This window comes from Pongo abelii, chromosome 9, assembly GCF_028885655.2.
Source record: "Pongo abelii isolate AG06213 chromosome 9, NHGRI_mPonAbe1-v2.0_pri, whole genome shotgun sequence".
NCBI lineage: Eukaryota > Metazoa > Chordata > Mammalia > Primates > Hominidae > Pongo > Pongo abelii.
This window is the reverse complement of record NC_071994.2, coordinates 11,546,675-11,661,708: the sequence shown is the minus strand read 5'-3', so window position 1 is coordinate 11,661,708 and position 115,034 is coordinate 11,546,675. Positions and strand designations below refer to the sequence as shown.

At 39.5% G+C, this 115,034-nt stretch overlaps 1 protein-coding gene and 1 pseudogene across 1 annotated transcript; both read right to left on the bottom strand.

The window, feature by feature from the left end:
- Positions 1–55,367: 55,367 nt before the first annotated feature.
- Positions 55,368–110,078, bottom strand: SLC22A24 (solute carrier family 22 member 24; the record flags this gene model as incomplete). Its single annotated transcript, NM_001131889.2, is given in 8 exon segments — positions 55,368–58,049; positions 80,346–80,514; positions 80,615–80,769; positions 95,283–95,398; positions 95,949–95,958; positions 97,065–97,075; positions 110,053–110,060; positions 110,063–110,078. Coding segments are annotated over 8 exon segments (648 nt in total), but the record flags the coding sequence as incomplete, so codon positions are not given.
- On the bottom strand, positions 77,109–78,562 carry LOC100442813 (large ribosomal subunit protein eL29-like; annotated as a pseudogene).
- Positions 110,079–115,034: the final 4,956 nt, after the last annotated feature.

The window sequence follows — 115,034 nt, the reverse complement described above, 5'->3', positions numbered from 1 at the left end:
AGCCTCTGGAGTAGCTGGGATTACAGGTACGTGCCAACATGCCTGACTAATTTTTGCATTATTAGTAGAGATGGGGTTTCACTGTGTTGGCCAGGCTGGTCTCAGACTCCCAAACTCAGGTGATCTGCCCACTTCAGCCTTCCAAAGGGTTGGGATTACAGGCATGAGCCACCGCGCCCGGCCTGTTCATTCTTTTAAATTCTTTTTTCCTTATTTTTGTCTTGCTGGATTATTTCAAAAGACCTGTCTCCAAGTTCTGAGATTATTTCTTCTGCTTGGTTTAGTCTTAGTGAAGATTTCAAATATATTTTGTATATCCTTCAATAAATTTTTTACTTGCAGAATTTATGCTTTTTTAAAAAAGATATTAATCTCCTTGATAAATTTCTCAATTATATCCTGAATTTATTTTATAATTCCTTTGTATTGGTTTTCAGATTTCTCTTGCATCTCATTGAGCTTTGAAATTGATATTTTTAACTATTTTTTAAAATTATACTGTAAGTTCTAGGGTACATGTACAGAATGTGGAGGTTTATTACATAGGTATTCACGTGCCATGGTGGTTTGCTGCACCCATCAACCCATCATCTACGTTAGGTATTTCTCCTAATGCTATCCCTCCCCCAGCCCCCACCTCCCGACAGGCTCCGGTGTGTGATGTTCCCCTCTCGGTGTCCATGTGTTCTCATTGTTCAACTCCCACTTATCAGTGAGAACATGTGGTGTTTGGTTTTCTGTTCCTGTGTTAGTTTGCTGAGAATGATGGTTTCCAGCTTCATCCATGTCCCTGCAAAGGACATGAACTCATCTTTTTTTATGGCTGCATGGTATTCCATAATATATATGTGCCACATTTTGTTTATCCAGTCTATCATTGATGGGCATTTGGGTTGGTTCCAAGTCTTGCTATTGTGAACAGTGCCATAATAAACATATGTGTGCATGTGTCTTTATAGTAGAATAATTTATAATCCTTTGGGTATATACCTAGTAATGGGATTGCTGGGTCAGATGGTATTTCTAGTTCTAGATCCTTGAAGAATCACCAAACTGTCTTCCACAATGGTTGAACTAATTTACACTCCCACTAACAGTGTAAAAATGTTCCTATTTATCCACATCCTCTCCAGCATTTGTTGTTTTTGACTTTTTAATGATCACCATTCTAACTGGCATGAGATGTTGTCTCATTGTAGTTTTGATGTGCATTTCTCTAATGACCAGTGATAATAGCATTTTTTTCATGTTTGCTGGCTGCATAAATGTCTTCTTTTAAGAAGTGTCTGTTCATATCCTTCACCCACTTTTTGATTTTTTTTTTTTGTAAATTTAAGTTCTTTGTAAATTATGGATATTAGCCCTCTGTCAGATGGATAGATTGTAAAAATTTTCTCCTATTCTGTAGGTTGCCTGTTCACTCTGATGATAGTTTCTTTTGCCGTGCAGAAGCTCTTTAGTTTAATTAGATCCCATTTGTCAATTTTGGCTTTTGTTGCCATTGCTTTTTGTGTTTTAGTCATGAAGTCTTTGCCCATGCCTATGTCCTGAACCATTGCCTAGGTTTTCTTCTAGGGTTTTTATGGTTTTAGGTCTTACACTTAAGTCTTTAATCCATCTTGAATTAATTTTTGTATAAGGTGTAAGGAAGGGGTCCAGTTTCAGCTTTCTACATATGGCTAGCCAGTTTTCTCAATACCATTTATTAAATAGGGAATGCCCTCCCCATTGCTTGTTTCTGTCAGGTTTGTCAAAGATCATATGGTTGTAGATGTGTGGTGTTATTTCTGAGGCCTCTGTTCTGTTCCATTGGTCTGTATCTCTGTTTTGGCACCAGTACCATGCAGTTTTGGTTACTGTAGCCTTGTAGTAGAGTTTGAAGTCAGGTAGCATGATGCCTCCAGCTTTGTTCTTTTGGCTTAGGATTTTCTTGGCTATGTGGGCTCTTTTTTGGTTTCATGTGAAATTTAAAGTAGTTTTTTCTAATTCTGTGAAGAAAGTCATTGGTAGCTTGATGGGGATAGCATTGAATGTATAAATTACTTTGGGCAGTATGGCCATTTTCACAATATTGATTCTTCCTATCTATGAGCATGGAATGTTTTTCCATTTGTTTGTGTGCTTATTTCCTTGAGCAGTGGTTTGTAGTTCTCCTTGAAGAGGTCTTCCATGTCCCTTGTAAGTTGTATTCCTAGGTATTTTATTCTCTTTGTAGCAATTGTGGATGGGAGTTTGCTCATGATTTGGCTCTCTGTCTGTTATTGGTGTATAGGAATTCTTGTGATTTTTGCACATTGATTTTGTATCCTGAGACTTTGCTGAAGTTGCTTATCAGCTTAAGGAAATTTTGGCTGAGACGATGGGGTTTTCTAAATATACAATCATGTCATCTGCAAACAGAGAAAATTTGACTTCCTCTTTTCCTAATTGAACACCTTTTATTTCTTTCTCCTGCATGATTGCCCTGGCCAGAACTTCCAATACTATGTTGAATAGGAGTGGTGAGAGAGGGCATCCCTGTATTGTGCCAGTTTTCAAAGGGTATGCTTCAAGTTTTTGCCCATTCAGTATGATATCAGCTGTGGGTTTGTCATAAATAGCTCTTATTATTTTGAGATACGTCCCATCAATACCTAATTTGTTGAGAGTTTTTAGCATGAAGGGGTGTTGAATTTTGTCAACGGCCTTTTCTGCATCTATTGAGATAATCATGTGGTTTTTGTCTTTGGTTCTGTTTATATGCTGGATTACGTTTATTGATTTGTGAATGTCGAACCAGCCTTGCATTTCAGGGATGAAGCGCACTTGAACATGGTGGGTATGCTTTTTGATGTGCTGCTGGATTCAGTTTGCCAGTATTTTATTGAGGATTTTTGCATCAATGTTCATCAGGGATATTGGTCTAAACTTTTTTTGTTGTTGTGTCTCTGCCAGGTTTGGGTATCAGGATAATGCTGGCCTCATAAAATGATTTAGGGAGGAGTCCCTCTTTTTCTATTGTTTAGGATGCTTTCAGAAGGAATGGTACCAGCCCCTGTTGGTACCTCTGGTAGAATTCAGCTGTGAATCCGTCTGGTCCTAGACTTTTTTTTGGCTGGTAGGCTATTAATTACTGTCTTAATTTCAGAACTTGCTATTGATCTACTCAGGGATTTGACTTCTTCCTGGTTCGGTCTTGGGAGGGTGTATGTGTCTAGGCATTTATCCATTTCTTCTAGATTTTCTAGTTTATTTGTATAGAGGTGTTTATAGTATTCTCTGATGGTAGTTTGTATTTCTGTGGGATCATTGGTGATATCCCCTTTATCATTTTTTATTGCATGTATTTGATTCTTCTTTCTTTTCTTCCTTATTAGTCTGGCTAACAGTCTATCTATTTTGTTGATCTTTTAAATAAACCAGCTCCTGGATTCATTGATTTTTTTAAATGGGTTTTTCATGTCTCTATCTCCTTCAGTTCTGCTCTGATCTTAGTTATTTCTTGTCTTCTGCTAGCTTTTGAATTTGTTTGCTGTTGCTTCTCTAGTTCTTTTAATTGTGATGTTAGGGTGTCGGTTTTAGATCTTTCCTGCTTTCTTTTGTGGGCTATAAATTTTCCTCTACACACTGCTTTAAGTGTGTCCCAGAGATTCTTGTACATTGTGTCTTTGTTCTCATTGGTTTCAAAGAACATCTTTTTTTTCTTTTTTGAGACAGTCTTGCTCTGTTGCCAGGCTGGAGTGCAATGGCATGAGCTCAGTTCAGTGTAACCTCCACCTCCTGGGTTCAAGCAATTCTCCTGCCTCAGCTTCCCAAGTAGCTGGGACTGCAGGCATGTGCCACCATGACTAGCTAATTTTTGTATTTTAGTAGAGATGGGGTTTCACCATGTTGACCAAGATGGTCTCGATCTCCTGACCTTGTGATCCGCCTGCCTCGGCCTCCCAAAGTGCTGGGATTATGGGCATGAGATACTGCACCCAGCCTCAAAGAACATCTTTATTTCTACCTTCATTTCGTTATTTACACAGTAGTCATTCAGGAGCAGGTTGTTCAGTTTCCGTGTAATTGTGCAGTTTTGAGGGAGTTTTTTAATCCTGAGTTCTCATTTGATTGCACTGTGGTCTGAGAGACTGTTTGTTATGATTTTTGTTCTTTTGCATTTGCTGAGGAGTTTTTTACTTCCAATTATGTGGTCAATTTTAGAATAAGTGTGATGTAGTGCTGAGAAGAATGTATATTCTGTTGATTTGGGGTGGAGAGTTCTGCAGATGTCTATTAGGTCCACTTGGTGCAGAGCTGAGTTCAAGTCCTGAATATCCTTGTTAATTTTCTGTCTCATTGATCTGTCTAATATTGACAGTGGGGTATTAAAATCTCCCACTATTATTGTGTGGGAGTCTAAGTCTCTTTGTAGGTCTCTAAGAACTTGCTTTATGCATGTGGGTGCTACTGTATTGGGTGCATATATATTTAGGATAGTTAGCTCTTCTTGTTGCATTGATGCCTTTACCATTTTGTAATGCCCTTCTTTGTCTCTTTTGATCTTTGTTGGTTTAAAGCTTGTTTTATCAGAGAGTAAAATTGTAACCCTTCTTTTTTTTTGCTTTCCATTTACTTGGTAATTCTTCCTCCATCTCTTTATTTTGAACCTATGTTTGTCTTTGCACATGAGATGGGTTTCCTGAATACAGCACACTTGATGGGTCTTGACTCTTTATCCAATTTGCCAGTCTTTTTCTTCTAATTGGGATATTTAGCCCATTTACAGTTAAGGCTAATATTGTTATGTATGAATTTGATCCTGTCATTATGATGCCAGCTGGTTATTTTGCCTGTTAGTTGATGCAGTTTCTTCATAGCGTTGATGTTCTTTACAATTTGGTATGTTTTTGCAGTGGCTGGTGCCAATTGTTCCTTTCCATGTTTAGTGCTTCCTTCAGGAGCTCTTATAAGGCAGGCCTGGTGGTGACAAAATCTCTCAGCATTTGCTTGTCTGTAAAGAATTTTTTTTTGGGGGGGCGGAGTCTTGCTCTGTCACCCAGGCTGGAGTTCAGTGGTGTAGTCTTGGCTCACTGCAAGCTCTGCCTCCTGGGTTCATGCCATTCTCCTGCCTCAGCCTCCTGAGTAACTGGGACTACAGGCGCCCACCACCACACCTGGCTAATTTTTTTTTTTTTTTGTATTTTTAGTAGAGATGGGGTTTCACCATGTTATCCGGGATGGTCTTGATCTCCTGACCTTGTGATCCACCTGCCTTGGCCTCCCAAAGTGCTGGGATTACAGACGTGAGCCACTGCACCTGGCCAATAGTTTTATTTCTCCTTCATTTATGAAGCTTAGTTTGGCTGGATATGAAATTCTGGGTTGAAAATTCTTTTCTTTAAGAATGTTGAATACTGGCTCCCACTCTCTTCTGGCTTGTAGGGTTTCTGCTGAGAGATCTGCCTTTAGTCGGATGGGCTTTCCTTTGTGGGTAACCCGACCTTTCTCTGGCTGTCTTTAGCATTTTTGCCTTCATTTCAACCTTGGTGAATCTGACAATTATGTGTCTTGGGGTTGCTCTACTCGAGGAATATCTTTGTGGTGTTCTCTGTATTTCCTGAATTTGAATGTTAGCCTACCTTGCTAGGTTGGGGAAGTTCTCCTCGATAATATCCTGAAGAGTGTTTTCCAATTTGGTTCCATTCCCCCTATCACTTTCAGGTACACCAATCGAATGTACATTTGGGATTTTTAAATAGTCCCGTATTTCTTGGAGGCTTTCTTCATTTCTTTTCACTCTTTTTTCTCTAGTCTTGTCTTCTCACTTTATTTCATTGAGTTGATCTTCAATCTCTGATATCCTTTCTTCTGCTTGATCAATTTGGCTATTGATACTTGTGTATGCTTCACAAAGTTCTCGTGCTGTGTTTTTCAGCTCCATCAGGTCATTTATATTCATCTCTAAACTCGTTATTCTAGTTAGCAATTCGTCTAACCTTTTTTCAAGGTTCTTAGCTTCCTTGCATTGGGTTAGAGCATATTTCTTTAGCTTGGAGGAGTTTATTACCCGCCTTCTGAAGCCTACTTGTGTCAGTGTGTCAAACTGAATTCGCCAACCTCTGTCCAGTTTTGTTCCCTTGCTGGCGAGGAGTTGTGATCTTTTGGAGGAAAAGAGGTGTTCTGGTTTTTGAAATTTTCAGACTTTTTGCCGTGTTTTCTCCCCATCTTCATAGATTTATCTACCTTTGGTCTTTGATGTTGGTGACCTTCGGATGGGGTCTCTAAGTGGATATCCTTTTTGTTGATGTTGATACTCTTCCTTTATGTTTGTTAGTTTTCCTTCTAACAGTCAGGCCTCTCTGCTGCAGATCTGGTGGAGTTTGCTGGAGGTCCACTACAGATCCTGTTTGCATGCACTCCAGACCCTGTTTGCGTGCCCCACCCTGCTTCAGCTAGCCCTCTAGGGCTGCACCCACTGTCCAACCAGTCCCGATGAGATGAACTGGGTACCTCAGTTGGAAATGCAGAAATCACCTGCCTTCTGTGTGGATCTCGCTGGGATCTGCAGACCGGAGCTGTTCCTATTTGGCCATCTTGCCAGCTCTCCTTGATCCTGTGATTTTTGTTTTAAATTCTCTTTGTGTAGTGTATCACATTTATCGACTTGCATATGTCAAACCACCCCTGCATCCCTGATATAAAACCCACTTAATCATAGTGGACTATCTTTTTTATATGCTGTTGGATTCAGTTTCCTAGTATTTCATTAAGGATTTTTGCATTTATATTCTTCAGGGATATTGGTCTGTAGTTTTCTTTTTTGGTTATGTCCTTTCCTGGTTCTGGTACTAGGGCGATACTGGCTCCAGAGAATGATTTAGAGATGATTTCTTCTTTTCTGTTTTGTGAACTAGTATCAAGAGAATTGGTACCAATTCTTCTTTGAATGTCTGATAGAATTCAGCTGAGAATCTGTCTGGTTTCTATTTCTTTCTGGTTTAATGTAGGAGGGTTGTATATGTCCAGGAATTTATCTATCTCCTCTAGGTTTTCTAGTTTATGCACATAAAGGTGTTCATAGTAGCCTTGAATGATCTGTTGTATTTCTCTGGTATCCATTATAATATCTCACCTTTCATTTCTAATTGAGCTCTAATGGTCTATCATTTTTATCTAATGGTCTATCATTTTAATTTATCTATTTATTTTTAAATTTATCTATTATAGATAGATAATACTTATTTATAAGAGATATTATAAAGAATACTATTATATTATTTATATCTGTTTATTATTTATATATTTATTTATTTAATCTACTTTATTTTTATTTTATTTTTTATATTCTCAATATGATTTTTTAAATTATACTTTAAGTTTTAGGGTACATGTGCACAACATGCAGGTTTATTACATATGTATACATGTGCCATGTTGGTATGCTGCACCCATTAACACGTCATTTACATTAGGTATATCTCCTAATGCTATCCCTGCCCCCTCCCCCCATCCCACGACAGGCCCCAGTGTGTGACGTTCCTCTTCCTGTGTCCAAGTGTTCTCATTGTTCAATTCCAACTTATGAGTGAGAATATGTGGTATTTGTTTTTTGTCCTTGGGATAGTTTGCTGAGAATGATGGTTTCCAGCTTCATCCATGTCCCTACAAAGGACATGAACTCATCATTTTTTATGGCTGCATGGTATTCCATGGTGTATATGTGCCACATTTTCTTAATCCGGTCTATCATTGTTGGACATTTGGCTTGGTTCCAAGTCTTTGCTATTGTGAATAGTGCCACAATGAACATATGTGTGCATGTGTCTTTATAGCAGCATGATTTATATTCCTTCGGGTATATACTCAGTAATGGGATGGCTGGGTCAAATGGTATTTCTAGTTCTAGATCCCTGAGGAATCACCACACTGTCTTCTACAATGGTTGTACTAGTTTAGAGTCCCACCAACAGTGTAAAAGTGTTCCTATTTCTCCACATCCTCTCCAGCACCTGTTGTTTCCTGACTTTTTAATGATCGCCATTCTAACTGGTGTGAGATGGTATCTCATTGTGGTTTTGATTTGCATTTCTCTGATGGTCAGTGATGATGAGCATTTTTTCATGTGTCTTTTGGCTGCATAAATGTCTTCTTTTGAGAAGTGTCTGTTCATATCCTTTGCCCACTTGTTGATGAGGTTCTTTGATTTTTCTTGTAAATGTGTTTGAGTTCATTGTAGATTCTGGATATTAGCCCTTTGTCAGATGAGTAAATTGCAAAAATTTTCTCCCATTCTGTAGGTTGCCTGTTCACTCTAATGGCAGTTTCTTTTGCTGTGCAGAAGCTCTTTAGTTTAATTAGATCCCATTTGTCAATTTTGGCTTTTGTTGCCATTGCTTTTGGTGTTTTAGACATGAAGTCCTTGCCCATGCCTATGTCCTGAATGGTATTGCCTAGGTTTTCTTCTAGGGTTTTTATGGTTTTAGGTCTAAGATTTAAGTCTTTAATCCATCTTGAATTAATTTTTGTATAAGGTGTAAGGAAGGGATCCAGTTTCGGCTTTCTACATATGGCTAGCCAGTTTTCCCAGCACCATTTGTTAAATAGGGAATTGTTTCTCCATTTCTTGTTTTTGTCAGGTTTGTCAAAGACCGGATAGTTGTAGATGTGTGGTATTATTTCTGAGGGCCCTGTTCTGTTCCATTGATCTATATATCTGTTTTGGTACCAGTACCATGCTGTTTTGGTGACTGTAGCCTTGTAGTGTAGTTTGAAGTCAGGTAGCGTGATGCCTCCAGTTTTGTTCTTTTGGCTTAGGATTGACTTGGCAGTGCGGCCTCTTTTTTGGTTCCATATGAAGTTTTTGTTTTTTAAATTTTATTATTATTATACTTTAAGTTTTAGGATACATGTGCACAATGTGCAGGTTTGTTACATGTGTATACATGTGCCATGTTGGTGTGCTGCACCCATTAACTCGTCATTTAGCATTAGCTATATCTCCTAATGCTATCCCTCCCCACTCCCCCAACTCCACAACTGTCCTCGGTATGTGATGCTCCCCTTCCTGTGTCCATGTGTTCTCATTGTTCAATTCCCACCTAAGAGTGAACATGCGGTGTTTTGTTTTTTGTCCTTGTGATAGTTTGCTGAGAATGATTGTTTCCAGTTTCATCCATGTCCCTACAAAGGACATGAACTCATCCTTTTTTGTGGCTGCATAGTATTCCATTGTGTATATGTGCCACATTTTCTTAATCCAGTCTATCATTGTTGGAGATTTAGGTTTGTTCCAAGTCCTTGCTATTGTGAATAATGCTGCTATAAACATACATGTGCATGTGTCTTCATAGCAGCATGATTTATAATCCTTTGGGTATATACCCAGTAATGGGATGGCTGGGTCAAATGGTATTTCTAGTTCTAGATCCCTGAGGAATCGCCACACTGACTTCCACAATGGTTGAACTAGTTTACTGTCCCACCAACAGTGTAAAATTGTTCCTATTTCTCCACATCCTCTCCAGCACCTCTTGTTTCCTGACTTTTTAATGATCGCCATTCTAACTGGTGTGAGATGGTATCTCATTGTAGTTTTGATTTGCATTTCTCTGATGGCCAGTGATGATGAGCATTTTTTCATGTGTCTTTTGGCTGCATAGATGTCTTCTTTTGAGAAGTGTCTGTTCATGTCGTTTGCCCACCTTTTGATGGGGTTGTTTTTTTCTTGTAAATTTGTTTGAGTTCTTTGTAGATTCTGGATATTAGCCCTTTGTCAGATGAGTAGATTGCAAAAATTTTCTCCCATTTTGTAGGTTGCCTGTTCACTCTAATGGTAGTTTCTTTTGCTGTGCAGAAGCTCTTTAGTTTAATGAGATCCCATTTGTCAATTTTGGCTTTTGTTGCCATTGCTTTTGGTGTTTTAGATATGAAGTCCTTGCCCAATCCTGTGTCCTGAATGGTATTGCCTAGGTTTTCTTCCAGGGTTTTTATGGTTTTAGGTCTAAGATTTAAGTCTTTAATCCATCTTGAATTAACTTTTTGTGTAAGGTGTAAGGAAGGGATCCAGTTTCAGCTTTCTACATATGGCTAGCCAGTTTTCCCAGCACCATTTATTAAATAGGGAATCCTTTCCCCATTGCTTGTTTTTGTCAGGTTTGTCAAAGATCAGATAGTTGTAGATATGTGGCATTATTTCTGAGGGCTCTGTTATGTTCCATTGGTCTATATCTCTGTTTTGGTACCAGTACCATGCTATTTTGGTTACTGTAGCCTTGTAGTATAGTTTGAAGTCAGGTAGCGTGATGCCTCCAGCTTTGTTCTTTTGGCTTAGGATTGACTTGGCTATGCGGGCTCTTTTTTGGTTCCATATGAACTTTAAAGTAGTTTTTTCCAATTCTGTGAAGAAAGTCATTGGTAGCTTGATGGGGATGGCATTGAATCTATAAATGACCTTGGGCAGTATGGCCATTTTCACGATATTGATTCTTCCTACCCATGAGCATGGGATGTTCTTCCATTTGTTTGTATCCTCTTTGATTTCATTGAGCAGTGGTTTGTAGTTCTCCTTGAAGAGGTCCTTCACGTCCTTTGTAAGTTGGATTCCTAGGTATTTTATTCTCTTTGAAGCAATTGTGAATGGGAGTTCACTCATGAGTTGGCACTCTGTCTGTTATTGGTGTATAAGAATGCTTGTGATTTTTGTACATTGATTTTATACTTGAGACTTTGCTGACGTTGCTTATCAGCTTGAGGAGATTTTGGGCTGATTTTCTAGGTATACAATCATGTCATCTACAAACAGGGACAATTTGACTTCCTCTTTTCCTAATCGAATGCCCTTTATTTCCTTCTCCTGCCTGAGTGTCCTGGCCAGAACTTCCAACACTGTTGAATAGGAGTGGTGAGAGAGGGCATCCCTGTCTTGTGCCCGTTTTCAAAGGGAATGCTTCCAGTTTTTGCCCATTCAGTACGATATTGGCTGTGGGTTTGTCATAGATAGCTCTTATGATTTTGAGATATGTCCCATCAATACCTAATTTATTGAGAGTTTTTAGCATGAAGGGTTGTTGAATTTTGTCAAAGGCCTTTTCTGCATCTATTGAGATAATCACGTGGTTTTTGTCTTTGGTTCTGTTTATATGTGGGATTACATTTATTGATTTGCGTATATTGAACCAGCCTTGCATCTCAGGTATGAATCAAACTTGATCATGGGGAATAAGCTTTTTGATGTGCTGCTGAATTCGGTTTGGCAGTATTTTATTGAGGATTTTTGCATCAATGTTCATCAAGGATATTGGTCTAAAATTCTCTTTTTTGTTTGTGTCTCTGCCAGGCTTTGGTATCAGGATGATACTGGCCTCATGAAATAGTTAGGGAGGATTCCATCTTTTTGTATTGATTGGAAGAGTTTCAGAAGGAATGGTACTAGCTCCTCTTTGTACCTCTGGTAGAATTCAGCTGTGAATCCATCTGGTCCTGGACTTTTTTTGGTTGGTAAGCTATTGATTATTGCCTCAATTTCAGAGCCTGTTATTGGTCTATTCAGAGATTTAACTTCTTCCTGGTTTAGTCTTGGGAGGATGTATGTGTCAAGGAATTTATCCATTTCTTCTAGATTTTCTAGTTTATTTTCATAGAGGTATTTATAGTATTCTCTGATGGTAGTTTGTATTTCTGTGGGATTGGTGGTGTTATCCCCTTTGTCATTTTTGATTGCATCTTTTTGATTCTTGTCTCTTTTCTTCTTCATTAGTCTTGCTAGTGGTCTGTCAATTTTGTTGATCTTTTCAAAAAACCAGCTTCTGGGTGCATTAATTTTTGAAGGGTTTTTTGTGTCTCTATTTCCTTCAGTTCCCCTCTGATCTTAGTTATTTCTTGCCTTCTGCTAGCTTTTGAATGTGTTTTCTCTTGCTTCTCTAGTTCTTTTAATTGTGATGTTAGGGTGTCAATTTTATATATTACCTGCTTTCTCTTGTGGGCATTTAGTGCTATAAATTTCCCTCTACACACTGCTTTGAATATGTCCCAGAGATTCTGGTATGTTGTGTCTTTGTTCTCATTGGTTTCAAAGAACATCTTTATTTCTGCCTTCATTTCATTATTTACCCAGTAGTCATTCAGGAGCAGGTTGTTCAGTTTCCATGTAGTTGAGCGGTTTTGAGTGAGTTTCTTAATCCTGAGTTCTAGTTTGATTGTACTGTGGTCTCAGAGACAGTTTGTTATAATTTCTGTTCTTTTACATTTGCTGAGGAGAGCTTTACTTCCAACTGTGTGGTCAATTTTGGAGTAGGTGTGGTGTGGTGCTGAAAGGAATCTATATTCTGTTGATTTGGGTTGGAGAGTTCTGTAGATGTCTATTAGGTCCGCTTGGTGCAGTGCTGAGTTCAATTCCTGGTATCCTTCTTAACTTTCTGTCTCGTTGACCTATCTAATATTGACAGTGGGGTGTTAAAGTCTCCTATTATTATTGTGTGGGAGTCTAAGTCTCTTTGTAGGTCACTAAGGACTTGCTTTATGAATCTGGATGTTCCTGTGTTGGGTGCATGTATATTTAGGATAGTTAGCTTTTCTTGTTGAATTGATCCCTTTACCATTATGTAATGGCCTTCTTTGTCTCTTTTGATCTTTGTTGGTTTAAAGTCTCTTTTATCAGAGACTAGGATTGCAACCCCTGCCTTTTTTTGTTTTCCATTTGTTTGGTAGATCTTCCTCTATCTCTTTATTTTGAGCCTATGTGTTTCTCTGCACGTGAGATGGGTTTCCTGAATACAGCACACTAATGGGTATTGACTCTTTTTTTAAAAATTTTTGTTGTATTATTCTTATACTGTAAGTTTTAGGGTACATGTGCGCAATGTGCAGGTTAGTTACATATGTATACATGTGCCATGCTGGTGTGCTGCACACATTAACTCATCATTTAGCATTAGGTATATCTCCTAATGCTATCCCTCCCCCCTTCCCACATCCCACAACAGTCCCCAGAGTGTGAGGTTCCCCTTCCGGTGTCCATGTGTTCTCATTGTTCAATTCCCACCTGTGAGTGAGAATATGTGGTATTTGGTTTTTTGTTCTCGTGATAGTTTACTGAGAATGATGATTTCCAATTTCATCCATGTCCCTACAAAGGACATGAACTCATCCATTTTTATGGCTCCATAGTATTCCGTGTTGTATATGTGCCACATTTTCTTAATCCAGTCTATCATTGTTGGATATTTGGGTTGGTTCCAAGTCTTTGCTGTTGTGAATAATGCCACAATAAACATACGTGTGCATGTGTCTTTATAGCAGCACGATTTACAGTCCTTTGGGTATATACCCAGTAATGGGATGGCTGGGTCAAATGGAATTTCTAGTTCTATATCCCTGAGGAATCGCCACACTGACTTCCACAATGGTTGAACTAGTTTACAGTCCCACCAACAGTGTAAAAGTGTTCCTATTTCTCCACATCCTCTCCAGCACCTGTTGTTTCCTGACTTTTTAATGATTGCCATTCTAACTGGTGTGAGATGGTATCTCATTGTGGTTTTGATTTGCATTTCTCTGATGGCTAGTGATGGTGAGCATTTTTTCATGTGTTTTTTGGCTGCATAAATGTCTTCTTTAGAGAAGTGTCTGTTCATGTCCTTTGCCCACTTTTTGATGGGGTTGTTTGTTTTTTTCTTGTAAATTTGTTTAAGGTCAGTGTAGATTCTGGATATTAGCCCTTTGTCAGATGATTAGGTTGTGAAAGTTTTCTCCCATTTTGAGGGTTGCCTGTTCACTCTGATGGTAGTTTCTTTTGCTGTGCAGAAGTTCTTTAGTTTAATGAGATCCCATTTGTCAATTTTGGCTTTTGTTGTCATTGCTTTTGGTGTTTTAGACATGAAGTCCTTGCCCATGCCTATGTCCTGAATGGTAATGCCTAGATTTTCTTCTAGGGTTTTTATGGTTTTTGGTCTAACATGTAAGTCTTTAATCCATCTTGAATTAATTTTTGTATAAGGTGTAAGGAAGGGATCCAGTTTCAGCTTTCTACATATGACTAGCCAGTTTTCCCAGCACCATTTGTTAAATAGGTAATCCTTTCCCCATTTCTTGTTTTTGTCATGTTTGTCAAAGATCAGATAGTTGTAGATATGCAGCATTATTTCTGAGGACTCTGTTGTATTCCATTGATCAATATCTTTGTTTTTGTACCAGTACCATGCTGTTTTGGTTACTGTAGCCTTGTAGTATAGTGTGAAGTCAGGTAGTGTGATGCCTCCAGCTTTGTTCTTTTGGCTTAGGATTGACTTGGCAATGTGGGCTCTTTTTTGGTTCCATATGAACTTTAAAGTAATTTTTTCCAATTGTGTGAAGAAAGTCAATGGTAGCTGGTTGGGGGTGGCATTGAATCTGTAAATTACCTTGGGCAGTATGTCCATTTTCATGATATTGATTCTTCCTATCCATGAGCATGGAATGTTCTTCCATTTGTTTGTATCCTCTTTTATTTCATTGAGCAGTGGTTTGTAGTTCTCCTTGAAGAGGTCCTTCACATCCCTTGTAAGTTAGATTCCTAATTATTTTATTGTCTTTGAAGCAATTGTGAATGGGAGTTCACTCATGATTTGGCTCTCTGTTTGTCTGTTATTGGTGTATAAGAATGCTTGTGATTTTTGTATATTGATTTTTTTCATTTTCTAAATATAGAATCATGTCATCTGCAAACAGAGAAAATTTGACTTCCTCTTTTCCTAATTGAACACCCTTTATTTCTTTCTCCTGCATGATTGCCCTGGCTAGAACTTCCAACACTATGTTGAATGGGAGTGGTGAGAGAGGGCATCCCTGTCTTGTGCCAGTTTTCAAAGGAAATGCTTCCAGTTTTTGCCCATTCAGTATGATATTGGCCGTGTGTTTTTCATAGATAGCTCTTATTATTTTGAGATACGTCCCATCAATACCTAATTTATTGAAAGTTTTTAGCATGAAGCATTGTTGAATTTTGTCAAAGGCGTTTTATGCATCTATTGAGATAATCACGTGGTTTTTGTCTTTGGTTCTGTTTATATGTTGGATTACATTTATTGATTTGCTTATATTGAACCAGCCTTGCATCCCAGGGATGAAGCCCACTTGATCATGGTGGATAAGCTTTTTGATGTGCTGCTGGATTCTGTTTGCCAGTATTTTATTGAGGATTTTTGCATCAATGTTCATCAAGGATATTGGTCTAAAATTCTCTTCTTTTGTTGTGTCTCTGCCAGGCTTTGGTATCGGGATGATGTAGGCTTCATAAAATGAGTTAGGGAGGATTCTCTCTTTTTCTATTCATTGGAATAGTTTCAGAAGGAATGTTACCAGTTCCTCCTTGTATCTCTGGTAGAATTCAGCTGTGAATCCATCCGGTCTTGGACTCTTTTTGGTTAGTAAGCCATTGATTATTGCCACAATTTCAGAGCCTGTTATTGGTCTATTCAGGGATTCAACTTCTTCCTGGTTTAGTTTTGGGAGGGTGTATGTGTTGAGGAATTTATCCATTTCTTCTAGATTTTCTAGTTTATTTTCATAGAGGTGTTTATAGTATTCTCTGATGGTAGTTTGTATTTCTGTGGGATCCGTGGTGATATCCCCTTTATCAGTTTTTATTGCATCTATTTGTTTCTTCTCTCTTTTCTTCTTTATTAGTCTTGCTAGCGGTGTATCCATTTTGCTGATCCTTTCAAAAAACCAGCTCCTGGATTCATTCATTTTTTGAAGGGTTTTTTGTGTCTCTATTTCCTTTAGTTCTGCTCTGATTTTAGTTATTTCTTCCCTTCTGCTCACTTTTGAATATGTTTTTTCTTGCTTTTCTAGTTCTTTTAATTGTGACGTTATGGTGTCAATTTTGGATCTTTCCTGCTTTCTCTTGTGGGCATTTAGTGCTATAAATTTCCCTCTACACATTTCTTGAATATGTCCCAGAGATTCTGGTATGTTGTGTCTTTGTTCTCATTGGTTTCAAAGAACATCTTTATTTCTGTCTGCATTTCGTTATGTACCCAGTAGTCATTCAGGAGCAGGTTGTTCAGTTTCCATGTAGTTGAGTGGTTGTGAGTGAGTTTCTTAATCCTGAGTTCTAGTTTGATTGCACTGTTGCGTGAGAGACAGTTTGTTATAATTTCTGTTCTTTTACATTTGCTGAGGAGAGCTTTACTTCCAACTATGTGGTGAATTTTGGAATAGGTGTGGTGTGGTGCTGAAAAGAATATATATTCTGTTGATTTGGGGTGGAGAGTTCCATAGATGTCTGTTAGGTCTGCTTGGTGCAGAGCTGAGTTCAATTCCTGGATAGTCTTGTTAACTTTCTGTCTCGTTGATCTGTGTAATGTTGGCAGTGTGGTGTTAAAGTCTCCCATTATTATTTTGTGGAAGTCTAAATCTCTTTGTAGGTTACTCAGGACTTGCTTTATGAATCTGGGTGCTCCTATATTGGGTGCATATGTATGTACGATATTTAGCTCTTCTTGTTGAATTGATCCCTTTACCATTATGTAATGGCCTTCTTTGTCTCTTTTGATCTTTGTTGGTTTAAAGTCTGTTTTATCAGAGACTAGGATTGCAACCCCTGCCTTTTTTTGTTTTCCATTTGCTTGGTGGATCTTCCTCCATCCTTTTATTTTGAGCCTATGTGTGTCTCTGCACGTGAGATGGGTTTCCTGAATACAGCACACTGATGGGTCTTGACTCTTTATCCAATTTGCCCGTCTGTGTCTTTTAATTGGAGCATTTAGTCCATTTACGTTTAAAGTTAATATTGTTATATATGAATTTGATCGTGTCATTATGATGTTAGCTGGTTATTTTGCTCATTAGTTGATGCAGTTTCTTCCTAGCCTCAATGGTCTTTAGAATTTGGTATGATTTTGCAGTGGCTGGTACTGATTTTTCCTTTCCACATTTAGTGCTTCCTTCAGGAGCTCTTTTAGGGCAGGCCTGGTGGTGACAAAATCTCTCAGCATTTGCTTGTCTGTAAAGTATTTTATTTCTCCTTCACTTATGAAGCTTAGTTTGGCTGGATATGAAATTCTGGGTTGAAAATTCTTTTCTTTAAGAATGTTGAATATTGGCCCCCCCTCTCTTCTAGGTTGTAGAATTTTTGCCAAGAGATCTGCTGTTAGTCTGATGGGCTTCCCTTTGTGGGTAACCCGACCTTTCTCTCTGGCTGCCCTTAACATTTTTTCCTTCATGTCAACTTTGGTGACTCTGACAATTATGTGTCTTGGAGTTGCTGTTCTCGAGGAGTATCTTTGTGGTGTTCTCTGTATTTCCTGAATCTGAATGTTGGCCTGCCTTGCTAGATTGAGGAAGTTCCCCTGGATAATATCCTGCAGAGTGTTTTCAAACTTGATTCCATTCTCCCTGTCACTTACAGGTACACCAATCAGATATAGATTTGGTCTTTTCACATAGTCCCATATTTCTTGGAGGCTTTGTTCATTTCTTTTTATTCTTTTTTCTCTAAACTTCCCTTCTCGCTTCATTTCATTCATTTCATCTTCCATCACTGATACCCTTTCTTCCAGTTGATCGCATCGGCTCCTGAGGCTTCTGCATTCCTCATGTAGTTCTCGAGCCTTGGCTTTCAGCTCCATCAGCTCCTTTAAGCACTTCTCTGTATGGGTTATTCTAGTTATACATTCATCTAAATTTTTTTCAAGGTTTTCAACTTCTTTGCCTTTGGTTTGAGTTCTCCTGTAGCTCGGAGTAGTTTGATCATCTGAAGCCTTCTTCTCTCAACTCATCAAAGTCATTCTCCGTCCAGCTTTGTTCCATTGCTGGTGAGGAACTGTGTTCCTTGGGAGGAGGAGAGGTGCTCTGCTTTTTAGAGTTTCCAGTTTTTCTGCTCTGTTTTTTCCCCATCTTTGTGGTTTTATCTAATTTTGGTCTTGATGATGGTTATGTACAAATGGGTTTTTAGTGTGGATGTCCTTTCTGTTTGTTAGTTTTCCTTCTAACAGACAGGACCCTCAGCTGCAGGTCTGTTGGAGTTTGCTAGAGGTCCACTGCAGACCCTGTTTTCCTGGGTATCAGCAGTGGTGTTTGCAGAACAGCAGATTTTCATGAGCCGCGTATGCTGCTGTCTGATCATTTCTCTGGAAGTTTCGTCTCAGAGGAGTACCCGGCCGTGTGAGGTGTCAGTCTGCCCCTACTGGGGGGGCCTCCTAGTTAGGCTGCTTGTGGGTCAGGGGTCAGGGACCCACTTGAGGAGGCAGTCTGCCCATTCTCATATCTCCAGCTGCGTGCTGGGAGAACCACTGCTCTCTTCAAAGCTGTCAGACAGGGACATTTAAGTCTGCAGAGGTTACTGCTGTCTTTTTGTTTGTCTGTTCCCTGCCCCCGGAGGTGGAGCCTACAGAGGCAGGCAGGCCTCCTTGAGCTGTGGTGGGCTCCATCCAGTTCGAGCTTCCCTAGTGCTTTGTTTACCTAAGCAAGCCTGGGCAATGGCGGGCACCCCTCCGCCAGCCTCGCTGCCGCCTTGCAGTTTGATCTCAGACTGCTGTGCTAGCAATGAGAGAGACTCCATGAGTGTAAGACCCTCCAAGCCAGGTGTGGGATATAACCTCCTGGTGCACCATTTTTTAAGCCCGTTGGAAAAGCGCAGTATTAGGGTGGGAGTGACCTGATTTTCCAGGTGCTGTCTGTCACCCCTTTCTTTGACTAGGAAAGGGAACTCCCTGACCCCTTGCACTTCCCGAGTGAGGCAATGCCTCGCCCTGCTTCAGCTCGCACACACTGCACTGCACCCACTGTCCTGCGCCCACTGTCTGGCACTCCCTAGTGAGATGAACCTGGTACCTCAGATGGAAATGCAGAAATCACCCATCTTCTGTGTCGCTCACACTGGGAGCTGTAGACCGGAGCTGTTCCTATTTGGCCATCTTGGCTGCCCCTCTTGGGTCTTGACTCTTTATCCAATTTGCCAGTCTGTGTCTTTTAATTGGAGCATTTAGCCCATTTACATTTAAAGTTAATATTGTTATGTATGAATTTGATCCTGTCATTATGATGTTAGCTGGTTATTTTGCTCGTTAGTTGATGCAGTTTCTTCCTAGCCTCGATGGTCTTTAGAATTTGGTATGATTTTGCAGTGGCTGGTACTGGTTGTTCCTTTCCACATTTTGTGCTTCCTTCAGGAGCTCTTGTAGGGCAGGCCTGGTGGTGACAAAATCTCTCAGCATTTGCTTGTCTGTAAAGTATTTTATTTCTCCTTCACTTATGAAGCTTAGTTTGGCTGGATATGAAATTCTGGGTTGAAAATTCTTTTCTTTAAGAATGTTGAATATTGGCCCCCACTCTCTTCTAGTTTGTAGAGTTTCTGCCGAGAGATCAGCTGTTAGTCTGATGGGCTTCCCTTTGTGGGTAACCTGAACTTTCTCTCTGGCTGCCCTTAACATTTTTTCCTTCATTTCAACTTTGGTGAATCTTACAATTATGTGTCTTGGAGTTGCTGTTCTCGAGGAGTATCTTTGTGGTGTTCTCTGTATTTCCTGAATCTGAATGTTGGCCTGCCTTGCTAGATTGGGGAAGTGCTTCTGGATAATATCCTGCAGATTGTTTTCCAACTTGCTTTCATTCTCCCTGTCACTTTCAGGTACAACAATCAGACATAGATTTGGTCTTTTCACATAGTCCCATATTTCTTGGAGGCTTTGTTCATTTCTTTTTATTCTTTTTTCTCTAAACTTCCCTTCTCACTTCATTTCATTCATTTCATCTTCCATCACTGATACCCTTTCTTCCAGTTGATTTCATGAGCTACTGAGGCTTCTGCATTCGTCATGTAGCTCTCCTGCCTTGGTTTTCAGCTGTATCAGATCCTTTAAGGACTTCTTTCCACTTATTTTTCTAGTTATCCATTCATCTATTTTTTTTTCAAAGCTTTTAATTTCTTTGCCATTGGTTCAAATTTCCTCCTGTATCTCGGAGTAGTTTGATCATCTGAAGCCTTCTTCTGTCATCTCATCAAAGTCATTCTCCGTCCAGCTTTGTTCCATTGCTGTTGAGGAGCTACGCTTCTTTGGAGGAGGAGAGGTGCTCTGCTTTTTAGAGTTTCCAGTTTTTCTGCTCTGTTTTTTTCCCATCTTTGTGGTTTTATCTACCTTTGGTCTTTGATGATGGTGATGTACAGATGGGTTTTTGGTGCAGATGTCCTTTCTTTATTATTATTATTATTATTATTATTATTATTATACTTTAAGTTTTAGGGTACATGTGCACAATGTGCAGGTTAGTTACATATGTATACATGTGTCCTTTCTGTTTGTTAGTTTTCCTTCTAACAGACAGGACCCTCAGTTGCAGGTCTGTTGGCATTTGCTAGAGGTCCACTCCAGACCCTGTTTGCCTGGGTATCAGCAGCAGTGGTTGCAGAGCAGTGGATATTGGTGAACCGCAGATGCTGCTGCCTGATCGTTCCTCTGGAAGTTTTGTCTCAGAGGAGTACCCGACTGTGTGAGGTGTCAGTCCCCCCCTATTGGGGGGTGCCTCCCAGTTAGGCTACTTAGGAGTCAGGGACCCACTTGAGGAGGCAGTCTGCCCGTTCTCAGATCTCAAGCTGTGTGCTGGGAGAACAACTACTGTCTTCAAAGCTGTCAGAGAGGGACATTTAAGTCTGCAGAGGTTACCACTGTCTTTTTGTTTATCTGTGCCCTGCCCCCAGAGGTGGAGCCCACAGAGGCAGGCAGGCCTCCTTGAGTTATGGTGGGCTCCACCCAGTTTGAGCCTCCCGGCTGCTTTGTTTACCTAATCAAACAACTAACTCGGCAATGGCAGGCGCCCCTCCCCTAGCCTCGCTGCCACCTTGCAGTTTGATCTTGGACTGCTGTGCTAGCAATGAGCGAGACTCCATGGGTGTAGGACCCTCTGAGCCAGGTGCAGGATATAATCTCCTGGTGTGCCATTTTTTAAGCCCGTTGGAAAAGCACAGTATTAGGGTGGGAGTGACCTGATTTTCCAGTTGCCATCTGTCACTGCTTTCTTTGACTAGGAAAGGGAATTCCCTGACCCCTTGCGCTTCCCGGATGAGGCGATGCCTCACCTTGCTTTGGCTCATGCATGGTATGCTGTACCCACTGTCCTGTACCTACTGTCTGGCACTCCCCAGTGAGATGAACCCGGTACCTCAGTTGGAAATGCAGAAATCACCCCTCTTCTGCGTCGCTCACTCTGGGAGCTGTAGAATGGAGCTGCTCCTATTTGGCCATCTTGGCTTCTCCCCTCCATATGAAGTTTAAAGTAGTTTTTTCCAATTCTGTGAAGAAAGTCATTGGTAGTTAGATGGGGATGGCATTGAATCTATAAATTACCTTGGGCGGTATGGCCATTTTCACGATACTGATTCTTCGTATCCATGAGTATGGAATGTTCTTCCATTTGTTTGTGTCCTCTTTTAATTATTGAGCAGTGGTTTGTAGTTCTCCTTGAAGAGGTCCTTCACATCCCTTGTAAGTTGGATTCCTAGGCATTTTATTCTCTTTGAAGCAATTGTGAATGGGAGTTCACTCATGATTTGGCTCTCTGTTTGTCTGTTATTGGTGTATAAGAACGCTTGTGATTTTTGCATATTGATTTTGTATCCTGAGACTTTGCTGAAGTTGCTTATCAGCTTAAGGAGATTTTGGGCTGAGACGATAGGGTTTTCTAGATATACAATCATGTCATCCGCAAACAGGGACAATTTGACTTCTTCTTTTCCTAATTGAATACTCTTTATTTCTTTCTCCTGCTTGATTGCCCTGGCCAGAACTTCCAACACTATGTTGAATAGGAGTGGTGACAGAGGGCATCCCTGACTTGTGCCAGTTTTCAAAGGGAATGCTTCCAATTTTTGCCCATTGAGTACGATATTGGCTATGGGTTTGTCATAAATAGCTCTTATTATGTTGAGATACGTCCCATCAATACCTAATTTATTGAGAGTTTTTAGCATGAAGGGCTGTTGAATTTTGTCAACGGCCTTTTATGCATCTATTGAGATAATCATGTGGTTTTTATCTTTGGTTCTGTTTATATGATGGATTACATTTATTGATTTGCCTGTGTTGAACCAGCCTTGCATCCCGGGGATGATGCCCACTTGATCATCGTGGATAAGCTTTTTGATGTGCTGCTGGATTTGCTTTGTCAGTATTTTAGTGAGGATTTTAACATCAATGTTTATCAAGGATATTGGTCTAAAATTCTCTTTTTTTGTTGTGTCTCTGCCAGGCTTTGGTATCAGGATGATGCTGGCCCTGGAGGCCATTTTTAATTGCAGTCTTGAAGAGCGACTATTCACAGCCTCTGAGTTGCTCCGGGTCGAGGGTCTGCATTGTCTCCGGCTCTGCATGCCTCCAGCTTGAGCCACATCCGAGCAGGGAGGGAGCTGGGACAGGATTTCTTATTTTTTAATTTACTTTCCTTTGGATGGGACTTAAAAAAAAATTCCCCGCAGCCCCCACTCCCCTGACCCAAAAGTTTGACTGTAATGTACGCTGTGTATGGTCATTTGGCTTTCACTGTGGGTGCTTTCTGGGGCCAAAGCTCTGTATGAGTCTCATTATATAATAGATGGCTTTTGTGCAGTGGCTTTCTCAAATGCTGGTTATAGTAGCGATGTGCTGGGCCTATGAGCAGGCTCACTACCTTCTGCAGGACTGAAATTGCAGAGGTCTCAGGAAGCTTATCTTCTCCAGCATAGTGCACTTCTGACAGCAGGTTTAGTACTGAGATGAGCAGTTCAACTTGTGGGCCAGAAGGTGGTGCTTGTGGGTAGGAACCAGCTGCAGCAGGAGCTGATGGGTGTGTGCTTGGTATTTGTTACTGGGAGGGTCTCTCTGTTGTCTCAGGTCTGGGGAACATCTGGTGCCCTGAGTTCTTTGCACATCCTCGGAATGGGGAACAGCTCTGGGCATAGCTGAACCACCAGCATGCCCTCGGTTACCCCAATGAGGAGTGCAAATGTTACGAGGAAGTGTGCACAAATCCTTGGTTCTTATTCTTACTTAGAGAAAGAAATCTGCCAAGTGACTGGTTTAGCCAAAAAACAGAATTTGTGGAAGGAAAATAGCAGAGAATTTATTTAGAGAGACAGTGCACTCTGAAAGTATCAGGCAGAGCAGGCTGCTGAAGGGGGTGAGCCAGCAGCACCCCGAGACTTCTGTGTTGGGTTTTTTATGATGTTGGAGATATATATATATATATATATATTTTTTTTTTGAGGTTCCCACCTCTGTCTTATGTTCCCACCCTTTTTTTGGTATAGTTTTTCTGCTTCTGCCTTAAGTCCTTTCCATTTCCTCACTTAGTTCCCACCCTAGGCTTGTAGGACCCTTCCTTACTTTTAGTTGGTGCGCATGTGTGGGCCTGGTGTTGGATACAAATTGCGCCTGTGTGTCTCTTAGGAATTTCTTCTTTGCCCTTTTTCCCTTTATCAGCATGCATCAAGCTACATTCTGACAGGTTAACTGTGGAGTGGATAATTACTGGGCACCTTAGTGGGCATCCCTTCCTGCATAGGTATTTCCCCTCCTCTCTGCTCATATCTAGCATACAGGTTTTGGGTGGTCCCTGGGGTCTGAGATTTTCCAGACCTCCCTTTTCTCAGAGGCTCCCCTGGTCTGCTTGTGTCTAGCTACCTGCCTGCTCTAACACAAGGCCAGCCCCCAGGGGGGTGGTAGGAGAAGTTCATGGTGAATGCATTGAGGTCTTTGTTGCAGGTAGGGGGCTGCACCAGCTCCACATCCTGGACATGCAAAAATACGATCCACCTCCCTATCACACCTCTGTCCCAGGGCTTGTGACTTTCAGTTCAGATAGACACTATTGTTTATCTCCCAGCCACAGTGTGGTTGAGAGCTGTGGAAAACACCTGTTCTGTGGCTCTCAGCCAAAGTGGCCTTGGGAGGGAACCTCTTTCCTCAACCCTAAATGGGCAGCTTTGTGGCCCGCTTGGTCTCTGCTGTAGGAACACTGTGGCTATGTGTAGAAAGAGGAGGAACGCCACCCTTGTTCAAGCCCAGGCCTGATGGGCACACCACCAGTGGGGGTGCTGTGGTGGCTAATAGCTCCAGGATGGTCATCCACATGTGCACCTGTACCTACTCCCTGTGGGAACAGCCATGGCTACGAACAGGGCAAGTGGGCAGGGGGTAGAGGAAAAGCCTCCCTCTCCATGCCCAGTCCCAAGCAATGGAGCCCCTTGGCTGCTGGGGCAAAATCACTCTAAAGAGCCCAGCATTATGTCCCTGACTCTGCTGGAAAGGACTTGGTCACCTTCAGTTCACAAACCGAGGGAGCCCTTGGGCACAGGACAATACACATTTTGGTTTCCTCTGTCTCAAAGAGTACTCTGCTGTGCTGCACTCTTCTTTCTCCTAGGTGCAGCCTGCCCTACAGGTTAGACCTCCAGGAATCCTGCAGTTCCCCTGGGTCCTGCTAGCCCTTTGTGGTTGCTGTAGTCTGAATGGGTTCTGGGGAATGTTTGTGGAAGATCCAGTGATGTGGAGACACAAGGGCTGAGACTCCCTGGGCAGGATAGAGGCCCACAATTGGTGCACAACCAGTATGGTGCCCACCACCTCAGCTCAGGTCTGGGGGGAGTGAGCAGGCCTGAAAGTGAGAATGCCTGGAGATTATGGGCTAGGAGTGGAGAAGCCGCCTGGTAGCAAGTTCTTTGCACAGGAAGGGAAAAGTGGCTCCCAAAGCAGGTGAGTGGAAGTGGAATCCACCTTCCTCCTTCTCCTTGAAACTGGTGGACTCACTCCTCTGACTGACCAAGGAAGCAGGCTGGGGCTCCCAGTAATGTCATACGAAGACTGGTCCCAGGTCACAATGCCATTCCTAGCCACAGATCTCACCACTTGGGAGAAACTATGGCTTCAACAAATCTCCTCTCACTCCAGTCTTGCTATGGGAGACAGCCTAGTTCCAGCGCCTATGATTGGAGTGCATGCCCCACTCGCCACTCAATTCTGGCTGGGTGAAACCCTTACCTGGCTCCAGACCAAGTACTGCTATCTGTGGCCCAAGACTAAAATGCCTGCAGTGGCCGCCATTGCTGAGTCACCAAGAGGACTGACTTGGTATGAGCCAGGATTAAAATTAACATCCTCTTCTTGGTCCTGGATCTGGGAAAATGCCTGCAGCTTTTCCCAGGGCTTTTCTCTCTCAAAGTCTTCTGGCATCTCCCCAAGTTAGCTCTGGGGCTTGGGAGAAAAAAGGTGCCCTCCTGTGTCCTGGGTTACGTGGATCCCTAGTGGAATGGTAAATCTCTGATCCTCTCACATACTAGGGGTCCACTCATGTTTCTCAGCTAATTCCCACCATACAGGCAGCTTGCCCTTTTTATTTTATTTCATTTTATTTTATTATTATTATACTTTAAGTTTTAGGGTACATGTGCACAATATGCAGGTTTGTTACATATGTATACATGTGCCATGCTGGTGTGCTGCACCCATTAACTCATCATTTAGCATTAGGTATATCTCCTAATGCTATCCCTCCCCCCACCCCACAACAGTCCTCGGTGTGTGATGTTCCCCTTTCTGTGTCCATGTGTTCTCTTTGTTCAATTCCCACCTACGAGTGAGAACATGCGGTGTTTGGTTTCTTGTCCTTGCGATAGTTTGCTGAGAATGATAGTTTCCAGCTTCATTCATGTCCCTACAAAGGACATGAACTCATCATTTTTTATGGCTGCATAGTATTCCATGGTGTATATGTGCCACATTTTCTTAATCCAGCCTATTGTTGTTGGACATTTGGCTTGGTTCCCAGTCTTTGCTATTGTGAATAGTGCCACAATAAACATACGTGTGCATGTGTCTTTATAGCAGCATGTTTTATAATCCTTTGGGTATATACCCAGTAATGGGATGGCTGGGTCAAATGGTATTTCTAGTTCTAGATCCTTGAAGAATCGCCACACTGACTTCCACAATAGTTGAACTAGTTTACAGTCCCACCAACAGTGTAAAAGTGTTTCTATTTCTCCACATCCTCTCCAGCACCTGTTGTTTCCTGACTTTTTAATGATTGCCATTCTAACTGGTGTGAGATGATATCTCATTGTGGTTTTGATTTGCGTTTCTCTGATGGCCAGTGATGATGAGCATTTTTTCATGTGTCTGTTGGCTGCATAAATGTCCTCTTTTGAGAAGTGTCTGTTCATGTCGTTTGCCCACTTTTTTGATGGGGCTGTTTGTTCTTTTCTTGTAAATTTGCTTGTGTTCATTGTAGATTCTGGATATTAACCCTTTGTCAGATGAGAAGATTGCAAAAATTTTCTCCCATTCTGTAGGTTGCCTGTTCACTCTGATGGTAGTTTCTTTTGCTGTGCAGAAGTTCTTTAGTTTAATTAGATCCCATTTGTCAATTTTGGCTTTTGTTGCCATTGCTTTTGGTGTTTTAGACATGAAGTCCTTGCCCATGCCTATGTCCTCAATGGTAATGCCTAGGTTTTCTTCTAGAGTTTTGATGGTTTTAGGTCTAACATGTAAGTCTTTAATCCATCTTGAATTAATTTTTGTATAAGGTGTAAGGAAGGGATCCAGTTTCAGCTTTCTACATATGGCTAGCCAGTTTTCCCAGCATCATTTATTAAATAGGGAATCCTTTCCCCATTGCTTGTTTTTGTCAGGTTTGTCAAAGATCAGATAGTTGTAGATATGTGGCATTATTTGTGAGGGCTGTATTCTGTTCCATTGGTCTATATCTCTGTTTTGGTACCAGTACCATGCTGTTTTGGTTACTGTAGCCTTGTAGTATAGTTTGAAGTCAGGTAGCATGATGCCTCCAGCTTTGTTCTTTTGGCTTAGGATTGACTTGGCAATGCGGCCTCTTTTTTTGGTTCCATATGAAGTTTAAAGTAGTTTTTTCCAGTTGTGTGAAGAAAGTCATTGGTAGCTTGATGGGGATGGCATTGAATCTGTAAATTACCTTGAGCAGTATGGCCATTTTCATGATATTGATTCTTCCTACCCATGAGCATGGAATGCTCTTCCATTTGTTTGTATCCTCTTTGATTTCATTGAGCAGTGGTTTGTAGTTCTCCTTGAAGAGGTCCTTCACTTCCCTTGTAAGTTGGACTCCTAGGTATTTTATTCTTTTTGAAGCAATTGTGAATGGGAGTTCACTCATGATTTTGCTCTCTGTTTGTCTGTTATTGGTGTATAAGAATGCTTGTGATTTTTGCACATTGATTTTGTATCCTGAGACTTTGCTGAAGTTGCTTATCAGCTTAAGGAGATTTTGGGGCTTGCCCTTTTTCTTTCCAAAGATCTGAAGTGCTCTTGAATTCATTTTCTTCTGAGGTAATATTTCACTTGGGGTTCAGAGTTAGTGTTACCTATCATTGAAACCAATTACAAACATTTATTTATTAATGATAATCTGAATGAGATTTTACATATCTAATCTTTGAAGCTCTCTTTTCACACAGGCAGGTGCTAAATACTGCTATTACTGCTAAATGCTGATATTAATCCATGAGAATACATATTGCTTGGAAGATATTTATGGAGTTCTATTAGAGTGTTCTCTTGATATTAGTTTGTGTGAAAGCTCCTCCACAGCATGGCTAAATGGATATTTAAACAGAAATTTCCTTAGCAATTTGCAATGAGATATGAAAAATGTTGCTGAGCTGTAATTTGAACAAAAAAATACATCTGCTGTAAATTTGTGTGAAAGTATAGCTCTTGCTTCTTGCTTTAACATTTGACAGCACAGGAAGTATATAAAACAGTTGTTATTTGTGATTCAAAAAATATTAGTTGTCAGTGGAGTGACTTTAGATTAGTGTAAATTTACTTGTAAATGATGTTCATCTTATAATTTTAGGTTGAACTCATAAAGAAACATTACCAAGTTCACAGCATAAGCTAATTTCCAAAGCCATTCTGTATTTTATAATACAGGATGGTTTTCTTCATTCAGAAAAACTTTGAACTTTGCTGAAAGCTGAAACATTGTAATAAAATTTACTATGGCTAATCTTTGGATTAGCACGAATATATGACCCTTAGTGAGGAGAAAAATTAATGAAGAAGAAATAGATAACTTGAGCAGCCTTATATATCTACCAAAGAAATAAAAGTTTGTAGTTAAGACATTACAAAATTGTAGTGTTAAAAAGACAATACAAAACAACAAGCAACAAACAAAAACAAAACAAAATAAAAAATTACAGGACCAGATAGATTCACTGTTGAATTCTACAAAAAGTTTAAAGAAGAAATTTCAATTCTACACAAATTCTTTCAGAGAAGAAAGTTGTTTGAAACTAATTCTGTGAGGCCATAATTCACTCTGATATAAAAATGAGATGAAAATATTTCAAGAAAAGGAAACTACAAACCAGTAACTCTCATGAATATGAATGTGAAATCTTTCAGTATAATTTTAGAAAACTTTTATGGAGTAAGTGCTTGGGTGCTCTCAAAACTCACATGCTGAAACTCTAACCCAGCAAAGTGATGGTATTAGGAGGTGGAGCCTTTGATAGAGAATTAGTTCATGAAGATTCTGCCCTCACATATGGGATTAGAGCCCTTATAAGAAGAGACAAAAGAGCCTGCTTTGTCTGTTCCCTCTCTTGGCCATATGAGGATACAAGAAGACAACTGTCTGTGAACCTGGAAGAGTGCTCTCACCAGACATCAGATCTACTTCTGCCTTGATCTTGGACTTTTCTGTGTCCAGAATTGTAAGAAATAAATGTTTGTTGTTTAAACCACCTAGTCTATGGCATTCTGTTATAGCAGCCCAAAGTGACTAAGCCAAAAACCTGTCCAACATTGTATAAAGATAATATATCATGTCCAAATAAATGTTTTTTGCAGACTTATAGGATTGTCTAAACATTTAAAAATTAATCACTGTAATTTTCCAGATTAGACTAAAAAGATAGTAGATCTGACAAATTACAACTTTTTTTTTTTTTTTGAGATGGGGTCTCACTCTGTCGCCCAGGCTGGAGGGAGTGCAGTGGCATGATCTCAACTAAATGCAGCCTCTGCCTCCTGGGTTCAAGCAATTCTCCCACCTCAGCCTCCCAAGTAGCTGGGATTACAGGGATGTGCCACCACGCCTGGCTAATTTTTGCATTTTTAGTAGAGACAGGGTTTCACCATGTTGGCCAGGCTGGTCTCAGACGTCTGACCTCAGGTGATCTGCCAGCCTTGGCCTCCCAAAGTGCTGGGATTATAGATATGAGCCACTGTGCCCAGCCTATGACATCTTTTCTTGATAAAAAAATTAAAAAAAAAAAAACCAAACAGATGCTGGTGACGCTGTGGAGAAAACGGAATGCTCATACACTGCTAGTGGGAATGTGAATTAGTTCAGCCACTGTGGAAGACAGTTTGGAGATTTCTCAAAGAATTTAAATCAGAGCTACCATTTGACCCAGCAATTAAATTACTGGGTATAAACCCAAAAGAAAATCAATCATTCTACCAAAAATACATATGTACTGGCATGTTTATTGCTGTACTATTCACAATAGCAAAGACATGGAATCAACTCAGGTGCCCATCAATGGTAGATTGGATGGAGAAAATGTGGTCTATTTGTGAGATTTTGGTGCACGCATCACCTGAGCAGTATACACTACACCCTATTTGTAGTCTTTTATCCCTCACCCCCTTCCCACCCTATCCCCCTGAGTCCCCCAAGTCCATTGTGTCATTCTTGCCCATGTAGCCATACAACACTTGTTCCCCAATAACCTATGGAAATAAAAAAAATTTAAAAAAAAGCTTTATGGACAAAGCACATTGTATCCCAAACAGACAGACTTAGCAATAAATGAGTTAACTGATCAGTAAACCACAAATGAAGATATGGCTATAGATTTACATGGGCCATTTTGGTTTGTTCTGTTGTATGATTAACTCATCTTAACAACAGCTTTTGAATGGTTGGCTGTCATTAAAGAAATTTAAAATATTGTGCATATTACATACAATTATATTTCTCCATCACTGTCCACTCTTCATTAAGCCTAAGCATAAAAATACGCAAGCTTACCTGTTTCTTCAGGTCATCATTTCCTTATGTGAACTCTTGTGTCACAGAAAACTTACATTAAATAAATTTGTATGCTAAAAGAAGTGGTACACATACACTATGGAATATTATGCAGCATAAAAAGAATGAAAGAATACCTTTTGCAGCAACATGGATGGAGCTGGAAGTCATAATCCTAAGCAAATTAACACAGAAATAGAAAACCAAATATATGTTCTCACAAGCGGGAGATAAGCAATGAACACACATGGATATAAACATGGGAAGAACAGATGCTGTGTATTACTAGAGGGTTGGCGGAGTGGGTTAAAAAACTAACTATCGTGTACTATGCTCACTACCTGAGTGACGGGATCCATACTCCAAACCTCAGCAACATGCAATATGCCCATGTAACAAATATTCATATATATCCCTTGTATCTAAAATAAAAGCTGAAATGAAAATTTCAACATTATAGGAATAAAAAGGAATTCTTCAAACTGATAAAGGGATCTAAAGAAAACCTACAGATAACATCATACTTAACGCTGAAGTACTGAATTCTTTCTCCATCAAAGATCAGGAAAAAGCAAGAATTTTTACTTTCATCTTTTCTATTCTACATTGTTCTGGTGTTTCTCACCAGTGTAATAGGCAAGGTAAAAAAAAAAGGGCATGGGGATTGGAAAGAAAGCTTTCTTTATAGGCAGATGACAGGAACTAGCATAGCATGTTGTACAACATCAATAAGTGTTTGCCGAAGGAATAACAATTGTATTAAAAATTTTGATGAAAATGCCATGCTGTTATAACACACTTTATGTTATACTTCCCTAGTATTGTCTGAGTACCTATTTCATTGCATTTTACCCACTTTGAGAATGAATAGTACATTAAGAAATCCTTGTTCCTTTGTGAAATGCAAATTTTAATTTCATTTTAGTGTACATTTCCTTGATCACTACTAAATTTGAACACCTTTTCATATTTTTCATGTATTTATTATTTATGTGGGCTTTTCCCCTGAAAATTACTTGTTCTTGCTCTTTGCCTGTTTTTGTACCAAAGTATATAATTTTAATCCTAATGATATGTTAAATATGTACACACAAATATATGTGTGCATTTTGAAATCACTTATATCAATTATCCTTCAGTTTTTGATGTTTATATTTTTAAATGATTCCTATTAGTTGTTTAAAATATAAAGCCAGAAAGAATGCAAAGAAAAAACAATAAAATTTTATCACCAAAGGAAATCAATGTCATCAGTTTTGTGAATTCATTTCCAAAGGGTCAATTAAAACTATTCATTACATTATCTTTCAATTTATAAGAGATTTCTGGTGCCAAAAATTTTATGTATTAAATGTTTATACAAGCGGACCCGAAGGAGTTTATTAAAAATGGCATTTAAAAAATAAAAATATAAATATAAATGTTATTTTTTTAACATAAACTCTGTCAAATCCAAGACACCTTTGTGAGAGATGATACCAGCCATTTGGCCCATCTGTAGAGAACTGAGGTCCTGAGAATTTAAGCATGGCGATGCAGTGTTTTTTTTTTTCTTTTTCACCTTATTAACTGAGGAAAATGGATGCCTCTCAAATATTTTCTAAGATTAGGCAACAAAAAAGAAGTCAGAAGAAGCTAAATCAGGATGGTAAGGTGGATGCCTAATAATTTCCCATTGAAACTCTCACAAAATTCTTTTTTGATGACAGAAATGAGCAGGAGCATTGTCATGGTGGAGAACTCTCTGGTGAAGCTCTCCTGAGAAAGCTTTGGCTTTCTCAAAATACTCTCATAATAAGTTGATATTATTGTTCTTTGGCATTCTGGAAAGTCAACAAGCAAAATGCTTTGAGCATCCCAAAAAACTGTTACCATGGCCAGGCACAGTGGCTCATGCCTCTAATCCTATAGCACTTTGGGAGGCCGAGGCAGGTGGAGCATGAGGTCAGGAGTTCAAGACCAGCTTGACCAACATGGTGAAACCTCGTGTCTACTAAAAATACAAAAATTAGCTGGGCATGGTGGTGGATGCCTGTAATCCCAGCTACTCCAGAGGCTGTGGCAGGAGAATCATTCGAACCTGGGATGGGGAGGTTGCAGTGAGCTGAGATTACACCATTGTACTGCAGCCTGGGTGACAGAAGGAGACTCCATCTCAAAACAAACAAACAAACCAAAACGAAAAACAAACAAACAAAAAACCTGTTACCATGACTTTCACGTTTGACTGATCTGCTTTTGCTTTGACTGGACCACTTCCACCTCTTGACAGCCATTGCTTTGATTATGCTTTGTCTTCAGGATCATACTGGTAAAGCCATGTTTCATCTCCTGCTACAGTTCTTCAAATAAATGTTTCAGGATCTTGATCTCACTTATTTAAAATTTCCATTGAAGGCTCTGCTCTTGTCTGCAGCTGATCTGGGTGAAATGGTTTTGGCACCTATTGAGTGTAAAGTTTGATCTGCTTTAATTTTTCAGTCAGAATTGTGTAACCTGAACCAACGGATATGTCTGTGGTGTCAGCTATTGCTTCTGCTGTTAATCATTGGCCTCTTCAGTTAGAGCACTGTATTAGTCCTTTCTCATGCTGCTAATAAAGACATACCTGAGACTGGATAATTTATAAAGGAAAGAGGTTTAATGGATTCACAGTTCCACATGGCTGGGAAGGTCTCACAATTATGGCAGAAGGTGAAAGAGGAGCAAAGTCATGTCTTACATCGCAGCAGGCAAGAAGAGAATGAGAACCGAGTGAAAAGGGAAACCTGTTATAAAACCATCAGATCTTGTGAGACTTACTACCACAAGAACAGTATGAGGGAAACTGACCCCATGATTTAATTATCTCCCACTGGGTCCCTTCCACAACACATGGGAATTATGGGAGCTACAATTCAAGATGAGATTTGGGTGGGGACACAGCCAAACCATGTCAGAAACCAACAAGATAAATTTTTTTTCCTTGCAAATTGATGTGGATGTTCTGCTGCCAAGGAATTCATCTGCAACATTGTCTCATCTCTTTTTAAAATGCATTATCCATTTGTAAACTACTAATTTCTCTGGAGCATTGTCCCCATAAACTTTTTGTAAAGTCTCAATGAGTTCACCATTCTTCCACCTAAGTTTCACCATAAATTTGATGTTTGTTCTTGCTTCTGTTTCAGCAGAATTCATGTTCCTTGGATAACAGCTTTTTTCAAACAAACATCTTATCCTTCTTAGTGCTTCAAAATATATCCTGTTCAGCCATGTTATAAAAAATTAGTACAAATTTATTTTGGCACAAAAATTTGAACTCCATGCATAGTTTACTCATAATATGCATTTTCATGATTTTTTTTGAAGATTCTAAATATACTTGGGCATGTTTCTAGAGTCATTACGGTGTGTTAGTGCAAACAAATTATAATGCATTTGCTATTACTGTTTTGTTGATTATAGTTTTATAAAAAGTCCAGCATGTGCTTTACCATATATGAGTCAGCCTGATCGTCACTCCATGATACTCTTTTTCCTGAATCATCTTGGCTGTTAGTGATTTTGGGATGAATTTGAAACTAGCCGTGCAACTTCTTCCCAGAAGCAAATCATTATTTCATGGAATCACTTAAACTTATAAGGTATTTTGGAATTACTGATACATGTAGTACCATAATTATAAATGGCACCTGTCTGCACATTATATTTTTGGCTAGTTTTGCAGATATAAAGGCATAATCTTGATTCCCCCCACCCATTTTGCTCTTCTTTGGATCAGGTCTTGGGAATCTCTTAAAACTGTGTTACTTTCATGCAAGTATCTTCCTGCTTTACTTTTCTTGAATCTTTTCTGCTGAGAAATAGAAATGCAAACAAAAACAAGATCAAGAAACAAAAAATAAATAAGATATAGATTAAGCATATATATACTGTGTGCTTGAGGACAAGCTGCCCTCTACCCACCAGCACTGTAATCCAAGATTCTCTAGATATTGATACTATTGTGTTGGAAAAGGCCCTGATACCTGGGCATTCCTGGGAAGGCATTGTTGAATATTGATACTCTCACCACTGTCTCTTTGGATCTCAGACCAATGACATCTTTAGAAAATCAAAGGGAGAATTGAAATTTTAAAGCTATTGTCTTATTTTTCATCATTTAAAATCCTGCTTTCTTTTCTTAATTTTGTCTCCTCAAAATTTCTGTTGCCCATGGCAATAAATTTGACTAAATCTCAGAGGCATCCCAACAAGATCCATTTCCTTCAGGTACATCGTTATTTTTGCAAAGGAGATTTTGCTCTATGCTGTAGTCCCATGATTCTTTGACTGAAGCAATAATTAGGTATGAGGCAATCTCATTCCCTTTCCCACCACATATCAGGCACTCATTGGGCCAATGTGTGATAAAACCAGGGGATGAGAATGAGGCATTTGAGTCTTAGCAGATTTGTGAAAAAACAACAGGAGTGTGGGTTTCCCACAAGGGCAGAAAGTATGTGCCACTCATAATAAGCTAATTTGGATCTTTTCACCACTGAACCTTCTGGTGTGAAATGGTCTGTGTGACATAGAGAGCCTCAAGGGTCTGACTCCATTGTGGATAGGGTAGGCTGCTACTGAACTAAAGGACATGGTGACAAATAGAAAAGTCCTAGGTCTGAGCCTACATGAAGGACAGAGGGCCCCAAATCGTTGTTGACCTTTCTCATTAAAGAGCTACAGCACATAGCCACTCTCCACTCACGTGACAGCTAGAGGGTTTACTCACTCATTTTCCACATCCTGGATGGTGTTAGGAAGAGGTAGATCCCTGGTTTCTGGAAGGAGGAGGATAACAGGGACAGCAAGGATGGGGAAGACTCCATAGGAAATCCAGGGCAGGTGGGGAGAATATGCCATTAAGGTCATCAACAGAGGAGCCAGTGCTGCCCCAGTCCTACCGGACACTGCATTGATTCCTGCAATTGTTGACCTTAGGGTGCAAATAACAATACAAAAAATCTTGTATGAATCTGTACACATAAGCTCTTTATCATCATTATTTCTTTTTAGGGGCCAGTACAGCAGAGTTACTAAACACATGGGCTTTGACGGCAAGCCCTTAATTGTGACATTTACCTCTGTTGGTTTCTACCTATTTGATAGTATAATGTTGGTAATTGCTCTTAACCTTAGTTTCATAATTACTAAAATAGAGATACCCATAGCATTAATTAACCTGTAGCAATAACCCGCAGCTTTAATAATTTGATAATAATAACACATATATGGCTCTCAGTTGCTTTGTTCATTTCTCTTACAATTAATTCATCTGGCACCTAAACAGTGTCAGTCTTTCATTCACAATGAATATCAATAAGTTCAGAAATTTCTGTTTTGAAACCAGATGGTCTTTAGCTCTTGTACCTCAATATGGTGGGGACGAGCTCATTGTGGTGGACAGAAGCACTGTTGCTAGCAGCAGAAACACTACCAATTCCCAAAGTTGCTAAAACCACACGCAGGATCTGCATTTCTAGAGAGAACAGTGAGAATCAGAAAATCTTGCCTGAAGAAACTTGTCAACCCCCAAATAACTGTAAAAAGATTCTAATGGAGGACTTTGCAAGTGTGAAATATGTGGTAGACAAACTGCAAAATGCCAGAGATTGGGGAATGGTTGCGAGGCTGAGAAATATAGACTGTAAAATGGCAGGGGTTAAACATTGAATAAAGGATCTCAATCTCAATCTTCAACTCTTTCTGCACATTTGAGTATTGCCAATTAAGGTGGGGGTAGGGACCAGCAGGAAATATTTGTTTTATTTATTCTGTGTAATATTTTCTGTGTACTTCCAGTGGGGGCACAGAACTATATTCTATTAGAACAATATTTGTTTTATTTTTTTCTGTGTAATATTTTCTGTGCACCTCCAGTGGGGCACAGAACTATATATAGATAATATCTGAGGAGTTTGTGAGCCACGTCTTGAGCAGTTTAGAGCTAAGAGTGTGGGAACAATTTTTGATATGGGACAGATATTCTACGATATAGTAAGAAAAGGACTGGGTTTATTTGGGAGTGGACAGTGTGGAGAGACACAAGCTCTGAATAATTCAGGATTATAAAACCTAACATTATAAAACCTAACTCCTATTTGGAAATAAGTAATGTCACACTGGGAACCATTGACACTGAAGATTCAAAATGGTACTTTTTCATCAATAAAAATATCAAAATAGGATTTTAAAACAGTGGAGAAGGCTCTCCTATAAGGCAGAAAACTTACACCAGCAGGAGGCATGGAGCCCACCAGTCTGGGAATCCTGCAAAATATGTTCCTGCTCTGGGAGATAAGTGGAATATAGTGACCACTAATGTTCCCATAATCATTACAGAAGGTCATTCTATTAATTTAACTTAGGAAAGTGGATTTTAAGAGAGGCTGGGTCAGCTTCTTAATCTATTCCTTGTTTAGGGGTGGATTATAAAACAAATAAAGAGATATTAAGATGAGACATGTTTCTTGTTCCAACTGTACACTTCATTTATGGTTGAAGACAAGGAATTTTTATTTCAGCAAAGTCAAGAAGCCTTTTCTAAAAAAGTGTTGCATTTATGGTGAGATAATATAGAACTCAAAAGTGAACATACAGGGAAGAGGATATGGACAAGTTAGAGAGACCTTAAAAATTAGAAAGTGTCCTAGACAGAGGCAGTGAGGGCATTGTGTGCCCACTTTGGCATACAGTTGCAAGGCCTAGCCCCTTCACAATTGCTATAAAAGGGTGATTAGCCAAAAAGCATGTGCTTAGTTACTCTTCTAAAGAAACCATTAGGTGTAATTGGATCCCATGTCCAGATTCATCTTGGCTGTGATGAAGACAACCCTGTGTCTGAACCATCATGGCTGACATTGGTTGAGTAAGAGCCCAAGTGCTGAAAACAACATGTTGTCAGAATCAGTTCCAAACCCTCATATTAACTTCAGGGAATCTTTTGGCTGTCAAGGGCAATGCCGTTCTTTTGACACCAGGCATAAAAGACCAAGGTAATCCCTGGAGAATGGGGGTAACTACTTTCTTTCCTGAAGCTCCTGTCTCTCTCACCTTGGGGCAAAAAGGTGTTGACCAGAATGAAAAGTCCCACCGGGAATGTGAACAACATCTGGCTTATTCGACGACCCATATGATTCAGTGTCAAAAGGGAAACACATCTGGCTGTGAGTGTGACAGCTCCACAGAGAACCTGGAACAGGGAGACATTGCTCCCCCAGTGCTGCAAGTTGAGTATCAGGCCATAAAAGGGTACAGTGATTGCGAATCTGAAGTGAATAAAAAGGACAAAGACATATTCAAAAAGATTCAAAGCCTAGGAAACATTTTCTAAGATTTTGAAGGTAAGTCCTACAAATGATTATAATATTGACCCAATTGGCAAATGGTCAATGTTTTTCCTTTTAAAAAAGGGATCATTCTGTTTTATAGACTATTTCTTTTTCAGACAATGATCTTAAAATAACATAAAATAATTGTGGAACATGATGTTAAAATGGGCTCTTCATTGTCATAATTTTTACTGGGTCCTGAAGAAAAGAGATAGCAAACATACATATTATCAATGAAAGTTAAAAACCTACCCATGTAGAAAAAGTAATGTGAAATCTGAATTCATCAGTCAACTGGATGATATAAATGACTGGACATGGGTAGGGGGGAAATTAGGGGAATAGCTTCTTTGCAGCAGTTCAGCATTGTGTGAGTCAAACTTCTCTGCTCCCGTTCAGAGACCTTCTTTACCTTAGTCTTAGTAATCCCTGGAGAATGGGGGTAATACTTACTTGTATAATCTGGCCCACAGATTATACAAGTGGAGAGGAAGCATAACACATTTACATAGAGAAAAAGTCCACAATATCTTCTTACCCTTCTTACCATATCAACCACCAAGGTCAGCTTGAACTACAGAAACAGAGAATCTCTAACTCTGAATGAATATCTAACCTTCTTTACCTTACCTTAGTGAGCCTGCAAGGGCACTGTAGGCAAGAGCTTTCCATGTGTTTCCTGGATTTGAGTGTGGTGGCCTGACATTTGTAAGCAGTCTAAGAGCTACAAGTAATGGGTTATTAAATCATCAGAATTGAGATAAAGGGGCTGGCAGCTAAATATACTTCCAGTAAAATAAGGTAGGGATGCCTGTATTTGCTCACAGGTTGTATAGGCTCTGAAAGAGAGAGCTTGTATGGAATCATTTTAATCCCTGTGTGGAAAGAGGAAAGGAGAAAAAAGTGTTGGGGTGGGGAAGGTGACCAGCAATAAGGCAATGCAAAGCCAAATTGATTAGCAGGGCCTAGAGAGAAAATGTATGCAGGAGTCAGAGGAAAATGCATTTCTTGCATCACAAGAAATGGAGTGAATGCCAAATGGTTACAATGGAGGCCTTCAAGGAATTTACATAAAGGCACCCCGGGAAAGGAGTCTGATTTGATCATCCACCATACCCAGCATCCAACAGTTACCAATACCCGACCTTTGCTTTATTCCCTCCTCTCTAGGTATGTAGAATGTAGAAACCTGGCTCAAAGATTATACAAGTGGAGAGGAAGCATAACACATTTATGTAGAGAAAAAGTCAACAATATCTTCTTACCCTTTTTACCATATCAACCACCAAAGTCAGCTTGAACTGCAGAAACAGAGAATCTCTAACTCGGAATGAATATCTGAGGTTTAATTTTCATATGTGGCTGAAATATATGTATTACTAAGATGAGGCTATTCTTGTGAGTGAGAGAATGGGATTCTTTTTTATTACTGAGGAGGAGAGTATGTGTTATGTGGCTTGTCAGAGATTTCATCAGGGATAGGGAAAGAAACACAGAGCAGGTTTAAGAGAAAGCTAAGAAGGGATTAGGTGAAGATGATGATTTTCTGTTTTCATGATTAGGCCCTGTGCTTTCTCATTATTTGACATGAATTATTTTGATAAAACTTGCAGATGAAATTTGAGGAAAAAATTAACATTTTAGAAAAATTCATAGGTATAATAAAATTTCTATAAATGTTATAATTATGAAAGAATACTGCATATTACTTAGCGATAAATACCAGTGTAGCAAGGTATAATGAAAGGCTTGGGGATGATAAAACAAAAAACCTGGAAAAAATGGATGGAAATATGCCCACGGAGGTTATACAGAAGGCCTCAATTATCTTGATCTGATTGTCTTTCTTAATGTGAGTAATGAGGTGTTTTTAAATTATAGTTACAAGTTTACTATCATGTATGCCTTAAATAATCAATAGTACATTAAAAAATATAAACAGAATTAGGCTAAGTGAAGGGAGTCCTTGATTTTGTAATTTGCTTTGACAGCAGGTTTTCATCTGAGGCATGAAATCAATTTGCATAGTTCCATTTTTTGACTGAAATGATAATTTTTGGAGAGGAAAAGAAAATACAAACAGATGAACAAATAAAGAAACAAAAAGCAATAATTTAAGTTCCTTGAATGCAGAGTTTAGATCTTAATGCCTCTGTATCCTTAACACATAGCCCAGTGCCTTCGCACATTTTATATTTTCCATAGACATCAGGAGGTCATGACGATGAATGGTGACAATGATGATGATGATGGTAATGATAATAACAAAATAATTATCATAATCCTTCCAAAACCAATGATTATTCTCCCTGCAAACATATATGAGCAGAATGCATGTATTTTCTTTTGTGGCTATCATATTAGCACTATCAGGGACTCTAGTCTTTAGTGCCTGAAAGCAGTCTGGTTGTCACTCTCCTAATCCATGATATAGAAACTTCTTTACAAGGAGATCCAATCTCACACCAGTCAGAATGGCTATTACTAAATGGTCAAAAAATAACAGATACTGGTGAGGATGGAGAGATAAGAGAATGCTTACACACCGCTGGTGGGAATGTAAATTAGTTCAGCCATTCGTGGAAAGCAGTATGGTGATTCCTCAAGGAATTTAAAACAGAATTACCATTTGACCCAGCAATCCCATTGTTGGATATACACCCAAAGGAATATAAATCATTCCACTATAAAGATGCATGTATTTCTGTGTTCATCACAGCATATTCATAATAGTAAAGATCTAGAATCAACCTAAATGCCCATCAATGGTAGACTGGATAAAGGAAATGTGGTACACATACACCATGGAATACTATGCAGCCATAAAGAGGAAGAAGATCCTGTCCTTTGCAGCAACATAGATATAGCTAGAGGCCATTATCCTAAGTGAACTAACACAGAAACAGAAAACCAAATACCACATGTTCTCACTCATGAGTGGGAACTAAATATTGAGTCCATATAGACACAAAGAAGAGAACAACAAAAATAATCTGTACAACAAACTGCTGTGAAATGAGTTTACCTATATAACAAACCTGCTCATGTACCCTTGAGCCTAAAAAAGTTAAAAAATTATATATTGAATTTTTACCAAAATAGACAATAACTTGAAGGTCCCCAGGTATTTGGAAACTAAGCACAACATTTATCCAAAACCATTGGATCAAAGCGGATCCAAATCATGAATTAGAAATTATTTTGGACTAATTTAGAATAAAAATACAACGTCTCAAAATATATGGAAATGAGTATGTGAGATTATGAATATGCTAATTTGTCTCACTATAATAACCATTTTACTATACACATCTCTCATAACATCATAGTGTATACCTTAAACATACACAATAAAATTTGTTAAAAAATATGGGATGCAGGTTTGACAATGCTAACAGGGAACTTTATAGTTCCTTTGTAGTTCTGTGCATTTATTAGGAAAAATGAAAGTTTGCAAAAAAAAAAACAATGAATTAAGCTTTTCTGCCTGGAGGGCACACACACACACACACACACACACACACACACACACACACACACACAGAGAGAGAGAGAGAAACCCAAGTAAGTAGAAGCAAATAAATAATAAAAATAAGAGTAGAAATCAGGGAGGGGCCAAGATGGCCAAGTGAGAACAGCTCCCAATGAGACCAATGCAGATGGCAGATGATTTCTGCATTTTCAACTAAGATACCCAGGTTATCTAATTGGGACTGGTTAGGCAGTGATTGCAACCCACAGAGGGCAGGCAGAAGCAGGGTGGGGTGTCACCTCACCCGGGAAGTGCAAGGAGCTAGGGACCTCCCTCCCTCAACCAAGGGAAGCCATGAGGGACTGTGCTACATGGCTGGGTTACTACGCTTTTCCCACAGTTTTTGCAATCTGCAGATCAGGAGATTCCCTCGTGTACCTATACCACCAGGGCCCTGGGCTTCAAGCACAAAACTAGGTGGCTGTTTGGGCAAACACTGGGCTAGCTGCAGGAGTATTTTTTCATATTCTGGTGGTGCCTGGAACCCTAGCAAGACAGAACAATTTACTCCCCTCCCCTGGAAAAGGGGCTGAGGCCATGGAGCCAAGTGGTCTCGCTCAGTGAGTCCCACTCCCATGGAGCCCAGCAAGCTAAGAACCACTGGCTTGAAATTCTTGCTGCCAGTGCAGTAGTCTGAAGCCTGCCTGGGACGATGGAGCTTGGTCGGGGGAGGGGTGTGTGCCATTCCTGAGGCTTTAGTAGGCAGTTTTCCCCTGACAGTGCTAAGGAGGATAGGAGGTCTGGGCTGGGCATGGTAAAGTGGCTGTGGCAAGACTACTTCTCTAGATTTCTCCTCACCGGGCAGAGCATATCTGAAGGAAAGGTAACAGCCCCAGTAAGAGGTTTACAGGCAAAATCCTCATTTCCCTGGGAGAGAACACCTGGGGGGAAGGGGCGGCTGTGGGCGCAGCTTCAGCAAATTTAGTCATTCCTTCCTGCCAGCTCTGAAGAGCGCAGCTGATCCTGACAAGAGGGATTCTCCCAATAGAGTGCACCAGCTCTGCTAAGGGACAGATTGCCTCCTCAAGTAGGTCCCTGACCCCCACGCCTCCTGATGGGGAGAGACCTCTCGACAGGGGTCAACAGACACCTCATACAGGAGAGCTCCAGTTGGCATCAGGCTGGTGCCCCTCTGGGATGAAGCTTCCAGAGGAAGAAGCAGGCAGCAATCTTTGCTGTTCTGCAGCCTCCACTGGTGATACCCAGGTGAAAAGGGTCTGGAGTGGACCTCAAACAAACTGCAGCAGACCTGCTGAAGAGGGACCTGACTGTTAGAAGGAAAAGTAACAAACAGAAAGCTACAACATCAACATCAACATAAAGGACTCCACACAAAAACCCTACTATCTAAAGGTCATCAGCCTCAACAATCAAAGGTAGATAAATCCAAGAAGATGAGGAAAAATCAGTGCAAAAATGCTGAAAATTGCAAAAACCAGAATGCCTCTTCTCTCCAATGATTGCAACTCCTCTCCAGCAAGGGCACAAAACTGGGCAGAGAATGAGACTGATGAATTGACAGAAGTAGACTTCAGAAGGTGGGTAATAACTCCTCTGAGCTAAAGGAGCATATTCTAACCCAAGGCAAGGAAGATAAGAACCTTGATAAAAGGTTGCAGGAACTGCTAACTAGAATGACCAGTTTAGAGAAAAATATAAATTACCTGATGGAGCTGAAAAACACAGCATGAGAACTTCATGAAGCACATACAAATAATATAGCCAGATTGATCAAGCAGAATAAAGGATATCAGAGAATGAAGATCATCTTACTGAAATAAGGTGTGAAGAAAAGATTAGAGAAAAAAGAATGAAAAGGAATGAACAAAGCCTCCAAGAAACATGAGACTATGTGAAAAGACACAACCTACGATAAATTGGTGTCCCTGAAAGTGATGGGCAGAATGGAACCAAAGTGGAAAACACTCTTCAGGATATTATCCAGGAGAACTTCCCCAACCTAGCAAGACAGGCCAACATTCAAATTCAGAAATACAGAGAACACCACTAAGATACTTCTCGAGAAGAGCAAACCCCAAGACACATAATTGTCAGATTCTCCAAGATTGAAACAAAGGAAAAAATGTTAAGGGCAGCCAGAAAGGTCAGGTTACCTACAAAGGGAACCCCATCAGACTAAAAGTGGATCACTCTGCAGAAAGCCTACAAGCCAGAAGAGAGTGGGGGCCAATATTCAACATTCTTAAAGAAAAGAATTTTCAACCCAGAATTTGATGTCCAACCAAATTAAGTTTCATAAGTGAAGGAAAAACAAAACCCTTTCCAGACAAGCAAATACTGAGGGATTTTGTCACCACCAGGCCTGCCTTATGAGAGCACCTGAAGGAAGCACTAAATATGGAAAGGAAATACTGGTACCAGCCACTGCTAAAACACAGCAAAATATACATAGCAATAACACTATGAAGAAACTGCATCAACTAATGGGCAAAATAACCAGCTAGCATCATGATGATAGGATCAAATTCACACATAAAAATATTAACCTTAAATGTAAATGGGCTAAATGCCTCAATTAAAAGACACAGAATGACAAATTGGATAAAGAGTCAAGACTCATCTAATGTGCAAAGACACACATAGGCTTAAAATAAAGGGATGGAGGAAGATTTATCAGGAAAATGGCAAGCAAAAAAAGCAGGAGTTGCAATCTTAGTCTCTGATAAAACAGACTTTAAGCCAACGAAGATAAAAAAAGACAAAGAATGAGGCCGGGCGCGGTGACTCACGCCTGTAATCCCAGCACTTTGGGAGGCCCAGGCGGGCGGATCACAAGATCAGGAGATCGAGACAATCCTGGCTAACACGGTGAAATCCCGTCTCTACTAAAAATACAAAAAATTAGCTGGGCATGGTGTAGTCCCAGCTACTCGGGAGGCTGAGGCAGAAGAATGGCGTGAACCCAGGAGGCGGAGCTTGCAGTGAGCTGAGATCGGGCCACTGCACTCCAGCCTGGGCGACAGAGTGAGACTCTGTCTGAAAAAAAAAAAAAGAAAAAAAAGAATGGCATTACATAATGGTAAAGGGATCAATGCGACAAGAAGAGCTAACTGTCCTAAATATATATTCACCCAATGAAGGAATACCCAGATTCATAAAACAAGTTCTTAGAGACCTACAAAGAGACTTAGACTCCCACACAATAATAGTGGGAGACTTTAACACCCCACTGTCAATATTAGACAGAGCAACAAGACAGAGAATTAACAAGGATATTCAGGACTTGAACTCAGCTCTGAACCAAGCGGACCTAATAGACATCTACAGAACTCTCCACCCCAAATCAAGAGAATATACATTCTTAGTGCCACATGGCATGTATTCTAAAATTGACCACATAATTGGAAGTAAAACATTCCTCAGCAAATGCAAAAGAACGGAAATCATAACAGTCTCTCAGACCACAGTGCAATCAAATTAGAACTCAGGATTAAGAAACTCACTCAAAACCACACAACTATGTGGAAATTGAACAACCTGTGCCTGAATGACTATTGGGTAAATAATGAAATTAAGGCAGAAATGAAGTTCTTTGCCCCAGAACTTAAAGTACAATAAATAAATAAAAAATAAATAAATAATAGCTATCTTAAAAAAAAAGAAGTTATTTGAAACCAATGAGAACAAAGACCCAAAGTACCAGAATCCCTGGGACACAGGTAAACCAGTGTTAAGAAATAAATTTTGTAGCACTGAATGCCTACCACAGAAAGCTGGAAAGATCTAAAATTAACACTCTAATATCACAATTAGAAGAACTAGAGATGCAAGAACAAACAAATTGAAAAGTTAGCAGAAGAAACAAGAAATAAGATCATAGCAGAGTTGAAGGAGATAGAGACATGAAAAACCCTTCAAAAAAATTAATGAATCCAGGAGCTGATTTTTTGAAAAGATTAACAAAATAGATGGACCACTAGCTAGATTAATAAAGAAGAAAATAGAGAAAAAGAGATATCACCACTGATCCCACAGAAATGCAAACTACCATCAAAGAATACTATAAACACCTCTGTGCAAATAAACTGGAAAATCTAGAAGAAATGAATAAATTTCTGGACACATACACCCTCCCAAGATGAACCTAGGAAGAAGTTGAATCCCTGAGTAGGATGATAACATGTTCTGAAATTGAGGCAGTAAGTAATAGCCTACCAACCAAAAAAAGGCAAGGACCAGAGATTCACAGCCGAAGTCTACCAGAGGTACAAAGAGGAGATGGTACCATTCCTTCTGAAACTATTCCAAACAATAGAGGAAGAGGGACTTCTTCCTAACTCATTTTATGAGGCCAGCATCTTTCTGATACCAAAAGCTGGCAGAGACACAACAAAAAAAGAAAATTTCAGGCCAATATCCCTGGTGAACATCGATGAGAAAATCCTCAATAAAATACTGTCAAACTGAATTCAGCAGCACATAAAAGAGCTTATCCACCACGATCAAGTCAGCTTTATCCCTGGGATGCAAGCCTAGTTCAATATACACAAAACAACAAACGTAATCCATCACATAAACAGAACCAATGACAAAAACCACATGATTATCTCAATAGATGCAGAAAAGGCCTTTGTTAAAATTCAACACGCTTTCATGCTAAAAACTCTCAATAAACTAGGTATTGATGGAACATATCTCAAAATAATAAGAGCTATTTATGACAAACCCATAGCCAATATCATTCTAAATAGGCAAAAGCTGGAAGCATTTCCTTTGAAAACCGGCACAAGACAAAGATACCCTCTCTCACCACTCCAATTCAACATAGTATTGGAAGTTCTGGCCAAGGCAATCAGGCATGAGAAATAAATAAAGGCATTTAAATAGAAAGAGAGGAAGTCAAATTGTCTCTGTTTGCAGATGACATGATTGTATATTTAGAAAACCCCATTGTCTTAGCCCCAAAACTCCTTAAGCTGATAAGCAACTTCAGCAAAGTCTCAGGATACAAAATCAATGTGCAAAAATCACAAGCATTCCTATACACCAACAATAGACCAGCACAGAGCCAAATCCTGAGTGAACTCCCATTCACAATTGCTACAAACAGAATAAAATGCCTAGGAATACAACTTACAAGGGACATGAGGGCCCTCTTCAAGAAGAACTACAGACCAGTGCTCAAGGAATAAGAGAGGACACAAACAAATGGAAAAAAATTCCATGTTCATGGATGGGAATAATCAATATAGTGAAAATGGCCATACTGCCCAAAGTAATTTATAGATTCAATGCTATTCCTATGAAGCTACTAGTGACTTTCTTTGTAGAATTAGAAAAAACTAGTTCAAATTTCCAATGGATCAAAAAGGACCCTGTATAGCCAAGAAAATCCTAAGGAAAGAGAATAAAGCTGGAGGCATCATGTTACCTGACTTCGTACTGTACTATAAGGCTACAGTAACCAAAACAGCATGGTACTGATATATATATATATATGGAACAGAACAGAGACCTCAGAAATAACACCACACATCTACAACCATCTGATCTTTGACAAACCTGACATAAACAAGCAATGGGGAAAAGAATCCCTATTTAATTAATGTGCTGGGAAAACTGGCTATCTTTATGCAGAAAACAGAAACTGGACCCCTTTCCTACACCTTATATAAAAATTAACTCAAGATGGATTAAAAACTTAAATGTAAAACCCCAAAACCATAAAAACTCTGTAAGAAAAGCTAGGCAGTGCCATTCAGGACATAGACATGGGCAAATACTTCATGACTAAAACACAAAAAGCAATGGCAACAAAAGTCAAAATTGACAAATGGGATCTAATTAAACTAAAGAACTTCTGCACAGCAAAATAAACTATCATCAGAGTGAACAGGCAACCTACAGAATGAGAGAAAATTTTTGCAAGCTACCCATCTGACAAAAGGCGAATATCCAGAATCTACAAGAACCTTAAACAAATTTACAAGAAAAAAACAACCCCATCAAAAAATGGGCGAAGGACATGAGCAGACACTTCTCAAAAGAAGACATTTATGTGGCCACAAACATGAAAAAATGCTCATCATCACGGTCATTAGAGAAATGCAAGTCAAAACCACAATGAGATACCATCCCATGCCAGTTAGAATGGTGCTCATTAAAAAGTCAGGAAACAACAGATGCTGGAGAGGCTGTGGAGAAATAGAAACACTTTTACACTGTTTGTGGAGTGTAAATTAGTTCAACCATTGTGGAAGAGAGTAGTGTGGTGATTCCTCAAAGATCTAGAACCAGAAATATTATTTGACCCAGCAATCCCATTGCTGGGTATATACCCAAAGGATTATAAATCATTCTACCATAAAAACACATGCACACGTATGTTTATTGCAGCACTATTTACAATAGTAAAGTCTTGGAACCAACTCAAAGACCCATCAATAATAGACTAGATAAAGAAAATGTGGCACATATACATCATGGAATACTATGCAGCCATAAAAAGGAATGGAATGATGTCCTTTGCAGGAACATGGGTAGGGCTGGAGGTTATTATCCTTAGCAAACTAATGTAGAAATAGAAAACAAAATCCTGCATATTTTTATTTACAAGTGGGAGTTAAATGATGAGAACACATGATCACATAGAGGGGAACAATAGACATTGGGCCTACTTCATGGGGGAAGGTGGGAGGAGGGAGAGGATCAGGAAAAATAACTAATGGGTATTAGGCTCAATACCTGGGTGATAAAATAATCTGTACAACAAACTCCTGTGACACGAGTTTACCTATATTACAAACCTGTACATGTGCCCTTGAACTTAAAATGTAAGTTAAAAAAATAAAATGCAAATTAAATTTACAATGTGATACTATATGCAGTCATTGGAATTATGAACTTAAAAGATTTCAGAATAAGTCATATTGGCAAAATATGGAACAACCAAAATTCTTTTTTTCCTGTATTTTTTTAAATTTTATTATTATTACTTTAAGATGTAGGGTACATGTGCACAATGTGCAGGTTTGTTACATATGTATACATGTGCCATGTTGGTGTGCTGCACCCATTAACTCATCATTTAGCATTAGGTATATCTCCTAATGCTATCCCTCTCCCCTTCCCCGACCCCACAACAGTCCCCACAGTGTGATGTGCCCCTTCCTATGTCCATGTGTTCTCATTGTTCAATTCCCACCTATGAGTGAGAACATGCAATGTTTGGTTTTTTGTCCTTGTGATAGTTTGCTGAGAATGATGGTTTCCAGTTTCATCCATGTCCCTACAAAGGACATGAACTCATCATTTTTTATGGCTGCATAGTATTCCATAGTGTATATGTGCCACATTTTCTTAATCCAGTCTATCGTTGTTAGACATTTAGGGTGGTTCCAAGTCTTTGCTATTGCAAATACGTGTGCATGTGTCTTTACAGCAGCATGATTTATAATCCTTTGGGTATATACCCAGTAATGGGATGCCTGGTCAAATGGTATTTCTAGTTCTAGATCCCTGAGGAATCGCCACACTGACTTCCACAATGGTTGGGCTAGTTTACAGTCCCACCAACAGTGTAAAAGTGTTCCTATTTCTCCACATCCTCTCCAGCACCTGTTGTTTCCTGACTTTTTAATGATCACCATTCTAACTGGTGTGAGATGGTATCTCATTGTGGTTTTGATTTGCATTTCTCTGATGGCCAGTGATGATGAGCATTTTTTCCTGTGTTTTTTGGCTGCATAAATGTCTTCTTTTGAGAAGTGTCTGTTCATGTCCTTCGCCCACTTTTTGATGGGGTTGTTTGTTTTTTTCTTGTACATTTGTTTGAGTTCATTGTAGATTCTGGATATTAGCCCTTTGTCAGATGAGTAGATTGCAAAATTTTTCTCCCATTCTGTAGGTTGCCTGTTCACTCTGATGGTAGTTTCTTTTGCTGTGCAGAAGCTCTTTAGTTTAATGAGATCCCATTTGTCAATTTTGGCTTTTGTTGCCATTGCTTTTGGTGTTTTAGACATGAAGTTCTTGCCCATGCCTATGTCCTGAATGGTATTGCCTAGGTTTTCTTCTAGGATTTTTATGGTTTTAGGTCTAAGATTTAAGTCTTTAATCCATCTTGAATTAATTTTTGTGTAAGGTGTAAGGAAGGGATCTAGTTTCAGCTTTCTACATATGGCTAGCCAGTTGAAGTGCACATTTGCATATCCACTTTGGAATATTGATTGGTAGTTCTCTATAGCCAAATATACATGTGCCTTAAACCCAGGAATTCCTAATAGCCCACAAGTGGAAAAAAATCCAAAACCCATGAACACCAGAATAGAGAGATAACTTATGGAATATTCATATAAGAGAAAATGACCTACAATTAAAAGACCAAACTACTGTTATGAAGATAAAATGAATAAATTTCACATATTTAAAGGTACACAGCACGATTCCATTAATATTAAATTCAAGAACCAGCAAATGTAATCTGCAAGGATAGCAGTAAGTACAGTTGGTGGTTTTGGAGAAGTATTAACTAGGGTGAAAGAGACATGAGACATGATTCAGGATGCTGAAAATGAGCTTGTCTGGGTGGTGGTTACATAGTTTTACAGATTTGCAAAATTGATCTAGATAGCCAGTTGATGTAACTTCTTTAGTGAATAAAAAGAAAATCAAAAAATTAAACTATGTTTTATGGTAAAACTTACTATCACCATAATATCCAGTGATAAACTTTGTGCTGGAATATGATGCTGATAAGTTTTAACTATGTAGTTAGGTCGCACTGTCCTGTCATAATATTAGGCTATCTAAAAATGGCACTTAGAGGCATACATTTGTATATATTTTCTCTTCTCTTATATATTAAATGTCCTCCAAATGCTGCTGCTAATCTTTTGAAAGAAGAAACAGTTTTGTATCTCCAATATTTTAATGTTAATCATCACCAAATGAAACTTACCTCACAAAGCACAGGCCGAAGACTCTCATTCGCAATTTGGGTGCATGGAACAGGGAAAAAACTGATGTTTTAATTTGGACTGCATCCAACTCCTTCTTCATGGTGGATCTCACAATCTTCAGCAACAAAAATAACAACAAGCATTTGTGAGATGTCAATAATGTGTCAGGCATAGTGGTAAGTACTAGAGAACAAGATAGACATATTGTTAACTATCCTCAAGGAAATTTCTTTCTAGTGGGGAATATGAGCATTAAATAATTCATCTCATGTGTGAAGTGTTACAAAAGGTGTAGGAAGAAATGGGAACTCAGACGAATTATATAGGAATAAAGCCAGTTTAAACACTGAGCCAGTGATAGGTAAAAGCGTTAACAAAAATATTCGCATTATAAATTGGAGGCAATGAAATGGTATTTGTTTAAAGGTTAAAGCTTTCTTATCCACTGGGCATGAAATACTTGTCCTTCCCTTGTTATGAGAGAAGCTGTTTATTTTTATAAGTCAATAGCTTTCTTGAAAGCTGGGTCCACTTTATGATTAGCTTCTGAGCAATTATTCTCTAGATATTCCAGGCAAGTCTTTGCTATTTGAACAGTGCTGCAATAAACATATGTGTGCATGTGTCTTTACCGTAGAATGATTTATAATCCTTTGGGTGTATACCCAGTAATGGGATTGCTGGGTCCCCTCTTGAGTGGAGTGCACAGAAATGAAGGCAGGGAAAAAGTTGGGGATATGTTGATGGGGTGTGATTTTTGCCTAAGTCAAAGTGAAATATAGTGGTTGGAAAGGAGACGGTTTTAGGCTTGCACAAATCTGGCTTGGAATTTCAGCCCTGCCACTTGATATATTACTTATCTCAGGTGCTTAGTTTTGTTATCATTTAGAAAATGAATTTAGCACTTCTTTCATAGGGATTATCTAATAATTATCTGAAGTCATACATGTAAATATAAAATGTATTTAGCATAGGAGTAGACACATTATTTTTAAAAATAATATTCATTTCTTACATTTATGATTTAGTGCAGGATATGGGAGACTTTTACATACAGCTCCAGTAAGTAAATATTTCAGGCTGTGCACAGCACAAGAAACTATCATCATAGTGAGCAGGCAACCTACAAAATGGGAGAAAACTTTTGCAATGTATCCATCTGACAAAGGGCTAATATCCAGAATCTACAAGGAACTTAAACAAATTTACGAAAAAAAAAAAAAGCAACCCCATCAAAAAGTGGGTGAAGTATATGAACAGACATTTCTCAAAAGAAGATATTTATGCAGCCAACAAACACACAAAAAAAGCTCATCATCACTGGTCATTAGAGAAATGCAAATCAAAACCACAATAAGACGCCATCTTATGCCAATTAGAATGGTGATCATTAAAAAGTTAGGAAACAACAGAAGCTGGAGAGGATGAGGAGAAATAGGAATGCTTTTACACTGTGGGAGTGTAAATTAGTTCAATTATTGTGGAAGATCGTGTGGCAACTCCTCAAGGATCTAGAACCAGAAATACCATTTGACCCTGCCATCCCATTACTGGGTATATACCCAAAGGATTATAAACCATTCTACTATAAAGACACATATGTTTATTGTGGCACTGTTCACAATAGCAAAGACTTGGAACCAACCCAAATGTCCATCAATGATAGACTGGATAAAGAAAACGGGGCACATATATGCCATGGAATACTATGCTGCCATAAAAAAGAATGAGTTCATGTCCTTCATCCATGTCCCTACATGGATGAAGCTCGAAACCATCATTCTCGGCAAACTAACACAGGAGCAGAAATCCAAACACCACAAGTTTTCACTCATAAGTGGGAGCTGAACAGTGAGAACACATGGACACAGGGAGGGGAACATCACACACCAGGGCCTGTCGGGGGATGGGGGCAAAAAGAGGGAAAGCATTAGGACAAATACCTAATGCATGTGAAGCTTAAAACCTAGATGATGGGTTGATGGATGCAGCAAACCACCATGCCACATGTATACCTATGTAACAAACCTGCACGTTCTACACATGTATTTCAGAACTTAAAGTATAATTTAAAAAGTTTAAAAAATGGAAATAATATCAAGCATCATCTGTTACCACAATGGAATAAAACTAGAATTCAGTAACAAGAGGAACTTTAGAAACTATACAGACACATGGACATTAAACAATATGTTCCTGAATGACCAGTGGGTTAATGAATAAATGAAGACAGAAATTAAAACTATCTTGAACCAAATGAAAGTGGACACACAACATACCAAAACCTATGGGACAGAGAGAAAGTGGTACTAATTGCAAATTTATAGCAATTAGTGCCTACATCCAAAATGTATAAAAACTTCAAATATTGGCACGCATAGTGGCTCACGCCTATAATCTCAGCCCTTGGGAAGCCAAAGTGGGTGGTTCACTTGAGGTCAGGAGTGTAAGAGCAGCTTGGCCAACGTGGTGAAAACCTGTCTTTACTAAAAATGCAAAAATTAGCCAGGCATGGTGGCACATGCCACCTTGCTACTTGGGTGGCTGAGGGAGGAGAATCACTTGAACGTGGGAGCTGAAGGTTGCAGTAAGCCAAGATTACACCACTGCCCTCCAGCCTGGGTGACAGAGCAAGACTCCATCTCAAAAAAACAAGCAAGCAAGCAAACAAATAAAACAATCTAATGATGTGTCTTACAGAATTAGAAAAACAAGGGCAAACCAAACCCCCAAAATAGTAGAAGTAATAAAGTTCAGAGGAGAAAGAAATGAAATTGAGAGAAAACATACAAAAAATGAACAAAAGTTGGCTTTTGAAAATATAAACAAAATTGACAAACTTTTACGCTGACTAAGAAAAAAGAGAGAAGACTCAAATAAAATCAGAAATGAAAAAGATGACATTACAACCAATACTGCAGAAATTCAAAGGGTTATTAAAGGCTGGTATGAGCAACAGTATGCCAATACATTATAAAAGCTAGAAAAAATGAATAAATTCCTAGTCACGTGCAACTTATCAAGATTGAACCATGAAGAAATTCAAAACATGAACAGACCAATAAGAAGTAATGACATTGAAGCCACAATACAAAGTCTCCCAGCAAAATAAGCACAGGAACTGATGACTTCGCTGATGCATGTTAACAAATATTTATTGGTTTTTATTTATATTTAAAATTTTTTTGAGATGCTGTATCACTGTTTTGTCCAGGCTGGAGTGCAGTGATGCTTTCATGGCTTATAGCAGCCTCAACCTTCCAGGCTGAGGTGATTGTCCCATCTCAGCCCCCTGAGTAGCTGGGACCACAGTCTGTACCACCACACCTGGCTAATTTTTAAGATTCTTTTTTTGTAGAGATGGGGTCTATGTTGCCTAGGCTGGTCTTGAACTCCTGGACTCAAGAAATTCTTCTGCCTCAGCCTTCCAAATTGCTGGTCTTACCAAACATTTAAAGAACTAGTACTAATCCTACTCAAACTATTCTGAAAAAATGTGGGAGGAGAAAATACTTTCAAACCCATTCTATGAGGCCAGTATTACTCTGATACCCAAACCAGACAGAGACAGATAAAAAAGAAAACTACAGGTTAACTTCCCTGAGGAATATTGATACAGAAATCCTCAATGAAATACTAGCAAGCCAATTTCAGTGACACGTGAAGAAGATTATTTTTCATGGCCAGGCAGAATTTATGACCAGGAATGCAAGGATGGTTTGACATATGCAATTCAACCAATGTGATACATCCTATCAACAGAATAAAGGACAAAAACTGCATAATCATTTCAGTTGATGCTGAAAAAGCATTTGATAAAATTCAACTTCCCTTCATGATAAAAACCCAAAAAAATCTGGGTATGGAAGGAACATACCCCAATATAATAAAAGCCAGATATGATAGACACACAGATAGTACCACAGTAAATGGATAAAAACTAAAAGTCTTATCCCTAAAATTCAGAAAAAGACAAGGATGCTCATTTTCACTACTGTTATTCAACATAGTACTGGAAATCCTAGCTAGAGCAATCAGACAAGAGGCAGATATAAACGGCATCCAAATTGGAAAGGAAGAAGTTAAATTATCTTTGTTTACAAATGATATAAGCTTATATTTGGAAAAGCCAACACTCCACAAAAGACTATGAGCTGATGAACAAATTTAATAAAGTTGCAAGATAAAAAATCAACATAAAAAATAAGTGGCATTTCTATATGACAACAGTGAACAATCTGAAAAATAAATTAATAAAGTAATACCATTTGTAATAGGTACAAATAAAATACCTAGGAATAATTTTTAATCAAAGAAGTGAAAGAGCTCTACAATGAAAACTATAAAGTATTGATGCAAGAAATCAAAGAGAACACACAAAAAATGAAAATATATTCCATGTTCATGGATTGGATTAATCAATATTGTTAAAATGTCCATACTACCCAAAGCATTCTACAGATACAATGCAATGTACCAATGATATTCTTCACAGAAATAGAAAAAATAATCTTAATGTTTTAATGGAACCACAAATGACTTAGAATAGCCAAAGCTACTCTGAGTAAAAAGAATAAAACTGGAGGAATCATGTTACCTGGCTCTAAATTATACTACAGAGCTGTAACTACCAAAACAGCATGGTACTGGCATAAAGACACAGACCAATGGAACGGAGTAGAGAAGCCAGAATTAAATCCCTACATCTACAGTGAACTGATTTTTGACAAAGGTGCTAAGAACATACTTTAGGGAAAAGACAGTTTCTTCAATAAATGGTGCTGAGAAAACTGGATATCCATTTGCAGGAGAATGAAACTAAACTCTCATCATATAAAAAATCAAATCAAAATGGATTAAATGCTTAAATCTAAGATCACAAACTATACATCTACTATAAGAAAGCACTGGGGAAACTCTCCAAGTCATTGGTCTGGGCAAAGATTTCTTGAGTAATATGCCAAGCACAAGCACAGGCAGACAAAGTTAAACTGGACCAATGGAATCACATGATGTTAAAAAGCTTCTGCACAGTAAAAGATATAATCAACAAGGTAAAGAGACAGCCTGCAGAATGGGAGAAAATATTTGCAAACTACTCGTCTGACAAGGGATTAATAACCAGAATATATAAGGAGCTCAACCCTCATACACAGTTGGAGGGAATGTAAATTAGTACAATCACTATGGAGAATATTTTGGAGGTTCCTCAAAAAACTGAAGATAGAACTACCATATGATCCAGCAGTGTTACTACTTGTTTTTTATTTTTTTAAATTACACTAGGTAAGTGTTTATTAAATGAATGCTGCTCTTCAAAAATTGCATATAATATTACACTAGGCAAGAATTAATGCTGCTATTCAAAAATTGTATATAATATTACACTAGGTAAGTATTAAATTAATGCTGATATTCAGTTATTAATATCAAACAAATTAGAAATAAAGCATAAGTGTTAGCTTTATATGGATCACTGCTATAAGGTAAAAAGATTCAAAAAGCCCAGGACTTCCATATGATCCAGCAATGTTACTACTTGGTTTTTATTCAAAGGAAATGAAATCAATATTTGAAGAGATATCTGCACTTCATGTTTATTGCAGCAACATTCACAATAGCCAAGATATGGAGGCAACCTAAGTGTCCATCTACAAATAAACTGATAAAGAAAAGGTGATACGTATATATGGAGTACTATTCAGCCATAAAAAGAATGAGATTCTGTCATTTGCAGCAACATGGATGAAACTGGGGGTCATTATGTTAAGTGAAATAAGCCGGACACAGAAAGATGAACTTTTCATGTTCTCAGGAACATTTGTGGGAGCTAAAAATTAAAACAATTGAATTCATGGAGATAAAGAGTAGAAGGATGGTTAGAAGGGACAAGAAAGGGTAGTTGTGGAGGGGGAATAAGGTTGGTTAGTGGGTATGAAAATATAGTTAGATAAAACGAATAAGGTCAAGTGTTTGATAGTACAACAGTGTGACTAAAGTGAACAATAACATATTGTACATTTAAAAATGACTAAAATAGAATAATTGAATTGTTTGTAACATGAAGAAAGGATAACTGCTTGAGATCATAGATACCCCATTTACTCTGATGTGATTATTATGCATTGTATGCTTGTAGCAAAATATTTCACATACCCCATAAATATTTATAACTACTATGTACCCATAATAATTAAAATAAAGAAAAAAGAAATGGCTTTGGAATACTGTAATGAAAACATGGCCTAGAGATGGTTTCTTAAGATCCCAGAAAGATAAAAGAGTCAGTGTATTATTCAGAAACAAGGGGCCCTCTAAAGAGATTAAAAATTTGTCTCTCAATAAAAAAAATACAGCCTCTAGGATACTTAGATGCATTGGTCTCTCAACCATCTCAGCAGGAGCCATAGGTGGAATAGAGCTTATCTCAAAGATGTTTGTTGCTGTGACTTTTGTCTAATAAAAATAAACCCCAATGGGTTGACAGGTGATCTGCAATGTTTTTGAGAAATCTTTAATGGAAAAAACACTGCATACGTGATAGCGTGGGATAGAGACAGTACAAAATGAAAAAGGCTGTGTAGCCCCACAAATCTTGCTGGTGAAAGGCTGAATAAGAGTACCATTCAGCTGCAAACATGTTCTTTTTCATGAGAGGAAAGAAAACTCATAAATTGTATCGAAGAGGGAAGAGATTGTAGCAGAGAGCCAAATTGCTTTCATTTTCCATGCCTTGAGACCTAATCAAGGAACTTCTAACATTTGCCTGGCTGCACTTCATAATTGCTCTGAACTCCTTGTACCTCACGTCTCTCCCATTTTGATCAGGAATATCTACAGTAGTTATTCCATGCTGCTATCATTATTGTATGTTGGATGTGTTGGAGACAGATGTCTTGTGTCTTTAGTTTCACAGGTCAGTTAATACAAACACAAAGGTCCTATAGTTAGAGAACAACATATAAGTAGCCTTCTCCACACTCGAACTTAATTGAAATTCTGGACTTTGAGCATATGCTATAATGAAATAATAATTTTCCAGACATTGTACATGTGTCAATTTACTTAGCATATCAGAGGGATGAAATCATTTGGGGCCAGAGGCTAGAACCTTTGTGTTTTCCTTTACTAACGTGTTCTTCTACAGGGCATTTGCTCTCTTTCAGGACTGACATGTATTTATTAGTTTTGCTTATACCAACCAGTTCATTTTATCCCTGAAATGCTATTTGTCTTCCTTTTTACCAGCTAACTCCTAATCCTTTTCTGACCTATTAAGGCTAAAGTGGATACTTCCTCTGTGTTTTCTCAAAAATGCTCTGCATATAACCATATGATAGCACCTATTCTATATTATAATGATCTCTTAATTTTTGTGTCCCATAGTAAAATTTAAGTTCTTTGAGGTCAGAGACTCTGACTTATTCTCTTATCAACATCTAACAACACCCTGTTACACCCTGGTAGGCAATAAGCATTTTTAAAGGAATGAGTGAAAGAGTGCTTGAATGAGCCATGTCAGGCCCTGGATTCCAGTCATGAGAAGAAAAACTTCAAAAAAAGAAAAATTCTCAGCTGTTTATCTGGCACACACAATATTAGTACCCTCTGATGAAGACAATGTAAATGCCAAAAAGGTCTTTTATCTATTTTACTGCTGTATCCACATTGTGTAGAACTTTATTTGACTTATATTTGGTGCTCAATGGGATATTTATTGAATTATTGAATAAATACATAAAGGGTCAAAATCACATTTAAATCTATCTTCTGTATGATTAATTATAATTTATTTATTGGCTTTCTTATTTTCCCCAGAGGGGACCATGAGTCAGTAAAATAGTGAGAAATAAATTGTGTTTTGATTACTTTCCCCTATATGTCTAGGGTAAGAGCATGAAAACTTCCCAATCAATTTAATTAAACAATTATATCCACTTCTGCCAGTATATTTCAATATCTATATCCAAATCATTGACAAAAGGAAAGATATATATATTTTATCAGGACAGAGATGTAAGACTCCACTCACAGAAGTCTAATTCTGTCACTTCAGGAACCTAGACTAGCGTGATTGTGAGGTCATGTTTTCATTTAATCACAGCAATCATTTCCCCTTTCCAGATCACCTCAGCGGTCAGTGTCTCTTCAGTATTCTTTTTTCCATTTGTGTGTGCAACTCTTCTAAGCTCCTTTAAGCCCTCATCTAGCTGATTGTTGATAATCAGCCACCGAGCAGACTCCACCATCTTCCTGATGAAAGAAGACAACATAGGTATAGTAAATAATTACTTATTTGGCACTTAACCTTTAACATGAAATTCCTTTCCCCTTTGATTTAATACAGACATTATAAATTATAGTAGGGTCATTTCTGACCAAATTGGTCTCCTCTGCTGGACTCCTAGGGTGAAGGATGTATCTGGCCATCAATAAGTGTTTGTTAAAGTGATTATACAGAACCATGAGTGTATTAGTCCATTTTCACACTGCTGATAAAGACATACCTGAGACTGGGTAACTTACAAAGAAAGAAAGGTTTAATGAACTCATAGTTCCACATGGCTGGGGAGGCCTCAGAGTCATGGTGGCATGTCTTACATGGTGGCAGGTAAGAGAAGCAAAAGGGGAAACCTTTATAAAATCATCAGATCTCATGAGACTTATTCACTACCATAATAACGGTATGGGGGAAACCACCCCTATGATTCAATTATCGCCCCCTGGGTTCCTCCCTAAACCAGATCATTCTGCCCTGGCCCCTCCAAAATCTCATGTCCCCATGTTTCAAAACCAATTATGCCTTCCCAACAGTCCCCCAAAGTCTTAATTTTTTCAGCATTAGCTCAAAAGTCCACAGTCCAAAGTCTCTTCTGAGACAACGCAAGTCCCTTCTGACTATGAGCCTGTAAAATCAAAAGCAAGTTAGTTACTTCCTAGATACAATGGGGGTATAGCAGTGGGTAAATACACTTGTTCCAAATAGGAGAATTTGACCAAAATGAAGGGGCTACAGGCCCCATGCAAGTTCAAAATCCAGCAGGGCAGTCAAATATTAAAGCTCCAAATGATGTTCTTTGATTCCATATCTCAAATCCAGGTCATGCTGATGCAAGAGGTGGATTCCCATGGTCTTTGGCAGCTCTGCCACTGTGGCTTGGACACGGTACAGCCCCTCTATTGGCTGCTTTTGCAGTCTGGCATTGAGTGTCTGTGGCTTTTCCAGGCAAATGGTGCAAGCTGTTGGTGGATCTACAGTTTGGGGATCTGGAGGACAGTGGCCCTCTTCTCACAGCTCCACTCAGCAGTGCACCAGTGGGGACTCTCTGTGGGAGCTCTGGCCCACATTTCCCTTCTGCACTGCCCTAGCAGAGGTTCTCCATGAGGGCCCCGCCCCACAGAAAACTTTTTCCTGGACATCTAAGCATTTCCATACATTCTCTAAAATCTAGGTGGAGGTTGCCAAACCTCAATTTTTAACTTCTGTGCACCTGCAGGCTCAATACCATGTGGAAGCTGCCAAGGCTTGGGGCTTGCATCCTCTGAAGCCACAGCCGAAGTTGTCTCTTGGCACTTTTTGGCCATGGCTACAGTGGCTAGGACTCAGGACACATGCCCCTAGGATGCACACAGCAGGGGGTCCCTTGGCCTGGCCCACTAAATCATTTTTTTCTCCTAGGTAAATAGGCCTATGATGGGAGGGGCTGCCCAAAGGTCTCTGACATGCCCTGGAGACATTTTCCTTATTTTCTTGGTGATTAGCCTTTGGCTCCTCATTACTTATGCAAGTTTCTGCAGCAGACTTGAATTTTCTCTTCTATCACATCATCAGGCTGCAGGGTTTTTCTTTTCTATCACATCATCAGGCTACAAATTTTTCAAACATTTATGTACTGTTTCCCTTTTAAAACTGAATTTTTTTTTCTTTTTTTAAAAATTTTATTATATTTGAAGTTTTAAGGTACATGTGCACAACGTGCAGGTTTGTTACATATGTATACATGTGCCATGCTGGTATGCTGCACCCATTAAATCATCATTTAGCATTAGGTATATCTCCTAATGCTATCCCTCCCCCTTCCCCCACCCCACAATAGTCCCCGGTGTGTGATGTTCCCCTTCCTCTGTCCATGTGTTCTCATTGTTCAATTCCCACCTATGAGTGAGAACATGAGGTGTTTGGTTTTTTTGTCCTTGCAATAATTTGCTGAGAATGACGGTTTCCAGTTTCATCCATGTCCCTACAAAGGACATGAACTCATCATTTTTCATGGCTGCATAGTATTCCATGGTGTATATGTGCCACATTTTCTTAATCCAGTCTATCGTTGTTGGACATTTAGGTTGGTTCCAAGTCTTTGCTATTGTGAATAGTGCCACAATAAACATATGTGTGCATGTGTCTTTATAGCAGCATGATTTATAATCCTTTGGGTATATACCCAGTAATGGGATGGCTGGGTCAAATGGTATTTCTAGTTCTAGATCCCTGAGGAATCGCCACACTGACTTCCACATGGTTGAACTAGTTTACAGTCCCACCAACAGTGTAAAAGTGTTCCTATTTCTCCACATCCTCTCCAGCACCTGTTGTTTCCTGACTTTTTAATGATCGCCATTCTAACTGGTGTGAGATGGTATCTTATTGTGGTTTTGATTTGCATTTCTCTGATGGCCAGTGATGATGAGCATATTTTCATGTGTCTGTTGGCTGCATAAATGATTTCTTCTGAGAATTGTCTGTTCATATCCTTTGCCCACTTTTTGATGAGGTTGTTTGTTTTTTTCTTGTAAATTTGTTTGAGTTCATTGTAGATTCTCAATATTAGCCCTTTGTCAGATGAGTAGGTTGCAAAAAATTTCTCCCATTCTGTAGGTTGCCTGTTCACTCTTATGGTAGTTTCTTTTGCTGTGCAGAAGCTCTTTAGTTTAATGAGATCCCATTTGTCAATTTTGGCTTTTGTTGTCATTGCTTTTGGTGGTTTAGACATGAAGTCCTTGCCCATGCCTATGTCCTGAATGGTACTGCCTAGGTTTTCTTCTAGGGTTTTTATGGTTTTAGGTCTAACATTTAAGTCTTTAAACTGAGTATTTTTAACAGCACCCGAGTCACCTCTTGAATGCTTTGCTGCTTAGAAATTTCTTCTGCCAGATACATTAAGTCATCTTCCTCAAGTTCAAAGTTTTACAATCTCTAGTGCAGGGGCAAAATTCTGCTGCCAGTCTTTTTGCTAAAACATAGCAAGAGTCACCTTTACTCCAGTTCTCAACAAGTTCCTCATCTCCATCTGAGACCACCTCAGCCTGGATTTCATTGTCCGTATCATTATCAGCATTTTGGCCAATGCCATTTAAAAAGTCTCTAGGAAGTTCCAAACTTTCCCACATTTCACTATCTTCTTCTGAGCCCTCCAAACTGTTTCACCCTCTGCCTGTTACTCAGTTCCAAAGTTGCTTCCACATTTTTGAGTATCTTTATAGCAGTGCTTCACTCTACCGGAATCAATTTACTGTATTAGTCTGTTTTCACACTGCTGATAAAGTACCTGAGACTGGGTAATTTATAAAGAAAAAGAGATTTAATGGACTCACCTATGGCTGAGGAGGCCTCGCAGTCATGGTGGAAGGTGAAAGGCACATCTTACATAGTGGCAGGCAAGAGTGAAGAGACAGCCAAGTGAAAGGGGAAACCCCTTATAAAATCATCAGATCTTATGAGACTTATTCACTACCATGAGAATAGTATGGGGGATACTGCCCCATGATTCAGTTGTCTCCCACTTGGTCCCTGTCACAACACATGAGAATTATGGGAGCTACAATTCAAGATGAGATTTGGGTGGGGACACAGCCATACCAGATCATTCATTTGGATCACTATTGTTTGTAATTAACATATTATGCATATAGTACAAAATTGACCATTTAAAAGGTTACAATTCAGTGGTTTTGAGCATAATCACAAGGTTCTTCAACCATCACCACTACCTAATTTCAGAACATTTTCATCGCTACCTAAAAATTCCTATACCCGTTAGCATTTATCTTCATTCTTTTATCCCCCAATCCATAGGAGACATTTATCTACCTCCTGTCTTTATGAATTTTCCTATTCTGGATACTTCATATGAATGAAATCATTTAATATGTGACTTTTTGTGTCCTTCTGTGAAGCCAGTATCATCCTGATAACAAATCTGGACAAGGACAAAAGAGGAAAACTATAGGGAAAGATACTTTACAAACAGTGATGCAAAAATTCACAACAGAAGACTGGCAAACCAAATGTGACAAAATATTAAAAGGGTTATACACCATGACCAAAAGTCATTTATACTGGAATGCAAGGATGGTTCAATATACAACAATGAATCACTGTAATATACCACATTAACGTAAGGAAAACCCCACATGCTCATCTCTAGATACAGAAATAGCATTTGACAAAATTTAATGCCTTTTCATAATAAAAACACTCAACAAACTAGGAATGGAAGAAAACTTCCCCCAAATAATAAATTTGTTATTTGAAAAATGTATGGAGGATCAAAGATGGCCCAATAGGAACAGCTCCAGTCTACAGCTCCCAGCGTGAGCAATGCAGAAGACAGGTGATTTCTGCATTTCCAACTAAGGTACCAGGTTCATCTCACTGGGGCTTGTCAGACAGTGGGTGCAGCCCACACCATGAGCCAAAGCAAGGTGAGGCATCACCTCACCTGGGAAGCGCAGGGGTAGGGAATTCCCTTTCCTAGCCAAGGGAAACCATGACAGATGGCACCTGGAAAATTGGGTCACTCCCACCCTAATACTGCACTTTTCCAAAGGTCTTAGCAAACAGCACACCAGGAGATTACATCCCATGACTGGCTTGGAGGGTCCCATGCCCACAGAGCCTTGCTCACTCCTAGCACAGCAGTCTGAGATCGAATTGCAGGGTGGCAGTGAGGCTGGGGGACGGGTGTCCACCATTGCTGAGGTTTCAGTAGGTAAACAAAGCAGCTGGGAAGCTCAAAGTGAGTGGAGCCCACCACAGCTCAAGGAGGCCTGCCTGCCTCTGTAGAATCCACCTCTGGGGGCAGGGCATAGCTGAACAAAAGGCAGCAGAAACTTCTGCAGACTTAAACGTCCCTGTCTGACAGCTTTGAAGAGAGTAGTGGTTCTCCCAGCATGGAGTTTGAGATCTGAGAATGGACAGACTGCCTCCTCAAGTGGGTCCCTGACCCCCAAGTAGCCTAACTGGGAGGCACCTCCCAGTAGGGGCTGACTGGCACTTCATGTGGCTGGGTGCCTCTCTGAGATGAAGCTTCCAGAGGAAGGATCAGGCAGCAACATTTGCCATTCTGCAATATTTGTGATTCTGCAGCCTCTGCTGTTGATACCCAGGCAAACGGGGTCTGGAGTGGACCTCCAGCAAACTCCAACAGACCTACAGCTGAGGGTCCTGACTGTTAGAAGGAAAACTCACAAACAGAAAGGACATCCACACCAAAACCCCATCTGTACATCAACATCATCAAAGACCAAAGGTGGATAAAACCACAAAGATGGGGAGAAGCCAGAGCATAAAAGCTGAAAATTCTAAAAATCAGAGTGCCTTTTCTCCTCCAAAGGAATGCAGCTCCTCGCCAGCAACAGAGCGAAGCTGGATGGAGAGTAACTTTGATGAGTTGAGAGAAGAAGGCTTCAGAAGATCGGTAATAACAGACTTCTCCAAGCTAAAGGAGGAAGTTTGAACCCATCGCAAAGAAGCTAAAAACCTTGAAAAAAGATTGGATGAATGGCTTACTGAATAAACAGCATAGAGAAGACCTTATATCACGTGATGGAACTGAAAACCATGGCATGAGAACTATGTTATGCATGCACAAGCTTCAGTAGCTGATTCAATCAACTGGAAGAAAGGGTATAAGTGATGGAAGATCAAATGAATGAAATGAAGTGAGAAGAGAAGTTTAGAGAAAAAAGAGTAAAAAGAAATGAACAAAGCCTCCAAGAAATATGGGACTATGTGAAAAGACAAAATATGACTGATTGGTGTACCTGAAAGTGACAGGGAGAATGCAATTAAGTTGGAAAACACTCTGCAGGATATTATCCAGGAGAACTTCCCCAACCTAGAAAGGCAGGCCAACATTCAAATTCAGGAAATACAGAGAAGGCCACAAAGATAATCCTCGAGAAGAGCAACTCCAAGACATATAATTGTCAGATTCACCAAAGTTGAAATGAAGGAGAAAATGTTAAGGGCAGCCAGAGAGAAAGGTCAGGTTACCCACAAAGGGAAGCCCATCAGACTAACAGTTGATCTCTCAGCAGAAACTCTACAAGCCAGAAGAGACTGGGGGCCAATATTCAACATTCTTAAAGAAAAGAATCTTCAACCCAGAATTTCATATCCAGCCAAACTAAGCTTCATAAATGAAGGAGAAATAAAATCCTTTACAGACAAGCAAATGCTGAGAGATTTTGTCACCACCAGGCCTGCCTTACAAGAGTTCCTGAAGGAAGCACTAAATATGGAAAGGAACAACCAGTATCAGTCACTGCAAAAACATGCCAAATTGTAAAGACCATCGATGCTAAGAAGAAACTGCATCAACTAATGAGCAAAATAACCAGCTAACATCATAATGACAGGATCAAATTCACACATAACAATATTAACCTTAAATGTAAATGGGCTAAATGCTCCAATTAAAAGACATAGACTTGCAAATTTGATAAGAGTCAAGACCCATCAGTGTGCTGTATTCTGGAGACCCATCTCACGTGCAGAGACACACATAGGCTCAAAATAAAGGGATGGAGGAAGATCTACCAAGCAAATGGAAAACAAAAAAAGCAATCTTTGCAATCCCAGTCTCTGATAAAACAAACTTCAAGCCAACAAAGATCAGAAGAGACAAAGAAGGCCAATACATAATGGTAAAGGGATCAATTCAACAAGAAGAGCTAACTACCCTAAATATATATGCACCCAATACAGGAGCACCCAGATTCATAAAGCAAGTCCTTAGAGACACACAAAGAGACTTAAACTCCCACACAATAATAATGGGAGACTTTAACACCCCACTGTCAACATTAGACAGACCAAGACAGAAAGTTAACAAGGATATCCAGGAATTGAACTCAGCTCTGCACCAAGTGGACCTAATAGATATCTACAGAACTCTCCACCCCAAATCAACAGAATATACATTCTTCTCAGCAGCACATCGCACTTATTCCAAAATTGACCACATGGTTGGAGGTAAAGCACTCCTCAGCAAATGTAAAAGAACAGAAATTATAACAAACTGTCTCTCAGACCACAGTACAATCAAACTAGAACTCAGGATTAAGAAACTCACTCAGAGCTGCTCAACTACATGGAAACTGAACAACCCGCTCCTGAATGACTACTGGGTACATAATAAAATGAAGGCAGAAATAAAGATGTTCTTTGAAACCAATGAGAGCAAAGACACAACATACCAGAATTTCTGGGATACATTTAAAGCATTGTGTAGAGGGAAATTTATAGCACTAAATGCCCATGAGAGAAAGCAGGAAAGACCTAAAATTGACACCATAACATCACAATTAAAAGAGCTAGAGAAGCAAGAGCAAACACATTTGAAAGCTAGCAGAAGGCAAGAAATAACTAAGATCAGAGCAGAACTGAAGGAAATAGAGACACAAAAAACCCTTCAAAAAATCAAGGAATCCAGGAGCTGGTTTTTTGAAAAGATCAACAAAATAGACAGATTGCTAGCAAGACTAATAAAGAAGAAAATAGAGAAGAATCAAATAGATGCAATAAAAAATGATAGAGGGGATGTCACCACTGATCCCACAGAGATACAAACTGCCATCAGAGAATACTATAAACACCTCTATGCAAATAAACTAGAAAATCTAAAAGAAATGGATAAATTCCTGGACACATACCCCCTCCCAAGACTAAACCAGGAAGAAGTTGAATTCCTGAATAGACCAATAATGGGCTCTGAAATTGAGGGAATAATTAAAAGCCTAGCAACCAAAAAAAATCCAGGACCAGGCAGATTCACAGTCGAATTCTACCAGAGGTACAAAGAGGAGCTGGTACCATTCTTTCTGAAACTACTCCAATCAACAGAAAAAGAGGGAATCCTTCCTAACTCATTTTATGAGGCCAGCATCATCCTAATACCAAAGCCTGGCAGAGACACAACAAAAGAAGATAATTTCAGACCAATATCCCTAATGAACATCGATGTGAAAATCCTCAATAAAATACTGGCAAACCGAATTGAACAGCACATCAAAAAGCTTATCCACCATGATCAAGTGGGCTTCATCCCTGAGATGCAAGGCTGATTGAACATACAAAAATCAATAAACGTAATCTGTCATATAAACAGAACCAACGATAAAAACCACATGATTATCTCAATAGATGCAGAAAAGGCCTTTGACAAAATTCAGCAGCCCTTCATGCTAAAAACTCTCAATAAATTAGGTATTGATGGGACATATCTCAAAATAATAAGAGCTATTTATGACAAACCCACAGCCAATATCATACCGAATGGGCAAAAACTGGAAGCATTCCCTTTGAAAACTGGCACAAGACAAGGATGCTGTCTCTCACCACTTCTATTCAACATGCTGTTGGAAGTTCTGGCCAGGGCAATCAGGCAGGTGAAAGAAATAAAGGGTATTGAGTTAGGAAAAGAGGAAGTCAAATTGTCCCTGTTTGCAGATGACATGACTGTATATTTAGAAAACACCAAAATCTCCTTAAGCTCATAATTAAGCAAAGTCTCAGGATACAAAATCAATGTGCAAAAATCACAAGCATTCCTATTCACCAATAACAGCCACACAGAAAGTCAAATCATGAATGAACTCCCTTTCACAATTTCTTCAAAGAGAATAAAATACCTAGGAATCCAACTTACAAGGGATGTGAAGGATCTCTTCAAAGAGAATTACAAACCACTGCTCAACCAGATAAAAGAGGACACAAACAAATGGAAGAACATTCCAGTCTCATGGATAGGAAGAATCAATATTGTTAAGATGGCCATACTGCCCAAGGTAATTTATAGATTCAGTGCCTTCCCCATCAATCTACCAATGACTTTCTTCACAGAATTGGAAAAAAACTACTTTAAACTTCATATGGAACCAAAAAAGAGCCCACATTGCCAAGACAATCTTAAGCCAAAAGAACAAAGCTGGAGGCATCCTGCTACCTGACTTCAAACTATACTGCAAGGCTACAGTAACCAAAACAGCATGGTACTGGTACCAAAACAGAGATATAGACCAATGGAACAGAACAGAGCCCTCAGAAATAATGCTACATATCTACAACTATCTGATCTATGACAAACCTGACAAAAACAAGAAATGGGGAAAAGATTACCTATTTAATAGTGCTGGGAAAACTGGCTAGCCATATGTAGAAAGCTGAAACTGGATCCCTTCCTTACACCTTATACAAAAATTACTTTAAGATGGATTAAAGACTTAAATGTTAGATCTAAAACCATAAAAACCCTAGAATAAAACCTATGCAATACCATTGAGGACATAGGCATGGGCAAGGACTTCATGTCTAAAACACCAAAAGCAATGGCAACAAAAGCCAAAATGACAAATGGGATCTAATTAAACTCAAGAGCTTCTGCACAGCAAAATAAATTACCATCAGAGTGAACAGGCAACCTACAGAATGGGAGAAAATTTTTTCAATCTACTCATCTGACAAAGGACTAATATCCAAAATCAACAATAAACTCCGACAAATTTACAAGAAAAAAACAACCCCATCAACAAGTGGGCGAAGGATATGAACAGACACTTCTCAAAAGAAGACATTTATGCAGCCAAAAGACACGTGAAAAAATACTCATCATCACTGGCCATCAGAGAAATGCAAATCAAAACGACAATGAGATACCGTCTCACACCAGTTAGAATGGCAATCATTAAAAAGCCAGGAAACAACAGGTGCTGGAGAGGATGTGGAGAAATAGGAACACTTTTACACTGTTAGTGGAACTGTAAACTAGTGGGATCTAGAACTAGAAATACCATTTGACCCAGCTATCCCATTACTGGGTATATACCCAAAGGATTATAAATCATGCTGCTATAAAGACACATGCACACGTATGTTTACTGTGGCACTATTCACAATAGCAAAGACTTGGAGCCAAGCCAAATGTCCATCAATGATAGACTGGATTAAGAAAATGTGGCACATATACACCATGGAATACTATGCAGCCATGAAAAATGATGAGTTCATGTCCTTTGTAGGGACATGGATGAAGCTGAAAACCATCATTCTCAGCAAACTATTGCAAGGACAAAAAACCAAACACCGCATGTTCTCACTCATAGGTGGGAATTGAACAGTGAGAACACATGGACACAGGAAGGGGAACATAACACACCAGGGCCTGTTGTGGGGTGGGGGGAAGGGGGAGGGATAGCATTAGGAGATACACCTAATGTTAAATGACGAGTTAATGGGTGCAGCACACCAACATGGCACATGTATACATATGTAACAAACCTGCACGTTGTGCACATGTACCCTAAAACTTAAAGTATAGTAAAAAAAAAAAAAAAGAAAATGTGGCACATAGACACCATGGAATACTATACAGCCATAAAAATGATGAGTTCATGTCCTTTGTAGGGACATGGATGAAGCTGGAAATCATCATTCTCAGCAAACTATCACAAGGACAAAAAACCAAACACCGCATGTTCTCAAGGATAGGTGGGAGTTGAAAAATGAGAACACATGGACACAGGAAGGGGAACATCACACACCGGGGTCTGTTGTGGGGTGGGGGGAGGCGGAGGGATAGCATTAGGAGATATACCTAATGTTAAATGATGAGTTAATGGGTGCAGCAAACCAACATGGCACATATATACATACGTAACAAACCTGCACGTTGTGCACATGTACCCTAAAATTTAAAGTATATTTTAAAAAAACACCAAAAGCAATGGCAACAAAAGCCAAAATTGACAAATGGGATCTCATTAAACTAAAGACCTTCTGCACAGCAAAAGAAACTACCATCAGAGTGAACATGCAACCTGCAGAATGGGAAAAAATTTTTGCAATCTACCCATCTGACAAAGGGCTAGTATCCAGAATCTACAAAGAACTTAAACACATTTAGAAGAAAAAATCAAACAACCCCATCAAAAAGTGGATGAAGGATACGAACAGACATGCCTCAAAAAAGGACATTTATGCAGCCAACAGACACATGAAAAAATGCTCATCATCACTGTCCATCAGAGAAATGCAAATCAAAACTGCAATGAGATACCATCTCACACCAGTTAGAGTGGCGATCATTAAAAAGTCAGGAAACAACAGGTGCTGGAGGGGATGTGGAGAAATAGGACTTTTACACTGTTGGTGGGACTGTAAACTAGTTCAACCATTGTGGAAGACAGTGTGGCGATTCCTCAAGGATCTAGAACTAGAAATACCATTTGACTCAGCCATCCCATTACTGGGTATATACCCAAAGGATTATAAAACATTCTGCTATAAAGACACATGCACACGTATGTTTATTGCAGCACTATTCACAATAGCAAAGACTTGGAACCAACCCAAATGCCCATCAATGATAGACTGGATTAAGAAAATGTGGCACATATACACCATGGAATACTATGCAGCCATAAAAAATGATGAGTTCATGTCCTTTGTAGGGACATGGATGAAACTGGAAACCATCATTCTCAGCAAACTATCACAAGGACAAAAAACCAAACACTGCATGTTCTCACTGATAGGTGGGAATTGAACAATGGGAACACTTGGACACAGGGTGGGAAACATCACACACTGGAGCCTGTCATGGGGTGGAGGGTTGGCGGAGGGATAGCATTAGGAGATATACTTAATGGAATTGATGTGTTAATGAGTTAATGGGTGCAGCACACCAACATGGCACATTTATACATATGTAACAAACCTGCATGTTGTGCACATGTATCCTAGAATTTAAAGTATAATAAAAAAAGAAAAATTTACAGTGAACACCATATTCTATGATAAAAGTCTGAAAACTTTTCCTTTGAGATCAGGAACAAGGCAAGGATATCAATTTTTGCCGTTTCTGTTTAACATAGAACTGAAAGTTCTAGCCAGAGGAATTAGTCATGGAAAAAGAAACAAAAGGCATCTACATTGGAAAGGAAGGAGCAAAATTATTTTTGTTTGCAGATAATATGTTCTTATATGTAAAAAATTGTAAAGGTTCCACAAAAGCTGTTAAATGAATTCAGGAAAGTAGCAGAATACAAAGTCAACATGCAAAAATCAGTTTCATTTCTGTACACTAACAATAAACAGTTTGAAAGGGAATTACAAAAATACATATACAATAGTATCAAGAAGAATAAAATACTTAGAAATTAACTGATGAGGTAAAAGTTTTGTAGAATGAAAATTACAGAACACTGCTGAAAGAAACTAAAGAAGACACCATAGAAATACATTCAGTATTTCTGGATTGGAAGACTTAATATTGTTAAGATGTTAATACTACCTGATACAATTGACAGATACAATCTCTATCAAAATCTCATTGGCATTTTTGTTTTGCAGAAGAACTCATCCTAAAAGTTGGACAGCTTTTCAACAAATAGTGCTAGGAAAACAAATGGTGCATGCCAAAAAAATGGAGGTGGATTTTTCCCCAACCATATATACAAAATTAACTAAAACTGGATCAAATACCTAAATGTCAGACCTAAAACTCTAAAAGTTTTAGAAGAAAACACAAGGAAAATTTTCACAATATATATTTAGCCATGATTTCTTGGATATGACAGCAAAGGCACAGGCAACAAAAGAAAAAATAGGCAAACTAGGCTTCCTGAATAATGTAAAAAATTGTGCATTGAGACACTATCAACTGAGTAAAAAGGTATCCCACAGAATGGCAAACAACAACAAGAACAACAAAAACGCATAAAAACTGGGAAAAGGACTTAAATAGACATTTATCTAAAGGGAATATATGAGCACTTGAAAGGATACTTATTGAAAGATAGTTTTGCCAGGTGTGGAATTCCTTTTTTCCAAGTTTTATTTTAGATTCTAGGGGTACATGTGCAGGTTTGTTACAAAGGTTTATTGCATGATACTGAAGTTTGGAATACAATTGAAGCCATAACCCAGGAAGTGAGCATAGTACCAATAGATAGTTTTTTCAACCCTTCCCTCCCTCCCTCTCTTCACTTTCTAGTATTCCCCAGAGTCTATTGTTTTCATCTTTATGTCTGTGTGTACCAAATGGGTAGCTCCCACTTACAGGTGAGAACAGGTAATATTTGGTTTTCTGTTTCTGTATTAGTTGGCTTAGGATAATGGCCTCTAGCTGCATTCATGTTGCTGCAAAGAAAGTGATTTATTTTATTTTATTATAGTTTAAGTTCTAGGGTACATGTGCACAACGTGCAGTTTGTTACATAGGTATACATGTGCCATGTTGGTTTGCTGCACCCATCAACTGGCCATTTACATTAGGTATTTCTCCTAATGCTATCCCTCCCCCAGCCACCCACACCCCAACAGGTCCTGGTGTGTGATGTTCCCCACCCTGTGTACGAGTGTTCTCATTGTGAGAACATGCAGTGTTTGGTATTCTGTCCTTGTGACAGTTTGCTGAGAATGATGGTTTCCAGCTTCATCCATGTCCAGCAAAGGACTTGAATTCATCATTTTTTATGGCTGCATGGTATTCCATGGTATATATGTGCCACGTTTTCTTAATCCAGTCTATCATTGATGGACATTTGGGTTGATTCCAAGTCTTTGCTATTGTGAATAGTGCCACAATAAACATATGTGTGCATGTGTCTTTATAGTAGCATGATTTATAGTCCTTTGGGTATATACCCAGTAATGGGTTCACTGGGTCAGATGGTATTTCTAGTTCTAGATCCTTGAGGAATCACCACACTATCTTCCACAATGGTTGAACTAATTTACACTCCCACAAACAGTGTAAAAGTGTTCCTATTTCTCCACATCCTCTCCAGCATCTGTTTGCTGACTTTTTAATGATCGCCATTCTAGCTGGTGTGAGATGGTATCTCATTGTGGTTTTGATTTACCTTTCTCTGATGACCAGTGATGATATGCATTTTTCATGTGTCTGTTGGCTGCATAAATGATTTCTTCTGAGAAGTGTCTGTTCATATCCTTTGCCCACTTTTTGATGGGGTTGTTTGTTTTTTCTTGTAAATGTGTTTAAGTTCTTTGTAGTTTCTGGATATTAGCCCTTTGTCAGATGGGTAGATTGCAAAAATTTTCTCCCATTCTGTAGGTTGCCCGTTCACTCTGATGGTAGTTTCTTTTGCTGTGCAGAAGCTCTTTAGTTTAACTAGATCCCATCTGTGAATTATGGCTTTTTGTTTCCATTGCTTTTGGTGTTTTAGTCATGAAGTCCTTGCCCATGCCTATGACCTGAATGGTATTGACTAGGTTTTCTTCTAGGGTTTTTATGGTTTTAGATCTAACATTTAAGTCTTTAATCCATCTTGAAGTAATTTTTGTATAAGGTGTAAGGAAGGGATCCAGTTTTAGCTTTCTACATATGGCTAGCCAGTTTTCCCAGCACCATTTATTAAATAGGGGATCTTTTCCCCATTTCTTATTTTTGTCAGGTTTGTCAAAGATCAGATGCTTGTAGATGTGTGGTGTTATTTCTGAGGCCTCTGTTCTGGTCCAATGGTCTATATCTCTGTTTTGGTACCAGTACCATGCTGTTTTGGTTACTGTAGCCTTGTAGTATAGTTTGAAGTCAGGTAGCATGATGCCTCCAGCTTTGTTCTTTTGGCTTAGGATTGTCTTGGCAATGCGGGCTCTTTTTTGGTTCCATATGAAGTTTAAAGTAGTTTTTTCCAATTCTGTGAAGAAAGACATTGTTAGCTTGATGGGGATTGCATTGAATCTATGAATTACCTCGGGCAGTATAGCCATTTTCATGATATTGATTCTTCCTATCCATGAGCATGGAATGTTCTTCCATTTGTTTGTGTCCTCTTTTATTTTTTTTGAGCAGTGGTTTGTAGTTCTCCTTGAAAAGATCTGTCACATTCCTTGTAAGTTGGATGCCTAGGTATTTTATTCTCTTTGAAGCAATTGTGAATGGGAGTTCACTCATGATATGGCTCTCTGTGTGTCTGTTATTGGTATATAGAAATGCTTGTGATTTTGCACATTGATTTTGTATCCTGAGACTTTGCTGAAGTTGCTTATCAGCTTAAGGAGATTTTGGGCTGAGATGATGGAGTTTTCTAAATATACAATCATGTCATCTGCAAACAGAGAATTTGACTTCCTCTTTTCCTAATTTAATACCTTTATTTCTTTCTCCTGCCTGATTGCCCTGGCCGGAACTTCCAACACTATGTTGAATAGGAGTGGTGAGAGAGGGCATCCTTGTCTTGTGCCAGTTTTCAAAGGGAATGCTTCCACTTTTTGCCCATTCAGTATGATATTGGCTGTGGGTTTGTCATAAATAGCTCTTATTATTTTGAGATACGTTCCATCAATACCTAGTCTATTGAGAGTTTTTAGCATGAAGTGTTGTTGAATTTTGTCAAAGGCCTTTTCTGCATCTATGGAGATAATCATGTGGTTTTATCGTTGGTTCTGTTTATGTGATGGATTATGTTTATTGATTTGCATATGTTGAACCAGCCTTGCATCCCAGGGATGAAGCCGACTTGATCGTGGCGGATAAGCTTTTTGATGTGCTGCTGGATTTGGTTTGCCAGTATTTTATTGAGGATTTTCACATCGATGTTCATCAGGGATATTGGTCTAAAATTCTCTTTTTTTGTTGTGTCTCTGCCAGGCATTGGTATCATGATGTTGCTGGCCACATAAAATGAGTTAGGGAGGATTCCCTCTCTTTCTGTTGTTTATAATAGTTTCAGAAGCAATGGTATCATCTCCTCTTTGTACCTGTGGTAGAATTTGGCTGTGAATTTGTCTGGTCCTGGACTGTTTTTGGTTGGTAGGCTATTAATTATTGCCTCAATTTTATAGCCTCTTATTGGTCTATTCAGAGATTCAACTTCTTCCTGGTTTAGTCTTGGAAGGGTTTATGTGTCCAGGAATTTATCCATTTCTTTTAGATTTTCTAGTTTATTTGCATAGAGGTGTTTATAGTATCCTCTGATGGTAGTTTGTATTTCTGTGGGATCGGTGGTGATACCCCTTTATCATTTTTTTTTGCATCTATTTGATTCTTCTTTCTTCTTTATTAGTCTTGTTAGCAGTCTATGAATTTTGTTGATTGTTTCAAAACACCAGCTCCTGGATTCTTTCATTTTTTGAAGGATTTTTTGTGTCTCTGTCTCCTTCAGTTGTGCTCAGATCTTAGTTATTTCTTGCCTTCTGCTAGATTTTGAATTTGTTTGCTCTTGCTTCTCTAGTTCTTTCAGTCTGCATCTTTTAATTGGGGCATTTAGCACATTTACATTTAAGGTTAATATTGTTACGTGTGATTCCCAGCACTTTGGGAGGCTGAGGCAGGTGGATCACAAGGTCAGGAGATCGAGACCATCCTGGCTAACATAGTGAAACCCCGTCTCCACTAAAAATACAAAAAAAAAAATAGCTGGGCGTGGTGGTGACCACCTGTAGTCCCAGCTACTTGGGAGGCTGAGGCAGGAGAATGGCATGAACCTGGGAGTCAGAGCTTGTATTGAGCCGAGGTTGTGCCACTGGACTCCAGCCTGTGTGACAGCGAGACTCCGTCTCAAAAAAAAAAAAAATATATATATATATATATATATATTTATACACACACATATAGTTACATGTGACTTTGATCCTGTCATTGTGATGTTAGCTAGTTATTTTGCCTGTTAATTGATGCAGTTTCTTCATAGCATCGATGGTCTTTACAAGTTAGCATGTTTTTGCAGTGGCTGGTACCGGTCGTTTCTTTCCATGTTTAGTGCTTCCTTCAGGAGCTCTTGTAAGGCAGGCCTGTTGGTGGCAAAATCTCTCAGAATTTGCTTGTGTGTAAAGGATTTTATTTCTCTTTCACTTATGAAGCCTAGTTTGGCTGTATGTGAAATTCTGGGGCCGAAAATTCTTTTCTTTAAGAATGTTGAGGCCGGGCATGGTGGCTCACACCTGTAATCCCTGCACTTTGGGAGGCTGAGGCGGGCAGATCACGAGGTCAGGGGATCAAGAACATCCTGGCTAATGCAGTGAAACCCCATTTCTACTAAAAATACAAAAATTAGCTCAGCATAGTGGCACATGCCTGTATTCCCTGCTACTCGAGAGGCTGAGGCATGAGAATCACTTGAACCCAGGAGGCAGAGGTCATAGTGAGCCAAAATTGTGCCACTACACTCCAGCCTGGGCAACAGAGTGAGACTCCATCTCAAAAAAAAAAAAAAAAAAAAAAGAAACGTTGAGTATCGGCCCCCTCTCTCTTCTGGCTTTTGGGTTTTTGCCGAGAGATCTGCTGTTAGTCTGATGGGTTTCCTTTTGTGGGTAACCCGACCTTTCTCTCTGGCTGCCCTTAATATTTTTTCCTTCATTTCAACCTTGGTGAATCTGACAATTGTGTGTCTTGGGGTTGCTCTTCTTGAAGAGTATCTTTGTCGTGTTCTCTGTATTTCCTGAATTTGAATGTTGGCCTGGGGACCAACATTCCCCAACAATTTCTAGGTTGGGGAAATTCTCCTGGATAATATCCTGAAGAGTGTCTTTCCAACTTCGTTCCATTCTTTCCATCACTTTCAGGTACACCAATTAAACATAGATTTTGTCTTTTCACATAATCCCATATTTCTCAGAAGCTTTGTTCACTTCTTTTTACTCCTTTTTCTCTAAACTTGCCCTCTCACTTTATTTCATTAATTTGATCTTCAATCGCTGATACCCTTTCTTCCACTTGATTGAATCGGCTATTGAAGCTTGTGCATGGGTCACGAAGATCTCATGCCATGGTTTTCAGCTCCATCAGGTCACTTAAGGTCTTCGCTACACTGTTTAGCCATTCAACTAACCTATTTTCAAGGTTTTTAGCTTCCTTGTGATGTGGTAGAATATGCTCCTTTAGCTCGGAGAAGTTTGTTATTATTGACCTTCTGAAGCCTACTTCTGTTAACTCATCAAAGTCACTCTCCATCCAGCTTTGTTCTGTTGCTTGTGAGGAACTGCAATCCTTTGGAGGAGAAGAGGCACTCTGGTTTTTAGAATTTCCAGCTTTTCTGCTCTGTTTTCTCCCCATCTTTGTGGTTTTATCTACCTTTGGTCTTTGATGTTGGTGACCTACAGATGGGGTTTTGGTGTGGATGTCCTTTTTGTTGATGGTGATGCTATTCCTTTCTGTTTGTTAGTTTTCCTTCTAACAGCCACGTCCCTCAGCTGCAGGTCTGTTGGAGTTTGCTGGAGGTCCACTCCAGACCCTGTTTGCCTGGGTATCCCCAGTGGAGGTTTTGCAGAACAGCAAATATTGTAGAACAGCAAATATTGCTGCCTAATCCTTCCTCTGGAAGCTTCATCGCAGAAGGGCACCTGCCTGTATGAGGTGTCTGTCAGCCCCTACTGGGAGGTGTCTCCCAGTTAGGCTACACAGGGTTCAGGGACCCACTTGAGGAGGCAGGCTGTCCATTCTCAGTGCTCATACACTATGCTGGGAGAACCACTGGTCTCTTCGAAGCTGTCAGACAGAGACATTTAAGTCTGCTGAAGTTTCTGCTGCCTTTTGTTCATCTATGCCCTGCCCACAGAGGTGGAATCTAGAAAGGCAGTAGGCCTTGCTGAGCTGTGGTGGGCTCCATCCAGTTCGAGCTTCCTGGCCACTTTATTTACCTACTCAAGCCTCAGCAATGGCAGACACCCCTCCCCCCACCAGGCTGCTGCCTTGCAGGTCGATCTCAGACTGCTGTGCTAGCAGTGAGCAAGGCTCCGTGGGCATGGGACCCAGCGAGCCAGGCACGGGAGAGTATCTCCTGGTCTGCTGGTTGCTAAGACCTTGGGAAAAGCACAGTATTTAGGTGACAGTGTCCCATTTTTCCAGGTAGAGTGTCATGGCTTCCCTTGGCTAGGAAAGGGAAATCCCCCAACTGCTTGCACTTCCCAGTTGAGGCAACACTGCGCCCTGCCTTAGCTCACCCTCCATGGGCTGCACCCACTGTCCAAGCAGTCCCAGTGATATGAACCAGGTACCTCAGTTAGAAATGCAGAAATCACCTGTCTTCTGCATCGATCACGCTGGGAGCTGCAGCAGACCAGAGCTGCTCCTATTCGACCATCTTGGAATGGAAGACCTGGTTTTGTTTTTTTTTATATGGGCAGATGTAGAATTCTCTGTTGACAGATTTTTTTTTTTCAGGTTTACTTGTACAAATAGCACCAGAGGACCCCAGCCCCATGCAGATGGCAGCCTGTTGGGGGGGGTGCACCATTCCTTCTGTCCTCACATTGGTAGACAGAGATATCCACTCTGAAGTCTTTGTAGGGGCTTGGGCACCTTTGGGAGCCTGAGCTGGACCTGAAGCTGGAGCTGCAGCCTGGGCCTTGGTTTAACCCTTGGCCTTGGCCTTTGGCTGGCAGAGCCCGAGCCCCTTGACAATGTGGGCAAGAGCCTACTTCCCAAGCTTGGGGTGGGCAATGTAGGCAAGTCAATTGAGCCTGTGGCTGACACTCTTTGGGATCTTGGGCTTAACTTCCTTGGGTTTTATGAGGGCCTTGATAGCACTGGCATGTGCACTCATGGCCTTGGCATTGTTGACCTGCATCTTCTTTAGGCCCTTCTTGATATGCTTCTTGGCAAAGCACATATTCTTCAGGAATTTGGGGTCCACACCCTTAAGAGATTCATATCTTTGTGATCAGGGTTTCTTGATACCATTTCTGTGCCATTTTTGGGACTGGTTGTGTTTGGTATGGTTCTTGGACTTGGTTATATCTGCACCTTAAGCCGCAGCTCCTGAAGCACCTAGAACCAGAAGGCTTGGCAGATTTTTTTTTTCAACACTTTGAATAATTAATCCCACTCCCTTGCAGACTCTGTGTTTTCTGTTGATAAATCAACTATTAATCTTATTGAGGATCTCTTGTCCATGATGAGTTAGCTTTTCTTTTGATGGTTTTAAAAATCTGTCTTTGGATTTTGGTAGTTTGATTATACTGTGTCTAGGTGTGGATCTTTTGAGTTTATCTGAATTGCAGTTTTTGAATTTCTTGGGTGTGTAGATTAATGTTTCCAACATATTTGTTTTATCAGCCATTATTTTTTAAAATATACTTTGTTCCTTTTTCTCAGCCCTCGCCTTCTGGGACTACAAAATGCATATGTTGATACCCTTGATAGAGTCTCACATGTCAAAGCTCTGCTCCTCCTTACTTATTTTATTCACTGAACTGGATAATCTCAATACTCTGTCTTCAAATTTACTGCTTATTTTCTGCCTGCCCAACTCTTTTGTTTAGACCATCCAATAAATTTTCACTTCTGAACATTTCAACTCTAGAATTTCTATTTGGCTCCTTTTAAACATTTCCATCTTCACTGATGTTTTCTATTTGGAGACACCTTTTTTTTGTATTTTTTTGTCACTTATTTAGACATGGTTTTCTTTAATTCTTGAGCATATTTAACTTAGTTGATTCAAATCCTGTGTCTCATAAGCCAACATCTGGCTTGTCAGGTATAGTTTGTACTGATTGCCTTTTCTTCCTGTGTAGAAGTCATGCTTTCATGTTTTCTTCCATGGCTCCTTTGTTGAAAACTAGGCCTTTTAAACATATAGTATAACAATTCTGGAAATCATATTCTTCCCTCTTTCTCAATGTTTGTTGTTGTTGCTGCCTGTTTTGGTGGTTGTTTGTTTGGTTAGTGGCTTTTTGTGAATGAATTCTGTAAAATTGGTATTTGTCATGTGTGGCCACTGAATCTCTACTTGATTAGCTTAGTGCTCAACTATTAATTGTCTGCAAACAGTACTTCTCCTAGTCTTTATTGAGAGGCTCTGAGTATGTGACACTCAGTCAGGAAGTTTACATCTCTGCCTCAGCCTCCACCGACTGCATATGCAGAGCCCCAAGATCATCCAGAGGTGAGAGCTTAGGGACTTCCCCTTTCACCACATCTACCTCTTCTACCTTTGCCACCCCTGAGATAGCAAGACCAACTCCTCCTCTTCTTTCCTCTCCTCAGCCTACTCAACATGAAGATGTTAAGGATTAAGACCTGTATGATAATCCACTTCCACTTAATGAATAGTAAATATATTTTCTCTTCCTTATGCTTTTGTTAATAACATTTTCTTTTCTCTAGCTTACTTTACCATAAGAATATAGTATATAATGCATACAACACACAGAATATGTGTTAATAACTGTTTATGTTATTGTTAAGGCTGCCGGCCAACAGTAGGCTATAAGTAGTTCAGTTTTTAGGGAGTCAAAATTTATATTTGCAGATTTTCAAGTGCATGGGGTGTTGGTGCCCCCAACACTCTGCATTGTTCAAGGGTCAACTGTATTTTGTTCCTCAGCTTCTAATTTTCAACTCTTTTTTTCATTATATTATTTTCCCAAATTGTTATCCATCACTTCAGACAGCTGTGACCTCAAAACATTTGTCAGTAAATATGTTTGACAAATGCCTTATGAGGGGAGCCTTCTCACACTAGGCAACTTTGAGTCAGGTCAGATAGAGACAGCCTTCCAAATAGGGTCTTAGGGGAGCCAGCAGAAAGGTATAATAGTGACAGCTTTTTGTGAATGAGGCTTTGAAATAACTCAAGCTCTGTCCTTCTCCCTCTAGTACCAAGAAAGTTAGCTGTTATTTTTTCAAGGCTACAGCATAGCTGGAGAGTAGGAACTGAAACTAAGATATGTTAAAAACATCCCAATGTTCACTTTCTTACTGGGACTCAGTTTTCCTTCAACAAAAGATTCCCTAAATTGCTGCAAGTCTTTGGTTAATTTTCAGAGTTCTGAAAGAGATGATTTTGACAACTTTTTGCTAGTTTTGTGTTGCTTTTGTGGAGGAACCAATTTTTGGAGATCCTACTCTGTCATGTTCCCTGAAGTCACCCCCATCCTAACTCTTGGTGCTAGAGACAACATGCTCTTCTAATTTTAAATAGTTATGTAGATAAATTTATTGTCTTTTCCTTATATTCAATCTCAGTTACAATGACAAAAGCCCCCAAATTATCTCCATCACATAATATTCCAAAAGTTAGATAAATAATACATTTGCTTCAAAAATAAGTGGGTTTTTTTTCTATTAAGAAAAATAATTTCATGATAATTCCATGTCTAAAATAATGAATGCAAAGTGCCAGCCTCCCCACATATAGTGTCATCCTATTCCATTGTTTGCTTCTCAGGTGACACAATAGGTACTATGGGCATCAGGGCTCAGGACTAGACCAGAGACCAAACAGATCCTAGGTGTCAGAATTTTCCTCTCTATGTCTACCATAGCCTCCCTTACAGGCAAAGAATGTGGAGATTGTTCATACCAAGAGGACAAGAAGAGGACAATTATGGGTGTAGACACGGTCAGTTGCAATACGCGCCAGTCCTGAATGGCAAAAGCCAGCCCTCCTAGGAGCATCTGCCCAACACTGTAGGAACATAATAGCACCATTATTGCCATAGATCGCGACTGGGGCAATGTCCACTCTAAGCCTGGAAGAAAACATATACATAATAATAATTTTAGACAAATGGTAATTTCAAGGTCAATTCAAGACATGGAGATGATAAAATGCTCAAATTATTGACTTACTGAGAATAAAAGTGTTTCCCAAAATAGTCATGGTGGAGAACCCTGCCAAGAAGCGCAGTATGCAGTAAACAAGGAAGGTGGGAGCGAAGGCTGCACAGGTGTTAGAGATGGCCAACTGAAGGAAACACAATTTGCATATGATCTTCCGTCCAACCCTAAGAAATATTAAACCAGATAAGATTACTTAGGAACAAAAATAACATGTGGAAAACTTGACAAACAATGGCACATCTTGAAATTAGAATAAATGTTTAACAAGTGAAACATGGTGCTTGACACCAGGTGGCATAATTATATTAGTGAGCAGCAAAAATCACAGATGTAACCCTCCCTATTTGTCAGTATGAGAGAGTTGTCAAAGCTCTCACCAAACTATCCCTGGGAGGACTCTTTTGCCATATAAAGCCATGTAAAAGAAGATGAAATATGAGAAGTTGCCTCATATTTCCCAAATGTTTGTTCGACAAAACATATGCATTTAGGATAGCGAATATGTGTGTTGTGTTTAGAGCACTGAGGAGGGAAATCCAGAGATCTGTTCTTGGGTCTCTGCCCTGTCCAGGTAAAAGCTAAACTTATTTGAAAGGAAGAGTGGAAAGACAATAAATCAAAGTTGCAGATAAGCTGCACAACAACCACTCAGCTATGTCTAGATTTACAGGCCTTGGGAAATGTGTTTCAGCCCTATAGAAAAAAATTCAGCAACTGTTCCCCTCAGTGCAGAAACTGGTAGAAAGTTTACAGAGGAGAGGATGAGGTAAGGCAGAGAATTAGAAACAAAGAAGGGGAAGATAAACATAGAAAAGAGCAGTATGTGTGTCACAGAGTGGCAGGAAGGGCAGGCACCCTTTCTAGAGTTAACTTTAACCAAATTACATGAGTTGATACTAAATTCTCAGTAGTATTAGCATACAAACAAACTTTAGTTTTGGACACCTTTTCTGTAATTTTTGTTACCCTAGTAGTATATTTATGTCATGATTACTCTTATAAAATGTCTTACTCTGAGTGTTTAATACAGAATATATTTTATTACTAAATTTGTATGAGGCAACTTAGAGTAGAATTATCTTTAAAAAAGATCTATGATATAGGACATGATGGAGAAGGGATCATGGGAAAACTGAGAAATAAAAACACAATAAGTACAATGAGAATGTATATATCCTCAAAAAAAATCTCATGGTAGTGGTTGCTCCTGGATGAGAGGGAGTGATAAATAGGTATATGTAGCACAGGACATTTTTAAGGAGATGCTCTGATGGTAGATACATGACATTATACTTTTGGCAAAACCCATAACACTGTACAACACAAACATTGAGCCCTGAGATAAACTATGAACTTTAATCAATAATGTATCAATATTGGTCTATCAATTGTAATAAATGTATCACACTAGTGCAAAATGTTGGTAATATGGGAAACTTTGTGGAAGGGATTATATGGGAACACTCTGTACTTTCTACTCATTATTTCTGTAAACCTAAAATTGCCATAAAAATTAAAGCCTATTAGTAAAAAAAATTCTCATAGTAAAGAAACACATATTGAGATGTTAATATTAGAAATAGGTGTGTTAGGAATACTGTTGTTAGGAATTCATCACTGGAAATGAGAATAGGAAAAAATTGTTGGGGGATCACTATGAAGAGCTATGAAATAGTTTGAAGCAGCAGACTAGATATGCACATGAAACTAGAGGTAGATCTCAAAAACAGTGGTGAATGACAAAAGTTAGAAAGAGATTGGATACCTTTTATGTAAATTAAAATACCTGCATACCCAATGATATCACACATTTTTTTAGCTTGAACAAATAAAAACATTAATAATAAACACATGAGAAAGCCCTTTATGGTGAAAGATGGGAATAGAAACAAATGGGGTAGACGTGAAGAGTTACACAAGCATGAAAGAGGCCTTGCCCAAATTAACGAAGATATTGCCTCACAAATAAGGAAAATGATTAAGTGAATCATTTTCGTTCATTAAAAGTACAGATGGTACAGAGTCTGGCTAGATATTTACCATCATTTTTCTTTTTAAAGGCCTACTGGAAGAAAGCATTTCTTGTAATTCAATGTAGTTACCATGGGGATTTACTTGGATGTGGCAAGTAATATATGCTAACTCCAGACCTGACCATAAAAGGTTCACTGTAGTCTTACACACTCTTTCATAGAAATTAAAGGCCTGCAATAAATGGCCCTGGTTCTCCGAGCTACTGTCTGAAAGATGGGTGCCCTGTAGAGTCATTCCACCATATCTGACTAAAACATCAATGAGGATTATCCTTTCATTAAGGTAACTGTTTAAGATTTTGGGCAGCTAACTCTCATGACTAATGTGGTAGGGCTAAGATGAAGATGGTGTTTAATGAAGATAAACAGAGAAGGTTCATGTACATTTAAAAATTAATTAATTTATTTATTGAGACGGAGTCTTGCTCTGCCACCAGGCTGGAGTGCGGTGGTGCCATCTCGGCTCACTGCAACCTTCACCTCCTGGGTTCAAGCCATTGTCCTACCTCAGCCTCCCAAGTAGCTGGGACTACAGGCACCCATCACCATGCCCAGCTAGTTTTTTTGTGTGTGTATTTTTAGTACAGACGGGGTTGCACCATGTTGGCCAGGATGGTCTTGATCTCCTGACTTCGTGATCCGCCAGCCTCGGCCTCCCAAAGTGCTGGGATTACAGGCGTGAGCTACTGTGCCCGGCCTATATTCTTAAATTAACAAATAGTAATTGTACATATTCATGGGATATATAGTGATGTTTCAATACTTATAATGTACAGTAATCAGAATGGGGTGATTAGCATATCTATCTTCTCAAAACATTTATCATTTCTTTGTGTTGGAAACATTAGATATCCTCCTTTGAGCTATTTGAAACTATATATATTATTGTTAACTAAAGTAATCCTACAGTGGTATAGAATACTATGTGCATGTTTTGATTGGAGGAGGAAGAAGAAGAGGCAAAGAGCATCTAGAATGAAAAAGTTGTGTCAGTCTTGATTTGGTTTAATGAACTTACATTAAGGTGAAAATGAATGCTAGTGAAAAAAGAATGAAGGCACAGTTGTATACTACAGTGCATAATGAAAAAATCTGGGTAGCTTTGAAACCTGAAAAAGAAAGAAGTCAAGGCTGGAAAACTTGATTAATAAGGTAAGAGAATGCCAATGCCAGTCACAGTGATGTAAAATGGTGATCATATGGTGAGTTCCTGCTTTAGACAGAGTTTAATCTACTTGATATCACTGGTCTCTATCCACATTTTTTTCCTGAGTTACCCCTCCCACTTTCATAACTATGAAAATATTCATATGCTAATAAATTCTAAATTATTATCTCTAGCTTTGACCTCTTCTGTGACCTGAATATCCATTATATGCAACTGTCTACCTGAAACTCCATATGCATGTCTAATAGGCAACTCTGACCCAGCAAGTCCAAAGCATACATCTTGACTTTCTTCTCCAGATTTGCTTCCTTTCTAGTCTTCTCTCATCTTGTATAGCGGCATCAGAATTTACTTGTTTGCTCAGTCCAAAAGCCTGATATCCCCTTGGATTCTTCTATTTCTCTTCCTAGCAGTCCCCCAATAGTGGAAAATATTCTAAACTTATCAGTAACTCTTATTGTCTCTACCTCTAAAACATTTTACAAATCCAACTCTATCTTACCATCTCCCTTGATACCCCTTTAATTTACATTCTTATGATCTTTCCTCTGGACTATTTCAACAGCCTTTTAAATGGTCCTTGCTACTACTCAGTGGAGGAGTAAGTCTTTAAAAAGGTTTTATTGTAAAATTCCCTTTAAAAATAAAGATTGAGAAATTTACTGAGAGTAACTTGGGTGAAGGCACCACCAGATAGGAGTCAAGGAAGAGATCTTTGAGGGGGTGAAATTTAAATTTGAGTAAATAGAAGGTATAGGCTGAGCTATGTGCAGAAAAAAGAATATTATGGCCAGAAGGAACAGCAAGCGTAAATGCTACATGATGGGAACCAGCTTGATGTCTTGAAGACTAGCAGAAAATGGAAGAAGGGAATAGATTAGGTGAGAAAGGGATACAGCAGCCAGATCTCAGAGCTGGCAAGATTTATGATAAGAAAACTTAGATTTTATTCTAAGTGCAATGGAATACTATTGAGTGTCATCTAGGTCCTGGGGGGAAGAAAGACAGAAAAAACTTTCAAGCTTGAGAAGGCACAGATAATGAGATAAATTCGATGTATGGATTAACTGTGTGATATTAACAGGAGTCAAATACTAGCAGATGGTTCTTTTTAGAGAAGTGAGCAACATATTCTTAAAGGTTTTGTAACAGAACAAGGTAGTTATTTGTTAGAAATGCAGAAGTTCCTTCATTTGATAGGAGGTTGAACTTGATAACTTCTAGAGTTCCTTTACTATCTTCCAAAATATCCCTTTACTATTTTAGATCTGTTAGGGTCATCTTACAAATCTGAGCCATGGTTATTGAAATAAATTATTTTACAACTGGTCTCCTGGCTGCCACTATTAGCTCTTACTAACAATCTTTTCAACTCAACTGTCACAAACCCAATCATTGTTATATCCCTTATTAAACATTTCATTGAAGTTTATTTTTCATTAAAATTTTTTTTATTATACTTTAAGTTCTAGGGTACCTGTGCAGAATGTGCAGTTTTATTACATAGGTATACAAGTGCCATGGTGGTTTGCTGCACCCATGAACTCGTCATCTACATTAGGTATTTCTCCTAATGCTACTCCTCCCCTAGCTCTGCACTCCCCAACAGGCCCTGGTGTGTGATGTTCCCCTCCCAGTGTCCATGTGTTCTCATTGTTCAACTCCCACCTGTGAGTGAGAACATGCGGTGTTTGGTTTTCTGTTCCTGTGTTAGTTTGCTAAGAATGATGGTTTCCAGCTTCATCCATGTCCCTGCAAAGGACATGAACTCATCCTTTTTTATGGCTGCATAGTATTCCATCATCTATATGTGCTACATTTTCTTAATTCAGTCTATCATTGATGGACATTTGGGTTGGTTCCAAGTCTTTGCCATTGTGAATAGTGCCGCAATAAACATACTTGTGCAGGTGTCTTTATAGTAGCATGATTTATAATCCTTTGGGTTTATACCAAGTAGTAGGATTCTGGGTGAAGTAATATTTCTGGTTCTAGATCCTTGAGGAATCACCACACTGTCTTCCACAATGGTTGAACTAATTTACATTCCCACCAACAGTGTAAAAGTGTTCCCATTTCTCCACATCCTCTCCAGCATGTTGTTTCCTGACTTTTTAAATGATTGCTATTCTAACTGGCGTGAGATGGTATCTCATTGTGGTTTTGATTTGCATTTCTCTGATGGCCAGTGATGATGAGCGTTTTTTCACGTGTCTTTTGGCTGCATAAATGTCTTCTTTTGAGAAGTGTCTGTTCATATCCTTCGCCCACTTTTTGATGGGGGTCGTTTTTGTTTTGTTTTGTTTTTGTTTTTTTTGTTTTTATTTATTTATTATTATTATACTTTAGGTTTTAGGGTATATGTGCGCAATGTGCAGGTTAGTTACATATGTATACATGTGCCATGCTGGTGCGCTGCACCCACTAACTCGTCATCTAGCATTAGGTATATCTCCCAATGCTATCCCTCCCCCCTCCCCCCACCCCACAACAGTCTGACGTTTGTTTTTTTTCTTGTAAATTTGTTTAAGTTCTTTTTAGGTTCTGGATATTAGCCCTTTGTCTGATGGATAGATTGCAAAAATTTTCTCCCATTCTGTATGTTTCCTGTTCACTCTGATGATAGTTTCTTTTGCTGTGCAGAAGCTCTTTAGTTTAATTAGATCCCATTTGTCTATTTTGGCTTTTGTTGTCATTGCTTTGGTGTTTTAGACATGAAGTCTTTGCCTGTGCCTATGATCTGAATGGTATTGCCTAGGTTTTCTTCTAGGATTTTTATGGTTTTAGGTCTTACTTTTAAGTCTTTAATCCATCTTGAATTAATTTTTGTATAAGGTGTAAGGAAGAGGTCCAGTTTCAATTTTCTGCATATGGCTAGCCTGTTTTCCCAATACCATTTATTAAATAGGGAATCCTTTCCCCATTGCTTGTTTTTGTCAGGTTTGTCAAAGATCAGATGGTTGTAGATGTGTGGTGTTATTTCTGAGGCCCCTATTCTGTTCCATTGGTCTATATATCTGTTTTGGTACCAGTACCATGCTGTTTTGATTACTGTAGCCTTTTAGCATAACTTGAAGTCAGGTAATGTGTTGCCTCCAGCTTTATTCTTTTTGCTTAGGATTTTCTTAGCTATGTGGGGTCTTTTTTGGTTCCATATGAAACCTAAAGCAGTTTTTTCCAATTCTGTGAAGAAAGTCAGTGGTAGCTTGATGGGGATAGCATTGAATGTATAAATTACTTTGGGAAGTATGGCAATTTTCACAGTATTGATGCTTTTTATCCATGAGCATGGAATGTTTTCCCATTTGTTTGTGTCCTCTCTTATTTCTTTGAGCAGTGGTTCTCCTTGAAGAGGTCCATCAGATCCTTTGTAAGTTGTATTCCTAGATATTTTATTCTCTTAGTAGCAATTGTGAATGGGAGTTCACTCAGGATTTGGCTCTCAGTTTGTCTGTTATTGGTGTATAGGAATACTTGTGATTTTTAAAAATTATACCTTAAGTTCTAGGATACATGTGCACAATGTGCAGGTTTGTTACATATGTATACATGTGCCATATTGGTTTGCTGCACCCATCAAGTCATCATTTACATTAGGTATTTCTCCTAATGATATCATTGCACCAGCCCCCCACTCCCTGACAGGCCCTGGTGGGTGATGTTCCCTACCCTGTGTCCATGTGTTCTCATTGTTCAATTCCCACCTATAAGTGAGAACATGCAGTGTGTGGCTTTCAGTCCTTGTGATAGTTTGCTTAGAATGATGGTTTCCAGCTTCATTCAAGTCCCTGCAAAGGACATGAACTCATCCTTTTTTATGGCTGCATAGTATTCCATGGTGTATATGTGCCACATTTTCTTAATCCAGTCTATCATTGGTGGATATTTGGGTTGGTTCCAAGTCTTTGCTATTGTGAATAGTGCCACAATAAACATATGTGTGCATGTGTCTTTATAGTAGCATGATTTATAATCCTTTGTGTATATACCCAGGAATGCGATTGCTGGGTCAAATGGTACTTCTAGTTCTAGAACCTTGAGGAATTGCCACACTGTCTTCCACAATGGTTAAATTAATTTACACTCCCACCAACAGTGTAAAAGTGTTCCTATTTCTCCACATCCTCTCCAGCACCTCTTGTTTCCTGACTTTTTAATCATTGCCATTCTAACTAGTGCGAGATGGTATCTCATTGTGGTTTTGATTTGCATTTCTCTGATGACGAGTGATGATGAGCATTTTTTCATATGTCTGTTGGCTGCATAAATGTCTTCTTTTGAGAAATGTCTGTTCATATCCTTTGCCCACTTTTTGATTTTTTTTTTGTAAATTTGTTTAAGTTCTTTTTAGATTCTGGATATTAGCCATTTGTCAGATGGATAGACTGCAAATATTTTCTCCCATTCTGTAGGTTGCCTGTTCACTCTGATGATAGTTACTTTTGTTGTGCAGAAGCTCTTTAGTTTAATTAGTGTGGGCGGCAAGCCACCCAGGCACCGAGGCAAGAGACTGAGGGCACGAGCTGTTCCAGTATAATAAAGAAAATATATAAAATAAGAATAGTTATACTAGATATAGATCATAGATATGATTATATATGAATATTATTAATCATTAGTTTGTAGCAATTACTCTTTATTCCAATATTATAATAATCTTCACTCTACAATTATAACTTAGGAGAAACCAGGCCATACAGAGATAGGAGCTGAAGGGTCACGGTGAGAAGTGACCAGAAGACAAGAGTGTCAGCCTTCTGTTATGCCTGGACATAGCCACCAGAGGGCTCCTTGGTCTAGCGGTAACACCAGCGCCTGGGAAGACACCTGTTACCTAGCGGACCTTGGTCTACTGGTAGCGTCAGTGCCTAGGAAAAGCACCCACTACTTAGCAGACTGGGAAAGGGATTCTCCCTTTCCCTGGGGGAGTTAGAGAAGACTCTGCTCCACCACCTCTTGTGGAGGGCCTGACATCATTCAGGCCCACCTGCAGTTATCCGGAGGCCTAACCATCTCCCTGTGATGCTGTGTTTCAGCGGTCACGCTCCTGGTCTGCTTTTGTGTTCCATCCTGTACACCTGGCTCTGCCTTCTAGATAGCAGTAGCAGAATTAGTGAGAGTACTAAAAGTCTCTGAAATGCAGAAATAATGGCATAAACTCTCTCCTCTCTCTCTCTGTCTGCCTCAGCTGCCAAACTGGGAAGGGCCCCCTGTTCAGTGGACACGTGACCCACGTGACCTTACCTAACATTGGAGATGGCTCACATTCCTTACTGCCCCGTTGTCTGGTATCCAATAAATAACAGCACAGCCTGGCATTTGGGGCCACTACTAGTCTCCACGTCTTGGTGGTAGTGGTCCCCCAGGCCCAGCTGTCTTTTCTTTTACCTCTTTGTCTTGTGTCTTTATATCTACAATCTCTTATCTCTGTACATGGGGAGAAAAACCCACAGACCCTGTAGGGCTGGTCCCTACAAATTAGATCGCATTTGTCTATTTTGGCTTTTGTTGCCGTTGCTTTTAGTGTTTTAGTCATGAAGTCTTTGCTCATGCCTAAGTCCTGAATGGTACTGTCTAGGTTTTCTTCTAGGGTTTTTTTTTTTTTTTTTTTTTTCCAGAAGGAGTTTCGCTCTTTTGCCCAGGCCGGACTGCAGTGGCATGATCTCGGCTCACTGCAAGCTCTGCCTCTCGGGTTGACACCATTCTCCTGCCTCAGCCTCCCAAGTAGCTGGGACTACAGGCGCCTGCCACCGCGCCCAGCTAATTTTTTGTATTTTTTTTAGTAGAGATGGGGTTTCACTGTGTTAGCCAAGATGGTCTTGATCTCCTGACCTTGTGATCCACCCGCCTCAACCTCCCAAAGTGCTGGGATTACAGACATGAGCCACCGCGCCCGGCCTTCTTCTAGGGTTTTTATGGTGTTAGGTCTTACATTTAAGTCTTTAATCCGTCTTGAGTTAATTTTCATATAAAATGTAAGGAAGGGATCCAGTTTTAGCTTTCTACATATGGCTAGCCAGTTTTCCCAGCACCACTTATTAAAAAGGAAATCCTTTCCCCATTGCTTGTTTTTGTCAGGTTTATCAAAGATCAGATGGTTGTAGATGTGTGGTGTTATTTCTGAGGCTTCTATTTTGTTCCATTGGTCTATATATCTGTTTTGGTACCAGTACCATACTGTTTTGATTATTGTAGCCTTGTAGTATAGTTTGAAGTCAGGTAGCATTTGCTTCCAGCTTTGATCTTTTTGCTTAGGGTTGTCTTGGCTATGTGGTCTCTTTTTGGTTCCATGTGAAGTTTAAAGTAGTTTTTTTCCAATTCTGTGAAGAAAGGCATTGATAGCTTGATGGGGATGGCATTGAATCTATAAATTACCTTGGACAGCAGGACCATTTTCATGATATTGATTCTTCCTATCCATGAGCATGGAATGTTCTTCCATTTGTTTGTGTCCTCTTTTATTTTGTTGAGCAGCGGTTTGTAGTTTTCCTTGAGGAGGTTCTTCACATCCCTTGTAAGTTGGATTCCTAGGTATTTGATTTTCTTTGTAGTAACTGTGGATGGGAATTCACTCATGATTTGGCTCTCTGTTTGTCTGTTATTGGTGTATAGGAATACTTGTGATTTTTCCACATTAATTTTTTATCCTGAGACTTTGCTAAAGTTGCTTATCAGCTTAAGGAGATTTTGGGCTGAGATGATGGGGTTTTCTAAGTATACAATAATTTCATCTGCAAACAGAGACAATTTGACTTCCCCTTTTCCTAACTGAATATGCTTTATTTCTTTCTCTTGCCTGATTGCCTTGGCCAGAACTTCCAACACTATGTTGAATGGGAGTGGTGAGAAAGGACATCCTTGTCTTGTGCCAGTTTTCAAAGGGAATGCTTCCAGTTTTTGCCCATTCAGTATGATATTGGCTTTGGGTTTGTCATAAATAACTCTTATTATTTTGAGATACGTTCCATCTATACCTAGTTTATTGACAGTTTTTAGCATGAAGTGCTGTTGAATTTTGTCAAAGGTCTTTTCTGCATCTATTGAGATAATCATGTGGTTTTTGACATTGGTTCTGTTTATGTGATGGATTACGTTTATTGATTTGCATATGTTGAACCAGCCTTGCATCCCAGGGATGAAGCTGACTTGATCATGGTGGATAAGCTTTTTGATGTGCTGCTGGATTTGGTTTGCTAGTATTTTATTGAGGATTTTCACATCAATGTTCATCAGAGATATTGGTCAAAAATTATCTTTTTTTGTATGTCTCTGTCAGGCTTTGCTATCATGATGATGCTGGTCTCATAAAATGAATTAGGGAGGATTCCCTCTTTTTCTATTCATTGGAATAGTTTCAGAAGGAATGGTACCTACTCCTCTTTGTACCTATGGCAGAATTCAGCTGTGAATCCATCTGGTCCTGGACTTTTTTTGATTGGTAGGCTATTAATTATTGCCTCAATTTCAGAGCCCATTATTGTTCTATTCAGAGATTCAACTTCTTCCTGGTTTAGTCTTGGGAGGGTGTATTTGTCCAGGAATTTGTCAATTTCTTCTAGATTTTCTAGTTTATTTGTATAGAGGTGTTCGTAGTGTTCTCTGATGGTAGTTTGTATTTCTGTGGGATCGGTGGTGCTGGATAGCCTTGTTAACCTTCTGTGTCATTGATCTGTCTAATATTGACAGTGGGGCATTAAAGTCTCTCATTGTTGTGTGGGAGTCTAAGTCTTTTTGTAGGTCTTTAAGAACTTGCTTTATGAATCTGGGTGGTCCTGTATTGGGTGCATATATATTTAGGATAGTTAGCTTTTCTTGTTGAATTGATCCCTTTACCATTATATAGTGGCCTTCTTTGTCTCTTTTGATCTTTGTTGGTTTAAAGTCTGTTTTATCAGATACTAGGATTGCAACCCCTGCTTTTTTTGCTTTCCATTTGCTTGGTAGATCTTCCTCCCTCCCTGTATTTTGAGCCTATACATGTCTTTGTATGTGAGCTGGGTTTCCTGAGTACAGCACACCGATAAAGAGTCTTGACTCTTTATCCAATTTTCCAGTCTGTGTCTTTTAATTGGAGCATTTAGTCCAGTTACATTTAAGGTTAATATTGTTATGTTTGAATTTGATCCTGTCATTATGATGTTAGCTGGTTATTTTGCCTGTTAATTGAGGCAATTTCTTCATAGTGTCAATGGTCTTTACAATTTGGTATGTTTTTGCAGTGGCTGGTACTGGTTGTTGCTTTCCATGTTTAGTGCTTCCTTCAGGAACTCTTGTAAGGCAGGCCTGGTGGTGACAAAATCTCTCAGCACTTGCTTCTTTGTAAAGAATTTTTATTTCTCCTTCACTTATGAAGCTTAGTTTGGCTGGACATGAAATTCTGGGTTGAAAATTCTTTTTTTAAGAATGTTGAATATTGGCCCCCACTCTCTTCTGGCTTGTAGGGTTTCTGCTGAGAGATCTGCTATTAGTCTGATGGGCTTCCTTTAGTGGGTAACCCCACCCTTATCTCTGGCTGCCCTTAATATTTTTTGTCTTCATTTCAACCTTGGTGAATCTGACAATTACGTGTCTTGGGGTTGCTCTTCTCAAGGAGTATCTTTGTGGTGTTCTCTGTATTTCCTGGATTTGAATGTAGGCCTGCCTATCTAGGTTAGGGAAGCTCTCCTGGATAATATCCTGAAGAGTGTCTTCTAACTTGGTTCCATTCTCTCCGTCACTTTCAGGTACACCAATCAAACATATATTTGGTCTTTTCACATAGTCCCATATTTCTTGACGGCTTTGTTCATTTCTTTTCACTCTTTTTTCTCTAATCTTGTCTTCTCACTTTATTTCATTCATTTGATCTTCAATCATTGATATCCTTTCTTCCACTTGATCCAATAGGCTATTTTAGCTTGTGCGTGCATCATGAAGTTCTCATGCTGTGGTTTTCAGCTCCATCCAGTCCTTTAAGGTCTTCTCTACACTGCTTATTTTATTTAGCCTTTTGTCTAACCTTTTTTCAAGGTTTTTAGCTTCCTTGAGATGGGTTAAAACATGCTTCTTTAGCTTGGAGAAGTTTGTTATTATCGACCTTCTGAAGTCTACTTCTGTCAACTTGTCAAACTCATTCTTCATCCAGTTTTTTTCCCTTGCTGGCGAGGAGCTGTGAACTTTGGAGGAGAAGAGGCACTCTGGTTTTTAGAATTTTCAGATTTTCTGCTCTGGTTTCTCCTTATCTTTGTGGTTTTATCTACCTTTGGTCTTTGATGTTGGTGACCTACAGATGGGTTTTGGTGTAGATGTCCTTTTTGTTGATGGTGATGCTATTCCTTTCTGTTTGTTAGTTTTCATTCTAACAGTCAGGTCCCTCAGCTGCAGGTCTGTTGGAGTTTGCTGGAGGTCCACTCCAGACGCTGTTTGCCTGGGTTTCACCAGTAGAGGCTGCAGAACAGCAAATAGTGCAGAACAGCAAATATTGCTGCCTGATCCTTCCTCTGGAAGCTTCTTCCCAGAGGGGCACCCACCTGTATGAGGTGTCTGTCAGCCCCTACTGGGAAGTGTCTTCCAGTCAGGCTACATGGGGGCCAGGGACCCACTTGAGGAGGCAGCCTGTCTGTTCTCAGAGCTCGAATGCCATGCTGAGAGAACCACTAGTCTCTTCAGAGCTGTCAGACAGGGACGTTTAAGTCTGCAGAAGCTGTCTGCTGCCTTTTGTTCAGCTATGCCCTTCCCCCAGAGGTGGAATCTAGAGAGGCAGTAGTCCTTACTGAGCTACAGTGGGCTCTGCCCAGTTTGAACTTCCCTGCCACTTTGTTTACACTGTGAGCTACTCAAGCCTCAGCAATGGCGGATACCCCTCCCCCATCAAGCTGCAGTATCGCAGGTCAACCTCAGACTGCTGTACTAGCAGTGGTCAAGGCTCAGTAGGCATGGGACCACCGAGCCAGGCATGGGAGGGAATCTCCTGATCTGCAGGTTGCTAAGACTGTGGGAAAAATGCAGTATTTGGTCAGGAGTGTACTGTTTCTCCAGGTACAGTCTGTCACAGCTTCCTTTGGCTAGGAAAGGGAAATCCCTCAATCCCTTGCACTTCCCGGGTGAGGCGGCACCCTGCCCTGCTTCAGCTCACCCTCCATGGGTTGCACCCACTGTCCAACCAGTCCCAATGAGATGAACCAGGTACATCAGTTGGAAATGCAGAAATCACCCATCTTCTGTGTTGATCTCACTGGGAGCTGCAGACCGGAGCTATTCCTATTCAGCCATCTTGGAAGTGATCCCAGGTCACAATTTTTAAATAAAGACTGTCAGATGGCATTGAGCATCCAAACTCTCCTCAGTGTCCTTGTGGGTGACATGCTTCAGTGACAGCCATGGTTGAGTTCCTTCAGAAGGAGCTCTGCCAGGACATAGGAACCCCCAGACATCTCATCCTCAAGCAAACTCAGCCTAGGTTCTTTTTTTTTCTTTTTTCTTTTTTTTTTTCAGATAGTGTCTCGCTTTGTTGCCCAGGCCAGAGTACAGTGGCATGATCTCAGCTCACTGCAACCTCTGTCTTCTGGGTTCAGGTGATTCTCACACCTCAGCCTCCTGAATAGCTGGGAGCTATATAGGTTCCAGCCACCATGCCAGGCTAATTTTTGTATTTTTAGTAGAGATAGGGTTTCACAGTATTGGCCAGGCTGGTCTCAAACTCCTTACCCCAAGTGATTCACCCACCCTGGCCTCCCAAAGTGTTGGGATTATGGGTGTGAGCCACCGTACCCATTCCATTCTAGGTTCTTAATTTATTTATATGAATATACCACAATCTATTAGAGTAGATTAGTAGATAAATACAATCTGTTTTGTATAACCTTTATGTGGTTATACAAATGACCTTTTAAAATTATTTCACAAGGATCAGCATCCAGGTTAGAGGTGCAATGTCTTCCCATTCTGTGAGTGCCACAGTGCTGCACAACCATCAGATTTTATAATGATGACTACCCACTGCACATGAACATTTATGCTGCAGGTATGAGATGGTGGCCAGTCCAAAAGTGCCTGCAATCATTTATCTCACAGGGTCTAGGTGGTTCAGAACATTGTCAAGGCCAATAATGCTGTTTCACCAATGTGCACTTTCAGACACGAAGCACCTCCTGCCCCAAACACCCTTCCTCTCCCTGTATTGAACTAACTCCTACAAGTAAACCTCAAATCCTGTAATCTACTCTCAAAATCCCTTCCTGAAACTTCTTTGAATCTGATTTGGATGTCTTTTTCTGTCCTCTTTTATTCAGTACAATGAACAGACTTTTAATACCCAAGTATCATTTCTAATTCAAATAAGCATTCTTAATCAGCTATAGCTTCCTGGAGTCAGAAAGAGAGATCAGCACATAGCACAATGCAAAGTATACAGTTACAGCTCAGTAAATATTTCTAAAATAAAGGAATGAATATATCATCTGATAAACAGCCCCAAAGAAAGTGAGATGACACTCACCTGTCTGAAAGATGGCCATATATTAGACCTCCCAGCAGTGACCCAGCCATAAATAGGGATTGAACCATTGATTTTAGTGACTGAGATTCACATACAAGGTCCCACTGGAAGAGAAAGAAAGCAGTACAGCAGAGCTTGAGAAGAGTTTCAACTCTTTAGTAGAAACTGACTCCAAACTGCTACATATGGTGTACACAATCCTCTGCTAGGCAGGTCCTGCCTCCCTCTCCAGATTCATCTGCAGGTACTCTTTTCTGGTAGCTCATATTCTAAAAATACTAAACTTATTTCAACTTTTCAAATGCATCTATCTCTCTCTCACCTCCTAACCTTCCAAAATATATATCCACGTGTCTACATGTCTTTATTCCTTTTCCTCTCAGACCACTGAGTTCCTTTAATGCATTACCTTATACACTTTTTTTTTGGGTATCATAATTAAAAGCACATAAAAAACAATTAAAGACTTTAGGTACAAAAAATTTAAAAAAATATAAAACCCCCACAATCTTTCTAAGAAGGCTTCCCTCATCATGTAGGTAACATATGAGCTCTGCCTTTGACTTCATTTAGCAGTCTATAATTCAACTACTACAGTCTCATCTTTGTCCACATATTGAATCACCTGAACAGCTTTAAAAATACTGATGCCTGGATCCTGTGCCCAGAGGTTCTGATTTACTTGCTCTGGGTATCAGTTTTTTAAGTATTGAGAATCGTTCAAAACTGGGGCAGCCTAGCATAACATTTGCCTAACAGCATTTCAAATACTTTAAAAATTATAGGTCTTTCTCCCTAGATTAAATGACATAATAACAGGTTTATGTTTAGTTTGTTTAATTAATTCGCTTAATATTAGGTTGGTGCAAATGTAATTGTGGTTTTTGCATTGTTGGAATTTGCCATTTGATATTGGAATACATTCTTAAATAAATGTGGTTATGTTATCAGTCATTGCAATGGACATTTCTCATTTTATTTTTTTGCTAATGACTTATTACTTGCTGTTTATTTTATGTTTATTTTTGACTATGGAAATGATGTTAGACAAAAAGCAAATCCGAGTGATTTTCTTATTTGAGTTCAAAATGGGCTGTAAAGCAGTGGATACAACTTGCAACATAAACAACACATTTGACCCAGAAACTGCTAATGAACATACAGTGCAGTGGTGGTTCAAGAAGTTTTGCAAAGGAGAGGACAGCCTTGAAGATGAGGAGTGTAGTGGCCGGCCATCAGAAGTCAACAATGACCAATTGAGAGCAATCATCGAAGCTGATCCTCTTGCAACTACACAAGAAGTTGCCAAAGAACTCAGCGTTGACTATTCTACAGTCATTTGACATTTGGGACAAATTGGAAAGGTGAAAAAGCTTGATAAGTGGGTGCCTCATGAGCTGACTGCAAATAGAAAACATCATTGTTTTGAAGTGTCATCTTCTTATTCTACACAACAACAAACCATTCCTCAACCAGACTGTAATGTGTGATGAAAAGTAGATTTTATATGACAACTGACAATGACCAGCTTAGTGACTGAATTGAGAAGCAGCTCCAAAGCACTTTCCAAAGCCAAACTTGCACCAAAAAAAGTCATGGTCACTGTTTGGTGGTCTGTTGCTGGTCTGATCCACTACAGCTTTCTGAATCCCAGTGAAACTGTTACATCTGAGAAGTATGCTCAGCACATCGATGAGATGCACTGAAAACTGCAACACCTGCAACTGGCACTGGTCAATAAAAAGGGCCCAATTCTTCTCCATGACAACATCCAACTGCACATCATACAACCAATGCTTCAAAAGTTGAACAAATTCGGCTACGAAGTTTTGCCTTATCCACCATATTCACCTGACCTCTTTCCAACTGACTCCCACTTCTTCAAACATCTCAACAACTGTTTTGAGGCTGATTTGAGTAATAATAAAACTCTGGTCTCCTGCACAGCTGGCTCTGCATGAATTATTCTTTCTTGATTGCAATTCCCCTGTCTTGATGAATAGGCTCTGTCTAGACACTGGATAAGGTGTCTCACCCTTGGGTGGTTGCAAATTTGGGAGCTCATCTGGGATTGCCCTTGTGGCTACCTGCCCATGGTTCAGTGGCCCCCTCTTCAGCAATGGATCCAGAAGGCAGCCCAAGTGGTCGCCTAGTTCTCTTGGACTGGTGGCTGACTGGTACTCTCTCTACTGGTGGGGAGCTGCCAATCCAATGTACATGGGTTTAATTGCAATGGAGAAATAGTCATGGGGAGATGTCCCTTAACTGTAGCTCTATCAGAGGGTGTCTGTCTGTAGCCCCAGTGTGGTGTGTCTGCATTGGTGAGTATCCTAGACACTGCCAACACCTCCTTCCTTCTCTTGATGGATTCTATAGCCCTATGGTGGGGTGTCTGTAGCCCCATTGCAGGGTGTCTGTTTGTAGCTCCACCACAGGGTGTCTGTGTCTGTAGCTCCATTGCAGGGTGTCTGTTTGGGTCCTGAGGGGGTCTTGGTTGGTTCTTTCTAACTAGTAGGAAGAGTCCTGGTTTGGGAGGCTTCTCTTCAATCAGGAAGATTTCAAGGAGGTTTCTCAGATGGAGAATAGGAGGATAGTTTGGAAGGGATAATCTTGAAGTTCTTGGCTAGGGATCTGATTTGGAAGGCCTTATGTCCATCTCATCTTTGTGTGCATTTGTATATGTGAAAGGGATCTCAGAAGGGGTTGTTGGTGGAAGTCCAGTAGCCCTAACTCAAAGAATCCTCCTTATTTGTCTGGTTATATTTGATGAGCCCTAAAAAAGGCTCAACAGTCCTGTCTGTCAGGGTAACTATCTGCTCTTTGCCTTGCCCAGAGACCCCATTGTGAATTACATTTGCGGGTCATCTCTCCCCACCTGGAGTGGATCAAAGACAACAGGGACAAACAGGAAAAAGTTTGAGCTTTGCCAGGCTGATATTGGGTGCTGAATGAGGTGCCTAATGTCTCTTTTGTATGTGTATTTTGCTGGAATGGAAAATGTTAATTCAGTTCCCCATGCAGCCCATTGGGCAGCATCTTGCAAATTAAGAATCTTGTCTATGGTTCCATAAAACAGGAAATGGTGATTTCCTCTTTTAAGGTGGCATGAACCCCATTGCTATAGCACAAGTGAGCAGGATCATCAGAAGCCACTCCATTCTTCTGGAAACTGCAGAGAAAGGGAACCTGGAAACCTGATATGCCAGCAAAAAGGGTAAGAAATTCTTACTGGCTAAGTTTCTGGTCTCTCTCTGTCTTTCTCTGCCTTGGTAAATAGTAAACTATCTGTCTCATCTGCAAGGGTTTGATCAATAAAAAAGGATTTGTGAGACTAATCTTAGGCTGTAGCATATCTGGTATAGTTTGTGCTAAGAATTTGTCTTTCTGTGTTCTGTAATGGAGAGAAGGGTATCAACAGGATAGAACGTGGGTTTAGGACCTCTGTAAGCCTGCTTTTCAAGCCAGCTCAGCAGGCTGGTCAGTTACAAACTTTGCTATGGGTCCCTGAAGCCAATACTGTATGAAATTTCTATGTCTTGTTTTGTGTCCTTAAGAGCTCAACCTTGTGACCATGTGGGGATACTTTCTTTTTGTTTCCACCATCCAGAGGACAGGAATTTTGGGGTTCATGTCATAGTCCTACAATTTTTTCCTGACCAGTTAAAGCTTTGCAAGCTTGAAATTGGCTTCTGAGGCTGGGCGCACGGTGGCTCATGCCTGTAATCCCAGCACTTTTGGAGGCCAAGGTGGGTGGATCACAAGGTCAGGAGATTGAGACCATCCTGGCTGACATGGTGAAACCCCGTCTCTACTAAAAATAGAAAAAATTAGCTGGGTGTGGTTGCAGGCACTTGTAGTCCCAGCTACTCAGGAGGCTGAGGCAGGAGAATGGCATGAACCTGGGAGGTGGAGCTTGCAGTGAGCCAAGATTGCACCACTGCACTCCAGCCTGGGCAACAGAGCAAGACTCTGTCTCAAAAAAAAAAAAAAAAAAAAAGAAAAAGAAATTGGCTTCTGTAGTCTCCTTCTGGGAAAAGCAATAGAAACTGCTCAATGCTGTATAGCTGAATAGCTAAGGCTTTATCTTTTGATAGTGGTGGCCTAGATTCAATTGTTGGCTTCTGGAATGATTCCTTCCTGGTTTGTTATTTGTGTAACTTTGCCATTTAATAAGGTTTTTTTCCCCGTGGATAGCTTTTGATTTCCTCTGTTGAATTTTCCTTTCTCTGAACTGCCTTGTAGAGATTCTAAATCTTGTAAAGAGAAACTGCCTACCATGTCTTTAAAGCACCTAGGAGGTTACCTTTGGTAAAGTTCAGAAATATTGGCTGCTTGGGTAATAAGAGATCTGAAAGGATTTTTTAAAAGAGCACTGTGGTTAAAAGTCAGCTTAATTAAAAGTGGATAAACAAGCTATAGACATATTTAAAAGGCCTTTGTGTTTTTCTCTTCTTGGAACTTGTTTTTCTGGAAAAAGCTTTTTTCTTCTCAGTCAACTGAAATATTTTTCTCCATTTTTTTGTCTTGCCACTCTTAATGTACACACAAGGGGCCCTAAGATAGTTTCTGGTAGCCTGGGACTCCTTGGGAAAAACAGAAGGTGCCACAGACACCGTTTTGGAAAAAAGCTCTGTTTTCCTCATGAAACCCCAGGAATTAAAAGCGGATAGATCCCTCTCAAAAGGCTCTGTTCTGTTTCGCATTGTGTCATCTGATGGTTTTGAGTTTTAGGGGTATCAGAAATTACTTTTCATTATGAAAGAGCTTGGTGTGTAATAACTAGGTAGGAAATATACCTTAGGGGATGGCTAATAGTAGTTATGGAGGAACACTTGACTCTTTGCACACCTGGATCAGAGAAGCAAGCTCTTGGCTACCTGGAAGATATGGAAACATCCCCAACCTCCACTGAGTAATGAGACTCTCATGGGGGATGGTTTAATTATAAAATGGGCTGATTGGCTGGGTTGCCTTGCAATGAAATGCACAGTCGGTAAAAGCACCACACTGTCTTCTCCCGAAGTATTTCCCTCCTTTTAGGGATCCGATCCAGGATCCAGTATAAAATGGCACCCCTAATTTTGGGGATCTGTCTTTGCCTTCAGCTGTGATTAGGCCCTAGGAATGCATGCTCTCCTGGACCTTTTCCTCCAAGGGCTCTACCCTGAAGCCAGTAATCCAATTAAGAAACTGGCAAATGAAAAGTCTTACAAGTACTGAATCTTCCGTTTGTCTGTATTTATATTTTTGTGTGTGTGTATGATATTTACATGTAAAAGAGCTCTGATTAATTAGCTTAGAAAATAAGAGCTTAATATTTTGTCAGAAAAATAGAAACTTTAATGACTTTTTGTTCACATGTCTTCTTTATGTCATACTGGCCTTCTTTATGTTTCAAATGATGCTAGGCAATTTCCACTCCAGGATTTCTGCATTGACTTTTCCACAAAATGCCTCAAAAATTCCATCAGTTCTTTCAGTTCTCCAGTCAAATGTTACCACATTTGAGAGGCCTTCCCTATGTAGTCTCCTTACATATCGATCTCGATACCATCTCTCTCTCTACCCATATCCTTATTCTGTTTCATTTTCTTCATGCCATTTAGCACTACCAGCCATATATTTGCTTATTACCTATTTTCCCACTACTTGAATGTACTTCCAGTGCAATAAAACAGTCTGCTTTGATCTTTCTTGTATCTTTATCATCTTGAGGAGTTTTTGGAACATGTTAAGAGCCAAATAAATAATGTGGAACACTGAACAAAGGAAAAAGAGATATTCCAAGGTATTGGCAACCCGTCATAAAAACCACATAATATCATTTATTCAATAGAGAGAATTTGATATGGGGAACTAACTTGCAAAGTTCAGACAAGGAATGGTAAGACAACTCAGACCTCAGCAATGGAGGAAGGTGCTACTACAAGAACCGGAGAACAAGTAGAAGAGTTAATGCCGCCTGTATTCAGGTGCTAGGATCACCCAGAGGAACCTAGAGGAAATGGGCTAGATGGGTGGGAGCTGGAACAACAGAGGAGATATTGTCACTGATGTAGGTCCTGCCTAAATCAAGGGGGCTTCCACCTTCCTTTTGCTCTCCAATATTCCACCATCTTTTATTGCCTGGCCCTAACCACAATCAAATTGCCGACAGAATCTGGAAGTGTAGTATGATGGTTAATTTTAGGTGTCCACTTGACTCAATTAAAGAGTACCTAGAGTGAGGTTTTCCAGAAGAAATTAGCATGTGAGTCTGAGTGGACTAGGTGAGAAAGATTCTCCCTCAATGTGGGCGGGCACCATCCAATCTGCTGGGGGCCCAAACAGAACAAAAACAGAGAAAAGGTGAATTATTCTCTCTCTCCAGAGCTGGGATACACTTTTCTTATCTTGCTTTGGACATCAGGACTCCAGCCTATCTGGCCTTTGACCCCTAAAACTTATACAAACAGCTTCCCAGGTTCTCAGGCTTTTAGCATTGGATGGAGAGTTACACCATTGGCTTCCCTGGTTCTGAAGTCTTCAGACTTGGACTGAGCCACATTACCAGCATACCAGGGTCTTCAGCTTGCAGACAACTTGTCACAGGATTTTTCAGCCTCCATAATCACATGTGCCAATTATCCTAAGAAACTCCTGTCATTCATATATATATCATATATATGTCATATATGTATGAATGTCATATATATGTCATATATGTATGAATATATATATCATATATCTATTCTACTAGTCTGTCTCTCTGTAGAACCCTGATTCATACATGTAGTTTGCAAGGACATCTCCCTGGTTATTACCTTTACTTATATTGGGATTCCACTTTAACAAATGCTGTGGTATTCATCTATATTTGTTTTCAGAGTGGGCTATATTTCCATTATGATCTCCTAAAAATGCCTTTCTACCTCCTCTATATGTTCTGCTTCCTGAATCATTTAACAAGTATTATACTTTGTGCACAGACACACCTATTTTGTTTATTGATCAGTCTGTTTGCTCCTGTTCTCATACCTCATTGTTTTTATACACTTGTTTTGTATATGTTTAAAATTTGGCAGGGAAAGTCATTTAGCTTTGTTCTTCTTTTCAAAATTAGAATAGTTATCAGCAAATCTATATTAGTCTATATAAATTCTTAACCTTGTATGAGTATTGAAATTTACATATAGAAGTGTACCTAAAACAAGTGTGTGTGTGTATGTGTGTATATATAAAATTTTTTTTGAGACAGAGTTTTGCTTTTGTTGCCCAGGCTGGAGTGCAATGGTGCGATCTCGGCTCACTGCAACCTCCACCTTCTGGGTTCAAGGGACTCTCCTGCCTCAGCCTCCTGAGTAGCTGGGATTACAGGCATGCACCACCATGCCTGGCTAATTTTGTATTTTTAGTAGAGATGGGGTTTCTCCATATTGGTCAGGCTGGTCTTGAACCCCCTACCTCAGGTGATCCAACTGCCTTGGCCTCCCAAAGTGCTGGGATTACAGGCATGAGCCACCGCACCTGGCCACGTGTGTATATTTAAAAGAATTATTATAAACAGAACATGTATTTAACCACCATTCAAATAACAAAATCTAACTTAAGCATAATTAAGAAAACACCTGTGTGCCACTTCAGAATAAATGTCTTCCTGCTTTTCTGTGAGTAACCACTTTTTAGATAATTGTAAAAATAATTTACAGGCATATCATTTTTTGTTTATGGCTCCTTTATCTTAGGTAAAATTTACACATTATGAAATATACAAATCTTAAGTGCAATTTCAAGGTATTTAAATAACTTCACTTAGCAGTGTAAACTGCAATCCTCTCAACATGCAGAACAATTTCCTACTCCCAGAAAATTCTTTTTTTTTATTATTATACTTTAAGTTCTTGGGTACATGTGTAGAACGTGCAGGTTTGTTACATAGGTATACATGTGCCATGGTGGTTTGCTGCACCCATCAACCCATCATCTACATTAGGTATTTCTCCTAATGCTATCCCCCCCCTAGTCCACCACCCACCAACAGGCCCCAGTGTGTGATGTTCCCCTTCCTGTGTCCATGTGTTCTCATTGTTCCACTCCCACTTATGAGTGAGAACATGTGGTGTTTGGTTTTCTGTTCTTGTGTTAGTTTGCTGAGAATGATGGTTTCCAGCTTCATCCATGTCCCTGGCAAAGGACATGAACTCATCCTTTTTTATGGCTGCATAGTATTCCATGGTGTATATGTGCCACATTTTCATTATCCAGTTTATCATTGATGGACAGTTGGGTTGGTTCCAAGTCTTTGCTATTGTGAACAATCTTGCAATAAACATATGTGTACATGTGAGTTTATAGTAGAATGAGTTATAAACCTTTGGGTATATACCCAGAAATGGGATTGCTGGGTCGGATGGTATTTTTAGTTTTAGATCCTTGAGGAATCGCCACACTGACTTCCACAATGGTTGAACTAATTACACTCCCACCAACAGTGTAAAAGTGTTCCTATTTCTCCAGCATCTGTTGTGTCCTGACTTTCTAATGATTGTCATTCTAACTGGCATGAGACGGTATCTCATTGTAGTTTTGATTTGAATTTCTCTAATGACAAATGATAATGAGCTTTTTATCATATGTTTGTTGGCTACATAAATGTCTTCTTTTGAGAGGTGTCTGTTCATATCCTTTGCCCACTTTTTCATGGGGTTGTTTGTTTTTTTCTTGTTAATTTGTTTAAATTACTTGTAGATTAGCCCTTTGTCAGATGGATAGATTGCAAAAATTTTCTCCCATTCTGTAGGTTGCCTGTTCATTCTGGTGATAGTTTCTTTTGCTGTGCAGAAACTTTTTAGTTTAATTAGATCCCTTTTGTCAATTGTGGCTTTTGTTGCCATTGCTTTTGGTGTTTTAGTCATGAAGTCTTTGCCCATGCCTATGTTCTGAATGGTATTGCCTAGGTTTTCTTCTAGTGTTTTTATGGTTTTGTGTCTTATGTTTAAGTCTTTAATCCCTCTTGAGTTCAGTTTTGTATAAGGTGTAAAGAAGGGGTCCATTTTCAGTTTTCTGCACATGGCTAGCCTGTTTTCCCAATACCATTTATTAAACAGGGAATCCTTTCCCCATTGCTTGTTTTTGTCAGGTTTGTCAAAGATCAGATGGTTGTAGATGTGTAGTGTTATTTCTGAGGCTTCTGTTTTGTTTCATGGGTCTATTTATCTGTTTTGGTTCCAGTACCATGCTGTTTTGATTACTGTAGCCTTGTAGTATAGTTTGAAGTTAGGTAGCTTTGTTCTTTTTGCTTAGAATTGTCTTGGGTATGTGAGCTCTTTTTTGGTTCTACTTGAAATTTAAAGTAGTTTTTTCTATTTCTGTGAAGAACGTGAATGGTAGCTTGATGGGTGGGCTTCTTCCTAGATCAGTTTTTGCTCCTAGCCCTTACCTCTTGACTACAGAGTTTTTCATTTTCCTTTTATTTTTTAATTTTAATTTTTAACTTTTTACTTGGTATATAATTTTTTACATATTATGGGATACATTTGATATTTAGTTACATACATAGAGTATATAGTAATAAATCCAGAGTATTTGGAGTGTTCATTACCTCAAGTATTTACCATTTCTAGCTATTTCAAAATATAGAATACATTGTTGTTAACTATAGTCACCCTCCTCTGCTATAGAACCTTAGAATTTATTTATTCTATTTAACTGTATATTTGTACTAATTAACTAATACCTTTTTCTCTCCCCACTCCCCACACTCCCATACCCTTCTAAGCTTCTGGTATCCATTATTCTACTCACTACCTTCATGAGATCAACATTTTAGCTCCCACATGTGAGACAGAATATCTGATATTTGTCTTTTGGTGTTTTATTCCCTTAACATAAATCTCTCTAGTTCCAACCATGTTGCTGAAAGTGATATTATTTAATTCTTTTAAAATATTAAATAGTATTCCATTGTATATATGTACCAAAATTTTTTATCTATTCATCTGTTGATGGACACAGGTTGAGTCTATATCTTTGGCACTGAACAGTGCAATGTTGCTGCAATGAATGTGGGAATGTACATATCCCTTTGATATCCTGATTTTCTTTCCTTTGGCTGTATACTCAGCAGTGGGATTGCTAGATCATATGATAGTGCCATTTTTGGTTTCTTTGAGCACTCTCCATACTGTTTTCTATAGTGGCTGTACTAATTTACATTCCCATCAATGGTGTATTAGCTCCCTTTTTTTCACAATCCTTGCCAGCATCTGTTATTTTTGTCTTTTTTTTTTTTTTTTTTGAGATGGAGTCTTGCTCTGTTGCCCAGGCTGGAGTACAGTGGTGTGATCTTGGCTCACTGCAACCTCCGTCTGCTGGGTTCAAGGGATTCTCTTGCCTCAGCTTCCCAAGTAGCTGGGATTACAGGTATGTGCCACCACACCCACCTAATTTTTGTATTTTTAGTAGAGATGGTGTTTCACCATCTTGTCCAGGCTGGTCTCAAACTCCTGACCTCAGGTTATCCACCTGCCTGGCCTCCCAAAGTGCTGGAATTACAGGCATGAGCCAATGCACCCTGCCTATTTTTGTCTTTTTAATAATAACCATTGTAACTTGGGTAAGATGACACCTTATTGTGGGTTTGATTTGCATTTCTCTGATGATTAGTGATGTTCAGCATTTTTTCATATACCTGTTGGCCATTTGTATATATTTTTTGAAAAATGCCTATTCATGTTTTTTTTTGCCAATTTTTAAGTTGGATATAGATATATATTTTGCTACTGAGTTGTTTGAACTCCTTGTATATTCTTGTAATTCCCTGTCAGATGAATAGTTTGCAAATATTTTCTTTCTTTCAACAGGTTGTCTCTTCATTCTGTTGATGTGCAGAAGATTTTTAGCTTGAGGTAGTTCTATTTGTCTATTTTTACTTTGGTTGTCTATGCTGATTTCTTACACAAAATACCTTTGCTGATTCCAAAGTCCTGGGGCATTCCCCAATGTTTTATTTCAGCAGTTTCATTGTTTCAGTCTTTAGTTTTAGTTTCATAGCTTTAGTCTTCCAGTAGTTTCATAATTTTAATTCTTAACTGATTTTGATTTGATTTTCATATATGGTGAGAGATAGGGGTCTAGTTTCATTTTTCTGCATTTGAATGTCCAGTTTTCCCAGCATAATTTATGGAAGAGAATGTCCTTGCCTTAATTAATATTCTTCATGCCTTTGTAAAAAATGCATTGGCTATAAATGCATTCATTTACTTCTGGGCTTTCTGTTTTGTTCCATTGATCTCTGTGTCTGCTACTGATTCATTATTTTAAAAAATTTTTGTAGGTATATTTTAGGTGTATATATTTATGGGGTACATGGATGTTTTGATACAGGCATGCAATATGAAATAAACACATCGTGGAGAATGGGGTATCCATGCCCTCAAGCATTTATCCTTTGAGTTATAAATAATCCAACTACATTCTTTAAGTTATTTAAAAATATACAATTATTATTGACTGCAGTCACCCTACTGTGCTATCAAATAGTGGGTCTTATTTATTCTTTCTATTATTTTTGTACCCATTAACCATCCGTACCTCCATTACAATGTACCACTACCCTTCCTAGCCTATGGTAACTATTCCTCTACTCTCTATCTCCATGTGTTCAATTTATTTGATTTTTAGGTCCCACAAGTAAGTTAGAACAGTCAATGCTTGTCTTTCTCTGCCTGGCTTATTTCACTTAGCATAATTATCTCCAGTTCTATCCATCCTGTTGCAAATGACTTATAGAATTCTGAATTCCTTCTCTGTGTCATCTTGAATTTCTTTGAGTTTCCCCAACACAGCTATTTTGAATTCTCTGGCTGAAAGGTCACATATCTCTGTTTCTCCAGTACTGGTCCCTGGTATCTTATTTAGTTCATTTGGTAAGGTCATGTTTTCCTGGATGGCGTTGATGGTAGTAGATGTTCTTGGGTTTCTGGGCATTGAAGAGTTAGGTATATATTATAGTCTTCACAGGCTGGGTTATTCATAGCTGTCCTTCTTGGGAAGGCCTTTCATATATTTGAAAGGGCTTGGGTGTTGTGACCTAGGCTGTATCTGCTTTAGGGGGTACCCCAAGCCTTGTAACACTGTGTTTCTTACAGTGTCTTAGAGGTACTGCCTTAATGGTCCTGGACAAGATCTGGAAAAATTCTCTAGATTATGAGGCAGAGACTCTTGTTCCCTTTTCTTACTTTGTGCAAATTATACAGTCTCTCTCTCTGTTCTCAGCCACCTAAATCTTGAGGTGGAGTGACACAAGCACCCCTGTGGCCACCACCAATAGGACTGCACTAGGTCAGACCTGAAGCCAGCATAGCACTGGCTGTCATGCAGGGCCTGCTGTAACCACTCCCTGACTACTGCCTATGTTCATTTAATGCCCTGGGGCTCTATAATCAGCAGGTGTTAAAGCCAACTAGTCCTGTATCCTTCTCCTCAGGGTGGTGAGGTCCCCCAGGCTGTGAGTGGGTCCAGAAGTGCTCTCCAGGAATCTGGGGCTAGAATCAAATAACTTAAAAGTCTACTTGGTATTCTATTGTATTGTGGCTGATCTGGCACTCAAATCAAAGGATGCAATTCTTCCTGTTCTTTCCTCCCCTTTTCAAAGGCAGAGGAGCCTAGCCTTGTAGCCACTGCCACCCCTGACCATGAGGCCAGCCTACTGCCAATATTCCCTTAAGGCCCAAGATCTCTTAAGTAAGCTTGTCATGAATGCTGCCTGGCCTGCAACTCCTGCACTGGGGCAGTGGGCTCCTCTCTGGCCCAGGACAGGTCAAGAAATAACATTTAAGAATCTAGTCCTAGAATTGGGGACCCCAAGAGCTGGCTTAGTGCTCTGCCAACCTGTGGTGGTGCCAGTACCAAAGATGCAAGACAAAGAAAGATCCTTTACTTTTCCCTCTGCTTTTCTCAAGTAAAAGGAATTTTTCCCCATAGCCATCACAGCTGGTAATGTGCTGGGTCTCATCAGAAGCCAGCAAGTCCCGGAGGCTCATCAAAGCCCTTGATATAGTACCTGGGTATCACTGCTAGTTATTCAGGGCCCAAGGGCTCTTCATTTAGCAGGTGATAAATGCTGGTGGGACTGGGTCCTTTCTTTCAAGGCAGTGGGTTCCCTTCAGGCCCACAGTGTATCTAGAAATGTCATCTGGGATCTAGGGCCTGGCCAGGGGCCTCTTGATCTGACTGGTGCCCTATCCTGTTGTAGCTGAGCTGGTATCCAAGATGCAGGATAAAGTCCTCCTGCTTCTTCCTTCTCCTCTTCTCAAGCAGAAGGAAGGGACCTTTTTTGAAATGGTGAGCTATGCAGCCTTGGGTTAAGGAGGGTTGATGCCAGCATTCCCTTGGCTGCCCCAGATGGTGCCTCAGTATGTCACCTGTCCCCCTAGTCCACTGTCTCCGGGCCTAGTTCAGCCCTGGGACCCACCTATGAGTTGCATTCCTTATGGTCTAGACTGCCTTTCAAGTTTACTTAGAGATCAAAAGCACTCTGGCCCTGGGTGGTGAGGTTTTTGGGCACTCAATTTTAGACTGCTGGTATAGGAGATTCCCCTTTAGCTAAGGCTGGTTCAAATGCTTCCTCTGTGGGCAGGGCTCAGCCGAGTTTGGTTCAATTTTTCTCTCTGCTTTAACAGGACAGCATTGAGTTCAATTCCTCACAATTACTGTGTTCTCCCTCCCCCAGTGCCCAGAGATGCTCTCTGCACAAGGCTGGCATTGCCTGGGGTGGGGGATGGGTGGCATCTCTCTCTTTTATCTTTCTTCAGTGCCTCTTTCAGCTATGTAAAGTTAAAACCTGGTACTATGAGTGCTTGAAACCACCATTGCAAAATTGTAACAGACAGTGAAAGAGATTTGATCTAACTTCTCCCTGTTGCTTCTGGTCTCCAAGTTGTCCTTGTTAACTCCTGGATGTAGGCTGAACTAACTTTGGGAGGAACATAATTTATAGTTTATAGTTTAAAACAAAGATGATAATGACCATTTACAAAACAAACCTCCTTCTTTCCTGGGAACTAGAAGGACTAAGAAATAAGTCCCTTGTAGGACTAAGAAATTAGCCTCAAGATTAGAAATTATGGTTTAGGAGTCATGCAGCTGGAGGCTACAAGATTCTGACCCTCCCTAAACTGCTCCTAAGATCAGTGCTTGAGATATTTTGCAGACCCTGCACTTGATGGATCAGCTGTCACCACCCTGATTAATAAACTGGCTCATCTGGTCTTGGGGCCCCCACCCAGGAACTGATTCAGCAAAAGAAGATAGCCTTGACTCCCTATGATTTCATCTCTGACCCAACCAATCAGCACTCCTGGCTCACTGGCTTCTTCCCACCCACTAAGTTGTCCTTAAAAACCGTGTTCCCCCAATGCTCAGAGAGACTGATTTGAGTAATAATAAAACTCTAATCTCCCACATAGCTGGCTGTGTATGAGTTATTCTCTCTATTTCAATTCCCCTGTCTTGATAAATCAGCTCTGTCTAGGCAGCATGCAAGGTGATCCCATTGGGCAGTTACATGCTCTACTGATTTTTGGTCTTATGGAAGTTTTTTTTCTGTGTAGATAGCTTTTAACTTGGTGTCCTGGCAGGAGGGATAACTGGTGGAGCTTTCTATGCTGCCATCTTGGTCTACCTCTCCCCTAGAATACTTATTTCGACATACGGAGACTATATATCTTTTAAAGCATATATGGTGCAGTTTCTTTTCTTTTCTTTTCTTTTTTTGAGATGGAGTCTCGCTCTGTTGCCCAGGCTGGAGTGCGGTGGTGCGATCTCAGCTCACTGCAAGCTCCACCTCCCGGGTTCACGTCATTCTCCTGCCTCAGCCTCCCGAGTAGCTGGGACCTCAGCCTCCCGAGTAGCTGGGACTACAGGCGCCCACCACCACGCCTAGCTAATTTTTTGTATTTTTAGTAGAGACAGGGTTTCACCGTGTTAGTCAGGATGGTCTCTATTTCCTGACCTCGTGATCTGCCTGCCTCAGACTCCCAAAGTGCTGGGGTTACAGGCCTGAGCCACCACGCCCGGCCCAGGTGCAGTTTCTTAAAGTGAACCACATTACATCAAATAGAAATTTTTAAACAAATACATATTTTAAAATGTTTTATTTTTAATTTTTGTGGCTACATAGTAGATGGATATATTGATGGGGTATATGAGATGTTTTGATATAGATATGCAATGTGTAACTATCTTGTCATGGAGAATGGGGTATCCATCTTCTCAGTCGTTTATCCTTTGTGTTACAAACAATCCAGTTATACTCTTTTAGTTATTTTAAAATGTACAATTAAATTATTTTGACTATAGCACCCTGCTGTGCTATCAAATACTGGATATTAATAATCACATCATGCAGCATGGGGTATCTGTCCCCTCAAGCATTTATTCTTTGTGATTACAAACAATCCAATTATACTTTTTTATTTAAAAATGAATTAAGTTATTATTGACTATAGTCATCCTGTTGTGCTATCAAATAGTAGATCTTATTCACTCTTTCTAACTTCCTTTTTTTTCCCCCTATTAACCATTCCCACTTCCCCTGAAGTGCCCAATACCCTTCTCAGCCTCTGGTAACCATTCTTCTGCTCTCTATGTCTATGAGTTCAATTGTTTTTATTTTTATCTCACACAAATAAGCAAGAACATGCGATGTTTGTCTTTCTGTGCCTGGCTTATTTCAGTTAACATAATGATCTCCAGTTCCATCCATGTTGCTGCAGATGACAGGATCTCATTCTTCTTTATTTTATGGCTGAATAGTACTTCATTGTGTGTATGTACCACATTTTCTTTATCAATTCATCTGTTGATGGACACTTAGGTTGCTTCCAAACCTTGGCCATTGTGAACAGTTCTGCAACAAATGTGGGAGTGCAGATACATCTTTGATATACTTATTTCCTTTCTTTTGGATATATGCCCTTGATATGATTCGGCTGCACCCCCACCCAAATCTCATCTTGAATTGTAGCTCCCATAGTTCCCACCTGTCATGGGAGGGGGCCTGTGGGAGGTAATTGAATCATGGGTCCGGGTCTTTCCTGTGCTGTTCTTGTGATAATGAATAAGTTTCATGAGATCTGAGGGTTTTATAAGGGAGAGTTTCCCTGCAGAAGTTCTCTTTTCCCTGCTGCCATGAAAGATGTGCCTTTCACCTTCTGCCATGATTGTGAGGCTTCCTCAGCCAGGTGGAATTGTGAGTACATTAAACCTCTTTCCTGTATAACTTACCCAGTCTCAGGTATGTCTTTATCAGCAGCATGAAAAATAGACTAATATAGTAAATTGGTACCGATAGAGTGAGGTGCTACTGTAAAGATACCCACAAATGTGGAAGCAACTTTGGAACTGGGCAATATTTGGAGGGCTCAGAAGAAGACAGGAAAATGTTGGAAAATTTGGAACTTCCTAGAGACTTGTTGAATGGCTTTGACCAAAATGCTGATAATGATATGGAAAATGAAATCCAGGCTGAGGTGGTCTCAGATGAAGATGAAGAACTTGTTGGTAACTGGAGTAAAGGTGACTCTTGCTGTATTTTAGTAAACAGACTGGCAGCATTTTGCTCCTGTCCTAGAGATTTGTGGAACTTTGAACTTGAGTAAGATGATTTAGGGTATCTGTCAGAATAAACTTTTAAGCAGCAAAGCATTCAAGATGTGACAGATGCTGTTAAAAGCATTCAGTTTTAAAAAGGAAACAGAGCATAAAAGTTTGAAAAATTTGCAGCCTGATCATGTGATAGAAAAGAAAAACCCATTTTCTGAGGAGAAATTCAAGCCTGCTGCAGAAATTTGCATAAGTAATGAGGAACCAAAGGTTAATCCCTAAGACAATGGGGAAAATGTCTCCAGGGCATGTCAGAGACCTTTGTGACAGCCCTTTCTATCACAGGCCTGGAGGCCTAGGAGGTCCAGGTGCCCCTGCTGCATGCAGTCTTAGCGACTTGGTGCCCTGTGTCTCAGCTACTCTAGCCATGGCTAAAAGGGGCCAAGGTACAGATCAGGCTGTGGCTTCAGAGGGTGCAAGCCCCAAGCCTTGACAGCTTCCACATGGTGTTGAGCCTACAGGTGCACAGGAGTCAAGAATTGAGGTTTGGGAACCTCCACCTAGATTTCAGAGGATGTATAGAAATGCCTGGATGCCCAGGTAGAAGTTTGCTGCAGAAGTGGGGTCCTCATGGAGAACCTCTGCTTGGGCAGTGTGAAAGGAAGATGTGGGGTTGAAGTCCATACACAGAGTCTCCACTGGAGACTGCCTAGTGGAGCTGTGAGAAGAGGGTCTTCGACCTCCAGGCCCCAGAATGGTAAAGGCACTGACAGCTTGCACTGCATGCCTGGAAAAGCTGCAGACACTCAATGCCAGCTCACAAAAGCAGCCAGGAGGGATGCTCTACCCTGCAAAGCCACAGAAGCAGAGCTGCCCAAGACCATGGAAACCCACCTTTTGCATCAGTGTGACCCGAATGTGAGACATGCAGTCAAAGGAGATAACTTTGGAGCTTTATGATTGGACTTCCCTGCTGGATTTTGGAATTGTATGGGGCCTTTAGTACAACTGCTATGGAGAACAGTTTGGAGGTTCCTCAAAAAAATTAAAAGTAAAGCTAACATTTGACCCAACAGTTCCACTGCACAGTTGTATTAGTCCATTTTCAAGCTGCGATAAAAACATACCTGAGACTGGATAATTTATAAAGAAAAAAGGTTTAACGGACTCACAGCTCCACGTGGCTGGTGAGGCCTCACAATCATGGTAGAAGGAGATTCCCGTGTAGTCAGTGCCTTTTATCTAGGTACAGCCTCATCCCTTTGTTTTGGTCAATTTCTCCCATTTGGAATAGATGTATTTATCCAATGCCTGTACCCATATTGTATCTAGGAAGTAACCAATTTCTTTTGATTTTACAAGGTCATAGGTGGAAGGGACTTGCCTTGTCTCAGATGAGACTTTGGACTGTAGACTTTTGAGTTAATGCTGAAATGAGTTAAAACTTTGGGGGACTGTTGGGAAGGCATGACTAGCTTTGAAATGTGAGGACATGAGATTTGGGAGGGGCCAGGGTCAGAATGATATGGTTTGACTGTGTCCCCCTACCCTATCTCATCTTGAATTGTAGCTCCCACAATTCCTACACATCATGGGAGGGATCCAGTGGAAGGTAACTGAATCATGGGGGTGAGTGTTTCCCATGCTGTTCCTATGATAGTGAATAAGTCTCACATGATCTGATGGTTTTATAAAAGGGAGTTTCCCTGCAAAAATTCTCTTTTTGCCTGCTGCCATGTAAGACGTGCCTTTTGCCCTCCACCAGGATTGTGAGGTTTCACCAGCTTTGTGGAACTGTGAGTCCATTAAACCTCTTTCCTTTGTAAATTATCCAGTCTCAGGTATGTTTTTATCAGCAGCTTGAAAATGGACTAATACAATGATGCAGTGGAATTACTGGGTCAAATGTTAGCTCTATTTTTAATTTTTTTGAGGAATCTCCAAGTTGTTCTCCATAGCAGTTGTACTAATTTACATTCCCACCAACAGTGTATGAGGGTTCCCTTTTCTCCACATTCTCACCAGCATTTGTTCTTGCCTGTCTTTTGGATATCAGCCATTTTAACTGGTGTGAGATGAGATCTCATTGTAGTTTTGATTTGCATTTCTCTGAGGATCAATGATGTTCAGCACTTTTTCCTATGTCTGTTTGACTTCTGTATGTCTTTTGAGAAATACCTATTCACACTGCCCATTTTTTGATTAGATTATTTGATTTTTCCTATAGAGTTGTTTGAGCTCCTTATATATTCTGGTGATTAGTCCTTTGTCAGAGGGGTAGTTTGCAAATATTTTCTCCCATTCTGTGGGTTGCCTCTTTACTTTGTTGAATGTATCCTTTGCTGTGCAGAAGCTTTTTAACTTGCTGTGATCCCATTTGTCCACATTTGCTTTGTTTTCCTGTACTTGTGGGGTATTACTCAAGAAATCTTTGGCCAGTCTAATGTACTGGAAAATTTCTCCAATGTTTTCTTGTAGTAGTTTCATAGTTTGAGGTCTTAGATTCAAGTTTTTAACACATTTTGATTTGATTTTTGTATATGGTGAGAGAGTTCTAGTTTTATTCTTCTGCATATGGATATCCAGTTTTGGAACTATTTTTTACATTCTTGTAAAAGTATGTAGCTTGAAAATGGACTTTTTCCATTTTTTTCATTTTTTACATTGTAATTATTTAAGCAATCACTCTATTAAATAATTAAGGAAGAATCATTGTTTTAAATATTATTCAATCTTCATATCCAGAAACATGCGAGGTATATATAATTATACAAATGCTCTATTATGATTCCTTTTAAAGTGTTATGGTTTTCTTTGAACTTCTTATGATTATTTGTAGATATTTTATATTTAATCATTTAGAATCACAGCTGTAAATGGAATGTATTTATCCATTATATCTTGTTATTTCTTTATTTTCTAAATTTTAGTAGTATGTAGAAATGGTCTTGATTTTTCCTTTATCTTGCTGTTTAATCAGCAATCAGCACCTGGAATTCCTTAAAATTGTGTCACTTTGCTGCAGGTATCTTCCTGCCCTGCTTTTCTGGAGCATCTTCTCCTGGTGCAAATATAATGAAACCAACAAACAAAAAAGCACAAAAATGAAAGACATGGACTAACCATATAAGTTCTGCATTCTTTAGGACATACTGATTCTTTGCCCAC